The sequence below is a fragment of the Pseudorasbora parva genome, chromosome 7 (assembly GCF_024679245.1).
Source record: "Pseudorasbora parva isolate DD20220531a chromosome 7, ASM2467924v1, whole genome shotgun sequence".
Taxonomy (NCBI): domain Eukaryota; kingdom Metazoa; phylum Chordata; class Actinopteri; order Cypriniformes; family Gobionidae; genus Pseudorasbora; species Pseudorasbora parva.
The window spans coordinates 45,269,670-45,413,848 of record NC_090178.1 but is presented as its reverse complement, the minus strand read 5'-3'; the positions used below and the strand labels follow the sequence as shown (position 1 = coordinate 45,413,848).

The window sequence follows — 144,179 nt, the reverse complement described above, 5'->3', positions numbered from 1 at the left end:
TGAGCCAAAAATCTCCCGCTGATACGTTTTTAACGTTTCACAACAAACATCACACCTGACGCAACATTTGGAATACTAATATTATTTTTGACGTCACTACATGCAAATAACCCGGTTTAGTAATAAAGTCATGTAAACACGGTTTACTTTCATTGTCAGTTTACTGGTTTGCATGTAAGCGGGGAAAACTGGTTATTTCAATAAGCTGATATTTGTGTTATCAGCTTACTAGTGTGCATGTAAACGTTCTCAGTCTTTAAAAATAAATGTAATGGAAAAACTCAGGATATCACGACCATGTTATACACAGACATACACAATACTGCACAAAGGAACAAGGGAAACCGAGGACTTAAAAGGTTAGTTTACCCATAAATGAAAATTATCTCATAATTTATTCCCCCTCGAGCCTAGGTTTATATTACTTAATTCTTCCAGCCAAACACAACTGGCGTTATATTAAAAACATATCCTAGCTCTTCCAAGCTTTATAATGTCAGTAAATAGTAGATTTTGAGATTTTGAAGCACATCCATCGTAAAAAGTAATCCATACAGCTCCAGGGGGTTAATAAATGCCTTCTGAAGTGAAGTGTGTTTTTGTAACAAAAATATCCATATTTATAACTTTATAAACTGTAATCAGTAGCTTCCGGTTGCCATGCGTGCGTTGAGTTGAGCACTGATGCGATGACGATGTACAGTATGATGTAGGATGTAGAAGTAGCGTAAAGGTGAGAGTAGACACCTCTCGCGGTTCAAACTAACTCAAGCTCCTTAGATATTTATCTTTAAAAATTCCTGTTTTAGACTTCTAATTCGTAATTGCCGTTTGGTTTTGCTCTCTCCTCTGCACTTCCACATTCATCAATAGGTCATGCGTCAGGTCAGAGGTCAGTCTTCCACCGGAACTCAACTCACGTATGGCCGTTACCGGAAGCTTGTCACTTTCCTTCTCAAGTGAATGTATCTTAATGTAAGAATGCATAGATGTTTCTACAGGAAAACCACACAATTTTTTTTTTTTTGCAGTGTCTCCCGCTCCATTTTTCTTCCATTTAGAGCCCCACAAGCTTCTTCTTCATCCCAATCTACAGGCTGTTCTCCTCCCACTGACCTCTCTTTTACCTCTCTCTCCATCCTGGTCCCACACTCTCTGGCCGCAGTTCCCCGCTGCATGCCTCTAATACTTGCTCCATGTGCTTTTATATGGCCTTATTAGAATTTATATCTAACAACTGTTTCCCGATGTTATGATTCATCTCCTGCCGCATGCTGGATCCGCTGCCTGAAGCTGCTAGAATGGATTCTGGGAATCTCCACACACAGTAACACGGTCTCCAATGCAGTCTCTAGAAAACTAGATTGCTTCTATTATAATCAACAGAGCTGTTAGTGGTGCTCTATGTAGATGTAATGTGGCAAGATTCCAGTAACAAGCGATTTTTCTGTCCACAACGAATGCAAAAATGTTGCATGACGAAACTAAATACAGATAATCAGAGCAGCGTGTGAACAAAAGTTCACTGAGTAAAACTGAAACACATACAGCCTACTTTGTGTTTCCATGACTTCTGTGATACTACTTTAGACAGGGGGGGTTTTATGTTCATTGTGGAACTTGAGGGATTTGACATAATGTATGATATTGGATGTTTCTCGACTTATTTTATTGTTGTTGTTTATTTATTGTTGCTCAAAGGGCTAATTCACACAAAAAAGTATATGTCATAATTATCTCATCTTCATGGTCCTAACCTTAAATGCATTTCATTATTCTGTGGAACACAAAATACACACGTACATTTATAAAACACGTACATTTTCTATTGTAATATACACCAATCAGGCATACTACTATCACCTTATGGACGTGATCATTATGTAGGTGAAGTGAATAACATTGATTATTTCTTCATCATGGCATCTGTTAGTAGGTGGGATATATTAGACAGCAAGTAAACATTTTGTCCTTAAAGTTGATGTGTTAGAAGCAGGAAAAATGGACAAATGTAAAGGATTTGATCGAGTTTGAAAAGGGGCAAATTTGGATTGACTGGGTCAGAGCATCTCCAAAACTGCAGTTCTTGTGGGCTGTTCCCGGTCTGCAGTGGTCAGTATCGATCAAAAGTGCTCCAAGGAAGGAACAGTGGAGAACCGGCACAGGGTCATGGGAGGCCACAGTCTTTGATGCATGTGGGGAGAGAAGGCTGGCCCGTTTGGTCCAATCAAACAGACGAGCTACTGGAGCTCAAACTGCTCAATAAGTTAATGCTAGTTCTGATAGAAATGTGTCAGAATACACAGAGCATCTCAGTTTGTTGCGTATGGGGCAGCATAGCTGCAGACCAGTCAGGGTACCCATGCTGACCCCTGACCTCTGCCGAAAGCACCAACAGTGGACACGTGAGTATCAGAACTGGACCACGTATCAATTGACTTGTCTTCCAAATTCCTCGGATCTCAATCCAATTGAGCATCTGTTGGGATGTACTTAAATGGGGGGTGAAATGCTGTTACATGCATACTGAGCTTTTTACACTGTTAAAGACTTGGATTCCCATCCTAAACATAGACAAAGTTTCAAAAGCTAATGTTGGACGTTTGATGGAGTATTTCTGTCTTAAAAATAGTCCTTCCGGTTTCTCACAAGTTTCGGCGAGTTTTTTTCGAGTATCGCTCGGCTTGACACACAGCATTCCGGGAAGGCAGCGCTGCATTTGAACTGATTTGAACGCAGAAATGACGGGAAGCTTCACAGCATCGCTTCAGTCGCGTCGCAAAGTGGATTTCCACAGTCACTGCTGTCAGGACTTCACCAAATCATACCAAAGAAGTGTTTTTGACGGAGCGGTCCCAGCGATAAAGGTTCGGTCCTGCTTTGGAAGCAGGCGGTGAGTAAAACTGCTTCAAATGTCTGTGCTGTTGGCTATCGTTGCGTGAGTAAACATCAGTAAACGGCACGATCGCGTGCTTCGTCATTCAAATGCGTTAACGTTACTCCATTGTTGTTCTATGTATAACGTTACACTAGTCAGACGTGCAAAACCGTTTTGCTTGCTACTGCTAAGGTTTAGTCGCATACAATAGTCCATAAACCGAATCATGTCCTCATAAACTGCGAGTAAAAACACACAAATGTTGACAGCCTACTAAATACAGTACATACCACAGAGACGGACGTCCTGCTGCTGCTGTTTCTCCTGTTCAATTTATTTCAGACTCCGAATCTGATTCTGGATCATATCTGTATTAGCTGAGTCATTCTCTAGCTCCGCCCACACGATACGCCTCCAGGCGCTCGGTTTTTTCCGGAAAGATTTGGTACAGCCCATATTTCTTTTATAGATATAATAAAACTAAAGACTTTTCGGAGATATGAAGGATGCAATACTACTCTATAGGTACTCAAGATTGACATGAGATTGACTGAAACTGAGTGTTTCACCCCCCATTTAACAAACAAGTCTGATCCTTGGGGACCCTCGCAACTTAAAGGACCTTAGGAATCTGCTAACATCTTGGCGCCAGATACAACAGCACACCTTTCGGGGTCTAGTGGAGTCCATGCCTTGATAGGTCAGGGCTGTTTTGGTAGCAAAAGGGGGACCAACACAATATTAGGAAGGTGGTCATAATGTTATGCCTGATCTGTGTATTTTAAAATGTAATTTATGTGATGCAAAGCAGAATTTTCAGCATCACTACTCCAGTCTTCAGTGTCACATGATCCTTGAGAAATCATTCTAATATACTGATTTGCTGCTCAAGAAACATTTTGTATTATTATTAAGCATGTTCCATTCAGAGGGAATGAAAAATAAGCAAAAAATAAAAATGAATAGGGAACAACTGTAATGTTACATCGTTATTGTTTGACAGTGGAGAATCCCTGGAGCAAAACGGTCAGATTTTCCACAGTTTGGGAAAGAGGGTTGGAGGTGGGGGTGAGGGGCTATTTGGAGGGGAAACTCCATTGGCTCTGAGGCCACTGAGGCATGTCCTGTGTCCACATATACACACAGAATGGGAGACATTTAAGAGAGACCTGTTCCAAAACCCAGCAAGCTGACTTAGGCAGCTTTTAAGAAATTGTAGGCAAATGTTATTTCAATAGAAAGGCAGCAACATCATACTGGCTTCTAAAATCCCATTTTTACTGACAAAAATATTTTTATATGTCATTTTATTTTTGGCCTTTACAATGAGAACAAGAAAGTCAGTGACGTCGTTAGGCCTATTTTAGGGGGGCTGAAGCTACCCCAAAATGTTCCTAAGCCCCCCTAAATGATAATGAACAACAATTTGATTTATCAATATCAATTTATCAGTATTTTTTTCCGTACCCATGTTAACGGATTACAGCTTTCACACTGCATGCGGACGCGGTCCGGCGAACCGTTCCAGGAGCTGTACAGTGCAGTGTACAGAGCACTGAATTAAAGTGACATTAAAATTAAAATAAACATGTATTGATGCGAAAATCTAGTAATTTCACCACAGACACATATAATATAAATAAGTGTATAAATTTAAATAAATCTAAATAAGGAGACATAATGGATAGCACTCGTCCTTCCTCCTTTCTTTTTGGAGGTGGAAAAACAAAGTTCTTTATGACCTGCTTAATTTCTTGAAAAAAAGAAAGATTTATGAAATGAAAGACAAGATTTTTTTGTCTATTGTAATGTGTGATTTTTAACATTGACAATAACATATATTTAAATGTTTTGCCACTTGCGTTGCGTGAGCAACTTAACATATAAATCTAACCAGTCGCTTCAGTCATGACAAAACATAGTAAGCTGCCCTCTTGTTTACTACTTATGTTTCAGCTAAAAAAATTTTTATTTATTCTGATGGACTGAATGGGAATCTATGAAAAGGGGTTCAGAAATAGATATAGCCTTATATTTCCTAAATTGGAGGTACGCAAGAACAGTTTGGTATGGTTGGATTGGAGATGGGATGATGAAAATATAGATGTAGCACGAATATCAAATAGTGAAGGAAGGAAGAAGACAGGGGCAGCTTGACGGAGACTCTTGGACAACTTTAATTCTTCTCAATATATCCAAAAAAACAGTCCGGCCTGTACCAGACCCTCACTCAATCCATGTGCACAACCTCATAATTGAGATCCCCAAGTCACTGTGTGACCTCAAGCATTCTTGTCACTTTGCTAGTAATTTAGAACTCGATGTAGAAAGCTGGGTCTGTTTGTCCTGGGCCTGTAACAAATTCTCAATTGACAGCCGTCCCAAAGTGTGGTTTCTTCTCAGGTCCAGGACATACTAAATTTTGTTTTGACCATCTGAAGGTCATTCCTCCCAAGTTCCTTTTTTAATTTTTGTCGTCTTCTTGAACAAACTTACGAATCATTACTCGTAACTAACTTAATCTTTCCACTGTCTTTTTCTGGCTGATAGACACTGGTATGAATCAATTTAATGCCCAATAATTTGTAAAGTTCACGTAAAGTACATGACATAAACGTTATACCTTGATCAGCGAGGATCTCTTTCGGGATCGCCACTCAGGCGATTAAGCCTGGTTGTGGTACCGCGTTGCATAGTCCACTATCACTCCATGCCAGGTCCATGCCAATTCTTTCGAAGGGGACCAGCATTATCGGAAGGGGACACAAAGTTGGTTTTTGGGGTGCCCGACAAATTTACCAGCTGATATTTTCGACAAGACGCACACCACCTACGCACATTCTCTTAAATGCCTGGCCAAAAGAAATGGGACAAGAGATGGTCCAAAGTTCGAGCCTGTCTTAAATGTCCAGCCATGGGATTACAATGACTTGCCTTGAAAAGCATTTCCAGTCGGCTTTTTGGCAGTAATAACTGGGTTGTATTTAGCTTTGTCCGAGTGTCTTGGGTCACTCTATATAACCAACCCTTTATAATAGCAAAATATGGAAAAGAGAGTGGATGATTAGGCTGGAGAGATTGGCCATCAATGGAACGTTCTTGTTCAAATGCATGTTTTAATGACTCATTCTGAGACTTCTCCAGGGGAAAATCATCACGTTTGGAGAGGATCAGCCTCGCAACTGCACTCTGTTCCCCTGGTTCTGATCTCAGTTGCTCCGGCTCAGCCTCTCCCACCTGCACAACTGCCCCCTTCTCCTGCTTTTTCTTTTCACAAGAGACATCCACACATAAATACCCCAGTAATTCACTAAAAACTGGCCAATTGGCTCCCAGAATAATCCCATGTCGGAGGTGTGGATCAACTGCCACCTCTACATTTTGTTTTTGTCCCCTAAATTGAATAACAGTAGACACTAGAGAATATTTCACCATGTCTCTGTGCACACGTCGTAACTGAACCATGCGGCTCGCATCCAAAGCTCGGGCTGAATCAGGCTTTGATGGAACAAGGTTTTGTTACATCCTGAATCCACCAAAGCCGGATAGATACCCCCTTAATACTTACAGGTAACTGTCATTAACCTCCATCATTGGACACCTGTCAATTAAAATGCCGGGTTCCCTACAATGCCAACAGGCCAGCCCGGACCTACCCAGCACCCCAGTGGTAGTAAGTGGATCAAGCGAGTGGAGTGAGTGGAAAAAAGAAAAACCAACATTGTTCTAGGTGGTGGTCAGACCTGCCCCTCTGGGAGGAGCTTGTGAGCCATCAGAAAAATTTAGGCTGGATCCACCCCTCTCTCTGGGTGGAATTCTCGGAGAGCCTGGAGGATAGGAGCTGAGGAGAGGGACAAGTTTTTTGGAAAGAGGAGGGTACAGGAAGAAGAATGAGAAGAGAGAGAGAGACAGATGGTAAAGCTCTGCCGACCCCTGGGCACGCCACTTTTTGCTCCTCCACCAGTCGAATGGCTGAGTCTAGCGATATCAGGCAGACGAGTGATAAACTGCTCCAGTGCCACCAGATCGATGATCTCGATGTTGCATCCCTCAGCCAGTAGCCATTTGCGGAGCTCTTGGGCCAACATGAAGGGCGGGCCACTTTCGTCTCCACTGATCAAAATCGCTGGCAATGTTGCACTGGGCTTCAGCCGACCCACTGTAAAATGGCCCTTGAACACCAGGAGGTTCTGGACAGGCAGTTGTTAGGCAGCTTCTTGCACCTCCCCCGACAGCAGAAGGATCAGTCCAGATTGGCCATTGCTCCCTTACCTATCCACCTGCTTTGCCCATCTTTTCAAATAGGTTCAGGAAGACCTCTGGGTTGTCCTGTGGCACCATTTTGTTCAAGAGCAGGTGGGTGGGAGAGCTCGGGGCTGCTGGTGCCTCTGGCTGAACCTCCTAGTTCATCCAGCTCAGAAACCTCTCACAATCCTCCTACCTTGCACAATCACCTAGAAGCAGCGTTCCTGGTCACTTTGCATTTTGAGCAGAACTTGGTGTTCTTCCTTGTGGAAGGCCGCGAGGGAAGAGATGATGTCCACAAATGGCACTGATGACTACGGAGATTGCATGTTGGTGGCTGCTTTTTCCTTCCTAGGTTTTGGCACCTCTATAGTACGGTTCAAATAGTGAAGGAAGGTAGAAGACAGGGTCGCTTGAAGGAAACTCATGGTCAACTTTATTTTCTGGTGCTCACAATAATTCCCCAGAGCTTTCTCAGTCCTTCTCAGATGGGTCAGGAGTCTGATACAGTCTCTCTCATTCGATTCTCCTCTTCCAGGTGGCTTTATACAGTCTCTCCATGCCCATTACTGAAAGAAAACACAGGAATTTGTCATTTGCACATGACCCACTAATGCCATGCTTGTCTAACTCTCTCTCTGCTGTCACAGACCTTGACAATCCCCCGCCCCATCCCCTGTCCCTCCGCCACAATAGATCAAATTGACTTTTCTTTTAAGCTTGGTTTGATTGTATGCCGCTCAGGTAGCCTTTGATGGACCCAATTTGGAAGCCCTTAATGTTGTTGAGATAGGAGATAAATCAAATTTGGGGAACTGCAAGTTATCAAGAAGTGGAAAACTTTTAAACATCTCCACGCTGTCACATAGGATTTGATTGTTCTGGGGGAAACTGCTTGGAGGAGGCTGTTGAGCGATGCGTCTAGGAGGGAATTTAGTGGGGGGTTTATGGGAATATCAGTTCTGAATAATGACTTACTGGAGTTACTGGAGTGGAATTGATCCACCTCTGGAGCCAATGTCCTGAATCTCTGCCAGGATCTATGCCCAGATGTTTTGAGCCACTGAATGCATATGAGACATGTATGTCTGTGCTGTAGGTAGGGGCGGCCTTGCTCTTGCTTGAGCTGCAGGCCACTGGAAAGAGGAGAGAAATGTTGGTAGTTTTGATCTTGGTCCACTATCAAGCTTGCTAGTGTCTACGATGGGAGCTGCAGGCCACTGAAATTAAAGTTGGTTAGGAACAGTGGGATGAAAAAGCTGAGATGCTGAGGGGAGGCTAGCAGGTCTGGTCACAAACAGTGCTGCAGCGGGAGAAGCCATGGTGCAAGGTTGGGCCTCGGCTGAATGCAGGGGAGGTCTTACAGCGGTGGAGTCGGGGGCGCTGCCCAGGCTCGCTGAAGGCCTGTTTAAGGTCATACAGTTCTGCTTTGTTCATCCTCCATGAAAACTGTACTATGGAATTAGCCAGCACTTGCCTCAATCCTACTATTGTCCACTTCCCAATAGGTAGAATCGTCAGGTCGGCCGAGCTACAGGAGAATGCCAGGGAGGAAGTTGGGTGTTTTGCCAGTGGAGAATTTTGTGAATAAAACATGAATTATGTTACAGCTTTCAAACATACCTAAATAACACACTAACAAACACAGAATTCAAATGTAATGCTGATGTACATGCTGATGCATGCTAAATAATACACAAATAAATAACAAAAATGTGCCTCATTCTGTGAAGTTGTAAGCACAAAAAAACATTATAAGGCCCACACTGGTTCTGAGCATGTCAAAGCACAGTTCTGTAATTATAGTATATCTACATATTTCAAGCAAAATAACTGTTTGACAGAAAGCAGTATGGCTACTTATGTAATGGTTTTATGCATTTGTGTAGAAAAGTCTGTCCAGGATTATGTGCAACTAAAGGATCAGATGGCAGCCAAGGTGTAAGGGAGACAGTGTGCGTGTGTTAAGGCTGCTGGGTGGGACGGCAGCAGGTGCCTGCACGTCGGACAGCTCGTTTAGAAGAGGCAATGGCCTCTCAGATTTGGCACATGAATCCACCAGCTTCACACGCTACAGACAGATCCTCTTTCAGCACAGATACCTCTGTTATGCGGGATTCCCTTCCTCACTCTTGATCTCTTCTCTCGGCTCTATAAAGCTCCTGTCTGTCTGAAGATTACTCACAAATACCATGGAGTAATACGGCCCTTTGTCTGTGCACTGCAAAAAACATGTTTCTTAATCATTATTTAATTTATGTTTCGGTTTTCAGTAAAAATATTATTTTTTATAAGACAAAATAGACTGAGACGCAAAATTGTGTAACACAGGGGTCATGAACTGGGTTTTTTATTTTTTTATACTGTTGTCTAAGGTCAACTAATGAGGTTTGTGTAGTTTTTACATTCAAAAACATCATAATGAATAAGTAATAGGCTATTTTCTACACTGATTTTGAGGCTCTCTTCTGAATGCTTAGTTTTGATGAGCATGCCACTCTGTAGACGCCCACTGCTAGGATTGGATCAGATTTGCATATTTAATTAACTTCTGCTCCCCTGTCAGTTCACGTGAGGGAGGTATTGTTTTGAAAACGGCAACCGGAATGATATAATAATAATAATAATAAAAATTCATTATTATTATTTGGGGGGGGGGGGGGGATCTCCTCAACCACCCCCAAAAAAAACACAGCCCTGGAACGTTGAGCTTTGTGAGCGTTGGCCCATAGTGCTCACACTTGGTTCGATTGCCTCGACTGAACCCGAGTTCGATTGCTCCCCCCTCGGTGGACTGTGTTCATATTTTATTTTTTGGGTCCAAACCGGGGTTTGTTTGCGTCATCAAACCAGCAGCTGTTTACCCAGTTCCTTAGTAATGATGGCGAGCGTGAAGGCGGCAAAATTCATAGCGTTGCTCCCGTCACTTGTATATTTTTGTTTTTGAACTGGTTGTTTTGTTACCAGAGCTTCAATACTTAGTGGCACTTGCATCTATCTGCCGCGAATGTACTGCAAATGCTCTAAAGAACGCTGAAGACGAGCCATAATTTTTAGAGAAGGCCTCATCTCAGGCCAGATGTTCCACAGCTCAAATCTTTATAACTAAATGTACATGTAAGGCACAGCACAATATCTTGCTATCTTCGGCATGTTTATTGCTCGGGCGATCCGTTTAGCTCCACGAGTCGGTGGGCGGGTTTCCCCGTTTTATTACATCATTGATCAATATATAGTTGAGAGCTCTCGTTTTCTGGGCCTGGTGTCAAAAAAAGCTTTTCTTTGACTAACAAAGAAAAGTTTTGAAGTTTTCAGCTCTGGAACTTACAGGATATTCATATATCAAAGGCTTAAGGGAAAGTTGATTTCTCAGTTCATCACCCCTTTAAAATATATTTATATATTTTCATGTATTCGACAAAAATATCAATTAAATTAATTAACAGCCTTAAAAATGATTAAACTTTGCAAGTACATGTCAATGAATTATCTAATTATCTCATTAGAATCCTGCTCATTAGTAGACTGTTAGTAGAAAAAAGGTTAAATACAATTGCAAAGGAAGCCTACTTAGAGTCAGTAGAATGTCTGTTGTAGAGTCGTTATAATACAAATTGTTAGCAGATATTAAGCAGGCATTGACACGTAGTTGCAAAGTTAATTATAGTTAGGAGAATAGCTTAAGTGGATGTGGCAACATCTACCGGTCGCGAACCTCCTGGACTACGACGACCTGAAGCGGGCCATACTTCAGCGGGTCGGCCGGACCCCAGAACAACACCGCCAGCGTTTCCGCTCCCTGGAGTGGGGTGAGGCCGGTCGACCCTTCGCATTGGCCCAACAGCTCCGGGACGAGTGCCGCAGATGGCTGCTGGCCGGCGGCAGCGACGGGGACCATGTTGTCGATCTGGTGGTGCTGGAGCAGTTCATCACTCGGCTTCCCCGGAAGACCGCCGAGTGGGTCCAGTGCCACCGGCCCACGTCGCTGGAGACGGCCATCCACCTGGCGGAGGACCACCTGGTGGCGTGCCCGGGGGTCGGCGAACCCCCACTAACTTCTCTCTCTCTCTCTCCCCCCTCTCTCTTTCTCTCTCGACCTGTCCCTCTCCCCAGGTCCCGCCCTCCAGGCCCTCCTCGCGTCCCCCCCAGAGGCCGGGGTGGGATGGGCCTTGGACCGTCTGGGAGTTCGCGGGTCCCGTCCAGGGGGGCGGGGCCACTGGGGGCTGGTGGTGACAATGGCTCTGGTTCCGCCCCCTTTCCGCGCTCATCCTCCAACCCACTCCCCGCTGCAGGGGTGGCGGGTAAGCCTGGGCTGGCCTGCTGGCGGTGCGGTGATCCGGATCATTTTGTGGACCGATGTCCGAGGATGGACATCGGGACAATGATCCGGATCCCGGACGTCCAGCGGACCACCCCCGATCAAGCAGGAGAGTACCAAATTCCTGTAAGTATCAAGGGGGGTACATATCAGGCCTTGGTGGATTCAGGATGTAACCAAACCTCGATCCATCAAAGCCTGATGCAGCCTGGGGCATTGGATACAAGCCGCATGGTTAAGGTGCGGTGTGTGCACGGGGATGTGGTGGAATATCCGGTTGTCCCAGTCACGATACAGTTTAGGGGGAAAAAGCATAGTGTTGAGGTGGCGGTTAGTCCCCACCTCCGGCATCCGCTAATTCTGGGGACGAATTGGCCCGCCTTTTCGGCGTTATTGGGGTCGTTATGCGCGGATGCCGCTTGGGGAAAAAAGGCTAGGAACGGGGCGGTGCGAGTGCAGGTTGGCGAGACTGATACGGGACCCTTGGGAACAGCTTCAGGGGAACCGAGCGGGGTTGAGAGACTGATTCTCTCGGACCGCGATGACTTCCCTCTGGAGCAGTCCCAAGATGAGACTCTAAAACATGCTTTCCAACAGGTCCGCACTATCGACGGTCAGTCCCTCCAACCCGCATTGCCCGTCACGTATCCTTATTTTGCCATAATTAAGGATCGGTTGTATCGAGTGACCCAAGACACTCAGACAAAGCTAGATACAACCCAGTTGTTAGTACCAAAGAGCCGCCGGGAAATGCTTTTCCAGGCGGCTCACTCTAACCCGATGGCGGGCCACCTGGGACAGGCGGCCACGCTGAATCGTTTAATGACCCGATTTTTTTGGCCAGGCATTCATGACAATGTGCGCAGGTGGTGCGCGTCTTGTCCTGAATGTCAGTTGGTGAACCCACTGGCCGCCCCAAAAGCGCCATTGCGCCCCCTACCATTAATGCAGGTCCCCTTCGAGAGAATTGCGATGGACCTCATCGGGCCATTAGAGCGATCCGCACGCGGACATCGTTTTGCGCTAGTTATCGTGGACTACGCAACACGATATCCGGAAGCAGTGGCTCTCCGCAACATCTCGGCGAAGAGTGTTGCGGACGCACTGTTTCGTTTAATCTCCCGGGTGGGGATTCCGAAAGAAATCCTCACTGATCAAGGCACGGCGTTTATGTCACGCACGTTAAGCGAATTGTACGGATTATTGGGCATTAAATCCATTCGAACCAGCGTCTATCACCCACAAACAGACGGCTTGGTCGAACGATTTAATCGCACTCTTAAATCCATGATCCGTAAATTCGTACAGGAAGACGCCAAAAATTGGGATCGGTGGTTAGAACCCCTCTTATTTGCTGTGCGCGAGGTCCCGCAAGCCTCCACGGGGTTTTCCCCCTTCGAGCTTCTCTACGGTCGACAGCCACGGGGGGTGCTGGACGTCCTACGAGAAACTTGGGAGGAGGGGCCTTCGTTGGCCAAAAACGAAATTCAGTACGTCATGGACTTGCGAACAAAACTCCACACATTGGGGCGGCTATCTAGGGAGAATTTGTTGCAAGCCCAGGACCGCCAGAGCCGGTCATATAACAGGGGTACTAAACTACGCAAATTCACACCGGGAGAGAAAGTGCTCGTTCTACTCCCAACGTCGAGCTCAAAATTAATGTCAAAGTGGCAGGGGCCGTTTGAGGTCGCACGGCAGATAGGAGAGCTCGATTATGAAGTGATACGATCCGATAGGAACGGGGCACGTCAAATATACCACCTCAATCTGCTAAAAAAATGGAATGAGGTGGAATCAGTGTTGTTGGCAACGGTGATCGGGGGAGAGGATGATCTCGGGCCAGAGGCGAGCATTAAAGCACAATCAGTCGCATTGGCCCCTGGGGGAGATCACCTCTCACCGTTACAACTCGCTGACTTATCGAAATTGCAGGCGGAATTCGCTGATGTGTTCTCGCCCCTACCGGGACGTACCGACTTGATTCAGCACCATATCGAGACCGAGCCGGGCGTGGTAGTTCGCAGCCGGCCGTATCGCTTGCCTGAGCACAAGAAAAAAGTAGTTCAGGACGAATTAGGCGCAATGCTCGACATGGGAGTAATCGAGGAGTCCAACAGTGACTGGGCGAGCCCGATAGTTTTGGTCCCCAAAACAGACGGCTCGGTCAGGTTCTGTGTGGACTACCGCAAGGTGAACGCTGTGTCGAAGTTCGACGCGTATCCAATGCCGCGGGTTGACGAGTTGCTTGATCGGTTAGGTACGGCTCGATTTTATTCGACACTGGACTTAACAAAGGGCTATTGGCAGATCCCCTTGTCTCCATTGTCCAAAGAAAAAACAGCTTTCACCACGCCGTTTGGATTACACCAATTTGTCACGCTTCCTTTCGGCTTGTTCGGGGCGCCCGCAACCTTCCAGCGACTCATGGATAGGATTTTGCGTCCCCATGCTGCATATGCTGCTGCGTACCTGGATGACATAGTGATTTATAGTCACGATTGGCAGCGGCATATGCAGCATGTGAGGGCGGTCCTGAGGTCGCTGAGGAGAGCGGGGCTCACGGCCAATCCGAAGAAGTGTGCGATTGGGCGGGTGGAAGTAAGGTATCTGGGCTTCCACTTGGGTCATGGGCAGGTGCGTCCCCAAATTGATAAGACTGCCGCAATTGCAACCTGTCCGAGGCCCAAGACCAAAAAGGAGGTAAGACAGTTCTTGGGGCTGGCGGGATATTATAGACGGTTTATACCAAATTATTCGGACCTCACCAGCCCTTTGACTGATCTTACTAGAAAGGGGCTACCAGATACGGTCCAGTGGACGGAGCCGTGTCAACAGGCTTTTACCCAAGTAAAGGCTGCTCTATGTGGCGGGCCGCTCTTACACTCCCCTGACTTTTCTCTCCCTTTCTTGTTGCAGACTGACGCGTCGGACAGGGGGCTGGGCGCAGTCCTGGCCCAGGAGGTGGAGGGGGGAGAGCGGCCGGTGCTGTACATTAGCCGTAAGCTCTCCAAGAGGGAAGCTAGGTACAGCACCATAGAAAAGGAGTGTTTGGCCATCAGATGGGCCGTTCTCACTCTCCGCTATTACCTCCTGGGGCGGGAGTTCACTCTCTGTTCGGACCACGCTCCTCTCCAATGGCTCCACCGCATGAAGGATACCAACGCGCGGATCACCCGTTGGTATCTGGCTCTTCAGCCGTTTAAGTTCAAGGTGGTCCACAGGCCGGGTGCTCAGATGGCTGTGGCCGATTTCCTCTCCAGAAATGGGGGGGGGGGGGGGGGGGCTGCAGGCCGGACGGCTCCCCGGCCTGAGTCGGGCGGTGGGGGTATGTGGCAAGGGGGGCGTGGTTCAGCGAGGTCTGCAGCGGGAGAGAGGGCCGCGGGACGAGCGGTAAGTGAGTGGGTTGGACGCAGATCAATAACACCTGTCTCTTGTTCCAGTAATGAGCGCGGAGACGGGATAAAACACCAGCGGAACCGGAGACCAGGGAGAGAGAGAGTCGGACTGTTGGTGCGAGAACACAGAGACTGAGTTTACCCGGAAGCCGGAAGTGCCGCGAACCGGAAGTTATTGTTGCTTATGAGTTTGACTGAGAACACACGAAGAAGTGTGTTATTGACATTGAGAAAGAGAAAATAAAGATACGCATCAACAGTCCAGCCGACCCCTGTGTCCTCTTCCTTCCTTACTATATCGAACTTGTTACAGTGGACTATCAAAATAAGTTGTTACCTAACAAAAATCCCAAACACTGTATTAATTTAATGCAACAAATTGGCTATATACATTTTAGTTATAAAGATTTGAACTGTGGAACATCTGGCCTGAGATGAGGCCTTCTCTAAAAATTATGGCTAAAGACCGTGCCATGAGAGACTTTGCAGTGACTAGCTATGTCAGCAAACTGTTAAGGTTTAAGTAGATGAGAATTTCAGACTTCCGACAGGAAATGGCCGTTAATAAAACAAGGCTTTATTGTTCTAAGGCAGCGCAGGGTTGATTTGTGTGTTATGTTATGTTGTGACCCCGGATGAATCTTTGAGCTGCAAAGTAAACATGCTAGAGACCCAGGGTTAGACTGAGCCCTGAGATTCGTAGAGAAAGAAACAAACAAGTGTTTTACCACAGTAAAATCATGACTATAGAATCTACACACAACTGAAGGACATCAGACACCCACAATCAAACTTTGTCCAGCGACGGGTTTACGTTGCACAGTCTGGAATTGTTTCACATGTTTTTCCTGTTGAAAATTTATATCAAAAATGACAATGAACCTAGGATGAAGGATGACAACATGTAAAGTTTTCAGTTAATTCAGGCTACATTGCTACATTGACACACACACACACACACACACACACACACACACACACACACACACGCACACACACACACACACACACACACACACACACACACACACACACACACACACACACACACACACACACACACACACACACACACACACACACACACAATCTTGATTGCATAAATCTAGATCGCTCTTATTAGGTGAGAATGAAATACTTTGTTAATCGGAAGGAATTCAATCTGATTTCAGATTCTAAAAGCTTTGTTTATGTGATCCCTAAAAGCTGCAGTCAGCATGTACATTCTGAACAAAACGTAAGTGTATGTGCAGTACCAAGTCACCATATTCAGAACTGGAGAAATAATTATGTCAGCGGAGCTGCTGCTGCATTTTTTTGCCTTGATGACATATCTAAAAAGAAAGCTTCCATTTATGAACATATATTTAATACATTTACAGTCAAATCCACTGACCAGTTTGTATGTGTAACACACCAAATGGGAAAATAGCATTAGTGTTCAAGTGCAGGAGTTTATTAATTGCAGTGGAATCAGACCACCAATCAGAATCAGTTAAATAAACAGGTGAGTATACGGTTGATAACACAGGTGCGAAGTAAGGCTGGAAACAGGTTGACAGCAGAAGAGTAACACGGGTAAGAATCTGGCAGACTGGATGCAGGATAACAACAGATGTGTATCACAGGTAAGTAACTGTTAGACTGGACGTTGGATAACAGTATATCAACAACAGATACAGAGATCTCCAGGGAAATAAACTGAAAAACAGGATTTTCAGAGTCTCAAACTGAAGAAAACTAAGGGAAGTGTCAAACACCAACTTGAATCCAACTGAAAAAATAATCAGATTCAGGTTTAGGATCAGTCTGATTATTATGAATAACAATAAACATTATTTTGAATATATATATATATATATATATATATATATATATATATATATATATATATATATATATATATATATATATATATATATATATATATATATATATATATATATAATTTCAAAAATGTATATACACCGATCAGGCATAACATTATGAAGTGAATAACAGTGATTATCACTTCATCACAACACCTGTTAGTCGGTGGGATATATTAGGCAGCAAGTGAACATTTTGTCATCAAAGTTGATGTGTTAGAAGAAGGAAAAATGGGCAAGCGTAAGGATTTGAGCGAGTTTGACAAGGGCCAAATTTTAATGGCTAGGCGACTGGGTCAGAGCATCTCCAAAACTGCAGCTCTTGTGGGCTGTTCCCGGTCTGCAGTGGTCAGTCTCTATCTAAAGTGCTCCAAGGAACAGTGGAGAACCGGCCACAGGGTCATGGGAGGCCAAGGCTCATTGATGAACGTGGGGAGTGAAGGCTGGCCCGTGTGGTCCGATCAAACAGACGAGCTACTGTAGATCAAACTGCTCAAGAAGTTAATGATGGTTCTGATAGAAAGGTGTCAGAATACACAGTGCAACACAGTTTGTTGCGTATGGGGCTGCATAGACACAGACCAGTCAGGGTGCCCATGCTGACCCTTGACCTCTGCCGAAAGCACCAACAATTGCATGTGAGCATCAGAACTGGACCACAGCTAAATGAAAGATTTACCTGGGGAACACATGGCACCAGGATGCACTATGGGAATAAGGCAAGCTGGCACAGGCAGTGTGATGCTTTGGGCAATGTTCTGCTGGGAAACCTTGGGTCCTCCATCCATGTGGATGTTACTTTGACACGTACCACCTACCTAAGCATTGTTGCAGACCATTTACATTCTTTTATGGAAATGGTATTTCCTGTTGGCTGTGGCTCTTCCAGCAGATAAAGCTCCTGCCACAAAGAAAAAAATGGTTCAGGAATGGTTTGAGGAGCACAACAATGAGTTTAAGGTGTTGGCTTGCCCTCCAAATTCCCCAGATCTCAATTTAATCAACAATCTGTTGGATGAGCTGAACAAACAAGTCCGATCCATGGAGGCCCCACCTCACAACTTACAGGACTTAAAGGATCTGCTGCTAACATATTATTGCCAGATACCACATACCTTCAGGGTTTTGTAAGCAAAAATAGGGGAACCAACACAATATTAGGTGTATTTATATAAAATGTGTAACCCAGTTTTGTACCATTCTCACAAAGTAACCCTATTTATATTTTTTTTGTCAAGTGACCGAAGTGCACCAGATTTAAAGTAAAAAGACACATAATTTTTCTCATTATGTACAGTACATTTCTGCCGAACCACTGCTTGAAACACTCCATTTTAGTTCCTGTCTCTTTAAAGCCCTCATTTCAAAAAGGCCTGCTCTGATTGGTCAGCCAGCTCCAGTCTTTTGTGATTGGTCAACCACTTAGAGCGTGTGTTGGAAATGTAACTTCCCTTACCATAATCATGTTTTAGCTCCAGAGGCTTCATGAGCAACTGTAAACAGCATTATATCAATGGTAATTTTTGCGCTGGTGTTGATGGTCGTTAGGCCTATTTTAGAGGGACTGAAGCTACCCCAACATGTTCCTAAGCCCCCTAAATGATAATAAACAACAATTTGATTTATCAATAACGTATCCTCATTCATATTTAGACGCAACAAATTATATATATCCAGCTACCAAAAATAGCGTAAAAATCGGAAGTTGGACAGAAGTACAAAGAGTCGTTGTGATGATGCACCGCACCATCTCGTTGCAACTGTGGCAGCTTTCAGAGCATTTATTGCAGACCGGAGCGCTGCTGCAAGTGACGCCCGTTTCATACATACTCCGTTTGCCATGCTTATGCGGTGCGTATTTTTTTCCGTACCCATGTTAACGGATTACAGCTTTTACACTGCATGTGGACGCGGCTCGGCGAACCGTTCCAGGAGCGGTGTGTACAGAGCAGTGCGGCGATCATCTCCACATGAGTCTACATTTTTTTGATGTGCTGGATGCACTAAATTAAAGTGACATTGTGCATTGTTCGCATTAAATTAAACATATATTGACGCGAAAATCTAGTAATTTCACCACAGACGCATATATGAATATAGTTTAGACTATATTTTTATAGTTTCAAAGTCACTATGAGGCTTTATGCCTCAGGTAAAACAAGGAAAACATTATCATACCTGGCATTTAGCTAAATAAGGAGGCATAATGGATAGCACTCGTCCTTCCTTCTTTCTTTTTGGAGGTGGAAAAACAAAGTTCTTTATGACCTGCTTAATTTCTTGCAAAAAAAAAGAAAGATTTATGTTTTGTCTTTTGTAATGTGTGATTTTTAACATTGACTGTAACATATGTTTAAATGTTTTGCCACTTGCGTTGCGTGAGCAATTTAAATATAAATCTAAATGCTTTATAAATGTAGAGGTAAATGTAAAATTATACGTTGTTCAGACTCTAATAGAGCTTTTAAACTTGTAATCTATGAAATAGTGTATACAGGAGAATTGCAATGATGACAAGCCATGTTCAATAGCCTAAAAACTTTTAAATTTAAAATAAATGATGATTAAATGCTGTGTCTGTGGTATTCTCAGACACAGACGAGGACACAGATGGTTAGTGCTCAGTGAGACTTATTGAACAGAGGTAACGGACACAGGAATTAACTTAAAGGTGAATCTTGACACGAAGAGTAGTGGACAATGACAACAGACATCCCTTGCTAAAGACGGTGACCACGAGGATGACGATGGGGACGACAAGGACGAAGATGAAGACGATGAAGAAGACGGGCAGGTAACTTCAGGTAAGTAGCGGGTAACAAAGATGTAGATCGGTGCAAGACCAGACGAAGACTTTTGGGATGAGGAGTGCTTTATGTGGGGCACTGGTGATAGTGCACAGGTGACTAGTATTCTGGTGATTGGGAACGAGTGTGTGTGGCTGTGTCCGAAGGCGGTGGCTGTGTGGTTGTGACAGGTATATAGCCACGGATCAGTTGCGCGCTGCAAACGTGGCAAATATGAAAGCATAACAGCTAGCGTGGCTCCTGCATCGGCAACTTTAGTTTGGTTTAAGCTCGCTATGCACCCTCCCGCCCACACACACCGATCTACACACTAATGGTGAAAGGAAAATTGATAAGTGTCGTGAATCGTGGTACAGTCAAATTGTAAGTTGTTTTTAATTAGCTGTTTACCTTTAGCCACGTCTTCTTGAGGTAAAGGAAAGAGGATATTTTGGTTTGCTATAGAAAACTGTAGTCTAGCTAGAGTGAACAAGCAAAATACAAGATTTTGCAAACGCAAGTTACAAATACCCTGGGGCTAAGTCAGTCCTGGAGAGCCAAAGTCCTGCAGAGTTTAGATCAGATTCCTGATAAAACTCACCTGAATTCTGTGTTCCGATTGACAGGTCCCTCCGCAGTGTTCACTACTCCCTGGTATTTGAACTTCACTTTACTTTTGCACCACGGCCTGCAGCGTCATCCCACACAGACTTCAGTAGTGCCTATTAGAGAAGTTTGAGGTATAATATAATATACTTTATGTAAATAAATACATTAAACATGACCATACTTTTATTTCCACTCCATTTCTCCTGAAGTGACGTATCAATGTTCCCTTGTTATCTATGCCGTTAGCAGTGCCCTTTGAACTTAACACATACTCTCCTTTCGGATTGCCATCTCATTTATGATGGCGGAGTACTCTGTGAAGGGCACACGGTGGAACTGAACAAACCTCTGACCAGGTAAAAGATGCATACAAAATGCATAGGGAGCATGAGGAATACGATGACAACCACTGATCTAAAGGGATCTGCTCTCTCCAGCTCATCAGCTCTCGTCGTGTCTCTAGAACACAAAGTTCATCCTCTGATTCTGATCAAAACACCTACCACCACCTCCAGTCTCAGAGATAATACACTTCATGAGTTACGGCACCTTTTACACCCACTTAAGAATGTGCATATTGCAGATTCCTCCACAGCAGTTCACTTCGGCTGTCCTCCACCCCCGTCATACCTGGGAGATTATTCTCTTTGGCCAAAATGCTGTTCATTTTTCACATTCTTTCCCCATTTTCATAATGCTCCGGAAAAGTGAGATGAGAGCTGACTGGGAAGGCCAACTGCCTCTGAAGTTACAGGGTTCATTCCTGGTTCACTTGTGTTTGGTTGCAGATGTGTGTTTTAAATTGTGTGGGAATGTAGGAATGAGCGATTTAGAGCAGCCTTTTGTGGGAGGGTCAAGAGGACATGCTTGTCAGTCGAGTGGGTCAATTGCCATTCGCCGTGCATCTAAAATCATGAGGCATGATAGTCGGCCATTTTCCAAACTGTTGGTGCGCGACGCTTACGTGAGAGATTTTCATAAAGGCTGTGGCATGTCACAGCTGAAGAGTGGGATCCCATTCAGTGGAGTCCAGGTTAATGTTATCAGTTAACAGCTGGCTGGGAGATGACATCAGATAAAGTCAAAAATGTGTTTTGGAGGGAATCTCAGGTCACAGAGAATGGGATGAAACAAGAGGAGAAAACGGGGTAATGAGAAACAACTGTGTGTCAAAGTAGCAGGCTGTCTAACATCTTCTACACTGCCGAGAGATAACCTACAACCCCAGTTTCCTGCTTCCAGAGTAACACGACCCCCTTCGACCTTACTGAAAAGTCCAGCATGAATTTCCCTTCAGGGTGAAGTCTAGTCAAATCTGGTTCGGTGCTGGTGTAACTGGTGGCTCAGCTCAGCTTAGCTTTGCCACATATTAAAACTGACCAATTTGCATTCAGGTTGGAACACAACAATTGTCGTCAATGACGTCATACCTGGCATTGCACTTCAACATGCCATTTTCAACCTGATCTCGCAGGAAAACAACTATTTTACTAGGTAGGGATTTGTGCGATGTGAGTCACATGAAAACCATCACTGGGGTTTAAACAAATTGTACATAAACCTTCAAATGAGATGTTCCAGCTGTTCCCCAGTTCAAACTAATTGGCCACCAATTCACCAAAGGATAAAATAGTTACCATTAAATTTTGTTGGTCATTTTTTAATCTGAATGCAGATGCAAGACATTTCTGTGGAGTTTCAATTCCACCAATAAAAAAAGAAAAGAAAAAAGATTTTCAGTCAAAAACCAGTGATGCATTGTAACAAATAAAAAATAAAATAAAAATAATAATAAAATAAAAATAAATATTTAAAAGGGGTCATGAATTGAGAAAATTTCCCTCAGCTTTCCCTTGAGGTCTTAATATATAAAAGGCCATCATAATATAAGAATATCCTGTAAATTACAGGGCTTAAAACTTCCTTGTTATTCAAAGAAAAACTTTTATTGACAGCTGGCTCATCAAGCGATCAATCTGCCAATGTTCTTTACCTGTGACGTCAGAGTGCAGTGAAACGCCCCTTATACTGTAGTCCTGCCCACCTACTCACGCATGTAATGACATGACATGTTAGATAATTAACATATGGATCGAACTTCTAAGCAATAAATGCTTAGAATAAACGCTTATGGCACGTATAAAACATTGAAACATTTACTGTGGATTTGTTTGTAATAGGGCTGTGAATCTTTGGGTAGGCAGCGAATCGATTCAATTCACGATTCATAGGTTTTCGATTCAAGAATGATTTTTGCCAATTCAGAATGATTCGATTCGATTCACATTAAAATTCGATACGATTCGATTACTTCGATTCGATTATGGATTTTCTTATATGCATTCATAGGATTATTAAAATGCTTCCCCTAATGTGTCTTAGTCAGTGTGTGAATTACTCAGCGGCCTTCAGAGGTCAGAGAGTGGGCAACAAACCCGGTAACACTTTACAGTAAGGTTCATTAGTTAACATGAACTAGAATCATGAATCAATACAGAAACAAACTACCTGTGAAATTAGTAACACTTCCGCAGATTTTCCGTATCATAATAACAAGCAAAGAGTACCAACAGAAGAAAAAAAAAGCCGCCTGCCAAAGTACTCTCAAGCGCTCACAGCGAGGCATTTTCAGCTGAGTGCCTAGCATTTTCAGCTGGCTAAAAACACTTTGGTGGACACACGGCCTTAATGTTAGTTTATATTATTACTTTGTTTTATTATTATCACACACTTTACTTAAATAGCCTATATATAAAATTACATTTGTAGAAATTTACATTTGCCAAAATGTAAAAAGGCTTTAAAGGTATTGTTAATTAATGCTAACGACAACCTAATTACTTAATTAATGCTAACTACACCCTAAGCCAAACAATTCATTGGCTTAGTAAATATCACAGTAATAATTAACTTTATTAACTTAATAAAATCTCTCAATATCATTTAATTGATGGTTTTAGTTAAACATACCAAAATAATTGGCTAAAATCCAACAGTTAATTTAGTCTCAAATGTATAGTTATATTTAATTTTTTTTCAATAAAATAATTTAGTATTCAAATAACCAAATATTTATTTTAAATATACTTAATACATTTGTAAAATTTATTTCAAAATATTTGAGAATGGAGAATTAAACTGATGTTTCTAGAACCACAGATATTACTTAATTAAAATCAAGATTATTAATATTTAACACACACTGAAGAAATTGAGTAAGTTTACTCGATTAAAACAATGCACCCCTCCCCCACCCTCTGACGTGACGACAGCTCGACCTGAGTGAGGACATTTGAATTCTCTTCATTCACCAGAGCAGTTTTTTTCTCCTCAGCATCGCAGAATTTGTGCATTTCCTCTGTGAAAATTAGGTTTGTGTGTTTTGTTTTATCTATAAAATCATTAGTGTGCTAAAAGGTATTTTATTTAATGCAAAACAACATACAGGGACGCAGTGTGAGTCACCTTAAAGCAGCACTAGGTAACTTTTCAACCTTCATAATATATTTTTTAAGACTCTTGTGATGATAAATCGACTTACAATAGGTTGAATGACACGTCTGCCATAGCCTGATGGGGTCTGTGTCGTTTTTAATCGTACTTTTAAACTTCGGGTTTCGGGTAGTAACCCGAGAACAAAAAGAACTACAAAATTCGACTGCTTTACGGCATATACGTCACTTCCACCAACACACACACTTCCTTACATTCAGACGTGCGAGCACAACTTTGTTCGTCGGATAATATAGTCATGTCCGAAGCAGCACAGACACATAAGAAAGAAAATGTTTTGTTGGAGGAAAGCAATAAGAGGAAACGAAAAAGTGATGGGATTAAAGGCAGGACTAGGATCAAAATGTGACCAGGGTTTGCTCGTCGGCGTGAGCTGGAGGAGGCGTGCCCGACCGATGCTGTCCTGCTTGTTACGGTGAGCTACCACTCAAACATTGAACTGAAGTATCATATAGATTCTGTAAAACGGTAACCAATAGACTACTATAATGACGCTGGCTTGTAAACGTGAGCATCGTGATTATTTGGCGTTTGAAAAAAATAAAAGCCATGAAATTATATTCATATGACATGCTGAAGCATATGCCACTGACTGTAACGTTACCTGGGATGAAGACATTTCACACGCGCCGCCAGAAGAACTCGAAATCCTCTTGCAGTGTTCAGGGGAACTGTTAGTGCTGCACCATGTGCTGCACCGATCCGCAGCGCCACTTTTATGAAGTTATTTGGCCGGCACCGCACCACTGTATATATTTTTACAACCCGCCGCGCACCCGCGACCATTAAATAGACATACGGGGTCCGCGGGTTATGAGACGAGCACTAGTTCAGGGCTATCAGGGTTGTCATGTCAACAAATGCACGCGCGATGGCATCCCCTGTTGTAGGATTACAGCGCTTACGACAGTAGTTGAGGACATTATTTTTTACAAACTGTAGGGGGACCCCGAGAGCAAAAGTAGCCAAGTGGGGCTTTAAGTTAACGTGTGGCATCTGTCTTTGAAACGCCTGTGTTGCTCAAAACCAAGCGGCAACCTCCCGCGATCTCTCTTGAAGGCAATACGGAAGTAGCCTAGAAATCTAGTCGCACCCTAGCGGCAGCAAATTTAATTTGCCCGCAAGTGTGGTCTAGCAACTCTCAATTCCTATCTGAGCTGTATTCCTCAGAATCTGGACAGCCCAATCACATCGTGTATAGAGTCGGCGGGCGGGGCCATAATGACGACGGCCGAGTTGCGTTTGCGTGCTTCTAGTAACACAGAACCTGGCGAACGGCGGCGGTCTTTCGAATCAGCTCTGCCCACACCTCCGGAAGACTTGGAGTTAAGCTTTCCTCTGAGAAAAGAACAAAGAGCGGCACTGAAGTCATTTTTAAAAAGGGAAGATGTGTTCGGAGTTTACCCGACCGGATACGCCGAATGTTTAATCAGTCAGCGAGCTCCCCTTCACCGTTGTTGCTCCGGTTGGTGTAGCGCTATCCTATCGCGTGCAGAGGGAGTTTGAAAGACAACCGTTTATCCCGCCCCTCGGATTGAGCCCTGTCTATGGTGAGTTTCCAGACCAAACATCTTGATGTGGGTCTGGCTTGTCATGCTAATACGGAAGTAATGTAAACTGCAATTCCTCAACTGGCCACTAGGGACAGGCTCCAGAGGGGAGCAGAATCTCATTGAGCCCCATGTTAAAATTCTCAACTTTAAAGCAAAAAAAAAACATGTTTACAGCCTGGTACAAATTGTGGTTTTGGCTTATAAGGCTAATTTTGATCATCATGACAACTGTGAGGGGGTGAATTTTTTTATAACTCATTCGTTTACGTTATATAAAGCCTTAAAGTTCTGCATAATTAAGGGCGTGGTTACAAGTGGATAGCCATTTATCTGCCGTCTATAGTCATTGCGTCACCTCAGCTCCCCGCACATCCCGCCTTTTTGCCCATTTTCTGTTATCCGGGAGTGACACGCGATGAATCGCTCACAAGATGGAAACGCCCAGCTCGACTCTACTTTAAGCTTCAGAGCGGTTTATCGGAATCCTATGGGTGACGTCACGGACACTACGTCCATATTTTTTTTACAGTCTATGCTCAAAACACACAACTTCATTCGTAAAGATAATGAATATAATTAATTTGGATGATAAAATCTTATTAAAACTGGGCACTGTTTGTTTATTGTCAGGATATAGAGTCTGGTGCCTGGCAGCATCTTTCAGCTACGAATGAAACGCAGGACGGCGGTCTGTAGTTAAAAGTTCACCCGCAGACCGTGAGTCTCGAGAGCCAGCGCTGATACGGTGGAAATGGGATAACAGACCGGTTGATTGCACTTTAATTATTTTTAAATGTTTAATTTTTACTTCCAAAATGTTTGTTACCTGAGTTTAAGTGTTGTAACATATTCTTTACATGTCAAAACAGTAATATATGCTGTATTACTGTACTCGTCGACAATAAAGGCCATGTCATGTTACTTGTAAGTGTGTTTGTGTGGAGTATTTTACAAAGGCTTAGAGAAAATTAAAGTTATACTATACAAGTAAATAATACTCATAAATAAAACTGTTCATATTAGTCATAAATATTGTTTTTTAAATGTTTTTTACCCAATTTCTTCTACTCAATTGTATTTGATAATGTAACAAATGCACTTACTAAGATCTACTTAATTTTTTTACTTACATTTACTCAGTTCAGTAAATCAGTTGAGTAAATTCAGTAAATCATAGCAGAAGTTTTTGATGGTGTTAATGGCTACACAACCTTATTAAAGTGTTCCAGGCATTAAACATGCAATGCTTCCATGGAGAGGAAATATCAGGCACTTTTCCAGCTAATCCTAAACTAACTTTTCTTCACGGAATAGAAAGAAAAGCCTTAATTCTTTGTTCTCTTTATACGGAACATTTTCCTTGTGAATGATTCTGAAGTAGACTGTTGCTATAGTATCAGAACCTTTAATGTGTCTCTGATTGATAGATGACCGTACACTTTTATTTCAGTGTTATTAATGTTGTAGTTACGTTAGCAATTTCCTTTGTATATTCAGTTTAACGGGCATTTTCTTCTACCTGAAAACGGGAAAAAAAAGGTTTGCAGTTAATAAACCAGTTGAAGTAAAGTTCTTCGGCAACGAGCCACCCTCGGTGCCCTAGAATGAAAAATTTAATTAACCTTGTCATAGTGAAATAATAAGAGTTCAGTACATGGACATTGGTGTCTCAAACACCATTGCCTCCTACTTCTTATGTAAATCTTGTGCATGTAAAACACCACGGAAAAATAAGTGATTCTCAACATAAACCCAACCGTGACGCAAGCGTTGGCCATCATTTATATGCACGCCCCCAACATTTGCATCTGTCCAAACATGTTCATTGTCAGGCGGAACTGACGGAGCCGAATCATCAAGACTGCAGGTAAAAGAGCTTCACGCGAGGATAGCGAAAACGGCAGCTCTCATAGACACGTCATGTTCCAGGCTGTGCAGGGGATGTGAGGACTTTTATACCCTTCCCACATATAAAAAAATGTCAACAGTCATGGTTGATGTTTAATATAATCGGATAACGCAACAATTTAATTCAAGATTGTTCATTTGTTCGGCCCATTTCAAGCAAGCTTCGCTCGGCGTCTTAAACTTAAACTGAAGAAAGTGGCAATTACAACTGTATTCCTGCAAGCAGTAAGTAGCGATTTTATCCACTTATTGACTGTTTAAACAATTTCTGATTAAATTGAAAGTTTCTTAGGGAGACCGCATTGTCTAGATGACGCAAGATGCTGGTACAGTAACAACAGGAAACTCCAAGTACCATACAAAACTAAATAGTGTGTCTAATGACAAAGGGTAAAATTATTTTGTATTACAAAATACAACCGTAGATACGTTGATAACAGATTGTTCACTCGATTTTTCTAGCAAACTTCACCTTTTCCACCATATAAGATATAAAACGACAGTCATTTGACAAGGCTATTCATTTTGTAAAAAATATTTATATTTATATTTTTGAGAACTTAAGGATGATGTTTTTGCATGCTTGTATTTCAGAGTACATCACAGTCACTGTGATTAACTAGCCTACACTAGCCTACATTGTGATTAACGTTATATAAACATGCAATATCGTATCGACGAAAAAAGACGAGTCTAAAATCACTGGTTTTAGTTTTGTCTGAGGGAAGAGCGTTTGTGCTTGCGGCTGCCAGATTTCAGTCATTTAAATCCCCAATTTAAAATAAGCCAATCAGAGCAGAGCTCAACATTAATATTCATGACTCTTCCAAATAAGGCAAAAACAGAGCATTATATCCTAGGGACAATTTATAGGGTTGTAAATGGACCTGTACAACTGTATCTGGACATGTTTTGCCCTTAAATAAGCCACATGCCCTCTATGTAGATATCAGAGAACAATTTAACATATTGTTTCAACTCATTCTAGGGCACCTTTAAATACAGGTTTATATATTTTTCATCAATAAATCCAATTTTGTTTCAATCTCATACATTTTAGATGAATATTGCCAGTTTTACAGCAAGCCAAATTTTAATCATGTTTTGTATTTAACTGAATACATTCAATTGTTTTCACAGATTTATGATTTATGCTGATTCTCAACTATTTGAATGAATGCATTTAAAATAAAATAAATAAACACAAATAATTAATAAATTATGCAATGATTTGCAGAAATCTGACCTGTTTCATTTATGTATGACTAACAAATATGCATCACATTGATCCAATGGATCATGGAAATGGAAATATTAAACAATGGAAATATTATATGCAATTCAAATACATTAATTTAAAATTTAGGGCTGAATATTTTTTGAGTGGTCCAATCCTGCTCCTGGAGGGCCACCTTCCTGCAATGTTTAGTTCCAGCCAGAATAAAACATACCTGAAAAACCTTATCAAGGTCTTTTAGAAAATATACGCTTGGAGACAGGTGTTTTGGGGAAAGTTTGAAGTTAATTCTGCAGAAAATTGGCCCTTTAGGAGCAGGATTGGACACCTGTGGATTAGAAAGAGCACTGGAAAAGAGGACCTTCAGTATGCTTCTGTGTTTGAATTTGCCATACAATCGGTATGAGACAGAGATGTTCCCATGCCACTCTGACTCACTGGCCAATGACAGGAAGTGCTTAGACCTTCACACAGGAAAGCACCAGCACTTGCTGACAGTGCAGCAGACACACACCAGCCCTGCTCAAACACACACGGCCTAGATACAGTCCATCACACACTCGGCTCTTCTCTGTTCTGTCTGCCTCCCACACACAGTCTGTCTATAAAACTGGCCGCAGACACAGAGAATTGCACGGAGCTCGCAGTGTTTGGATAAGATATGGTGGAGAGGGGCTTTCCCTTCTGGAGTGAAGAACATCAGATACCCTCTGTCAGACCAGCGGCCTTCTGTTTTACCCTCCGGTAAAACACACAGAGCTCTTAGAATCCCACAGGAAAGAAAATAACAAGAAGTTCTCTTTAATAGCTCAAATGTTTCTCTTAGACAACAATGAAACTAAATAGACAAAAATCTGAGTAACAAACAAATTAAAAATGTCCATTTACTCCTCAATGAGATACTCCAATAAAAAGTTAGATGTTTAATTCGAACGCTCTGTTTGAAGGGACGTGTCTGTTGTCAGACTTCAGTGTAAACGCCCACTGCTGTGATTGGATGCTGTGAGACTTCAGCGTAAATGCCCACTGCTTTGATTGGGTAACATTTTTGTATGAATTAAGTATTACATGGAAATCTTTCAAAAACTTTTACTACATTTTTACTATTACTGTTGTTGAGATTAACTAATCATGACGAGTGTCGATCATAGCATTATATTTAGATCTACTTCCATCGTATGAAAGGTTGAGGAGATGAGCGTGTAGCTGATGAATACAGTGATCTTGACATTGCAACTTAATTTCAGAATGCCCACGAATGCTTTCATCATAACTAACAGTGCAAACACAATGTAAATTAGAGATTTGTTGATAATAGGCTATCACTATATAAGTTGTTATTTAGTTTTTTTTTTGCATCACTGTATTGAGGTGGGCTTTGTAACGACGTCTTTAGTGCCTTTATGGGTCTTGAGAGAGGAAAGGACATTGGTGTCAATGAAGGCCTTTCTGAGCCATCGGATTTCAACAAAAATATCTTCATTTGTGTTCCGAAGATGAACGGAGGTCTTACGGGTGTAATAAATGACAGATTTTTTTCCCCCCATTGTCGATGTGGTTGTCATGATCTGATCCAAAGTTGTCAATAACGTTTTTAGTTCAACCTTAACATACATTCTTCAATACAAACAAACTAATTATTTAAAATATCATTAATATTTAACAATAAGGTCCCAAAAGTAATGCTGCACTGTAAAAAAAAAAAAAAAAGTCAGGGCACAATGTACTGTATAAATATGAATTACCAGTACATTTTCCCATTTTTTATTTTTACAGCATGAGCATTTATGATGTAGGAAAAAAGAGCCACAGATGGCATCTCTGATTGCAGCAACCTCCATTTTTATTACAGATATATTACACCGATTTCAAAGGAAGTGATGATTTTTTTTTCTTTTGAACAAACATTGCTTTTTTGGAAATGTTTTATGTGATATTCCTAATTTCCAAGTTAAATTTGTTACTTTGCATGGAAACTTGGCTTAGTTCACTTATGTTAACACTTTAAATTTTAAGCTTCTATTTGTTAACAACATTTCTCCTTTGTGTTCCATGAATGAAGGAAAGTCATACTGGATTAGAACAGCGTGAGGATAAATGATGACAGACTTTATATTTTGGGGTAAACTGTCGCTTTAAGGGTGTTTTGTCATTCCTCTTCATCATCATTTGAAAGCTACTGTTACACAAAATAGAATTTAGCTGAAAGAGGAGAATGGATGAGAGAGGCGTCTGTAGTGTCAGTCACGGCTCAGGAGTCAACCTGTGTGAAGTCATGAGCTGTTTAAAAGAGAGCCTGTCTGAGTTCCTCCTCTCTTTCTTTATCTCTGTCCTGTGAAAGCATTACCTTGTTTTCTTCACACCATCTGGGCAGCCTCACATTCAATAGCGCTTCCCCCATCCCTCACACCTGTGCCCAGGAGGCGTTCTCTCCCTTGTCAGTCACTGCAGCCTGAGGGGGTGTTCGGGAGTTCACCGTCTCAAACCACCCAGTGAGACATACAGGTACCGTACATCATTGCGAGGAGAGATAGTGTCAGCTCCAGCAGTCGGTGAAGGCAGCCAGCAGGTACTACACCCTCAGCAAACCACCCAGGATGCACTACTAACGTCTGTCAGCGCTGGAGTCGGCCAGTCTCACAGCGTGAGAGTTATGAGACTAGGGCGGAAACAGAGAATATGTGCTAATGTGGAAGTATTCAATAACATTTACCACCAAACATAACAGTGAAAAATACAGAAAAATTGTGCAGAAAAATACCATTATCATTTTGTGTGTGTGTGTGTGTGTGTGTGTGTGTGTGTGTGTGTGTGTGTATGTGTGTGTGTGTGTGTGTTTAAATGAATGCACCACATTTTGGGATACATTTATTTTAGGGTATGACTAATTCAAGTGAAATGTAAATTCACTAATTGTTTTTAAAATATGTTTTATTTGCAGATAATATTTAATTAAATAAAAGGTCCACTAATGTCAAATTAATAGTTTTACTTAAAGAACATTTTAAATAATTCTGTTTTAATAATCTTTGGAAGTACACTTATAGTATATTCAATATTACATTTATATTTTAAATACACTAAATTGCAACTTCATCATTACAAATATGTAATTACAAACATATTTAAATACATGACATACAAGTATATTTGATAAATATAAGTATATTGTAGTTTACCATGAATGCTCTTAATGATGCTCGCCCTGGAGGAATGGAGACACTGGCTGGAGGGAGCGGAACATCCATTTGAAGTCATAACCGACCATCGTAACCTAGAATACCTTCGTGACACCAAACGGTTGAATCATCGTCAGGCCCGCTGGGCCCTCTTCTTCACCAGATTCCATTTCAAGGTGACGTACCACTCAGGGAACCAAAACAACCGGGCGGATGCCCTTTCCCATCTCCACCAAGCCGACCCTGAGCCCGAGCACCTTGAAACCATCCTCCCTCCAGCCATGGTTGTCAGCCCGATCCAGTGGGCTCTCCAGGAACAGATCCAACAGGACAATGCCCAACAGCCTGCTCTGCCGGCAGGTCCAGAAGGGCGCCTCTATGTCCCGCCTCAGCATCGCCTGCTCCTTCTGGACTTGGCTCACTCTTCACCGGGCTCTGGAAACCCAGGCAGGAGAAGGACCCTCTCGCTCCTCCGTCACCGCTACTGGTGGCCCACCATGCCTCGGGACGTCTCCCGATTCGTCAAGGGATGTTCAGTCTGCGCCATTGCCAACACCCCTAGGAGACTCCCCGAGGGCAAGCTGGTTCCTCTTCCGATCCCCGAGCATCGCTGGAGCCATCTGGGGATCGATTTCATGACCGACCTGCCTTCTTCCCAAGGATTCACCTGCATCCTAGTCGTTGTTGACCGATTCTCAAAATCCTGCAAGCTAATCCCCTTCAAAGGCTTACCTACCGCGTTGGAAACCACTTCAAGTCTTCAGACACTTTGAGCTTCCGGAAGACATCGTACCTGACCGAGGACCCCAATTTATCTTTAGAGTGTCGACAGCATTCTTCCGAGATAGGGTATCCATCAGCCTCTCATCAGGTTACCATCCTCAGACCAATGGCCATACTAAATGGAAGATCCAGGAGATCGAGAGATTCCTGAGGGTCTACTGCCACCAGAACCAGGAGAGCTGGAGCCAGTATCTGCACTGGGCCGAATACGGCCAGAATTCCCTCCGGCAGTCCACCACAGGGCTCACCCCATTCCAATGTGTCCTCGGCTACCGCCACCGCTCTTCCCCTGGACGGGTGAGCCCTCGGAGGTCCCAGCGGTGGATTACTGGTTCCACCAGAGTGAGAGGGTCTGGGACTCAGCGCACGTGCAACTCCAGCAGGCAATCGGGAGACACAAGCACCAGGCTGACGTCAAGCGCGGACGCATGCCGCAGTACCAGCCAGGCCAAAGGGTTTCCACACGGAACATCCGACTCCAGCTGCCGTGCTGTAAGCTGAGTCCCCGGTACATTGGATCGTTTATGATAGACAGGCAGCTGAACAAAGTCACCTACCGTCTTCGCCTTCCTCCCACCTACAGAATTTCACCTTCTTTTCATGTTTCCTTGCTCAAACCCTTCACTGAACCTGTCCCTTCTTCACCCACAGATCCTGGTGATGGTGCCATACCTCCTCCTCCTACCATCGACGAGGATCCATCTGTCTACCGGGTGAGAGCCATCCTGGACTCACGGCGACGGGGGTCCCGGATGGAATACCTTTGGATTGGGAGGACTACAGTCCTGAGGAGTGGAGCTGGATCTCCAGGAACAATGTGCTGGACCCCAATCTTCTAACTCAGTTCCATCAAGACCACCCTGACCGTATTAATAATTATATTCAGCAAGTATGTGCTAAATTGATAAGAATTGATAGCAAAGGAAATTTATATTATTTGAAAATATGTTTTTATTTTGAATAAATGCAGTTCTTTTTGAATTTTTAATTGTAATAATGTATCCCAATATATAAAAAAACTAAATCTGTATTTTTGATCATGTACAATATATATATATATATATATATATATATATATATATATATATATATATATATATATATATATATATATATATATATATATGATCGGGCCGGTTTTGACCTTACCAGATGGAAGTAATGACAGAGGGGAACATTCGTCGGAATATGAGATAAAAAAAAATACCTAAATACTGTTCGGTTTCTCAGCAGCAGCAGGATTTTTGTGTATATTGCAGCATTTTTTATTTTTTTTACTCTCATAGAGTTGTTACCCATTCACATGCATTATGACTGGCAGACTGCAACGGTTAAAGCTAAAAATCTTCATTTGTGTTCTACTGAAGAAACAAACACACCTACATGTTGGATGCACTGGGGGTAAGCAGATGAACATCACATTTTTATTTTTGGGTGAACTATCCCTTTAAGAACATTTGGCACTGCATTTTTGAATACAATAGAAATAATTATGAAATAACATATAAATATGTTCTTTAGTCCTACTTAAAGTTTTTGGGTTAAAAAAACACTCCTAAGCTGAAGTTACATGCAAAGTAACACTTTATTTTAAGGTAAAGTAGTTTTACATTACTGCACGTACTTACAATAATAAAAACAACAGTAAATGATGCATAATTACAAGTAACTAATCCTAACATAACTCTAAGGCAAGTACATGGAGTTAAATAATATTACTAAGTACATATGAGTAAGTATAATGTAAGTATGTCATCTTAAATGGAATGGCACACTTTATTTTAAGGTGGAATTGTTACACTGTAATTATATAGTTAAGTACTGAGTAATATTTATTAACAACATGTGCTTACTTTAGGGCTAGGGTAGGATTATGTTGAGGGTTAGTTGCATGCAATAATGCATGCTACTGTTATTACAATGTAAGTACATGTAACATATGTAACGGACACTGTAAAATAAATGTTACCAAATAAAGTGTAACCAAATGCATTTAAATGTCAGAAAACATTACATTCGGTTTGTAATTAAGTATATTATTTCTGTGATAAGTACCCTTTTTAAAAGTATGCTAAGTGTAAATCATTTCCACAAGCATAGTAATAGTGTTTTTTGCCTTTTTTATAAAAAAAATAAAAAAGAATTAAAAAATTTTATACTGCACAAAAAAAAACACTAAACATTTTAAACTACCCTGGCCCTGTCATGCTCCAAAAGATCTGACCTCAGATGCAAGATTACTGGCTTATTTGATAAACACATTGAAGGAGTGTGTATTTGTCTGTGTGTGTGCTGAGTTACGAGACCACCAGGGCTCTAAGCTTGTGCAGTGGTCTGTTTTGATCTTGCTCTTGTAGGGCATTAGTGTGGTATCAGTGCACACAGCCTGTGGCATTGAGAGACCCACTATAGTGTATCCATGTTGGCAGAGAGAAAGGCAGCACATTGTTTAGTATAAAAGGGAGGGCTGCTTCAGAGAGCATTCGCCCCACACACACACATAGACACACACAATCTCACGGACGGTTTGCAGGTTTAACCTCGATTAAACCCATCGGACTGATGGACAGGGACAGTTGGGTTTCCTGGCTGCAAATCAAGAAATGCTTTATTCAATTAAAAATGATGCGCATTTCACATGGAGGCTCTAGGATTTAGTTCTTTTTTCATGTGCTTGACCTCACCGAATAAATTGTGGACTAGAGTGTGTCAAGCATGTGCATGCATGTAGTGTTGGTGTTTCTGCACGCTGTAATGGCATTAACATCCTCGAATGCATTGGTGTATTTGATGTGCAGGGTTGTGTCTTTCGTCTTTGTTTGAGTTTGCGTGCTGGAGCTCGTAATGCCAGCCAGCAGGGCCGGATTGTCCACAGTCGCTCCTAAAAGTCGCTCAGCTGATTCCCATATATGTAACAGCCAGAGCCGTTGAATGTGAGCCAAACTATAGTTTATGGGATGGAGATAAACCTTTGGTAAACAGCAGACTCATGCCAGATATAATTGGGTCTGTCTATTTGCATGGAGCGGATGCAAGGAGATCAAGGAGAGGAATCTATTACTTGGGAGGTAATTTGCAGCCAGCACCCTTTTTCTGCCTCTGCGTTTTGCACAAAATTGCAAAAAAGCGAGATATCCTCTGTTTGTTTTTGTAGCCTGTAGTTCATGCACACAAAAGATGTTATCTGCTTTTCAGAGGCCTGATTTAACTACATGGATGCTGTTTAAAATGCACTTGGTGTCTAACACTCTTAAAAATAAAGCTTCTTTATTAATAACCTTGATGGTTAACCTTTAAAATCCTTGAAATCATTACATTTCACAAAGGTTCTTTATAGTGTAATAAGGTTCTTTAGATTATTATTAAAATCTTCTTTTCAGAACTGTTCACTGAAACTTTCTATGGGGAGCCAAAAATAATTCTTCTATGGCCCCATTAAACCCTTATTTGGAACCTTTGTTTTTAAAGAGTGAACAGAGACAATATGCCAGAGTGGGTGTCCTAAGACTCCAGTCACAAATATGTGCAAGATTAACAGCACACACTCAAGCACACACCAGGAAAAGCTGTAGGTTGAGGCTCTCGAGACACAGCAGAGGTGCACCAGTTCCCCGGAGGCCTGGCAAACTTGGGAATTATCAAAGCTGTGCAGGACTTTTTAGGGACATATGAAAAATGATGTTGGCTCTGCAATTGCTCAAAGCCACCCCTGACAGCTCGATTACGCCCAGCAATGCAAACCATTATGTGCCATTAATCTTGGAGGCTGGCGCGAGTCATTACGTGCTATTAATCTCAGCAAGCTGGGTGCAACCCATTATACGCCATTAATCTTTGGAAGCGGAGAGCAGCGTCCATGACCACAAGTTGAGCGGGTTCCTCGGGTCACACTCATATCCCTACTGGTACCTGAGTGCAGAGCATTCATCACCACCAAAGATTGAGTGCCGTTTAATTGCTTCCTTACACAGACAAGGTACAACAGGGTTAAAGGAGTGACGGTTATTGTTACCTTGCTCTGACCTCGCTGCCCTCCACCAATACATCTCATCCACAGGAACTGATAGATGTGCTCAAACACTTTCTCTTGTTAGGAGACATGTCTAACTATATACGTATATATGAACACTCATTGGCCACTTTATTATGCACACCTTGCTGGTGCCACATGTGGTTGCAATGAAGGATGAATGCAGGATCTAAGTTCAGCAGAAAACTAGAAGCAAAACACTCTCATTTAAGAAACTTATGTAGAACAACCAGTGAAACATGATGTAAAACTGAAAATGAACAGACTAAAAAACACAGGGCTTAAATACAGACCAAAAAAAAGGAATGTTATGGAAAAATTATTAGGAAAGCTAATGAAATAATTAACTAGACACAGGTAAACGGGATAAACTAACACATGGGAAAACTAACGAGGAGACAGCAAGTGAAAGATATTAAACAATGAAACTCACAGGAAAACTGGGTCTAACTGGCAAACAGAAACTGAACACAATAAAATCTAAATCAAAACCAAAACATAACTCCCCCCTCTTGGAAGGTGTGACCTCATGCCAAAAAGAGAGGGTGAGCATCCTGGAATCATGGCAGATAGCCGGGGAGTTGCCAACAGGCTAGGATGCCTTCAGGGTGACACCGGCAATAGAGGAGCCAGGAGTTGCAGGCAATTTGGGGAGCTAGGGAAGTGCAGGCATTTCAGAGGGCCAGGATAGAACAGCCTCTGTGGCCTTGACTCAGGGGTTGGAGCCATCACTGGACTGGGCTTAGGGGCTGGAGCGGATGAGTGTGTGGCCCAGACACACAATGCCAGAGCCATTATGGACAGTCCTGCACTTTCTGGGCCCAGCTCTGGAATTTCACTCACTAGAACGGAGTTTCCTTCACTGGAACCAACTAGGAAACATACTTTACTAGAAAACTGACTGGGAAGTTTCTCTCACTGGAACGGACTCTGGAATTTCTCCCACTGCAACGGAATCAAGAATCACTCTCACTGGAACAGACTCAGAATTTTTCTTTCTGCTCAAACCAATCTGGCATTTCTCCTCGGACATAAAAAATGCATTTTCACTCATGGAACTTATATTTTTCTGACCATTCTCTGTAAACCATAGAGATGGTTGTGCATGAGAATCTCAGTAGATTAGCTGTCTGAAATACTCAGACCAGCCTGTCTGGCACAAACAATTATGACACATTCAAAGTCACCTTTCTTTCCCATTCTGAGGCTCAGTTTGAACTTCAGCAGATCATCTTGACCATGTCTACTGAACTGTGATTGGCTGATTAGATATAATTTGATATCAATATCAAATGGTTAAAATCAAGCACTGTAAATGTGCTTTAGTATGTTTGTCAACACATAAAAAAGATGTATAAATCTTCAAAGCATTAAACTTTTGTTTTAATTAAAGCATGATGATTTAAAATGCTTTTTAGGGTAAAACCTTTAATTTGACATGTTTACAAAGTGCAATTTTAAAATTGAACTTAAAGGTGCAGTGTGTGATTTTTAGCGGCATCTAGCAGTGAAGTTGTGAATTGCATCCCGTAGCAGTTGAGAAGCTACGGTGGCCGACACAGGACAAAAATGTCATCGTTGGAGTGAGCAGAGAGTGACTAGCACTCTTTAGAGAAGTTTGTGTTTTTAGGGCTACTGCAGAAACATGAGGGCACAAAATGCTGACTGTAGTGTAAGGGGACCCGCGGTGTATGTAGATAGAAATGGCTCATTCTAAGGTAATAAAAACATAACAGTCCAGTCTTTATACTCCACTGAAAACATAGTTATATATATTAAATGGCATTTATGTCAATAGATCCTCATAAATACTACACACTGAACCTTTAAGTGATAAGAAAGTACACTCTTTAAGTACTTTTATTTAATTAATATTATATATGCTAGTTTTTTATATTCTTTAAATATTTAAAAGTAGAATAAAAGTGTATTCAATACAATTAAGAACTTTTTTTTCTCAAACGTAGTCATACTAAAAAGACTAGTTTAACTGCTCACCAGCACTATTGACCTCGGTAAACCGGCATCACCAGAAAGACCATTGATCAGCTTCACCATCTTAACTTTCTTTTGGTGCACATCTGGACCAGGAGCTAACCAATACTGACTAGTAAGTTTGAGGAACAAACTGAACTGAAGGAAACCTTTCTTTCACACAGAGCTTCATTCTCATGAGGTGATGAAACACACTGGTTGCTTATGTGCTGAATAAGCTTATGGTGACCAACACAGCTATGAGGAATGTTTCACCTGGCACGGTCCAAATAAACCTGCTTATCACAGCCAGAGGTGAGACTTAAACTAGCAGCCGACAGTACTTAGCCTTAGTTAGATAAATGTTCATAAAGTAATGATATGATGATTTAATGCATGCGAAGAGTCCACATACACTTGAAGAGAGGAGTAACTGTTAGCATTCCCATTCATCTTAGTGGCAGTTCAGCTACATCTGGAAGATGATCTCTGATCTGGATGCATCATCGTGAACATCATTTACTTAGAAAACCTGAGAACTTTTGCAAGTAGTTCATCATTTTTGAGTTGACAAAGCTTACTACAACAATTAATGGGTCACTTGTTTGAATAGGTAAAATGGAAATGTGAGTGTTACTACCTTAGTTTGACCATTTGAAGTTCAGCCAACTTATAATTAACTTAAAATTAAATCAAAAGAAAAATCAAGTTGCTAGATTTTTTCCCCCTAAATTGTCAGATATAAACTTTGGGTTTATCATAAAATGGTACTCATACAAATCAATGTATCTTAAATAGGGTTTTCCAAATATCCAAGGTGTAATAAATCATTCAGATTGCTAGTTTTATACAAAAAGGTTTAACCTATTGTTGCACATTATGTCAGCTGATAGATGTGGAGTCCTCTACTGTTATAGAGTATTTTGTGATGGTAAGTGGTCTTGCAGATGTCAGCCTCCTTTTAAAAACAAGTCCAGAATACTATTAGTAGAACTAACATGAATGATCAGCATACATCCAAACACATTGAGCTTCTCTGCACCTCCAATGGGAAGCTGGGTTACTTCCAGGGGCTGCTGAGTTTTAATTGTTATTTTATACAGTGGTGGGTCATATTTTATATGTAAAGCTGGAATGCTCCACAGGGATCCTAAACTTCCCCTCACTCAGCGGCAGGCAAGGTTTCTCACAGCAGCAGAGAGAGACATTGAGTTCACACACTGAAATGCCTCTAATGCACCTCCTAATGTGGTATTCAAGAGTAATCAACAAAGTAGAGCTCTCATATGTTAATGTGTAGCAATGTAGGGATAATCTCACATTGACGATTATAGAAGTCATCACAGTTTTGGTGGTTTTCCAATCCAGACTGCATTTTTCATCATTATGTGTGTGATAAATATAATTAGAGTGCAAACTAGGGTTAAATGACAGTTCATTTTTGTAGCCTAGTAGCTTTGTGATTGCTGTGATGATATGAACATTCTCCCCCCAAAATTTGATTTGGAACATATATTGTGGTGTTCCTACTTCTGGCCAGTGTCCCAGCAGACAAAAATATGGTCTAAGAACCAGTGTTGGGCAGTAGTGGAGCTCAAAGTAGCAATGCTACTAGCTTAACTTCATTTTTCAGTAGCTTGTCATCAGCTAACAACTTTATCCAACAAGTAACGGTGTAGCGTGACCAACAGCTACATTCTTTTTTGGATTCTGAAAAGTTACGAACCTGTAATGAGCGAAGCAGAGTGGTGTGACACTCAGCTTAATATTCCACTCTATGCCAGCACGCTCCACTCAATCGTTCACAGCCCAAGCGAACGCTCTACTCATGAACAACTCACCGGTTAAACGCCATTTGCTCAATTCCCACTCCGACATGAAATGTCTCTGTACTGTAGCCTACTTTACTTAAAACATATTTTGTTTAATATTTATTAAATATTCAAATTTATTTTTTCTTTTTTAATTTCATCAGTGTTGATTATGAAAAGTGAATGGTATGGATAAGATAGGACACATAAGATGCGCTACATGTCAGAAGACATGGAGTTGGTCAGAAATTATTTTGACCACTTTATTAAGATTGTTTTGTAGAAAGCCTTTCTTTAAAGTGAATTTTGCTTTGTATAAATTGTATTAATTTTAGTCAATGTTTTATTAGCCAATTGCCTGGATTTAATAAATAAGAAGCAAATAGCAGACGATATAATCATGGCATTGCACGTTTGCAAGGCATTGCATTTTGTTCTTGCACTGATGTTAAATTTGTAGCAATTGTGCACACACACACAGACACTGCCCCTGCCCCTAAACCTACCCATCACAGGAAACATTGTTCTGGGTAGGGAACAATCAAACATTGCATTGTTAGTTAAAAAAAAAAGTATTTTTTTATCAATACATAACCTAAACTTGCTTACCAGTCTCCTCATCCTTATAAAAATTGTGCTCTGACTGGCACCCAGGGGAGTTTCCTCATCTAATTACTAATTAGATCCTGCCCAAGGAATCGGGGAAGGCCAAAATCTCTCTAGGCATATATGTAAATTGCCTGGAGGGAAAGGCTTGTATGTCTTGCTTTGAAGTACTTTCTCCTGGAACCACATGTTGTTGTAGACTGATTTGATGTATTAGATTCTGCTCTTTGGTCAAGCCACACTGTTGTCCGAATACACTTTACATTTCAGGGCACATTCATTTGGGAGCAAACACGCTGTCGAGGCAGGGGCTGAGGCCCAAGGAACGAAGGCTTCAACCAAAAGAAGTGCTGCAAATCTGGCAGAGATTCGGCAAGTGGCTGTAGATCTCTTCCCTTCAAAGAATCAACCCACTTCCCTCTATGGTTCTCCCTCTTACCTCCAGCTCCATTAGGGCTGGATACTACTATGGTACATGCGTGACCGAGGCTACGTCTGGACCGCTTTTTTCCATCAGGAGAGACCTACACTCCCAGGCTCAGGGTACAGTCTTTCATCCCCTGCCCAAGAAATAGAATACATGGGTTTGGCCCCTGACCTCATAGACCAGCTCTACCAGCTCATAAATGCAGGTCTCTCAACTGAGGTTGTTGAGACCATTCTGAATGCTAGACTTGCCACTAGGAAACTGTATCCCCTGAAATGTTTTTGTCATGGTGTGCAAGACACCAATCTAACCCAGCCTACTACCTGGTTCAGTTGTTCAGTGCTGGAGTTTTTAATGGCACCTTTCAGATGGTTTATCTTCAGCTACTCTTAAATTGTGCATGGCTGCTATATCTACTTGCTATGACCACATAGACCCAAAGTCTCTGTGAGGAGGAGTTCCCTGATATCTAGCTTTTGTTGTGGTGCCAGGTGGCTGAGGCCCATCTGCAGGCCATGTTCCCTCTTGGGATCTTTCTATAGTCCTGAAAGGGTTATCAGAGGCCCCATTCAAACTTCTGCAGTCAGCATCAGAGAAGTTTCTGACTTCATTAACTTCATTAAAAAGGGTAGGATAATTAGCCCTTGCCTATGAGGCTCGCAGTATGGCTTCGCTTCTAGTTATCAGGGCTCATTCTACTAGGTGTGGTGCTTCTAAGGTGCCCCCCGCACACATAAGGTTTACAGTCTGAATATGGACTCAAATTTCAGAACAGACTCTTGACTGAACTCTGGAGCGAACTCTTGACTGAGCTTGGGAGAGTGAGCGGGCTCTTGAGACTCTGGAAGGAACTCTTGGTCTGGGAAAAATCCTCAAACTGTTTCTAGGACTGGAGCAATTTTTGGAGTTAACACAGTAGAGAGCAGGCTCTGGAGAGGACTCATGGATCCGTAAAGATTACCGAGATGACACATTCGGATGGGATTAAAATCACAGAGAACCTCTGGTAATAATCACTTTACCCCCACGTCCCCATGTTAAACTAATACTATCCGAATAGGGTTTTGCTCATGGAAACACCTCAACATTTGGTCAAGTGGAACTGTGGATTGAATCACCAACCTTCTGGTTTGTAGACAACCTACATGAACCACTGATCCACTGCCACCACTAATATATATCCACATCTTTTAGTCCTAGTTAAGACCAGACCATGATAATAGCTGTGTCCCAAAGTAAAGGGTGCGTACTTCGAAGGCCATGCACTTTGAAGGCCAGGCCACGCCTTCAAAGTGCACGAAGGGTGAACCGAGGAATAGGGTTGCCAGGTTTGAACAACAAAACCCCTCCATTTGCTAATCAAAAGTATCAGAATCATGGCCAGAATGGGCCAAAATATCCCAAAAGCAGAAATATTGCTTAAGTAAAGACAACTTAACCTGTGGACTATAGGCTACAAACCGCCCAAAGCAAAAGTAGAATAAATGCAACCCCATTCCAGACTTGGTAACAATGAACCAAGCGTTGTTAATGGGATATAGGCCATGCAGGTTTGTGACAACTGACAGCGGACGTTCATGAGGAGATTTTAAAAAGAGAAATGGAGTATTTTTTTGTTATTGAGCTTTTTATTGGATTTTGACATGCATCAAAGCCTACGAAGATGGAAGAGTGGACCATAAGCATGTAAATCTGTAGCCGGTTAAATATCGTCAAATTGCAACTATTAGTTAACAGTTTATTTCTTATGTTAAATGTGACTGTTCCAATATATTTTAAACATGTATATATTACATCCAAGTCTTTATTTAAGTAGGCCTACTTATTTTTATTCAACTCATCATCTTAGATGCATCTACTTTTTATGGCATGCCAGCCGTCGACCGATTCAGCCCCGCAAACCTGCGGACAGTGGAAATATGCACCCATCCCAGAAGATGATGTCCCGCTCGGGCCTTACCAGAGTCTCTATTGTGCATTATTCCCCATCCCGGTCCAGGTACTCCAGCGTGAGCGGGATGGTGCGGTGCGGAATAGCGGGAGTGGGATGAATATATGCAGATTATATTATCAAGACTATTTAAAGAAAGTGTATGAATTTTTTTTTTTTTAAAAGAAGGAAACATCGAAAAGGGAGATAATGGACTGATTCCTCTTCTTGAGAAAATGGTTGAGAAATAAATAGCATTTATGCAAGTAAAAATTGGGAAATTAAAGTTTATCTTGGTTGCTCAGGGCAGGGAACTGGGAAATGTGCGAATGCACATACAAACGTTCTGTTTACTTCAAGAGCTTGCGCTGTGTTCAATAGTATCCAGGCTACACTTGAGTTACCAACCGCTATATGGTCTTCATGGGAAATCTGACCGAGTGCCGCAGGAATGAGGACCAGTCAAATCCTGAAGTCACCAGTGTGCTCTGAATTCTGGGATAGGGAAGGCTGCGAAGTTGTGGGAAGGTTCCATCTTCTGTACCCTTCCTTTGCCTGAGAAACGAAGGGTTGCATTTTGAAGTCGCTCATGAATTGCGGCAGCCTTCGTCACACCACTGTGATGCAATGGCACTTCAAATGTGGCCTTCAGGTGAGCAGCTTTCACTTTGGGACAGCCTCCGTAGTGCCGCTGTGACGTAATCGCACTTCACATACGGCCTTCAGAGGGTGCAGCCTTCACATTGGGAAAGGCTTCGTCGTGCCGCTATGACGTAATCGCATTTCAAATGCGGCCTTCAAAGTGCGCGCACTTCACTTTGGGACACAGCTCATGTGTGTGCTGCAGGCTTTTGTAGTGTAGAGCAGATGAGGGTGAATGCTGGCAGGTGCGGCTGATTGTGGAGTGAGTGCAGGTGGGAGCCAGGGAGGATTATGGGAACTGTAGTGCAGAGGTGACAGCTGAATCATGAAACATGCATTGACTACAACATAAGTTATTAATATTTCATTGTTTCTCTCTTGTTTCTGCATGTCTTCATTTCTTTGTAAGACAGCCTGGACAAAAAATATGTTATCCTCCAGGTAAACTCAACCATTTTAAGTGAGAGAGTACAACTTATCAATCGGGAAAGAAATATACTCATGCTGCAATCATTTAAGACTAGAGACAGGCAGGATTGCAGAAGGAGGTCGGCATCTCAGGTAAGGCATGTCCACATCTTCTAGTCCTAGTTGAGCCCAGACCATGGTAATGTGTGTGGTGCAGGCTTTTGTAGTGTGGAGCAGATGAGGGTGAATGCTGGCAGGTGTGGGTGATTATGAAGTTATGGTTCCTTCACGGGCTATTGGAATTATCGTAAATACGAGTTTCCTAGGTAAAATTGCACATGAAGGCCCTCCCATTTCAACATTTGATTGCGGTGAGCTCGTAATCACGACTTCAGAAGTGGAAAATATCAAATTTCCGATATGTGAAGGCGGCATTGGTGCAGGTGGGAGCCAGGGAGGATGATGGGAACTGTAGTGCAGAGGTGACAGGTAAATTGTGACACATGCATTGACTGCAACATAATCAGTTATTCATATATAATTGTTTCTCTCTTGTTTCTGCATGTCTGCATAATATCTTTGTATGACAGCCTAGAAAAAAAATATATCTGGGCATGTTCATTGCATTATCACAAATAAAAACATGGACTCCTGCGCGATATGCTTATAAAATCTTTAAAACATATTTTAAGATATCTCAATTTTCCTAGGATGGACATCACTTTTGTCCTCTACATTAGTTGTAAATGTACTTATAGTTAGTACAATAACTAAAATAGACTAAGACAATTATAGTTTTACTTTAACAAAAATCATTAAATGCTTTAAAAATATATCACTCATTGTTAGTTTATGCTAACTAATGCATTAACTAATCAGACCTCATTGTAAATTGATAAGTAAATAGATAATAGTAATGGCTTATGTTAGGTTCCTCAAGTGTTAACAGTCCACGTCCTGCATTTACTGTTGTCTTAATGGTGTAGTCCACCCAAACTTGAAAATTACATCATAGTCACCATCATGTTTTTCCAATCCTTTTTCTAAGCTTGTGCAAACTGTTAAAATATTTTGAAGAATGTTGGAGTCCAAACAACATTTGTCCATTGGACAAAAACAAAGACATTCTTCAAGTTAGCTTCAGTTGCATTCCACAATAAAAGAAATGCATACATTTTTTGCAATAAAGATATCTATCATGAGTGATCAGGAGCATCTAAAGCATCTCCTGTTGCAGAGACAGTTTTTAATAGCTCATAACTGCTTTTTCTGATGTGGAAACTGAGCACCGGCTTTGTGAAAAAGGGACTAATGACTGCAGCACATCGCCTTTTTTTCCCAGAGGGATTGTCAAGACCACCCCATCTCCTCACTTAGCCTCGAGTATGTGCTATAAATACATTCTCACCCTTCTTCAACTGTGTTTGTCCTCATTCCTCCCACGATTTAGGCTGTATATGATATGACCATATATGTGTGCGAGGGTTACGGGGGTCCGTAGTTCAGTGGGGGGCCTGGAGTCTGGCCCCATCGCCAGGCAGACCGGCGCTGCAGGGATTGAATGTCCACAGATCTCTTCCTGCTTCTCTCTATCATGACATCTCCAAGACGCCTGTCAAACTCAAGGGAAGGGTGGGTGGTGAAATACTTTGTACTCTGATTCTTTGTGATGCTTCACTCGGACTGCCTTCATGCCCCTTTTCAATGCTAACACAAAGAGTTACTAATCCGCAGCTCAAAGGAGCAGGCTTTCCTGTGTAATTACAGATGCAATACAAGCCTCTGTCTGCAGGGCAATTACAGCTGACACACATAAGACAGGCCAAGAGCACTAGAGACAGATGTCAACACGGCATCAAAGGAATTCTTTGCATTTTCATACGAACATTTGAGACAAGAGGAACGTTGCTTTTCTCTTATTTTTCTCTCTCTGCATGAATGGGCACACAAACAGCCTTTGACAAGTAGTCCCAAAATTCCTCTGTGTGCTAATGGGGTCCCTGCATGGTTTAGTGCTGACATCACCACTGAAAATGCTTCTTGCTAATTTCACATTGTTGTGTGCAGCCAGCTGCGGCTGAGTCACTGAATCCCCAAATCATTCAGATCCCAAGGGACCGGAGACCCTTTCACCTCAAACCTCTCCTGCTGGATTGCAAGAGCTTTGTGTGTGTGTGTGTGTGGACATGTTTTTTTGACATATGAGGACACAAATGTGTATAATGACATGGGTATGACACAGGTATTACAAGGAGAGGGTGAAATATGAGGACATTGGCCATGTCCCCACTTTTTCAAAATGCTTATAAATCATACAGGATGAGTTTTTTTTTAGAAAGTAAAAATGCAGAATGTTTCCTGTGATGGGTACGGTTAGGAGCAGGGGCAATGTAAGGGGATAGAAAATATGGTTTGTACAGTATAAAAACCATTACGCCTATGGAATGTCCCAATATGTCACAAAAACAAACGTGTGTGTGTGCCTTCACATGAAAACTTGACGGAATAAAAGTAGAGAGCAAGGAGTCACTGAGAGAGAGAAACTGAGACAAAGTGATAAAAGGAAAGTGAGTGTGAGAACAAAGTAAAATTATGAACCAGCTTCTTTTCAATTCCATTTAGGTCTTGTTCTTCCAATATGATGAACTCTTGAAACGTACTCTATGTAAAAGCATGGGAATGCAAATTTTTTTAGTTATCCAAGCTTAAATTTGTGCAATTCATAAAGTAATGCAAATATGCCAGTCTCAGGGATGTGTATTAGCAACTATACTCCCATTTAGAAATAAAGTACAATTTAGCATACTTTTAAAAAGAGTACTTATTACAGAAATAATACTCTTAAAAGTAAGACATAAAGGGTTATTTCACCCAAAAATGAAAATTCTGACATTTATTATTTACCCTCATGACGTTGGACATGACCTTCGTTCATCTTCGGAACACAAATGCAGATATTTTTGTTGAAAGCTGATGGCTGAGAGAGGCTTCAGAAAGGCCTCCATTGGCATTCAGTACATTCCCACTCACAAGACCCATAAAGGCACATTTTTGGATGAACAAACCCTTTAAGTGCATTTTCATTTACAGTATTAACTTTAAATGTAATATCATACAACCAAATGCAGTTCAGTCAGGACCACTTTGAGAATGAAATTAATAGACAATCTTTGATTTGGTGAAAGGCTTAGGCTTAGGCTCAAAGATGCTCGAGCTGCCATACTAGGCAGCTCGAGATACATCCTTGAAGCAGAATCCCCCCCAGCCTTCATAATAACCAAAAGTTTCTTAGCATATATTACAGAAAATATAAATGGTAACAATAAGAGTTCTACACAGAATCCAATACTTGATAATGAAGATACTAGGAGGTGAAGGGGTGGAGGTGGGTGTAAATGTCTGTGCGACAGACTGAGGAACATGAGTTTGAATGAGCTTAAATACTATAATTGATTAGAGTAGGTGGAGTAACAAATCAGCTGAGCGTCAGCTGATAACGTTTAGCGATCAGTGTTCTGCCTGAACTACGCTTGAGTTCCATTCGATCACTCAAGCTCCATTTAAAAGAATGGCAAAATATTGTTAAGACATAATGATGTATAATGTAGTGGAAGGTAAACATTTTATTTGACAAGATTACAAAGTGCACTTAAATGAAAGTGTACTCTAAGTACACTTAAGTGGCCTTTTATATGAATTTATTTATTTGTGAGTTTTTTTCTTACCTGCAAGTACAGGTTTTTTATTATTATTATTTTTTTATTACTTTTAAGATTTGAAGTACACAATAAGTGCACATTCAATACAACTGAGCTCACTTTTGGGTTGGCATGGACGAACAGTTTAAAGACAATCCTGCTGAGCAAGTTGTCAACACATCTATATCTAGCTACATCTGAATAAAACATGATCTAGTTTAATGATATACATTTCAAAGAAATTAGATTTGTGAACTTTAAAAAAGTACAACAGCACTGTGTACTTGCATAGTGTCAATGAACCATAGCTGCATTTGCGTACTTGTATAAAGTATGTTTGGCTTTAGGCCTACTTTTTTTAGCTAGGTCAATTTAAGTTTGCTTCAAATGAATGGAAAATCATGGTTTATGCTTCTTTATGCCAGGTTATCTTGAAACATCCAGCTAACTAAGTAAGCCACATTTAAAGAAAGGGACATTGGCTAAAGATTCACGTGAGAGTCCAAAACAAACACAAAGCCACAGCTGAGCTAGTTGCACGTCAGTTCAGTGTTTGCACACCCTGCTGGGATGACTGAAAGTCATCTTATTAGCAAACAAGATTTATAGCACGAGGAATCAATATGTCCTTAATCTTAAAAAAAAAAACTTAATTGCAGTTTAAAACACACTGTGACTTTTAGAACCTCAAATGTCATTGGGCATTTGGCAACAAATGGGATTTATTTTAAAGAATCTCCAAAACAAAAAGGTCATCCCAAAATTTTGCCTTAATTAATCTGTACATTAAACAGTAGAACAGGATTAAGAAAGGACTTTAAACTTGGAATTGAAGGGCTGATTGTTTTATGAATCAAACTCAAAGACTGTTTGTGAAAGTAATTAAGCTCTGTTGCTCATTTCACATGTGAGGATAGCATTTACATAGAAGTCTTAAAGGGGGGATGAATTGAGAAATCAACTTTCCCCTGAGCTTTAGATATAGAAAAGGTCATGGTAATATGGTAAAATGCAGTCCATTTAATATAAGAATATCCTGTAAATTTCAGAGCTGAAAACATCATTGTTAGTCAAAGAAAAGCTTTTATAGACACCAGGCCCAGAAAACAATCCTGTTCGCAGCTTGACGTCATCAACTGGCGAAACACCGGGTCTACAGAATAATAAGCACGTGTAGCCCTGCCCACCGACTCATCAGATCACGCTAGCCAGCAGCAATAAACATGCTGAAGAATATAGCAAGATATTGCGCTATTCCTGGTTGTGGAAGAACACAGTCGCTGCATAAGCTTCCTGCAGATCCTAATATTAGGAATGAGTGGTTGCACTTTATTTTTAATGAAGTTGGGGAAGACAGTGGTGTTCACTTCATTTCACTGCAGGATCGTTTGTAAACAATTTGTAGAAATATTGAGATTAAAACACACTGCTCTTTCTTCTATATTGGATCCGGAGGAATGGTGGAGCACACTTATGTGAGTAAAACGTGTTTTTTTATATGTAATAGTATTGCATTGGTTTGCATTGCAAATCCAAATGTCAAATGGGATTTATCATTTACACTACACAACGTAACATAAAGCACCAAAACTTCAAAGGCATTATATTTGAAACTAGACTTCTGAGTAATACTAAAGATATTATTATAAATTACAGCAACACCTCCCCCTTTACCTTTCAGACATGGCTCGTATTTATAACAATAATCTTGGGGGGGGGGGGCAATCATTTAAAGTAGTGTAGTCGTTAGGTTTTAGCCAGGTTTCTGTCAAACACAGCACATCTAGGTTATGGTCTATAATCATATCATTAACAATAAGCGCTTTTGGCGAAAGGGATTGAATATTTAGCAACCTGAGCATTATCAAATGGTCATCTGTATTATATCTGTTGTTTATTTGTTGGACATAAATTCAATTTTTACTGTTGAATGGTTTTGATGTTTTTTTGTATTTGCTAATTCGTGGAACAGACACAGTCTCTATGTGATAATATCTAGGTGAAAAAATCTCTATGTGCTGGGATTTAGCTGACTCTGATGACATGAGACAGCTAGCAGACGGTTGGTTTAGCCAGTTTGTCTTCTTCCTGACCTGGGCCCCGGTGAGTCAAGGTTTAGCTCTAAGACTATGTGCCAAATTACTATAGAGAAGAGGTCTGCCCCAAAAACTTTTCCAATTGTCTATGAACCCTATGTTATTTTGCAAACATCACTTAAACAACCAGCCATTGAGTGATGATAATCTGCTAACTATTTCATCACTCCTTGTTACAGGGAGGGGACCAGAGAAAAATATTGCCTTTGACATCGTACTTGCGAGTTTACACACCTCTTTAATGTAGATTTTGGTGATCTCCGACTGGGAAAGTCGAACATTAGTGCCGACGTGAATAATAATCTTCGAGAATTTACAATTAGCTTTAGCCAGCACTTTTAAATTTGCTTTGATGTCAGGGGCTTTGCTCCCGGTAAACATGTGACTATGGGGGCTGGTGTCTCTATAACTAGGGCACTTTCAACAGGATCCTCAGTGGGTGCGTCACTGAGTGAGGAATACCTGTCTGATGTTCTAATCGGAACGGAAGAGTGTTTTTTTGATCCGCGAATATGCTTTCTCAACGTCCCCCAGCCCTGCTGCAAGGTCTCTACAGTTGGAACCAAACAATGTGAAGAGTTCACTAAGCTAGTCGCATCCAAAGTAGTATCTAAAACTGTTACATTCTGACTACTCTCACATAAAGTCTGGAAGCGTGTCTCTGAAATCTTAATGGGGAAACATGTCCTGTTTCCTTCTTGATGCTATACAGCTACGGACTGTTATATACCACAAGTCCCTCTTAGAATCTCTCTAGTGTATTGGAAGGGCACTGTATTGACATAACCTCATTAAAAGGGTAGGGGCAGGCCCTGTCAGTCACCTTCTCCTACCTGGATTTTGCCCCTGGACTGGTCAGGGTGATACTGCACCTTTGGCCAGATTACGTCCCTAAAGTGCCTTCTTCACCATTTCATCCTGTCGTACTCCATGCATTCTCTCGTCCAGAGTCCAGAGATGAATCTGTCTCCCATCCAGAGAGGACTCAAACTTGTATTCCAGGTCCAGAGAGGACTCCAGCTCGTGCCTCAAGTCTAGAGACTCCAGCTCGTGTCTCGAGTCCAGAGAGTTCTCCAGCTCATGTCCCGAGTCCAGAGAGTTCTCCAGCTTGTGTCCCGAGTCCAGAGAGGTCTCCATCTTGTGTCCCGAGTCCAGAGAGGTCTCCAGCTCATGTCCCGAGTCCAGAGAGGACTTCAGCCCATGAGGTCCCTTTGTGTTACATACCTTATTATTAATATTCAAAAGTATTCCAAAGTATCTACAAAACTTGTGTAATCTAACAAAATACATTACAAATGACTTTTTAAAGCATGTATTTTGTAATTGAAATGCATTTTTAAAGTAACCTTCCAACCCTGGTGACAATTAACCTCTTTAACTGTTTATACAAGTCAAAAAAAGGTTACCATCAAGGCTTCCTAATAATTCAAATACTTTCCAAACTAGGTAAATACAATAATCTATAAGGTAAGACATGGCGTCATATCTTCTATCCATTGAGAAACTCCAGGACAAGAGCAGGTAATTAGATGTTTAGCAGGATGTTTGCAATATATACATCTTTGGAAATAATCTGGATTATTATCAGTATTTTTTACCCAGAAGCAATCCCACACACAGTGGATTATTTTTTTAATTTTATTTAGTAGGTTTTTGTTTAGTAGGTTTTTATTTAGTAGGTTTTATTTTATTAAGTTGTTTTTACAATTGTGTCCTATGTCAGAGTTTGCACTGCCGTGTTTAATTATGAAAGACTTTTGTGAAGTACCAAGATGGCATCAGAGAGAAAAAAAAAAGAGAAAAAAGTTGACACCAGTCCCAAGATCTTGGTAAAAACCAGCAATTTTCACAGAGCCTATATGTGTGACATCATCCGTTTGCAGAGCATTTATCTGTAGAATGTTGAGTTGAGTCTTAATCAATCCTAACCTAATTCTAGATTGACAGTCTCCAGAGCTTTCTGCTGCTTGAGTCTCACTCCTAAATAAGGAATCACAAACTCTAATGAGCCTGGCAAGTCTCCAGAGTTTAAGGGCCACTGGGAGGATATACAGTATCAGAGCATTGACAGAATGTACTGTAGTTTATGCCGGCTTGCTCACGTTCACAATGTATACAAGTTAAATAAACAAATAGAGTAAATGGAGATTAAATGTTTAGGCTTTCATCATAAGGCAGAGTAAATCAAATTGCACTATTATTTTACATACAGTGTGCAACATTTAACAAAAACATTCATTTACACTGTCCTTTTGAACTTTGTATTCATCAAATAATACTAAATAAGAGTATATTAAGCAGCACAACTGTTTTTTAATTTATAATAATCAAATTCTAATCTTATGTTCAGCAAATTCTGAAGGTTCGTGTGAAGACTGGAGTAATGATGCTGAAAATTCAGCTTTGTTCATAGGAATAAATGACACTTTACAATATATTAAACTAGAAAAAAAAAATATTAAATTGTAATAATATTTGACAATATTACAGTTGTTACTGTATTTTTTGATAATAAATGATCGCCAGCCTTGGATACTTGTTTCAATATTTATAAAATAATTGTAATTTTGTATTTAACATATTTTTAGGACTATATATATATATATATATATATATTCCAAAAATTTCTAAACGAGAGCACGCACACACACACAATCACAACATCCCTTGTCACTTAAATAATTTATTTACCACTAGAGCACCACAACAGTAGTGTTACAATACATCATAGTGGGTCAACAATATCGACATCATCATCATCATCATAGACAACAATAACAATAAACAGCTCTAGTGTGACAATGCTGGTGTCTCCTTCCACTTCCTGTGTGTGCAGGAAGTCCACTGGCATTCTTGCCCTAATACAAATAAAATAAGTGTCACCTAAAAATCCTGGGCATGAGTGGATGTTTCTCTTTTGAACTGATCTGCCACCAATTTCTCTAATTTGGGTTAGGATAAGGACTTAAAAGGTGAACCTCCACTTGGAAGCCACTCACATCATCAGCTCATGTTATGTGGGTAAAGCTATAACTACGAAAATAAAAACCAGCAAACAATAGTTACAAATAATAATAATAATAATAATAAACAAAAAGTAGAAATAAAATAGTCAGTGCAATTCTTCATAACAAAGGATCACTTTCTCTGAGAGAAAACAAAAATCACAAATTCAGGAAGACACTTTGAGATGTGTATAAAACATTTCTCCAAGAAAACGGTATGGACGTCAGCGTCCGTGGCTGCTGCAGTGCATTTGTCAAGCTGGCCTCTGCGCAACATGTTCAAAAGGATGACCCGGGGTTACTGTCTCTCACTTACATGACCTGTCCATTACTACAGTCTCTTCACATTCTTCAAATCCGTTCATCAAAATCTGACTTTACCGACACAACTCGTCCCACATTAATAGCTACATTTACATGCGAGATATCACTTCACACGTTTTCCCAACTGGTCAATATTTACAAGAGCTCTTCTGACATAAATGTCAGCTTTCTTTTTAGACGTCATCAAGGCAAAAATAAATTCAGTTTTACTCACGGTAAGTCTGGTCACGTGAAGATTTGTTTGGAACACAAATGTGTGAACGAATATGTTGATTGGACTGCAATGCTTAGTGAACTTTCAGAGGATGAAATCGGATTTGATTCATTCGAATGATGAAAATTAGTGCATGTAAACATACTTCTTGTGAATTACCTATCATCGCCTCAGTCTCTGTACCATTCGGATTACATCACTTCCTTTCAACACTGTTTGAGATGCTGACGCCATAGCTGCACCCACTCTCTAATAAGGGACCAAGGGGTGAATTCACGTAGTTGCCATTTTTGCGTGACGTATTTTCAGCGCAAAACCAGCGTGTTAATCACTAACCACCCGTATTCCAGTTTAACCAGCCATTATATATGCTCTGGTATAGCTCTGCGTGAAAGGCATGTAATTCTTTTCAGAAACACCTAGCATAAACTTCTAGTCACTTTTCTACTTCTGATCAATTGCTGTCATGCTGGAACAACATTTGAAGAGAATCTTGCTTAGCAAAGTCGACATGTTTATATCTAGCATCATAAAACATTTGGCTTAATGGCACAGACATTTGATTTTTTTGCTGCCACAATAAGACAAGAATGTACAATGGTTTTGCTTGCAATGTGTTGGCCAATGTGTAAAGAATGTTTCTGACGCAAATGACTGTTCGCAATGGAACAAAACTTCTTTGCTGCTTGGAGCAACATGACTTGTTGTTCTTTGCCTTTTTTACACCATGTAAGGTGGTAAAACTATGTCTTTCTGAGGGCGTGCGTTAACTTTAAAAATATTGCATCTTTCAGTCGCTCAAACTCTGCTCCCTTGCATAAACGGTTTACTCACGCCAGACTTGGAGTTCATTTGTGACAGCTACACAGTTTGCGACAAATGCTTGCCAGAAGTTTCCAGCTCTTCACCAGTATTGGTGAACAATATCATGGGTTTTAAATATTATCAAATAGTCAAGCAAACAATATCTGAATTAATGAGGGGAAACAAAATCAACAACAATGAAAAAACAAAAAAACAGAAAGAAGTGTTTGTTTGAAATAAATGGAACAAGGGTTTTTTTTCTTCCGCTTGCTTCACATATAGACACCTATAACATACTTCCAGTGTTTGCCAAACTCACATCCATAGAGCGATGAGTGGGTGATGTGACACATGCCGACAGGGCTGTTTCCAGCACAAGATCGCACATCCACACAGCATTCAGATGTGTGTTTTTACATATCATCTTGGTTTTTGAGAGTTTTTGATGGTCTGTACTTCTTGTAGGAACTTTTCTACTCTGTTGTACCTTGATATTCTGCCCAGCATGTTTGTGATTGGGTTTGCATTATTGTGTGTGTGTTTGTTTGTGTGGATGTGTCTTCTTGGTAATGAAGTTAATCGGTTCCTAGCTGCACTTGCAGGACTTGACAATCATGTTGGAGAGCTGCTCAATTTTGGGGGTTTTTCCGATGTAGTAAAGGATTGTGAGGGGTTCCAGATCCTGAGACACACAGCAAGGAGATGCAGACGCTTCTGGATTAATGGTGTTATAGAGGCCAAGGATCTGAAGTGGGACATAAAATGCAGTTATTCAAACTATTTATAATGCATCTGTCGTCTTAGTACGACAGATGAATTATAGCTTTACATCCACATTATACCAGCTCATTCAAACCAGGCACACGATAATAAACAACGTTTTTTAACCAGTTGCTGGGTTGCAAAAATTAGAGATGCATCAATTGCAAGTTTCACAGCCAATTCAATTTCGGATTATTTGCAAGTGTGACCTGCCAGTACTGATTTTTTCTAAGAACTATATATTTGACAGCGTATACAAACAAAAATCTACTTTTCTTCAATGCAAAATTTGATTTTCATTAAACAAAAAAAGAAAAAAAAGAAGTAAAAAGTAAAACTGCAAAACAACAGCACAAATAATTGCTATAGAATAAAGAGGGATATGAAATAAACAGAGCTTTACGTTTTTAAAAGTTATTATTCAGGAAAGAAATACTATACAAATGAAAGTAATCTGTGGTGTGACAGGCAGCGGGGCAAAGGACCGCGAGAGCGGGGCGAGGGATCGCGAGAGCGGGCCGGTGATTAATGTTGACGAGTGCCAGCTGCGTGGCACACCGGTCTCGTCTCGCGGCCATGTGACGGGAGCATAAAAGGAGGAGCAAGGACAGCGGAAGACGAGAGAGGACCAGGCCTGGATTTTATGTTATGTTTTATTTTGTGTGTTTGCGGGCAGTCGTCCATGAGGGGCTGCCAGCGGTTTTACTTTCGTTTTGTTTATTTATTTTGAATTAATAAATGTTGTTGAACGTTCGCCGGTTCCCGCCTCCTTCCTTCCATCCACGAACTTCATTACATTGGTGCCGAAACCCGGGAGGAAGGAGGGACGCGCTGTCGGAGAGCCCTCGCTGCTGAGGGGGATCGCGGTGCTGAGGAGTTTGGGCAGCGTGGATGATGAAAGACCGCGAGTGACTTCCCGAGGCGGTGGTGCTGGAGCGAGTGAAGACCGGTGGGACGGAGAGCTTGCTGCCGTGCCCCTGGGTCGAGGTGGGGTGGCGGCCGTCCTGGAGGGAGCGGAGGAGTTGCCGGCGTTCGCCGTGGGCCGGAGCCTGCTGCCGTCCGCCGGAACGGGGAGGAGCAGGGAACGCGGAGCTCGCTGCCGACTGCCCTCAATCGGAGGAGCCACCGCCGGCCGCCAGGGGGCGGAGGAGGATCGGGCCGTCCACCGGGCGTCCAGCACTATCGCATAGCACCGCGAGGAAGAGCCTCTCGGCTGGTGAGGACCGAGCGGAAGTGTGTCGGGGAACCGGACCAGAATTTTTTTTTCTCTTTCTTTCTTTTTTTCCTCTCTCCCCTCTCTCGTCCGCGGGCTCCTCGTGCTCCCGTCTACATTTCTCTCGCCTCTCTGTCCTTACCCCCAGGTGCCGCGGGAGAGGGGGGGAGGGGGAGTAGAGCGCAGTCTCGGGAGTGCCCCCCGGCCTGCGAGGGGCGATGGGGGTATGTGGTGTGACAGGTAGCGGGGCGAGGGACCGCGAGAGCGGGCCGGTGATCAATGTTGACGAGTGCCAGCTGCGTGGCACACCGGTCTCGTCTCGCGGCCATGTGACGGGAGCATAAAAGGAGGAGCAGGGACAGCGGAAGACGAGAGAGGACCAGGCCTGGATTTTATGTTATGTTTTATTTTGTGTGTTTGCGGGCAGTCGTCCGTGAGGGGCTGCCCGCGGTTTTACTTTCGTTTTGTTTATTTATTTTGAATTAATAAATGTTGTTGAATGTTCGCCGGTTCCCGCCTCCTTCCTTCCATCCACGAACTTCATTACATAATCAAATTGGATAGTCTTCATTGTTAAAAATGTAATACAGATTAATGTTTACAATTGAAGTTACATAAGTTATTCAGTCAAGAGCAACCAGTGTTTTTTTCTTCTTTTTTGCTCTTTGATTAACATGACAGACAGTAGCAAGTTTATCAGGCTGCTGTCACTTTAAGAGCGTATGCAATATACTATTACACAATGTGCTTTCTCTCAACTATTTACAATCCAAAAGTATACTTGCCAAGACGGGCATTTTGACATGAAGCGCAGTAACCCACTCATTTTGGTATTTGCGACTCACAAGCTGTTTGAGAGGGGGCTTTATGTGTGCACCACTTATGTAGATCAGAGGAGCATGTGCTTTTGGTGTGAGTGCGAAACCTGCGGGAATTAGTAAAATTATGGCCAATACAAGCACTGTTCAACCGGAGCAAATGAGACAAGTGAGCGAGAGGAGGTGGGTATGTGTCACCGTCGGAGAGAAGAGAGCGAGATCGCGCAGCTGGCGTTATTGCCTGTGCCGCTGGCAACAAAACAAACTGTTTCGTAATCGGAAAGAGGCTGACCCCGGGCCGAGCATGCAGAACATCGGCTGATTCCAGCCCCTGGCCGGTCGATTGGTGCATCTCTAGCAAAAGCAGCTGAAACCTGTCTTACATTGCTGTGCTGAGTGTCTGCGCTCCACAGATACGGACAGGCTCCTGCACAGAAGTTGGCGTTATATCCTTTCGGTTCGTGGATCCACCTCCAGCCCAGATCCTTCTTGAAGTCGATGTAGAGAGAGCGTAAACAACAGTTGTCCTGCACATTTCTGTGGGATGATAAACAGAACAGTTTAAACCAATGCCTTGAGGACTAGAGAAGTTTGGCAGCGGAAGACTTTATTGGCACATTGTTGCTACACATTCATCATATTCTTTAAAATATAAATAATCAATTATAAGGTAAAAAAAAAAAAAAAAACTTTTGACAGAAAGAACGGTAATAGCCTTCCCTATAGCTCTATGCATATGTTGACATGACTAGTTTTACATGAACATGCTTTCTACCATTAAAACCAAGAGTAAATGTAGCTTTTTAATTCAGTGAGGAACCTGGATGTGCTCTTTGATACCAATCTTTCATTTGAAAGCCACATTTCTAAAATGTGTAAAACTGCTTTCTACCATCTTCAAATTATATCTAAATTACGGCACATGCTTTCAATGCAAAATGCTGAACAGTTAGTACATGCGTTCATTAACTCAAGGCTAGATTATTGTAATGCTCTACTGGGTGGTTGCCCCACTCGCTTAATAAACAAACTCCAGCTAGTCCAAACGTAGCAGCTCGAGTTCTTACTTAAACTAAGACGTATGACCATATTAGCCCAGTTGTGTCAACACTGTTCTGGCTCCCTGTTAAACATTGCATACATTTTAAGATGTTGCTTATTACTTACAAAGCACTAAGTGGTTTAGTTCCCCAGTACTTAAGCAAGCTCTTAACACATTATTCTCCTTCACGTATATTGCGGTCTCAAAACTCTGGCCAGTTGATTATAACTAGAATATCTAAATCAACTGCAGGGGGTCGATCCTTTTCCTACATAGCACGTCAACTCTGGAACAGTCTTCCTAGCATTGTTCGGGAAGCAGACACACTCAGTCAGTTTAAAATCGAGACTCTTTACTGTGGCATACACATAGAACATTATCAATTTATATTATTCAAATCAGTTAAATGATTGTTAGGCTGCATTAACTAGATTAGCCGGAACCGGGAACACTTCCCATAACACCTGATGTACTCGTTACATCATAAAAAGAGTGGCATCTACGCTAATGTTAGTCTCTCTGTTTATCCAGAGGTTTACTGCAGTCAGCCGGATCCGGGTCGTATCCATATCGGATGGTGGACCTGGGTCTGGACATGACCAACACATCCTGGAGTGTCAGCTGAGACCGTGTTAATTAAACTCCCCCCTGTAAATGCGGCATCAACACGACATCCTCATTAAACCCATCCTTGGTGTGATGACTCCAATTTTTCGAATAATCTTATCGATATCTATTGATCTATTGATTTCTGACCTGTAATGTTGCCAGAATAATAATCATACACTGTCTGTTGGTCGGCCAGAGGAGAACTGGCACCACGACTGGTTTCTCCCAAGGTTTTTTTCTCTATTCTGACCCTGAAAGAGTTTTGGTTCCTTGCCACTGTCACCTTTAGCTTTGGGCTTGCTCAGTTGGGGACACTTAAATTTCAACTCTACTGATCTGACTGCATTAACACTATATGATAATTGAAATGAGCTGATACCATCACTGTTTTCTCCAGAGCGGCTGTACAAGCCAATCCAATTCTGTTGCATTATTTTCCTGTTAACACTGTGAAGCTGCTTTGGAACAATTGGCATTGTAAAAAGCACTATATAAATAAAGGTGACTTGACTTGTTCTACAAATGCAATTGTAGCACATGTATATGCTAAATGTTCAGCATTCAGAATGAAATGAGGCTGGTAAAGCCTTTAAATTTCAGTTCAGTTCTTGAAATTAAAATTTAAAATAAACTTGGATTAAAAGAAAATACTACTCTACTCTAAATATAGATTTTAATAATACATTTGATATTTTTCATACACACAGCATACAGTAGTGGCCGAAAGGGATGTCTTGCCTAGGAAAATTGACATCTTCCCCCTTTATTCAAATATTATTAACAATGTGTTAAAGATTTTGTAAGCATATTGTGTAGTTGATCTTGAAGGCGACTGTTTTGTTAGTCTTAATAAGGCAATGGACAATTTTGGTCAGGCTGCTGAACCAACAAAATATTAATAACTGATAATACTTGTAGTCAGTGTATGCTGTTTACTGTGAGCTTTTAGTTTTTCTATCCGTTGTTTGCATAGTAAAATAAAACCTAAAGCTGTAGTTAGCTCTTTTTTTGTTCAAATAATTTTGTCATAGTTTAGTATTTTGTTCTTCCTTCATATTTAAAACATATTGCAAGAACAAGTATTGGATAAGGTAATTTCACTGAGGCTAATTAAATTCTAATTCACAAACATTTAACACACTTAAACTGTCGATGACTCATCCTGTGCTACACATATTCCTGACCAATCAAATGCTTTGTAGAATGAGAATGTCCCTCCCCCAATATAACCTACAACTGACTAAAAGAAGGAAATAATGGTTCACAGCTGCAATGTTTTTAATGTCTACTGGCTATAAAAGAAAAGAAAGAAAGAAAAAGGAAAAGGATGAGTCCTTGGGGACGTCCCACCCAAACCCTCTATTCCAATAGGAAATTTGTCAACACAGGAAAGAAAATGGTTCTTTCAAGAGATTTCTTAAAATCCTAAATTCTGGCCAACACTGATAATCAGATCAGTCCACTTTTTCAGCGTCAATTTTTCAGATTTGGACAGAAATGTCTGATAGTTTCTCAGCTTGTTAATACTGAATGTTATCACGTATATGTCAGGAAGTACAAATTAACAGCACATTGGTATAATGTGATCGTGACAGCAGTGGGCTGGACAAAAGCGAATACAGATGATTTTTATTACAAGACAATCAAGCCACATTAGCTTTAATCTAACAATGAACAGTTTTCCAGTTCATTGATTAAGTTCAGTCTGCATTGATAGGTGGTCCAGTCTGCTTTGATATGTGGCCCACTGCTTGCATAATCCTGGCCTAACGTCTGGCTGTTTTTAACTAATGACAGATGAGGATCTATAGAGACACCAGAAGCCCAGTGCTGTTTTAGACATTCTGTTGTGGTTCAGATACAGACTGTGGGAAAAAGTCCTACCTGGAGCAGAAGGCTGCGTCCAGAGCTCGTTTCTGTCGGTGGCTCTTGTGTTGGGATTCCAGACGGTATGATGGGAGCAGCATCAGCAGCAGGTGTGGAGACTGGCCGTTGTGACGGCGCTTTTTAAACATCTTCAGATCCCCTCCGTGCACAAAACTGTCATCTATACCTGTGATCCAGGCAGAAATCAGACAGAATTTTTTACAAATTATAAAATGTTATTTTATTAATTTATAAAGGCATGCCTACATCTCAATCAGTAAAACATGGAGCTAGGAAGGTCATGGGTTGGATTCCCAGGGAATACATGAACTAGTTAACTGCATTAACTGACTGATTCATATATTTAAAATGCATTTTTATATTGGTCTAATTTAAAATGATGGTGTCCGGTTTCAACCAGTTTTGGTAATACACACAGTAGAAACAATTAAAAGAAACTATTTTAGTTAATATTACTTTCGCTGTTGATGTGCAAAACACATTTTTCTATTGTTTTTTTATATGATTATATGTATGTATATACACCGATCAGGAAGAACATTATGACCGGTGATGTGAATAACACTGATTATCTCTTCATCACAACACCTGTTAGTGGGTGGGATATATTAGGCAGCAAGTGAACATTTTGTCCTCAAAGTTGATGTGTAGGAAAAATGGGCAAGAATAAGGATTTGAGCGAGTTTGACAAGGGCCAAATTGTGACGACTGGGTCAGAGCATCTCCAAAACTGCAGCTCTTGTGGGCTGTTGTGCAGTGGTCAGTCTCTATCAAAAGTGCTCCAAGGAAGGACCAGTGGAGAACCGGCCACAGGGTCATGGGTGGCCAAGGCTCATTGATGCACATAGGGAGTGAAGGCTGGTCCGATTCAACAGACGAGCTACAGCTCAGATTGCTCAGGAAGTTAATGCTGGTTCTGATAAAAAAAGGTGTCAAAATACACAGAGCATCTCAGTTTGTTGTGTATGTGGCTGCATAGACACAGACCAGTCAGGGTGCCCATGCTGACAACTGACCCCGTTGAAAACACCAACAGTGGTACGTGAGCATCAGAACTGGACCACGAAACAATGGAAGAAGGTGGCCTGGTCTGATGAATCATGTTTTCTTTTACACCACGTGAATGGCCTGGTGCGTGTGTGTTGCTTACCTGCGGAACACATGGCACCAGGATGCACTATGGGAAAAAGGCAAGCCGACGGAGGCAGTGTGATGCTTTGGGCAATGTTCTGCTGGGAAACCTTGGATCCTCCATCCATGTGGATGTTACTTTGACACACACCACCTACCTAAGCATTGTTGCAGACCATGTACATCCTTTCATGGAAACGGTATTCCCTGGTGCCTGTGGCTCTTTCAGCAGGATAATGCTCCTGCCACAAAACAACAAATGGTTCAGGAATGGTTTGAGGAGCACAACAACGAGTTTGAGGTGTTGACTTGGCCTCCAGATTCTCCAGATCTCAATCCAGTCGATCATCTGTGGGATGTGCTGAACAAACAAGTCAGATCCATGGAGGCCCCACCTTGCAATTTACAGGAATTAAAGGATCTGCTGCTAACATCTTGGTGCCAGATACGGCAGCACACCTTCAGGAGTCCATGCTGTTTTGGCAGCAGAAGGGGGACCAACACAATATTAATGTTATGCCTGGTCGGTGTATAATGTAAACACAAACTTTTATTTTGAATGCAATTAATCTGTTTTTTTAAAAAAAATAAAATGTCCTGTTCATTTACTCACCCTCGCGTCCTCCAAGTTTTTTGAAGAAAACATTCCAGATTTTTCTGCATTTAACGTACAACGGATGTTATAAGGTTTGGAAGGGCCAAATTGCAGTTTCAATGAAGCTTCAAAGGCCATAGCCGAGGAATAAGGGTCTTATCTAGCGGAATGGTCTGTCATTACAATTTTTTAATCATAAATGTTTGCCACGTATTACCTAATCACAACAGAAAGGTCCCACGTGACGTAGACGGGAGTATCGATCAAGTTTTTACAAATTAAACATGCCAAGACTAAGTCAAACACTCTTTTTTTGTCAAAACAATATTGGACAATTTTAATGTTGGAGGAGAAAATGAGATGAGCTTTTAATCCTACATCCATGTTTTCCTCAAAAAAACGTAATTTATTTTCGACTGAAGAAAGAAAGACATGAACATCTTGAAATCAGTAAATTGGCAACGGCTATTTGCACTAAGTAAAAATAACATATTTTCTCATCAATTGACAATAATCGAAGTGCAAATAGCTGTAGATGATATTTACTAAGTGAAATAACATGCTAAGTAAAAATAGTGATATATTCTATTTACACCATGTGAAAGTAGCAGTTCATTGCAATATGTGTAAACAGTAATTAGATGCTTTTATTTTAACAGATCCATACATTAACAGGATGCAATAATAACAGAGTTTAAATGATTATATTTATTGAAATTATTAAATGGGTGCTGGCTTAATGGGACAATAAAAGCCTTCCCTACAACTACACCTTCTCCTAACCCTACTCAATAAATACATGTATTATTATTATTATTATTATTTAGTTAGGCACTTTATTTCCACTTTTGTAATTTGTATTGAAAGTAAATGCCTTTCTGATGTTATAAGTGATGGGAAAAGGGAGAAGAGCGAGTTCGGCTAAAGGTGGATTTGAACTCGGGTCGATCGCGTCAAAACCAAGATCCTTAAGCCTTACGCTTTACTGACTACACCACTGAAGACATTCAAATATGTGCATCGTTTTTTCATCTTGTTTTTTTCCAACCAGGCATTGTTCAGCAGAGCTAGCGCAAATAGTTAGCTAGTTTGCACTTGGTGTAAATAGACACTCCGGAATAAATGATCAGGACATTTTTATTCTGAAGTGAACTAACCTTTTAAACCATGATCGAATTTGTAATTTAACCTTTTGGGTGAATTAAATAGAGTTTGAAAGCACTGTAAAAATATACTCTTTTTTTTTTTTTTATAGGACCAGATAATCAAGAAGAATCAACATGTGTTCAGCAAACATAAAAACTTGTTCAATACAGTATAAAAAAGCAGTATCTGACTAGAATCTGGAATCTAGACAAAGGGTGGAAACCTTAAAGAAGTTCAAATACAAGCTAGTTTTCATTTTCGTCACATTTTTTGGTCACTACATAATTCCCATGTCTTCAGTTGTGTTGTTTCATAGTTTTGATGACTATGATTATTATTCTAAACTGTGACAAATAGGCATAATCTAGAATGAGTAGGTGTGTCCAGACTTTGGACTGCTAGTGTAGTTTTTAAGCACCATATTGCTTTGTATTTATTCAGGCCTCAATCAGACCCACTCCTTTCTGACAAACATTTATTTCCATTTTTCTTTTCTTTTTTTCCAAGACACACACACACACACACACACACACACACACACACACACACACACACACACAGACACACACACACACACACACACACACACACACACACACACACACACACACACACACACACACACACACACACACACACACACACACACACACAAACCCCCACCCAAAGCCACCTGCAAAGCGTGTCTCCAGCTCCTCGCTCTTGTTGGGGATGATGTAATTATTTGACGGCACAAATGTGCAGCAGGGACAGTGCAGGCTGATCTTGAATCCATTGTTTCTGTCTGGTGGGAGAGAAAAACACTGAGAAAAAAAACAAAAAACAACATTGCACAGCAAGGTCAGATAATCTACAGCAGATAAATGAGCTCATCTCTGGATCCGGCCCCTGATGTGAGTGAGCCCACTCCCATGATCCCTCAGGAGTCACACACCGTCACTGCCATCTCTCAGCTCCAGCATTCATCATAGTCACTCTAGCAATGCTGAATATCTCTACTGCACGGATGTCTATCGCTCTCCAGCGTAATGTGATGGAGAACCGCTGGGCTCGAGCTGTTATGAGGTCATGTATGCTGACGATGATCCTACACCTTCATGCTCTGGCCTGTTATTACTGCTGTTCTCTTTCACTTTGAAAAGCTACGGTGAAAACTCACTAAACTTTGCATGCATGACGGATTCGATTTCCTTTTAAGCTTACTAAAGTACATTTTACAAGGAAATACTATTTCACACTTTCTACTTTAAAAAGTCATGTTTAACTCGTGTTAAAACTGTTTCAAAGCCCCCCCCCCCACTCAAAATAATGAATTGGTTTGAGTAGAGCCAACTCAAATTAAACTAAAAATGAGTTCAATCAAATTAACTTTTATGAGTATTCAGAACTTTATTTTTATTTTGAGGTCTCAAAACTGACACATTAAGTAAATCTGAATTGTTTCATTCTTTTTATGAACCTGTTTCTTTTAATTTAGAATAACTTAAATGTAACCAAAACTGGGCTGGAATTTCTATTTTCCAGCATGCTTTGACATGACAATCAAAAACAGTAAATGCCAAAATTAAGTGATATATTGTTTTTTTGTGTGCAAGATTAGTGTTAAGTGGGAGATGTAGTGGTGTTTAATGTTTGCTATGTTTAGAAGAGTTTCTGTTTTATTGGTTTTTTTAGGGTTTCCATCATTATGATGAGTGGAGCATGAGCTTAGTTTGAGAACAGATATATGTTAAATGTTTTATATTGCTGTCCTCATTCAGCAAGTGCTATGCTAATGTTATGTAACCAATTAGCAAGGCAGCATTTATTGAATTAGCTAGTCAAAGCTAGCCAAGTTTCAACTATTACACATTTGAGATTACATGATTTTTTTAAGTTAAAATGTATGAATTAGCTAACTCAAATATCTCAAGTTCAGAGCAATTCAAATGTATGATTACAAAATAAAAATCTGAAAGTAACTTAAGAAAAGGGTTTACAGTGTGCAATTAGCTGAACTTATGAGTGCTTTTAGACCCACTTAAGTAGGATTTAAGTATATTTTTTAAAAGTGATTTTTAAACATTAACTTTAAATGTAATATCAAATAAAACACTATCATTAAAATTATAATAAAGTACTTTATAAGTGTATATTAGAGAGCACATCAAAACAAGTGCACCTTTTTAATGTATTTTGTTAAATGTAAAATTTAAAATGTACTTTAAGTAAAAATTTTAATTTGATATTACAATGCACACTTTTTGAAAGTGTACACAAGCTGAGAAAGTGTACTCTTTAAGTGGCCTTTTATTTAAATTCATATTATACGGTTACAAATGACTTTTGCCTCAATAAACTCCTAATAATTGCTTATCAATAGTTAGTGCGGTAGTTGTTAAGTTTAGGTATTGTGTAGGATTAAGGGATGTAGAATAAGGTCATGAAGAATAAGACATTAATATGTGCTTTATAAGTACCAATAACAGCTAATATTCTAATATGCAAGCTAATAAAAAACTAGTTAATAATGAGAATTGAACTCTAAAATAATGTTATCCATATTTCAATAATTTTAGTACACTACAAGTACACATTTAATACAATTAGGCACAAGGGACACACCCTTGAATACAAGATGAGTCATCAATATGTTTGCTTGAGAAAGGTTGACATTTTTGTCAATGTTTTGGAGAAAAATACCATTGATCTTCTATTTTGGTTTCATCAGATCTTGAGTTGGATTTTCCATGCAGAAATTAGCATTTATAGTAAAACGCTGTCACTGTCCTTTACCTCTGTGCAGCAGCCACTCACTGACGGCCTCGGTCACGTCGAACGACAGCCACTCCCCCTCCATACGGGTGCGCACCACCTTGCTGTCGATGTAGCGCTGCGTGGGTGATGTGAGCTCTTTATGACCTAAAATCTAAAGAAAAAGGAAATGTATCAGCATTGGTTCGACCACAGAACCATCATCGATGTGCCAGCCCTCGTTCACCCCGTCTGAAACGGTACCCTGTCCAGTGCCTCAGCAGCAGTTCCCTTCCTCCCATTGGAAGCTCCCTGATTGATTAGCCAGGTCTGGGAAATGCTTGGAGAGGCTGTGGTGGCGGAAACAGATGCTGGACAGGGTGCACTGTTATTCCTCTGTCCTTCGTGGCGGCGTGTTTACATTGGACAGCGCAGCTCTTAATGCGTAAAACACTGCTTCAGCTGTAACGCTGCAACGGCTCAGCTTCCTTCCATCAGGCCGTGGAGGTGAAACGTGGGATGGAGAGGCTCAGACGGAGGCCAAAATGGAGATGCTAATTGTAGGATCCTTAGACCGGAGCTACAGGGGTCTGCTGTTCATAAACCAGTCGAGGGGCTTTTGGGCCGGTTTGGAATCTAGTTACACAACTGTTGATATGGAGATAAATCTCTATGCTGAACTGCAGTAACACTTGATTGGTTTAACAGCAGAGCTGAATAACTAAGATACAAGGGATCTATTCATTTACTCTAAAATACACCACAGTGTATTTAAAAAAGAAAAGAAATTAATACTTTTATTAAGCAAGGATGAATTAAATTGCTCAAAAGTGACAGTAAAGACATTTATAATGTTATAAATGATTTGTATTTGAAATAAATGCTGTTCTTTTTCAGGATCCTTTGAGGAATAGAATCGCATTTTCCACAAAAATATTAAACAGTAACTGTTTAAGACACTTATAATAATAAGAAATGTTTATTGTGTGGCATATCATTTTTTATTTAATCATATTTAACAATATTAAGGGTTTTATTCTTTTATCATTTATTAAATTTTTTATAAATATTTGAAAACGTTTTGTCCAAGTCATGTGGTGACTGTCAATGTCAGTGATATTAATCAAATAATAATTCATGATACCTGACAAAAAATAAGGTTCGCCCTTTTCTTAGTCTTGTGGTTTTGTCACGTCACAGACAAGGGAAAAGGGTGCGAGGACTCAAGTGCAGAAAATGATATATTTATTTATAACAAAAATAAACATAAACAGAAAACAAAACCCACGAGGGGGCAAAATACATAATCAAAAACCATGAACTGGGCCATACCACACAGGGAACCGGGAGACGATGACGAGACATATACAAGGATCCAACACAGACTGACAAACACAAGGAGCTTATAAGGGGAAGAAATCAAGAGGGAACAGGTGGGGCAAATTAACCAATAATCAGATAACAAGAAGGGCGGGGTTGACAGTAGACCGGAGACATGACAAAACCCACATGTGCACACAAGACAGGACAGGCATGTGACAGGTTTGAAAGCGTGAACAAACTAAGCAGTGTTGGGGGTAACGCATTACAAGTAACTTGAGTTACGTAATCAGATTACTTTTTCAAGTAAATAGTAAAGTAACGCATTACTTTTCAAATTTACAACTAAAAATATTTCTCAAAAACGTAACGCAAGATACCTTGTCACATTTATTTGACTGACAGCTCTCTTCTCCCCATGTTGAGAAAAATCAAGAGTAAGTGCAAATATGATGGTTATTGTAGCTCTAGACTAAATGTGAGCATTTACTCATCTCACTTGCACAATAAAGATTAAGCACTCCTCAAAGTGAATAATATCAAATGCAAAATCTGAATACTATGCAAACCTCCAATAATTACATATTAAATAAAAACAAGTATTTTTATGCATTTAGGCCATGTGTCCACCAAAGCGTTTTTTCACGCTGCTGGCTAGCGTTTTCAATGAGAGCGCCGTGTTTTTAGAACGCCTGGAGCGCAACGAGGCGCTGAGCGAGTATTTCACACTCAAGCGCTGAGTGCTCAGCGTTTTAAACTGGTCACCAAGAGTTGAAGAATGTTCAACTTTGAGTAAAACGCAGCACTCATCACTGTCACTCTTCACTCAGCCGTCCAATCACAGTGGAGGAGGGGCGGGACTAATACTACACAGACCAACTGCCACATTCTGCGAGTCGTCATCAGATGAAAACAAGCAAATAATAACGGAATAAAATGATTTAAAACAAAAGCCAGAGCAAATACTTTACATTGTATCTGCAGTTTTATATAGAATCAATACAGAAACAAGCTACCTGTGAAATTAGTAAGACTTCCTCGGATTCCTCGGAACAAGCATAGAGTCTCAACTGAAGAAAAAAAACGCTGCCTGCCAAAACGCTCTCAAGCGCTCAAAGCGAGGCGTTTTTAGCAGAGCGCCTAGCGTTTTCAGCTGGCTAAAAATGCTTTGGTGGACACAAGGCCTTAATCTACCTTTACTGACCTATGTTTTGCTGCTAACTTTGGATGATTCAGTTAAACCAAAAATTACTTTAGTTTTTCTGTTTTTATTGAAGTAAGAAAGCAATTAGTTACTTTTTAAGGGAGTAATGCAATATTGTAATGCATTACTTTTCAAAGTAACTTTCTCCAACTAGGGAAATTGGATAAAATATCTTGTCTGGCTTTCACCAGACCAAGCTCAATCTTTTAAGATTGAACACTGGTCTGGGGAGTCTGCTCTGTATTTTCTACTGCACAAGAGGCGTGATCAACGAGCATAGTTCAAATGACTCTGTATGCACATACATAGTCCTTCAACCAATCAGACCAACAAGCCATAGCTTCTATATCTGTCATTGTGTTAAACCCACCAATAGCGCACCAGGTGGATAAGCCAGTTTGTGATTGGCCCTATTGCAAATTTGTAACACAAGCAGGATAGAAATATGGACAGGTTTTCAGCCTGAGCTACAGGGCAAAATCAAATCGGGCTGGGTTTACCCAGTCTATAAAATATCAGTTACACTTTATTTGAACGTGCCCCTGTTACAGTGTAATTCTAGATTTAATTACTAAGTAATATTAATGAACTACATTAACTTACTGAATGGTTAGGGTTGGGTTTAGGGTTAGTTGCATGTAATTGTGCCTAATTTATAGTTATTACAATGTTAAATACATGTAACGTGTGACAAGGACATGTGTTACCTATATCGCTCTAACTACTTTTTCAGTTTAAGCTGTTTCACCATTTTTTCATGCATCAAACTTCAGACTTCAGTCCATTCTCGAAGTGAACTTTTGCCTGTATGGTGGTTAGACTGACTGTTTTGACTCCCACCCTGAATTAGTCAGTGTAATATGTAGATAAACTACATTAAAGGTCACTTTAATTATAATGGCTGTATTTTCCTGACCAGCAACAACAGGATCATCAACATGAGTAATAAAAATGGAACAGGATCAACCTCTCCCTTCCTCGCAAACTCCTTTTAAAACCTCCCTAACACATTCACCATCTCTGTGTTAGTGGGACAGTGTTTACTGCACCTGTCATGACAGACCTGACACATGAACAGAGAGGAGGGGAGCGAGGTTAAATGGAGAGGCAGGTGGGAGGTGGGGAGCACCGACCTCGACAGCACTGGGATTTTATTTGGCCCTCGAGACCCTCGGAACTCTAAATCACCAAACAGCATTCCAGACTCACTTCTCTCCACACACACATAAAACCCTGCTGATCGATGGGCCGGAGCTCTACAGCACCCTTAAGATAAATAAACGAACATACGAGGAAAGAGAAGGAGGAGAAGAGAGGTTAAAAAGTGCATGTGTGGGCGCTTTCACACTGCGTACACAAGGCTGTTTGACGTCAGAGTTTGCTTCACTTTGTTGGTGTGAAAACGGTTTTCTGACCTTGAGCCTATCTGAAAAGTGGCCTGGGTTAAAATTAACTCTGGGATGGTTCACAGACTCATTCATAGCTCAGAAGACTTGATTATTTATTTCATCTCTACACTTTATACAAATTTTTCAACTTAACTACATATATATATATATATATGTATATATATATATATATATATATATATATATATATATATATATATATATATATATATTTAAAGTTGAAAAATATACTGTATATATATATATAATATTGTTTTACAAGAAAAGTTTTACAAGAAAATACTTTCTCTTCAATATTTCACATTTAATTCAATGCTTTACTTGCAGATTGTTTGTAATTATTTGTGAAATATACATTTTTGCATATACATATTTGTGTATATATACATATACATTAATTTTTTTTTTCAGTGTTTTTTCTAGAATTCCTTCTAGAAACATTTTTTTTTTGCATAGGAAACAAGTGTTTTGATTATAGAAGCTTGTTCCAAAGAAATAGACTTTTTTTTTTCTTGCAACTGTGGGTTTATATTACATTTCTGGGAAAAGGTCAATTTGCAATTGAGGAAAAGTCAGAATTGTGAGTTTATATCAGTGAGTTTATATTGTGAGTTAATAAGAAATAAAGTAAGAAATGCAAGTTATAAACTCACAATTGTGAGATAAAAAGTCGTAATTACCTTTTTATTTTTCATTCTTTGTCGGAAACAAGCTTCCATAGTTAATGTACATAAATAAAGAGTATTAGGATATAATGTGGATGGCATAATTCAGATCATTTTGGAAGTATCTGATGAGAAATGTTTGAGTTATTGAAATCTCTGGTTTAGGGAGAAAAATCTAGAAAGCCATGGACACTCTCCATTCAATCTATTTGTAGTTTATAAAAATCTGTTCAAATATTAATAAGATTAAAGTGATTAAAGTGAAGTGAACTGCTATAGAAGACATTATTAAAGCAATATCACATCAGCAAGAGTGCTGTTGTAGTGAATGGGTCAATGACATGGTGCTCAATTGTTTGCCTCATCTGTCAGTTTATTGGTACACTATGTAACTTTTGGCCTTTTAGCATAAACAACAAAACTGCATGCAGTTTGCATAAGAACATTGTTTTGGTTGTGCTTCAGCTCTGCATGACTGTGAGGATGAATATAGTTCTTTATCATAAAAAAAAAAAAAAAAAAAAAAAAGAGAAATTATCCTACTGCTCATAAAACATTCACTATTAAGCCCACACACTACATTATATTTGGGCAGATTTCTCCCCTTCCAACAATCCTATGTAAAGTCCCGATTTTCTTAATGGTTCTACAGATTATCTTATCAGATTTGCCTGTGGTGTGAGGTGTGTTAGAGCGAGAAAGGTTGGCATTGTCTCCAGCTTCCAGGGAATCACTTTTTTAAACAAATGTCAAACAGAGGAGAGTCTGCTGGCAAAAAGAGCATGCGACAGAGCTCGTAATACAACAAGAATCAACATCAGCTTGGCTCTTCGGAGATGGAAAGAACTGAGGGATTTTACATGTTGTAAAAGCAATGCCGACATGGAGTTTTTATTACTCATCAGGCAAGTAAGGTATTTTATTGAACATATATAGAGTTCATTGTGAAGCATTATTTATTGTGAAGGCTCATTTCATTATGGTTGTTGTAGCGGTGTGCAGGAATTTATGTTTAAGGAAGTTCTGTTAATTAATGGCTAAAGCTACAGAAAAGACTACAGCTAATCAGCTTAAGATAATTTCCATCTAAACTGGTTACATCTCTTAAGCCTAAAGGCTAGGACACACTAAAAAATATTTTTTAAATCTTACAGGGTTTTCAAAATGTGAGAGACCACTAACACGATGATAATAAATCATAGATTTAACAGCTTTGTTCCTCTAAAACACACCACACACTAACCAGATTCCCATCTGTGAACACAGAAAATCTCACGGTCAAACGTAACTTTAGCGTAAACAAACATGGTGGATGACTGGCAAGAAGAAACAAAGGACACATAGTGTATCTTGAAAAATACATTAAAATGCCATTATTAGGTGCAGTGACTGGAATACACCTCTTCTAGGATACAATGATGAAACTGTAATAGTAAAGTTTTCATTTTATTTCTTAGAAAAATATTTTATTTTTTTAATAAATTAAAGGTGCCCTAGAATGTTAAATTGTTCTCTGATATCTACATAGAGGGCATGTGGCTTATTTAAGGGCAAAAATTGTCCAGATACAGTTATACAGGTCCATTTACAACCCTATAAATTGTCCCTAGGATGTAATGCTCTGTTTTTGACCTTATTGGGAAGAGTCATGAATATTAATGTTGAGCTCTGCTCTGATTGGCTTATTTCAGAAGCTCACAGCTCTCAGCAGTTCAGCGAAGCAGCTCATGAGTCCTGACCGTCCTGACAGAACACAGACCGACTGAATGACACTTTAAGCAGAACATCTCAAATGGAGATAGATAAAATGCAGCCTACCTGTTTATTGGGGTTTTCAGATCGTCCGTGCGCGAGAAAGAGCTTGCGTTCGTGCGGTTGCCAGATTTCAGTAATTTAAATCCCCTAAACAGAGGTTTCTGTGAAAAAAACCTGTATACTCTCCAGTGTTTTACCTAAAGATGTCCAATCTGACAACCATATGCATGTGAGCTCTCTCTCTCTCGCGCGTTTATCTGAAAACACCAATAAACAAGTAAGCTATATTTCAGCAATCTCCATTGACTATCGTTTCAACTTATGGTGGAAAAGGTGACGTTTGCAAGCAGGATCGAGTGAACGATCTGTAAGCAACGTATCTACGGTTGTATTTTGTAATACAAAATAATATTAACCTTTGCATTAGACACACTATTTAGTTTTGTATGGTACTTGGAGTTTCCTGTTGTTACTGTAACAACAACGACTAATGAGTTTAATGTCTCGGGGAATAATTAACTCAAAAGGGATTTAATATTCAATATTCATGAATTTATGAATATGATTTGCCAGTTGTTCATTACGTATTAAAATTTTCCGATAGGGAAAATTGTTTAATTAAATACAAGTAACCCTTTACGGAATTGCTTGAAATTATCCTACTAAGTTTGTCCTGCAAATTAGTTATAGACTTTTCAAATCAATTCTCAATAAAGGGATTACTGCTTTACGAGCGCATAAGAAACATTAACTTTACTGATCAGGATAAGTTCAATATTTCAAATGGTCATACAGTTTACTTTACTAACATAGTAGCATAAGCAGTTAGGTAACGTTTAGATCGCAAGTTTCATTGACTTTGTGTATGTGGCAGAATAACAGATTCAACTCATTAAATGTCTTTTGAAGGTTTAATAAACACAGACTAAAAATAACACTACAATTCACACAGAAAGTACATACTAAATATGCATCAAGAGAGTAGAAGTATAGATATTAACGAGAGAATACATAAAAGAGAATAATGAATAGACTGAAGTTAGAGAGAGATAAAAGAGAGAGAGAGAGACAAAGAGAGAGGGAGAGAGAGAGACAAAGAGAGTGGGGGAGGGTAAGAAACAGCTTTCCTTCAGTTCAACCAAATACGACCTTCACGGAGTTAATTTATCCCAACGGGAGAATAACACATCCTCTTTACAGCAGTAAGAATAAGAATACTTGCATTCTTTTTGGTTTCGTTTTGGCTTCTCGCTTGTGTGCGTATGTGTCTCTGCGTGTCTCTGCGTGTCTCTGCGTGTCCGGCGGTCCTTTCCGAGGTTGGGAGGGAAGCGGCTGTTTGCTTTAGCGATGCTTCGTGTTCTTGAAGATCGGATTGTAGAAGAGAAGATTTTTGGAAGAGATGAGGCCTGCTTGGAGGGCCTGCATTGGTGGCATGGCTTGAGTGTCAGCCCCCCCCCCCCCGTGGGTGTTGGCTCCCACAGGAGAGAGAGGAGAAGTGAACAGAGCGGAGTAAGAGAACAAGAAGAGGGAAGAGCCTGTCTTCACTGGTCTTTTTAAGGTCTGGAAATAGTCCCACCCTCCAGGGTTAGACTTAACCAATGAGAGTGTTGGGATTTCCCGGCAGGAAATTCCTCAGCAGGATTTATAGCTCTTTGTTTAAAAGTTGGACTCAGTGGGTCTCTGAGTTCTTCATACTATAATTAATGCAACAAACACACACTGCATTTTCTGAATAAGTGATATACATGGAAGTGTAAGTCGTGAAGTGAGCATTAATTTGATAGGAGACATGACATATATGAGGTTATCTGAACTAGTACTTTGTTAAGACAAAGACAAAAAGATGCAAAATACCATACAGAATAAACATTTTACAAGACAGTTATGTGTTTACATATAATGTCCTGGGGTGCATGTTCATTTATAGATGGTTTGTCTATAATTTGAGGCAAAAGCTCTGTGTCTTAAGCTCTTTGTGTATAAGACTTCATGTGGCCACATTCTTTCCGGCCATAAAAAGATCTTATCAGATGGTTTCCAGGGTGACTGAAGAATCTCCCTCTGTTGTGTTGGGGGAAGGTATGCTAGTGAGCACAACTTTCAAAACATATTTGTTAAATGTAACTGGCGATTGTGTGTTTGATTCGCCTGAGTCGCTACATAATCCCCCCTTTCGCTAGTTGTTGTCCCTCCTATGGACAACAACGAGCGATATCAAAGATTCAGGAAGATCAGACACACCATAGCCATGTTAGGCTCCAGTTGTTTGTGTCTCCTGAAGTGATGGTCGTTCCACGGCAGATAAGGCAGACAGTAGCCCAGTTCAGGTCTCTGTGCTTGTGCAGCAGGTGTCGAGGCAGCAGGTGCCCTGACGGTGCGTCACCTGTCATCCAGAAGTCCGTTTGTGTGGTGCAGGTGTGCTGTGGGCTTTCTGCAGCCCTGGGTGGAACCATGTTCCTCGCAATGGCCAGTCAGTCCTTTAGGTCTCCTGCCTAGGAAGATGGACTGTGCATCTTGACACTTTTATGTCCTATGCTGACTAGGAACTTTTCCAGAGGGTGCCTCGCATTGTGGCCAGGCTGGGTGCCTTCTGGTGATCCACTTTGGTTTCTCTGTTTCAAAGTTCAAAGTCATTGGGGTTTTGAGAATCCCTTCAGAGGCGGCCTTGTGTTCGTTAAAGGCCTTCTTTCTCAAATCACATGCATGACATAGTGTGGGGCTTGGCAGTATTGCCTACAAGGTGACTACCTGGTGTTGGAGGAGAAGGTTCTTGAAGCTGGTATAAGGTTAGGCAGAGGGCTTGGGCTCCTCCCCCCTTTTGCGTTTGTGTGCAGGGCTGGAGGAGCTTGCGCTGCTGATGTGAAGTTCAGGAGAGTACGTCTTTCTTTTAAGGATTCATTTGCAGTTGGTGATCAGCAGTCCAGGTTGCTCTCTCAGTGCGATGCCCGAGATTGGACCCGGTGTGATGATGTCTGGTGATGGCTGGCCTCTGATTGTCTGGAGGCACAGGAGCATGATCACGGCCGCGTTTCTTAGGCATTTCCAGATCTGTTGTATGGCCTCAGTAGTGAAGTGGATGCCTCTGTCTGAGTTGATTCTCAGTGGCAATCTTGACAGGAAAAAGATGTGATTCATCAGGTGGTATGCCGTGGTCTGGGCGGTGTCGTTGGGTGCTGGTTGACACTCCACCCACTTGGTAAACTGGCACACCACTGTGAGAAAGTACTTTTTGCCTTTTGTGGACCTGGGCAGGGGTTCTACCCGGTCGATTTGTAGGTTTGACCATGGGAACGTGGTCCCTCTGTGTTGCAGTGGGGCTCTGTGGCTCGGGTTTGCTGGTTGGAACTGGCAGCGAACTAGCCATTCTCTAACATACTCTGCCGTCTCTTGATGCATCCCAGGCCAATATGCCACCTGTTTCAGTGTGTCATGCGTGGCTCTGGTGCCGTGGTGTCCAGCACATGGTGTGTTGTGGGCGTACATTAGCATCACCCCCCTTTGCGACCGTGGCATTACAAGCTGTGGCGCTGTGTTGCCATCGGGTGCAAACCAGAGAATGTTGTCCATAATACGCATCATGTGTCTGGAGTTATGCAGATGCTTGTGGCTAGAGTCATCAATGAGCTCAGAGTCAGTGATAGGGTGGTTGGAGGGGTCTGAGAGGTGGTCAAGAATTGTCTTTGTTGCAGTGTCAGAGGCTTGCGTATCCGCAATATCGTTGTGTGAAAACTGCGGCGTTAGCGATAGCAGCTGCAAGGGAGGCATTGTAGCCGGTGTCGATCGCTTGCTGTGGGTTAGCACTGCAACAATGGGGCTGGATGTGGGGTGCGGGGGTGCCCACATGTCGCCGTGTGGTGTGTTTTTACTGATTGTATTGCACAGTGGTAGACTTTTGGTTGAGTTGTCTGCCCACAGTGCAGGGATACTGTTCGTTGTGATAATGTCATTCAGCTGTAGGTCATTCATGACCTGGGGGCAGACGGCATCAGAGTCTTTGGATAGCTGAAATGTGCAAAGTAGCGAACTTGAACTTGGCTTTGGGGCTGAGGCTGTGTTGTCACAGTGTGCCGCAGGGGGTCCCGTGGCCTTTGTGACCTGGCAGTTTGGCTCTGTGGGAGTTCCCGTGACCTCTGTGACTTGACAGTCTTGCTCAGACGATGTGTGTGTCTGAAGGGGCAGAGGGTCACGCACTTGAGCCCAGACTTTCAGCTGTTTGAAGTCCAGTACGGGTTCGAAGCGGTCCAGCAGGTCTTTTCCGATGAGAAACGGATAAGTGTTCATAGGGGAGATATAGACTGGGTGTATCAGCCTCATAGGTCCAATTGTCAGGTGGATGGAAGCTACGTGCTTGAGCTGGATGTCGTTTTGGCTATACGACTGCACATTTAGCTTACAAGTGTGAAGGTTAAGGGTGCGATTTTTCCTCTGTGCTTCAAATCTGAGTCTTTCAAACAGTTGGGCGGATATAAGCGTGAGGTCGGAGCCAGTGTCAACTAGGGCTTCGAGCTTAAATTCCCTTTCCATAGTGATAGTCAGATAGAGTTTTCGAGCCATCCCCTTCTCGCTTAGGTTTCCCAGGAGTCTTGGTGTGGGGACCTGTGTGTTGCTTGATAAGCCGTCTGGATATGTGTCAAGTGTCTCATTATGCGTGCAAACAATCAAAACAGCGCTTTTTGGTACACTGGGCTGCGCCATGATACTGTCTTGATTAGAGGCTGTTGCTGTCAGCTGTCGTGTGGGTGTGCTGCTGACATGTGGGGGTGCAACAGTTAGTACACTAGTCCGTGGTTGGGGAACAGTGTTCAGGGTGGATGATTCAGTTGCAGGAAGGGCGGAAGGTTGATTTCAGGTATCATGTCTAGTCGTGCTGTACCTGGTCCGTCCTTCTTGTCTTCCTTGTGAGGTTTCTGTCGGAGGAGCTCTTTTAGGATCTTTATGAGCTCTGTAACTTCAGAAGCAGCTACACTTTCTTTGCCAGACGTGGGTTCAGGTCTGGGCCTACCATTGTCCCGTCGAGAGTGGCCTCTTCGCTGGCTTTTTGGGCGAGGCGGGTCCCAGGATCCTTCAGAGCGATCGCTCTGGTACCGTGGATGGTCGCCATTATGACCACGCTGCCCTCTGCTGGCTTGGAGTGGTTTGGACTCTCTGTTGACGGGTCGGTAACTGTGGTTCTGTTTGGCACCCTCTAGGGTTAGCTCTGGGTGGTGCACAGAGACAGGGCAGATGGTGGGCTGTTTTACAGTCTTTTCAGAAATGGTTTTCTGTTTGACGTAAGCTTTGTGAGCCAAGTCTCTTAACTGTTGCGTGCCCATGCTGCGCGGGCACGCCAGCACCCCCAGGTGGTAACTGATGGTAGGGTGCAGGTTTCGGAGGAAAAGAGTTTTGAAGTTGATGTCCTCCTCCATGCCTGGGTCGTTACGTGCCCCGAAGTAGGCACGTCGCAGTCTGTTATAAAAGTTCTGTGAGGTCTCACGTCGAGCTTGCTTGAGGTCCATGGCAGTGATGAACCCCTGGTCTGACTCGGGGTCGGAGTACTCACGAATTAGAGCTTGTCGTAGATGCCAGTAGTCCGCTTTGATGGCCTCTGGTTGTCGATCCAGAAAGCTGCGTACGTCACGAGTAGACGTGGCCCTGAGCAGGTACAGTCTGTCCCAGTTGTTCGCGTGAGCGACAGTTTGCAAGTAAAAGTCTATGTCTTTTAAGTATGCGTGGACGTCGTGTCCTCCTGCCGGGTCTGGGCTGAAGGTAGGAATATTTCTGGCCAGCTTGTCAAGGTTCTTTGAAGCTTCGTGGCTGTTGACCTTGACTTCCTGGAAGGGCGTCCTTTCCTTTGCTGCTGACGGGGATTCGTGGAGACTGGCGGGTGCTCTTTTAAACAGGGGGCTGTCATTCCCCTTCGTAGCTCTTGCTTCGTGGCTAAAATGTGCGGAGTAACTGGTCAGGGGAAACTGTGTGTTGTGTGTTTCCCCCTTCCGGTAACGTTGCACTATATATGATTGTCTCAGTTCTCTTTGCACCATGTCAAGTTCATTTTTGAGCTCGTGTCTTTGCTGGACGAGCTCGTCGATCTCGGCTTGTGCCGACTGCAAATGTTTTGCATAGACTTTAGCTTTAATGTCTCTGTCTTTAAGTTCATCAGTGGCTCTCTCCAGGAGGGATTCGCCACGCCGAAGCTTTTCGTCGAGGTGTTTCCTGGCGTCTTTCTCTGACTGTACTCGTCGGTCGGTGTCACAACGGAGCTCCTTCAGGGTCTTTTGAAGTCTTTCTATTTCTTTTCTTTGTTCTTTGTCTGTTTCGTCGTCTTTCTCTGTGTCTAGAAGCTGATCTAGACGAAGCTGGGTGAGGGCTTGGTCTCTCTGGGCCTCCTTGGCTTGAAGCTTTAGCGTTGCTGCCTCCTGTTCCAGGTTGTCGTAGCTCCCTTCGCTTAGCCGTGCCTGTGCGATGAGGACGTGGGCGAGGCTTCCGAGGATCTTGGCCACTTCCTTGTTGGAGTAGCTGTGCGTGGGGTCGTGTGTCATCAGCTGGTCTAGCTCGGTGTCCAGTTGCTCCTGGCTTGGCTGGCCCAGACTTCCTTGACTGGTGGCCGTTAGCGCTTCCAGCCATGTCGTTAGGCGATCCCACGGGACGGCGGAACTGGGTGCACGGAACATTACTGCGGACGAAAGAAACACAGCACACACACACACACAGAGAGAGAGCCAATGCAAGCTTGTTCTAAGCTAACGAGCTATCGTACGGATAGCTGGGAATTTTGGCTAACTGATGTAGACAGTTAGATAATTAGACAATTCAGACAATTAGGTGGGCGGTAGCCCTGGGGGGTCACTTGGTGAACTGCTGCTCGGTTGTCCCGGGACTATCTAATTCTCCTTGGGGTCTCTTGGTGAACTGAAAGAAACACAATCGTGATAGTCCAACAGTGAGGATAGGAAAGAGCACAGTGGAAACAAACACAAGATGAATTGGTCTGTAATGAAAGGAATGTCAGCGTGCGCGCCGGGAGTGTTAGGGAAATTAATTGGCTAAATGCTCAAGATATACTAAAATTCGGCTTGTACTATGGGTTATCCCATTTAGCTCATCCGGGGTGGATTGAGGTCGCTTAAGTGGAAGATTAAATATCAAGAGCAATTTAGAAAAAGGCAAAAGTTTCTGTCAAGTAATGATAAACAAAAGCACTTTTGATACTGTTTGTAATTACCAGACTGAGCTTTATTCCCACTGGTAGGGGAAAAGAAAAACTTTTGCAGAGAGGAAAAAAAAAATAATAATAATAATAATTAAAAAAAATAAAAAAAATAATAATAATAATTTTTAATTAAAAAATTAATTAAAATTAAAAATTAAAATTGAAAATTGAAAATTAAAAATAAAAATAAAATTATAAATAAAAATAAAATAAAATAAAAAAATTAGAAGCTCAACTTAATTCAAATTAAATTCAAAGCAAGTTTAAATGAAATTTAAATAAGCCTGTAAGGAAAAATCAAATAAAAGAAAGCCAATCAAAAATCTTATCCTATAACGATTAATCTCTAAGTGGGAGTTATCCAAATAAAAGAATTAATCAGGAAGGGCGTAGGGATTTAGTGTTGCGCTGACTTAACAGGGTATAGCCACACGGTGGCGTCCTTCCTTCCAATTGGACTGTCTGTGACTTAAACCTAATTTCACTTTGGGTTAGAGGAAGTTATGTTTCTTTTTAAACTTCAAATTCGAATAAGGGTGTTTAATCAGCAAGAAAGGAGATTTGGTTGTTGCTAGAAAAATTGTATAAATGAAACTGTGTACAACAGTAAGCAATAAACAATTTATAGGCTCAAACTTATTTTGTTAAGGCAGAATAAAATAACGGAGAGTGAAACTATCCGAATTTATCCACACGATGGCGCTATTGCGCCCGCCCTAGACTACAGTTAGTTAGGCGGAAATGCTCACCAGATGGCTTTGTCTGGTTCTAGAGTCGCCCTCCGGCGTGCTGCAAGCGGCGTTGCAATTCTTGAGTCGCCCTCTGGCGGTTTGCAAGCGGCGTTGCAATTTCTGAGTCGCCTTCGCGTTTTGCAAGCGGCGTTGCAATTCTTGAGTCGCCCTCTGGCGGTTTGCAAGCGGCGTTCCCTACACTCTACTGGCTTTTGCACTCATTTAAAAATGACTGCACTTTATGTGCACGAGCAACGAAACGGGTGACAAACAGGAATTTATCTTCTGCCTATTCACGCATTTTACATGGACTCCAATAGACATTTATCAATATGGCTGACGGTTTTCAGCATTTTTGATTCAAATGTTTTAGGTCTCAGGTCTTTGGTTAGCTAAGCCAGACTTAAACCAGGAGTTATCGTTTATCTTAACGATATAATAATTATTCTGAGGCCCCTTATATTGTACAGGAGAGTCTCGTCCTGTCCCAATCTTCCGCACAGATAGAAACTTTTTGTAGTTCAGATCAAGCGGGATAACGCAACGTACGTGTCTACAGACATCATCAAAATCTCATTATTTTGATGGAACACATAATATATTGCTCGAGTCAAATGTATGGATTTTCTACAATACATTCGTTTGGAAATCACGCGGATAACCCTATTGTGCCTACGGCTGTAGAGTTTTTCGTTTCAAAATTGGATTTTTGTACCGTTCATATTTTCATTAACATAATCCGGCTACTTCAACATTTCTCAGCATCTGTTTATGCCTGGGTTCGCTTTGCGCGTACCGTTCATAATTCACAAAACAAAACGAAACAAAAACGCGCGTGCAGGTTATTAATAGGCCTACTCCAAAAATACACAATGAATAGAATATGAATATCATTCACACATACACAAACGTTTGAAACTTGCTCGCATTTTTCTCCACCATATAATATGTAACAACAACGACTAATGAGTTTAATGTCTCGGGGAATAATTAACTCAAAAGGGATTTAATATTCAATATTCATGAATTTATGAATATGATTTGCCAGTTGTTCATTACGTATTAAAATTTTCCGATAGGGAAAATTGTTTAATTAAATACAAGTAACCCTTTACGGAATTGCTTGAAATTATCCTACTAAGTTTGTCCTGCAAATTAGTTATAGACTTTTCAAATCAATTCTCAATAAAGGGATTACTGCTTTACAAGCGCATAAGAAACATTAACTTTACTGATCAGGATAAGTTCAATATTTCAAATGGTCATACAGTTTACTTTACTAACATAGTAGCATAAGCAGTTAGGTAACGTTTAGATCGCAAGTTTCATTGACTTTGTGTATGTGGCAGAATAACAGATTCAACTCATTAAATGTCTTTTGAAGGTTTAATAAACACAGACTAAAAATAACACTACAATTCACACAGAAAGTACATACTAAATATGCATCAAGAGAGTAGAAGTATAGATATTAACGAAAGAATACATAAAAGAGAATAATGAATAGACTGAAGTTAGAGAGAGATAAAAGAGAGAGAGAGAGACAAAGAGAGAGGGAGAGAGAGAGACAAAGAGAGTGGGGGAGGGTAAGAAACAGCTTTCCTTCAGTTCAACCAAATACGACCTTCACGGAGTTAATTTATCCCAACGGGAGAATAACACATCCTCTTTACAGCAGTAAGAATAAGAATACTTGCATTCTTTTTGGTTTCGTTTTGGCTTCTCGCTTGTGTGCGTATGTGTCTCTGCGTGTCTCTGCGTGTCTCTGCGTGTCCGGCGGTCCTTTCCGAGGTTGGGAGGGAAGCGGCTGTTTGCTTTAGCGATGCTTCGTGTTCTTGAAGATCGGATTGTAGAAGAGAAGATTTTTGGAAGAGATGAGGCCTGCTTGGAGGGCCTGCATTGGTGGCATGGCTTGAGTGCCAGCCCCCCCCCCGTGGGTGTTGGCTCCCACAGGAGAGAGAGGAGAAGTGAACAGAGCGGAGTAAGAGAACAAGAAGAGGGAAGAGCCTGTCTTCACTGGTCTTTTTAAGGTCTGGAAATAGTCCCACCCTCCAGGGTTAGACTTAACCAATGAGAGTGTTGGGATTTCCCGGCAGGAAATTCCTCAGCAGGATTTATAGCTCTTTGTTTAAAAGTTGGACTCAGTGGGTCTCTGAGTTCTTCATACTATAATTAATGCAACAAACACACACTGCATTTTCTGAATAAGTGATATACATGGAAGTGTAAGTCGTGAAGTGAGCATTAATTTGATAGGAGACATGACATATATGAGGTTATCTGAACTAGTACTTTGTTAAGACAAAGACAAAAAGATGCAAAATACCATACAGAATAAACATTTTACAAGACAGTTATGTGTTTACATATAATGTCCTGGGGTGCATGTTCATTTATAGATGGTTTGTCTATAATTTGAGGCAAAAGCTCTGTGTCTTAAGCTCTTTGTGTATAAGACTTCATGTGGCCACATTCTTTCCGGCCATAAAAAGATCTTATCAGATGGTTTCCAGGGTGACTGAAGAATCTCCCTCTGTTGTGTTGGGGGAAGGTATGCTAGTGAGCACAACTTTCAAAACATATTTGTTAAATGTAACTGGCGATTGTGTGTTTGATTCGCCTGAGTCGCTACATTACTGTACTAGCATCTTGCGTTATCTAGACAATGCCGTCTCTAAGAAACTTTCAATTTAATCAGAAATTGTTTAAACAGCTAGTCAATAAGTGGATAAATCACTACTTACTGCTTGGAGGAATGTTGCCCCTTAAGATGCTGAGCAAAGCTTGCTTGAAATGGGCCGAACAAACAAGCGATTTGTTGTGGTATCCGATTATAATAAACCTCAACCATGACTGTTGACATATGACAACAGTCCCCTGCACAGCCTAAACATGACGTGTGTCATGAGAGCCGTTTTTGCTATCCTCAAGAGTCGTTTGATGATTCGGCTCCGACAGTTCCGCCTGATAATGAACATGTTTGGACAGATGCAAATGTTGGGGGCGTGTATATAAATGATTCCCAGCGCTTGCATCACGGTTGGCCTTATGTTGAGAAGCACTTTTTTTCCGTGGAGTTTTTGATTTACGAGATTTACATAAGAAGTAGGAGGCAATGGTGTTTGATACTCACAGTATGTGATGTCCATGTACTGAACTCTTATTATTTCACTATGGCAAGGTTCATTAAATTTTTCATTCTAGGGCACCTTTAATAAATCTCAAATGAAAAAAAACTAAGTTTGCACGCAAGGAATTGTGTAGACACGTTTGTTGTCATGACAGTTGATCGGGGAGTTGAATGAGTGCATGAAAGCAAACAAAATGCTAGAATGCAGAACGCACCTGGTAAAGCTCAATCCGCTGCTCAGACACACGGGCCTTTGGGTTCTGCAGCCTGAAGATCCTGAGCTCTGCCTTCACCAGGTTTGAGGCGTTTTTCTCCATGGAGCTCACATCAAACCTTATCCTCCTGAAGTACGGGTTGTAATGTGTTGGAGAGATGACATCTGGAACAAACAGTGGTACTGTTACTGACCCGCTAACACACTTTCTTTATGTAGCTGCATTTGTTGTAAAGAATCCAGTGCCTTTGCTGACATTTCTTTGTCACATAAGTGTATTTAAAGAGAGCATACGTTTGTGACTATGTTTACTTGAGTACACTTTGTATTAACGTCAAATTATTATCTTATTAAATATTTATGAATATATTATTTTTTAAAGTAAAAGAGCCAATCACACAGTAACAACTACATACAACTACATGTTTATGCTTTCAGACAAACCATGTGCAAACTCCTCAATCAACAACATTGATGAGAATTTTCTCCTTAAACCCCCACAGAACAAAATACAGTCAGGGTTTATTACAGTAACTCGAGTAAAGTTGAGTAAGTGGATAATACAATAAAATTCATATTCATTAAAAGTGCTAAAAAGTATGCTTCTTTTTCACAAATATCTGCATATTACTCACACAGCTCATTAAACTCAAGACATTTAAACTATTTAAAAAAGCAAGGCAGTGTTTTGCAGAGGCCATGCGCAGTGCTGCAATGATGTCAGTGTCTCGTGTGTGTTGGGCAGTGGTGCAGTGTGTACACTTAAAGTGTGATGAAACAATGGCGGGACACACCTCTCGGGTCGAGCTGTCACGCGAGGGTCAGCTGGGGTACAGACCCGCTCCATATGGTTCCCGAGTGAACCCAGTAGCCCAACATTCATGCAGTACTCAAAACCATGTGTGAATGTCATGTGCTTTGACAGGCTACGTACACACACCACGCGTGCCGAGAACCATGTGTGGAACGGCGAGATGAGAGCGACACTCGGCACAGTAGCTCAACAAATTAACAAAGACAACCAAAGCCACATGCACAACTGGGTAAGCTAACGCGTGAGGGATATGGCAGCAGACCGCCGTGACACCGCATGAATTACGGCAGCGTGAAGTCGTGTGACACACAGCGATATACTGAGTTTGTGGGAGTCTGAGTCGAGAGGGTTAACCTACCACAACGCACATATAAGCAGTAATTCAGAGAGAAACCATGTGTGTGACGCTGTCAGGCGGTGTATGATGAGGCCTGAAGCACTAAACGGACCCTGAGCGTTGCACAGAAGCCAGGGATCACAGAGGCTCAACGGTTTGTTTAATAAGCCTACGCAAGCAGGACGTCCATCCACATGAGACGGACAGAAGAAAACATTTGGCAGCTGCAGTGAAAGAACAATCAGGGCTTTAAAGGAAAGCCCTGTTCTGATGGTTTCGGCGTTTTACGGTAACACTTTAGAGTACTGTTCTTTATTAATGAATAACTACACAGGAACAAATGAGTAATGCATTATTAACACTCTAGTATCTAACAAGTAACAAGAAAACTAACTCTGCACTGCAAAAAATGCTTTTCTTACGTAGTATTTTTGTATTGTGTCCAGTACAAACATCTAACAATTCTTAAAACAAGAAGTATTTACTAGACAAACAAAAGTAATTGTCTTGTTTTGGGAAAAAATAACTCGAAACTAAGAGAGTTTTTGCTTAAAATGAGCAAAATAATCTGCCAATGGGGTAAGAAAAATACTCTTAAAACAACATTATTTTACTTACCTTACTGGCAGATTATTTTGCTTATTATTACTCTCTTAATTTTGAGTTATTTTTCCCCAAAACAAGGCAATCATTTTTACTTGTTTAGTAAATGTTTCTTAATGTAATAATTGTTCGATATTTAGACTAGAAACAAGACAAAAATACTAAGTAAGAAATGCATTTTTTTGCAGTGTGATCAATAAACTAGTAATAGTGCTTAGTTAGTTCACTATTAGCTAATCAATAACTACATTTTTGTTAATTATTTTTTATAAAGCATAAAGAAACAGAACAGTGAATGAAATTTTAGGTCCAATTCTAATTCTGAAATAATCATTTTGGGGCTATTTGCAAATAATATTTGCATTAATTTGCGTCAAATATATTGTCAGTCCCGAGATTCTTCACGTTAGTGAATAAATACATAGATCTGCTGCTTACATTTGGCTCAAGAATAGTCTCCACAAAAGGATAGCAAACGATCTGTGTAAAGATGAGCCAAAAGAGAACGTAAACCCCGCCTGCTTTGATTTGATTGGCCATCTCAATCATTTTGACATTGACGAGCGCTTTTAGATCACTGAGGCAGACCAGACTAAAAATGTAACTTTTAAACCTTTTTGTCATCCTAACCTACAGAGCACTGGGTTATGGCCATTTCTAATTATTGGAGGGGACTCAATGTCTATGGTGGTTATGGCCCTGAGTCATAGTAACCCATTAGTAATGACTCAAGTATTATCAAATCCTTCAGAAGGAATGATTAATTATTTGGATCAGTATTCTTAAGTGAAAAACATGATAACTCTCTAATAATGATTATTGTAAGCTTTTAAGGTTTTTGGAAAGTTTATATAGTAATGACTGAAGTGTTGCTACATCTTTCTAAAGTAATGACCAAAACGTAACCTATCCAAAAACGTACAAAAACCTTAAAAGCTTGCAGTGGCTTCAGTAATTACTAGAGAGTTATGTTTTTCACTTTAGAATACTGATCCAAATAATTCGTAATTACTTTAGAAGGATGTAGTAATACTTGAGTCATTGTTACTATGACCTTCACTTTAGAATAATATATTATGCATTATTCATGTTAATTATGAATCTGTATAGTAGTTCATAGTCCTCTGGGAGGAGTGAAAAAATAGTAGTTACTGATTAAAGGGGTTGTTCTGTGTTTTTTTTCTAGGTTTGGTTGTGTTTTTGGGGCGCAGTATAACATGCCTTGATGCTTCTTCTTCTCTTTTTTTTTTACTGTGTATATTTCCTATATTTGACCTTTATTCCACAACGCTGTCTCCACTGTCCTTTGAACAGTTTTGCTTCCTGCTTCTATGAAGCCCAACCCATCCGAAAAACGCAATGTCTTAGATTGGTTAGATGGCCAAATGTAGTTTCCTGTATTTTTATTGGCTGAAGTGCCAAGCACAGGTTGCCGGAAACGCCACGCCCCTTACCATTACGGGCAGAAATCACATCTGTGGTGCAAATAATGGCGTCAATATTGCCATACCAATTTAAGCCCGAAACAGACCCAGATAGTGGGGAAGAAGGTCAAGCAGAACCTCTGAACGCAGGGCTTTTAATGGGTGTTAGTGAAGGTAAGTATTTTCGTTTTTCAAGTATTTTTCATATTCTGGTTAAAGTTTTACTGTATCCAAATACACAATGGAGTAGTAGCTTGCTTTTAAAGGAATTGTTTTATTTGTAGCATGAACAACTTGTTTATATTGGTTACACTTTACAATACGGGTGCACTAATATGCATTAATTAATGCTTAACTAACGCACAGATAATTATGAGTTAATGTATTACTAATGGTGAACTAACCCATTTATTAATGATTACTGCAGCAGCAACTAATGGAGATTCTACATCATTAATAGATTAAGTAATCAATAAATATTTATTAGTTAAATGTGTCAAATCTATTAATTCCTTAATAACATATTATATAACTAATAATGTAAATTAATGTGTTAATTACCACAAGGGGTCAAAGCCATGCATCTCAACTTCCAGTTGTCTGCTGTAATTAATCACTAGCTAATGATTTATAAAGGTATCATTATGTTATGACTTTACTTGTTGGGGAACATGACTATTAACTAATTCAAAATTAATTAGAAACTCATAACCACAATTACATATTGCTTTATCAATGAGTTAATAGTCATGTGCAACAAGTAAAGTCATAAAATAATGATGAATGACAGATTCTTGAAGCTGTCTTCCATGAAATGTGCCGCACAGATGGCTATTGCATTGTAATCAGCAAAAACTAAATTAAACACAAATTGTAACCATTGTTCCCGAAGTCCAGTGTCCCGAGGAAGGCCGAACACAGAAATCGGGCACTTGGAGTGAAAATAACATTGTTTCGATGGCATGTCTGCAACACACTAGTCTGCTGCAACAGCTCTCTCTCTTCCGTAATGACTGTGACGCGGCCTCATCCACTTTGCTGCGTGTTCGCGGGAGCAGTGTTTATGTTAATAGCAAGGGTTTATGATGTCACCAAACCGGAAAAGAAGCTCGTTGTAGTCCATACCGACCGTTTTTGTAGGCAATAAACTGAATTAACTGAAAAGAAAAAGAGTTTCTTGTTAGTTAATAGTAGCTACTAGAGTGTTAATAATGCAATAGTTATCATTAATGACGGAACGGTGCTCTAAAGTGTTACCCATTTATCTTATTGCAAAAATGAGTCAGTTCTCAAATGCTCAAGCATCAGAAGTCCTTGTAAGCATGATCACAACTCAAACTCTTCTCTTGACCAGCAGGACCAACCTTTCCTCCAAAAAAATACGACTCTATAGGTCGTTTTTCAAGCACCTTATTACGACCTTTATTTACGTTTTAACGTCATGGGCCCTCTAGTTGGCGTAAAAATAATGACAGTGTCACGTTACGTCTGACGTCATGAAATGACGTATGACTGTTGTTACCAACCAAAATGCGTGTTCATTTTAATGCAATGTCTGGACTTTTTACCACCATTTGTCATATTTCCATTTATTTCCATTTTTTTAAATTTACAACAACACCCACCCATCCCTAAACCTGCCCAGTGATTTATAGTGCATACACACTTTATGAGCACATGTGTTCCCTGGGATCGAAACCCACGATCGCATGATCACATGTTGTTGATGTATAGTGCAATGCTTTACCAACTCAGCTATGCAAAACCTGAAATATTAAGCAGATAAAAGGGAAAAATGCTTTTAAATGAAAGTGCTCTACTGTCAATAGGAGCACAACTTTAGAATACGATCCTGTGCGTCGTATTTAATTAATTAAAATATTGTCGATAGGGGCGCAACCTTAGTAAACGCTCCTATGGGTCGTATTTCAAGGAAGTGGCAAACGACCTATATAGGCGTATCGGTTGGAGGACATGTTGGCAGGACAGAAGGGCCAAGACCAGTGCACTTCACTGAAGCTTTCTCCCTCCATCAACATACAAAGTCACACTTACAATGAGCCCGCAAGGCGTAGTATTTACATCTTGACTCCATGAAAGGCTCTGCTGTGCTGGTTTTACACTGGACGCTTTGAGCAGCGTTCACTGGAAACCACACCGCACACTCTTCTGAGTTCACACACACGAGTGAGTGCGCACATACTTATAATGATACTTCTAATCTCTATACACCACAAGCTTCCTGTCACTCTCCAATGCACTGGGGAATATGGGCTGACGCAGGAAGCAAACCGCTGATTTACAGATTCAGTAGCAGAGACTCCGTAACCGCTGATTTACACGGACGTGACATCAAAATGATTAGTTGCATGTGGTGCCGCTGTGGTCTGAACAAACTCATCAGAGCCACATTAACATACACAGAGAGACTGTATCATAAGTACAGCGATAACACAGAAAATATTAGAATGCGTATAGACATCCAAAAGTGATAAGTACTGATTATTGTGCATAAACAAAGAATATGTAGTGCTGCTCGTGGAGTCTCCAACATCAAACTCTTTCAACGATTAGATGCTACTGACCTAAACGTGAGTACATTCAGTGATTAGTTCTTCCTGAAAAGTCAGCCAACCAATCAGATCAGAGTATGCCAGAGTATGCCTGGCCCATTGAAAAAATGGACGACGCACCTTCACATTCTCACCATTGTAGAAAATACGGCACTGACATCTTGATAGCCGCAATATCAAGGTCCCGCCCACGCTTCCACAGAATCTTTAGTAAAGTTTAGTCAAGTTAACAGCTCATTAAGGTGGTGTGAAATAAACAGTTATGGAAATGTAGAAATTAAAGTTAAAGCTCCAATCTCCTCCTGAAAAAGTCTGCTGGTGCCTTAGTGACAACTTTGCTCAGAGAAGCTGTCAATCATGAAGACACACCCCCATTTATATAGCATCAAATAACTTAACTTATTTAAAAAACAACAACCAAAAGACAAAAAACGAACAATTGAACTTACATCAGTGTAATAAAACTACTTAAAATGACAGAAATAATCTTTTGGAAATGTATTTGAAGTGTAATTGGATTGTTTAGTCTGTCTATAGCACATTAGATTTAATTGAAAATTGATTAATTTTACATCTAAAATTAAAGGTTATGTGACACACACTCAAAACATATTTTGTTTTGTTTTGAGTGTGACAAAACATTTAGGCATTTAAAACATATTCAAATGCTTAAATCTAAGATTTCTATCCATTTGGATTACACACTTTTAACAGAAACTAATGATACTAATGACTAATGGTACAGTACAGTACGCTTCAGGAAGGTAAACCTTGATCCATCTTGAGTTTCCCTTTATTGATAGGTGGTTTATGCTGGAAAGTAGCGATCAACATCATTCTAGGCACCCCAACGGAAGGGTACTACGGTTCTGTATCTTGGTACAATTCACAAATTCTTACAATCAAAATGGACTGTACTGTACGTTTGGTGGAAACAAACCATTTATGTGATGCATATTTGTCAGAGATGCATAATTGAAAAAGTAAGCTTTCTGCACTAAAAAAAACAGTTTATTACTAACTATTTGCATCTATTTGATTTTATATGAATAATCATACTTTCAAAAGGCATTTATTCAAACTGCTGGGAATCTGTTCACTGTGAAAACAGCTAAAAAAGTATGAACATAGCTCAAATATGGATAGCTGTGGAACAAGCAATATTCAGTTATGAGACTGAAACAAACTGGATTTATTGATGATATAGAGCCAGATTTACTAAACAGGGCAAATTGGGAGAGCAATTCCAAAAAAAAGTGTTGATGGGAGTGTAAAGTTCAGCGTGTGATCTACTGACGACACACAAATGAAAGAACACAGACGCAGCCGGATCATTTCCATAATGACCAACACAATCTACAAAGAGCAGCACAAAATAGTGTCTGGTTTAAGACATGCTTTTTTTTGGAGCGGTAAATAATGGCACAAACACCAGTAAATTTACAAGCACAACCCTTAGTAAATCACATTGCATGATTCATTTAAATGCTCTCTTCACATAAATTTTGCACCTGAAAGAGAAACTCCTACAAATGCATATGCAATAAAAATAACCCTGTCCGTGCCTTTCAGCGCTAATTTATCACTGCGTGTCTTTAGTAAATCCTGACAGTATAGTTTCCTAAAGCCAAAAGTGGGTTTGCGTTGGAGCAAGCTATTAGTAAATCTGGCCCATAATATAGTATTTGAAATACATTTAGTTTATTACTATTACAGAAATCTTACCTGTTTCCGGACCCACTTTATATTAGGTGGCCTTAACTACTATGTACTAACATTGTAATTAATCATTTGATACGTTGCACTTATTGTGTACATACATGTTTTAACATTGTACTTACATTTTAAAAAATACCTGCATGTTATTAGGTCTGTAATTAATTATTTGTAATTACACAGTTGGCACTTCCCTTACACCTAACCCTACCCTTAAACTGACCCACACCACCACAACTGTCCCTAACCCTACCCTTAAACCGACCCACACCACCACACCTGTCCCTAAGTCTACCCTTAAACCAACCCACACCACCACAACTGTCCCTAACCCTACCCTTAAACTGACCCACACCACCACACCTGTCCCTAACTTTACCCTTAAACCGACCCACACCACCACACCTGTCCCTAACTTTACCCTTAAACTGACCCACACCACCACACCTGACCCTAACTTTACCCTTAAACTGACCCACACCACCACACCTGTCCCTAACTTTACCCTTAAACTGACCCACACCACCACACCTGACCCTAACTTTACCCTTAAACTGACCCACACCACCACACCTGACCCTAACTTTACCCTTAAACTGACCCACACCACCACACCTGACCCTAACTTTACCCTTAAACTGACCCACACCACCACACCTGTCCCTAACTCTACCCTTAAACTGACCCACACCACCACACCTGACCAGAACTCTACCCTTAAACTGACCCACACCACCACACCTGACCCTAACTTTACCCTTAAACTGACCCACACCACCACACCTGACCCTAACTCTACCCTTAAACTGACCCACACCACCACACCTGACCCTAACTCTACCCTTAAACTGACCCACACCACCACACCTGACCCTAACTCTACTCTTAAACTGACCCACACCACCACACCTGTCCCTAACTCTACCCTTAAACTGACCCACACCTCCACACCTGACCCTAACTCTACCCTTAAACTGACCCACACCACCACACCTGACCCTAACTTTACCCTTAAACTGACCCACACCACCACACCTGTCCCTAACTCTACCCTTAAACCAACCCACACCACCACACCTGTCCCTAACTTTACCCTTAAACTGACCCACACCACCACACCTGACCCTAACTCTACCCTTAAACTGACCCACACCACCACACCTGTCCCTAACTTTACCCTTAAACTGACCCACACCACCACACCTGACCCTAACTTTACCCTTAAACTGACCCACACCACCACACCTGTCCCTAACTCTACCCTTAAACTGACCCACACCACCACACCTGTCCCTAACTCTACCCTTAAACCAACCCACACCACCACACCTGTCCCTAACTTTACCCTTAAACTGACCCACACCACCACACCTGACCCTAACTTTACCCTTAAACCAACCCACACCACCACACCTGTCCCTAACTCTACCCTTAAACTGACCCACACCACCACACCTGTCCCTAACTCTACCCTTAAACCAACCCACACCACCACACCTGTCCCTAACTTTACCCTTAAACTGACCCACACCACCACACCTGACCCTAACTTTACCCTTAAACTGACCCACACCACCACACCTGACCCTAACTTTACCCTTAAACTGACCCACACCACCACACCTGACCCTAACTTTACCCTTAAACTGACCCACACCACCACACCTGACCCTAACTTTACCCTTAAACTGACCCACACCACCACACCTGACCCTAACTTTACCCTTAAACTGACCCACACCACCACACCTGACCCTAACTCTACCCTTAAACTGACCCACACCACCACACCTGTCCCTAACTCTACCCTTAAACTGACCCACACCTGCACACCTGACCCTAACTCTACCCTTAAACTGACCCACACCACCACACCTGTCCCTAACTCTACCCTTATCCCACCTCAATATCAGCAAAGGTGTTTTGCAATACAATTTGAACACAGTAAGTACATAGTACTTATTTTTTTGATGTAAGTACATAGTACTTAAGGCCACCTAATATAAAGTGGGGCCCTGTTTCCTTTATGTATGACTGAAAAATATGCATCACATAAATTTTATTTTTTTCTTTATGTTAAAACTGTAAACCAAATAGTTGGAAATTTGATATGCAATTCAAATAAACAAATCTTAAATTTAGACCTAAATATTATTTTGAGTGCAGCATGTAAAGTGGCCAAAAGGGATGTTTGTTTGTAATGATCCTACAAGTTATATGAGGAAAATATTGTATATTTTTTATATTTTAAAAATGAGGGAAGAACAAACACTAAACTTGCCAAAAATGGCAAACTACAGCAACAGGTTTTATTTTACTATGCAAAAAAAAAGCATATAAAAACACAAATCCAACAAAAGCATGCATCATAATCAGTTATTAATATTCCGTTGGTTCTCTCTTGTTTTTCTTTGTATGACAGCCTGGCCAAAAATTATGTCGGCACAATTTGGAATGTTCCATTGCGTTATCACAAATAAAGCAATTGACTCCAAGCACAACTATGCAATGCGCTTACAAATATTAAACACATTTAAAAAAAAATATTTGAATAAGAGGTAAAGATGTCAATTTTCCTAGGCCAAACATGATTTTGCCCTTATGACCTGAATTTATAGGCACTGTAAAAAGTGAAACTGACACTCTAAGCTGGGCGTATTTTCTTTTTGATCGTGCAAGGTCTTAATATTCCCATCTAAGGAATTTTACTGGCTTACATAAACTCGTTGATAGCACCTCCTTAACAAACACACAAAAATGATCAAATAATATAGCATTCTTTCAATAAAAAGAGATAACGTTAGAAAAGATTAGTCAGATCTGCTGCCGAAATTGAACTGGGTGAGCCAGATATAAAGCGTGCACAAAGAGCAATAGCCCTGATGAATTATTCACATCTCACACACACACACACACGCACACACACACGCACTAGCAAACGCACACGCACACACACACACACACTAATAATAACAAATAGCTTTTTTATTTTTCTTTTTTTAGATCCCCATAAATCACTCATCAGTTTTGCCATTGCAAACACTTGGATCTTAAACTCAGGAAGTCTTCATGAGTGAGGACCACTTGTGATGTGCGCCAAAAAATATGCAGAGTGGCTTGATCTCACAAGAGCTTCCCTCCTGAGAGGAAAGACTTTACAGAGCTTCACTGTGGCGGCACCAGTTGTCCAGTTATCTAAAAGCACTTATCTGACGCTTCCAATATATAAACCTTAACTGAACCCTCGTACGCACATCTGTGAAGCCATGACATCATGTTCGTTTTAAACACCAAAACCGTAAGTCCTGCCGGTGAATAAGCTGTTTACTCTGTGTGGAATAGGCCTATACATCTTGAAGGCATTAAGTAGTTAAATAGACATGGAGACTGGATCCTGGTTACTGATCCGCACCCTGAACGCTCACTGATCAAACACCTGTGCGAGGAAATAACTCCCAGTGTCCTTTGCTCCCCCACTGACCCCAGGCCTACTTCCTGTGTGCTGGATTTCCTCCAGGCTTTAATGAAGCGGATAGATTAGCGAGCTTGTCTGCTCGATGACACGGCTGTCCGTCCTTCGGTCTCTAAATAACTCCTGTTGCTGAGCGGACAATCTCCCTCTGTGGCTGGAAAACGCTGTCAGATGTGTGGTTGACAGGGAAAGAGCAAGCGTTTGAATCGAATTACACATACACCGCTACGCCTCCACGACACACACTAACACTCGAGCGTACACTTTCACCTTCCGTCTGCATTACAGTAAAACGCAATAGTCATTTACTACAGATGTTTCAGGTCATCTGTCACGGGGCTCATTAGTGGCCAGAACTCTTCCTCAGTGACCCGTGAAGAGCTTTAACTGCAGTCAGCAGAGAAATAAAACAGTTGGAGGGAAAGCCATTTGGCTAGGATAACAACAAATATTGGTCACACTTTATATTAGGTGTCTTTAAAGGGGGGGGGGGGGGGGGGGGTGAAATGCTGTTTCATGCATACTGAGCTTTTTACACTGTTAAAGACTTGGATTCCCATCCTTAACATAGACAAAGTTTCAAAAACTAATGTTGGACGTTTGATGGAGTATTTCTGTGTCAAAAATACTCCTTCCGGTTTCTCACAAGTTTCGGAGAGTTTTTTTCGAGTATGGCTCGGATTGACGTTAATAGAGCGGAAGGTCCTTGTATGGGCCGTACGGGCTCTTCTCCCGGTAGGGTGCGCGCGCGTGTGACTAGAGCGAGAGAGGAAATGCACGGCCATAAACACTCAGGTGCAGATCCAATCGTCTGTGAACACTTATGTGGCGCGCCGCACTCCACTTTATTCCTATGGGTGACTTCAACGCTTCAGCACAGCATTCCGGGAAGGCAGCGCTGCATTTGAACCGATTTGAACACAGAAATGACGGGAAGCTTCACAACATCGCTTCAGTCGCGTCTCAAAGTGGATTTCCACGGTCACTGCTGTCAGGACTTCACCAAATCATACCAAAGAAGTGTTTTTGACGGAGCGGTCCCAGCGATAAAGGTTCGGTCCTGCTTTGGAAGCAGCCGTTGAGTAAAACTGCTTCAAATGTCTGTGCTGTCGGCTACCGTCGCATGAGTTAACATCAGTAAACGTCACGATCGTGTGCTTCGTCATTCAAAAGCGCTAACGTTACTCCATTGTTGTTCTATGTATAACGTTACACTAGTCTGACGTGCAAAACCGTTTTGCTTGCTACTGCTAAGGTTTAGTCGCATACAATAGTCCATAAACCGAATCATGTCCTCATAAACTGCGAGTAAATACACACAAATGTTGACAGGCCACTAAATACAGTACATACCACAGAGACGGACGTCCTGCTGCTGTTTCTCCTGTTCAATTTATTTCTGCCTCAGATTTGATTCTGGATCATATATCTATTATCTGAGATGGCCATGGGTTTCTCCACGCTTGAGGACGTCACCGCTTTGTTCGCGATCGTCATTCTTTCGCTCCGCCCACTCGATACGCCTCCAGGCGACCAAGCGCTGGGGAAGCGCAAGGGAAAACTCTGTCCCATTTACTCACCATCATGTCGAGATCTAAAAGAGCTACATCAGAAAGATTTTTTCTGAATAACAAAAAAAATGCTGTGTTAAAAACAACTTAAGTTGGGTTGAAAATGGACAAACCCAGAAATTGGGTTGTTTGAATGGGTCCATTTACCCCGTTCAAACAACTCAATTTCTGGGTTTGTCCATTTTCAACCCAACTTGGGTTGTTTTTAACACAATATTTTTTAGAATGTGCATAACAATGTTTCCCCATACAAACTTCCATATGAATAGAGGTTTTGGTTACACTTTGGTTAGACATTCTACTAACAACACTCTAAATAATGCTGGGTTATTTTTTAACCCAAAATGCTGGGTTAAGACTGTTGGGTAATTTTTGTTGGTTTATTTGATCACATTTTAAACACCATTTGGTAGTTTCAAATTTCCAGTCGTTGGGTTAAACCTGCTGGGTCGCAATGCTTGGTTGATTCTACCCAGCGCTTGGTTGTTTCACGTGCTTCCCGCCTTGATTCGTTTAAATTCGCTCCCAAACTGTCATTTTGAAAGGACAATGCAAAAGGCAAAGCCACTGGTTGCAGATGTTTTAAGATAAGTTCATAATTTTCATTAATAATAATAATTTTAATTAGCATAATTATAGTTTTTCTTCTTCGCGGCAACAATTCTTAAGCTTACATGACGTTAAGACAACAAAAGCTTTACCTCAGAATCTGATGCAATGTACGTTACTGACTCGAGTTAGTTTAGGTAGGCATGTGAGACGATAGATTAATACAGTTTGTGATTACAAAGAACCATGATCCCCTTACAAAAATTAAACATGGTTGTATGTAGGGATGTCACAAGTACCGATACTTCGGTAACTTACCAAGTACATACTGAAATGGTAAAAATGTGACGATAATATCTGTATAGTGTCGACTCACAAGTAGACTATATTCAGTCCCGCAGCTGCGTTCAGTCGCGTCATGCAGGGCTCCAGACTGTAGCCGAATACGAGTTAGGGCTGGAAATCGATTCCAAAAATTTGGGAATCGACCAGCCCTAATACGAGTGTCTGTGTATATTAAATACTATTTAAATATTACTCTTCCATGTTTTGCGTCTCTCTGTGTGAATGACGGGGGTGCGCGTCATATCATGAACACAGAGACTCAAAAGTCAAGGCAGCCCGTCAAAATAAAAGTTTGATTTAAACGTGAATAAATTGACAGTTAGGTTTGTAGTTGTCATTGTTGCCAATTTTAACACATTTGTGTGTTGTACCATTTGTCAAGCAATAAAAAGGATTGTTTTAACAGTCTAAACATGCATTCTTCATTTGTTCTTTCATGATTGTCTAGTTTTACAGTAGGCTAATGCACAGGAGATTTTTTTAAGAACAACCCAGCAAGAATAACCCAGAGTAGCAAATCCATTAATGGTAACAAATTGACTACATTTTGGGTTTTCTTTACAGCCCAGCCTGCTGGGTTAAAATGCCACTAGGTTAATTTAACCCAGCATGTGTTCTGTCCAATATTTACCCAGCGCTGGGTTTCCATTTGGGTTGTTTTAACCCAGCCATTTTTAGAGTGAAGTAACTTTGCAACTACACGTCAGCTAACTCTCATTAGTATTGGTAAAATAAGTTGACATAAACATGCAAAGTTACTCATATAGAATGCCTAAAGTGGACTATACCATTTTTTAAAGAGTGAACTATTCCTTTAAAGAACTGAGCGAGCAGAAGAAGAGCTTTCCAACACAAAATGCCTTTTTGAGCATTACAAAACAAACACAGATGCTTACTGATGTTTAACACACAAAATAGTGTTTATATTATTTTCTAAGGTATAAGTTTTAGTTACCGTGGAGACCTATGGCAAGACATGTGGCTTTAATAAAACTATGACATTAAGGGCCTTATTTATGGGGATATATTCGTTTTCTCAGTTTTTACAAGCAGTGAATTATGAAGAAAATATTCAAACGTTTGTTCACATTCAAAAGACTTGATCCTGATTTATGAGTTCGCGAAATTGCCGGATGCAACCGTTTGCAACCTCCGAGTCACTTTTACCATTTGAAAATGGAAACTGAGATCAAATACTGGTAGCACTTTGCTAAAACTCTGGGAAGGAGAGCGGAGGGAAAGCATTTGACCTACTTTTGAGCATTTCTCACTTCTGTAAGACATGCTCTCGGATTCCCCCGTTCCCTCGGCAGGACGCGCTGCTCTCGTCCTGTCCTGTCCTGTGAGGGTAAGAGAGAGAGCGCAGCGAGGTGAACCTCACACCGGAGCTGCTGCTCGGGAGTAACCAAGATATTGGTGACTCTAATACTAGCTAGAAAAACAAGTTCGATAACATGACAATAGCTAAACTGTTTTTAAGACATTGTTGCCTTTCCAGTTATGAGCTAGTTTTTTTTCCATTCAGTGAAGCAAAGCATGTTAAAATGCTACATCCCCAGTTAACAAAAATATGCCCTAAGAACATTCCCATTCATTATGAAAACCTTATTTCAGAAGGTTCTCTGGGTGTTCAAAACTTCCACTTTTTTGCTTGGTCATTTTTTTAATCTGCTGGATTCAGCCTGTTGGGTCATTTTATTCGGTTATTTGCATAGTGTTGGGTAGGTTTGTGTAACCCACTGCTGGATAACGTTCACTAATAGAGGAAATGATGCAGCTCCTCATGACCCAGCCTGCTGGGTTATAGTAACTCACTGCTGATTTGACAAACTTGATAAAACCATCAGTCGTCTTGAGGTTATTTTACTTGTGTAATTTGCCTACTGTACAGACAAAAACTGTTTGAGTCAAATATGGACAAAACCAAACATTGGGTTCAACAACCAAATAAAAAAAATGTAAACCAACAGTTGGATTTGTCCATATTTGACTCAAATATGGGCTGAAACAACCCAGCATTTTTTAAGAAATATACTAATTTCCATTTATAAAATTAATAATAATAACCATATGAGGTAAAATGAACCCAGCTTTTGGTCAGTGCTGACACTTTAACCCAGCATGTGTTCTGTCCAATATTTACCTAGCACTGGGTTGCCAAACTGAGTGTTTGTTATATGTGATGTATAAATAATGTTTTTTTTTTTTTTTTTTTTTTTTTGGTGCTATTATTTTGTTACTGGATGAACATTTGTTCATAACTTTGAGACAACCTTATACCATATAACATATATACACACATTACTGTTCAAATATTTGCAGTATTATTCAGCACAGATGAAAAAAGACAATAAGAACCTTTCTGTTCGAAAAAAATTCTGTTTCAAATAAATACTGTTCTTTTGAACTTTCATCAAATAATCCTGACATTTTACAATACATTCACATACAAAACAGTTATTTTAAACTTTACAATTTTCTTTATTATATGACGCAGCATTGGTGAGCAGAAGAGACTTTTCTGAAAAAAAGATTTTTCTGACCCCAAACCTTCGAACAATGTGTGTATGAAATGTTTTCTTCTAGTTTTCTAAAACTGGCATTTATTTAGAGTAACTTGATCTGTCCAAATGGTCAGATTGGAGAAAAAACAACAAAATTATGTCATTTGTTCATTATAAAAAAATACATTACCCCTTCATATAGCTTTGATATTGCCCACCTCCACACATAACCTAAATAATGTTAGCTGCTTTGTATTAGTAGCTTATAGTAAAACTAACTACTTAACCGTAGTTTAGCTACTTAAGTGAAGTTCACAACATAATTTCAGGAGGAGTGAACCCATCTTTCAATTAGCAACGTACACAAACGTAAGTTCGAGAGGCGTGAACCCATCTAATCTTTCAATCAACCGATAAGCATATAAGCAGCCTCCTACCTCTTTCAGGCATCAGTCGTTTTGCTCCCGCCACCTCCCCAACTCCACCTACCTACCTCCCCAACTCCTCCTGCTCCCTCCACCTCCCCAACTCCACCTACCTACATTCTTGTTTACCTTTCTCTTCTTCCTAGCACTAGTAGTCCCTTGGGGGGGTAAATCCAAGCTCGAGTTGAAGCAGCTCCCTCGAGCCCCTTCACCGCGGACAGCAAGCCAAATATGTTTAAATTTTATCAGCTAAGGAGTATATGGGTAAACAAACTCGTGAAATAGTGAGTAACGTCTCGGTTACGTATGTAACCCTCGTTCCCTGAAGGAAGGGAACGGAGACGTTACGTCAGTACTGATGAAATGGGGGTTTCGCTCATTTCGTCAGTACTGACGTAACTCGGAGTGTACTGACTGAAAGGGAACTTAAATTGTCGATGCTTTTTAGTTTACAATTCTGTTCACTATACTATAACCAAAGCATCTACTATGCATTTGCAGGGTTTGGTTGATATGTGCTAGTTTTCTGTTACGTCTTTGACATAAATGTGTCAATAAGCAATTCTCTGGCATAATATAGTGAAAACTGGAACAATATAGTGGTACTTTGCAGTCATAAAGCTAGACAAAACTCCTGTTAAGTGCTTGTGCAGAAGAGAAAGAGAGAAAAAAAACAAGCCAGATATTTGGCTGCAGGGGATGAAAGCATTGGGAGCTGCTTTTTAGAGATAAACATTAAATGCAATAAAAAGCCAAGACTTTTAGTGTGGTTACCTGCATTCCACAAATCAAAAACGACTCAACTTGGAAATTGACTTTGGTGACCTGATCAAGCAGACATTTTTCTCTTCCTGTCTGCTGTTGTTTGTACAGGACATTTGGAGAGTCGCACGACTTGCACCTGTTAGTAAACACTGTTTTTCCGATCTCGAACACTGTGTGGAAGCAGCCAAAGTAGCTTCCAAGAAACTGCTGCTGAGAGCCGAAGCCTTGAGAGGCCGAACGGAAGCCAGATTAAGCAGCGAGGGCAGAGGAGTGGGAGTGGGAAGAGAAGAGAATGCTGGGAAAGAAATGAAAGACTGAGAAAGAGTGGGAGGGAGAAAAGTGACTGAGAGGGAAAACAGAGAGAGAAATAAAGAGAGGGAATGTGAGATGGAAGAGTTCTTCCCTCCGCCCTGAAGCTCACCTGCCAATAGTAAATTGAAAACAACTCTGTTCATAATCCCTGGGAACTAAAAATACCCCATACTTTTGAAGGCCCTTCCATGAAGGCTGCTTAGTCCTCGCAGGACTCCTTCTGAACAACCGTCCAAAACACACACAGAGAGAAAAATGATAGACAGAGAGCTGGAAGAATATATATTGCCACTTTAACTTGAATCCGCAATAAAAAAAATAAAAAAAAATGAAATTAAAGCATTTTTTTTCTCAAGAAAATGTGATTAGTTCTTGCCATGCAAAAGCTGCGGCAGCAAAACTAAGGTGTGATTGCCAATATTCAAGCTGAACTCTCAGAAATGTACACAAATTGTACCTTTAAGGGTAAAACAGCTTGTCTCTGAGGCAATACATTTAGAGTAGTAATATGCACCCTCAAGGTACTATTATGAACATTTAAGGTAGGGTAGTCCTAAGGGTAGTAGTACTACTACTGCCCCATTGACAACTGTTGTAACCCTAAAGATACAAACTTTGAGAGAAATAGACAACGTTTTTATTATATATGCACGCAATAGCCACAACACGCATTTCCCCCTTAGGTGTGCATTATGTTTTATTAATTCATTGGCCTGAAGTCAATTATTTCACTTATACTAGTTATCACACTTAAACCAATATTGTTCAAATTATGTATTTCAAGACATTTTTTAGGTTTTTGTCCCCAAAATGTTCTTGTGTACAGGACTTATTACTTACGCATTAAATCCCAAGCCTCTGTCGCCACTTCCAAAAAGCTATTTTAGAGCTGATAGCACTGATAGCAGACTAAGGCCCGATCAGACAGAATGCGTTTTTCAGGTTTGAGGCAGTTTTTTTTATGTTGCTACAAAAAAACCCGAATCAGATGTCCTGCCAGTCTAATCAACATAATAGTCACCACAACGGAAGATTCATTCGGTTGGACAATTAAAAAAAAAAAACGATGACGTCGGGCGCTTTTCCGTTACAGGCAGAGTGCAAGTAGCCCGGGGCTCATAAGCAGCGCGCATAACGCTGACTGCCAACATAATTCTACTCAAAAACTGCAAAAACGTGTTCTGTGTGACCGGGGCCTAATGCAGTTATTAGAGACAGAGAGAGAGTGAGAGAGAGGTTAATCACGGGTGAGTCTGCGTCTCTCAACAGTGTTCAGCAGCAGTGTCTCTACTAATAGCAAAACTGTAAGTATATCTGTTTCAAGAACAGCACCGTTATTACCTCGCTAGTGAGAAATGTTATGTAGCTTTTAAGTAACTATTTTTCAAATGGTCAGAGCGTCTGTGCGAGGGTGTGTCTGTACTTTATTTGTGAGCATTTGAGTGGGAGAAAGAAAGTATGCGCCTTCTGTATATGACAAAACATAGAAATATTTAGTAATTTTCACCCTATTGTTTACTATATTTATTTGCTTGGTCAGTGTCATGGAACTGACCTGGCTTGCCTGGAACTACTTTAGCCGTGTGTTTCCCTGAAAATAACTTCACACCTTAGAACATTTGCCAATAAATCGATTAGTTGATTGAACCTTAAGGCGAAGAAAAAAAAAATCTGCTATTTGTTGAGGATCATATTTGATATATCAGGCATTTATGACTGATATAGTATGATATAGTAAGAATATGGAGTTCCTACTTCAGCTCATTATAAAAAAGCTCATTATTTTAAAAAGGTTCAAACTGAGCAAAAATATGCACCTTGTGCAGATGTTGCACAAAAAGTGATCTAAAGATCTAAATCAATGAGATCATAATTGCAACAAACTACTGACATAAAATGCTTATAATTATGACTTCCAATAATATGTCTTAGTAAGGTTGTTAGTTTCACGATTAAAACTCTGTAGTTTTCATTGTGGAGGCAAAACATATAAATCAACGCAATACAATGATGACTGAAAGATGAACAAATAAACCTTTCTGGATCATTTTTGATACTCACATTTTAACATCATTAAAAAAAAAATGATGTATGGATAATCAAGTAAACTTAAGGTGCTTCAGTCCAGTCCAGTTCATCTTGAAATATTACTGATAATATACAAGTTGCAAACTTTTCCACGTAAATCAGAATTTTTGTTACCACCACTAAATCTCAGTGTACCAAAAAAAAAAAAAAAACAGACAAAAAAAGATTCGTAACTCAGTATGCATGGAAAGTAACTCTGTTCCTGCAGCCATCAGTCCATCCTCTCCTTCCTAACCTCCCAGAGCATCTCAATCTTGCTTTCTCGCTTCTTTAGAGGCCCCGGATACGTAGAAGGGCCCCAGATTTCATTCCCACACTGTGCTGAGCTCGTGTTAAAGTATTGTATTACATGAGACCTGCACTCTGCCTGTAAACAGTATAAAAGCGTTGGAAGAGATTTTGTTATTCTTTCACAATCTCTCTCTCTCTCTCTCTCTCTCTCTCTCTCTCTCTCTCTCTCTCTCTCTCTCTCTCTCTCTCTCTCTCCTCCTTTACTCAAACTCTTTCTCACTCCCTTTCACTCTTTCCCTGTTACGCAATGCAGCTTGGCTGTCGCTAACTCCCTAGTAGAAGCAGAAGAGGGTCCAGGTCTTGCGTAAGTACCGAGTCCCCCTTTTTCGACAATAACCCCACTCGAGAATCTCACCGAGAGATGTTTGGTGGACCAAAACCAAATCTCTGAAGGCAGCGATGAGGAAACGGAGGGTTTTGTGATCAGGATGTTCTGTATAAACACACAGGCAGTAAATCTGCACTCAGTCTACTCCTAATGCTCGGGTCCAACTCGTTTTCTCCCCAAGCTTTCATAATATCAACAGCTCATACTCACATTTGAGGGGAACCCAAAAAAATGTGCAAAAGTAGACGTTCATAAATAAATAGCGGGTGCATAATCCCACTCAGCCAGACCAACTTTGACTGAATTGCAAATGTCTGGTCCACATCGCAGCTCATTCTACTAAAGAACCGCCCACACAGACAAGAAAAGAACCAGCCGAAGTTTCAATTTAGGGGTGCATTTACATGCAGACTATAGAAATAGATTGCCTTGCCGAGAAAAAATACACTGACATTCAAGAGTCTGGGGTCAGTACGGAGGCATTAAATTGATCAAATGTAACAGTAAAGACATTTATAATGATGCAAAATATTTCTATTTCAAATAGATTCCTTCTGTCCATCAAAGAATCCTAAAAAATGTATCACACCTACAACAAAAATATGAAGCAGCAAATTTTTTCAACATTGATAATAATCAGAAATGTTTCTTTAGCAGCAAATCAGCATTAGAATGATTTCTGAAGGATAAGTTGACACATTAAAACAGAAAACAATATTACATTTGACTGTATTTTGTTCTAACAAATGCAGCCTTGTTGAGCATGCAATACTTTTTTCAGAAATATTGAAATAATGGGTCAGAAAACTCAGAAACGTCTGCCTGTCTAAAAGATAATAAAGTATTATTTCGTTGACATAACTCAGAACGCATAGCGGAATATGCACATCTTTTGATTATCTAGTTTACTTGCTACTAAGACAAAACTCATTGTATGAACTTGTTACCTTGTAAGCAACTGTTTCCAGGCAGAGCGATTAAAAACATTTTTCTCTTGGAAATTACCTAAACTCCTAAATTAGACAGATTAGAGCTTGCCAGTATGATAAAGTGCTTTCCATTTGTGTGTGCAATATACATTTGAGGGATTGGAATCAAAGCTGGTGGACTTGGTCAACTTCCCCTGGTGACACTTTCTCTTGACTGTCCCCTTTAGACATTCTACTAACTATAAGAAACTTTGTAAATACATGTCAACTTAATAAATATAGCTGCAAGCAGTGATATGGGGCCAAGCCCCTGAAGCAGCAGCAACAGCAGCGCAGAGCCAGAAGAGCAAAAACAGCAGAAATAGAACAAACATAAAAAAACTGAGGTTCAGAAGCACAAAATGAACATAACTTCATATGAGAACCAACACAGAAACAAAAACAGACTTATTTCTAATCCAAGAGTAAGGAAGATTAGTACAACGCGTCTCCGTTTAATAAGGGAATTGAAATGACTTAACATTACAGACAATTTTATAAAGTTGTCCCACATGGAACTCGAACCCACCATCTCTGGGTCAGGTGCCTGTTTCTCATTTTGTCACTGGGCAGACATGCGTTCACACAGCTGCCAAAGTTCCATAGTTCAAGTGAATCAACTCAAAATGAAGGTTTTGTATATAAATACAAGGTGGCACAAAAAGGAGAATATGGATGTGGTCACGACTAAGGATAAGAGGCCAGCTTGGCATGCCAATTCCTCAAATGAAGCTTGAGGTGAGTCGTTTTAAGGTTTAGCGCCATGTCGCATTGATCAATATACCATTTCATGTTGCATATTTATTTGCTAGTCAGTAGACGACGTAGGTAGCAGAAAACACATGGTGAAATGATCATGCAAAATTTCTGGCACTGTCAGAAAATTATCGCATGCTATCTTTGGTCGCAAGACCGCAATAACAACCACCTTTAAACCTCTCTCACTGTACAACATAGGACCATGACCACAGAAATGGTCACGATTGGTCATCTTTCCTCTGGGACAGCCCAAAATCGTACAATGTGTACTGGGAATTAAGTGGAGCGTCAAAATAAAGTGTAGCCCATGCCCTGATTGGCTGGCTGTACGATGTCAAGCACGCTTTCTCCCAACGGGTTTCTTGAGCTCAAAATCCTTTTGCATCCATCAGTATCACTCAAATCAGCTGGGAAAACAGCCACGCAGGCCCCAGAAGTGCTGACATGAGTGGCTGTGACAGGCAGCGCAGTGGAGGTTCAAGCGCCCGCCCTTGGCCCACACGCTCTGGTGTGTTGGGTTGTTTTTGGGATGGCCTGTCCGCACGCCTGTGTTTATTTACAGAGGGAGAGGCGCTGGGAGATCTCTCAGAGTCACTAAACATAATCCGTCATGCACACGCACCGGCCTCTTCTGGAACATACACAAATGCTGACACACTTCTTACACCCATGCACTCCAAACACACTAAAGGAGAACTTCAACTTTCTAAACAAGCATTACTGCATACGCACAGAGGACCCTGTATTTTGGACTGAATCTCACTGCGATTGATCAAAAAGCAAGTGTTTTTTATTTTAAAGAACAATGATGTTACAAACATTTCAAAAGATAAGATCTTTTAGCTACTATTTACTTTCTCATCTGTCTATGATTAATTTATTATTAACATGTTTATACAGCAGGACAGATATGGAATATTTTCATTATTTGGGTAAAATTAGCTCAGCTCTGTTTGCCATATGCAACAAATTAGTTTGTACACCCTGTAATTTTCTCAGAGATAAAAGAGCAACTCCTGTCTACAACTGTGTTAAAAGGCACAAATTATTTTGCTCTTAAACTAACAAAACGGCTGACCTCAGACGAGCAAAAATAGCAACAAAAGCAATACTGTTTCAATGCGGGTTTAAATTTAGGGTGTTTGCAAACCTTTTCATGGCTGCATGTTTGCTTAGAGACAAAACCTCACTGTCGCAGAGGATTGGGTAACACTTCATAATAACTTCATCAAAGTACATTAGTACATTATATAACTCTCAACAAATCATTACTTAATGTACATTCTCATAAAGCGATTTCACAAACATTCCTTCATTGGTTATACAAAAACGACTGATATGTTGAGCATAATACTTGTTAATGATATATTAGTGGAAATGAGCGTATGATCTGGATCCTTTGGCTTTCTCAGTGATTTTACCCACAGCCGTCTGGCACTGACTGCAGCAATTCTTCATTTTGAGGAACATTTAGGTTTATGTTAGTATGTGTAATGTACAGGAGACAACGTATATTTACTCAGTGAACTACACCGTTACAGGTATCCTGCTATAGTTCAGTACATTCACTCATGTAAGGCTGCATTTTTGTCCGGAAGGTGATTAAATAAACACAAATCAAGCATTTGTACAAACTCCTGTAATGATTAATGTTCTATAATAAATCATATTAATCTGTCTATATGAAAAGTGGAAAGGTTTTCTCTACAATTACTGTGCTGAACAAGCATTAAAATAGTGTAAGAGTTCAAAATATTTCATTTCTGCAATGCCAAATGCTGAGTTCAAACTAAAGCAATGATCCAGTCAATGTAAAACTGCAAAGCTCAATTTATCTAATTTGTTTTAGGAAAATGTAGATTTAAGCTATTACAAATAATGGGGAGCATGAATGATATCCCCAGCTAACAAAACTATTCTCTAAAAATGTTTTGCCAAAGTTCCCATTAAGATTCCAAAATGTTATTTTTGAGCATTTAAAAGTTCCAGCATTTTAATTTTTTTTTTTTTTTGTTTTTTTGGCTGTGCGAATGTTAAAGGTGGGGTAAGTGCTTTCTGGTAACCGTTGTTGATATTTCAAATCATCAAAACAAACACGCCCCTACCCCCAAAAAGGGTCTCGGTCGTATTTTGATAGCTCCGCCCCACACTTATGTAACCCAGACAACGACTATGGCAGAATCTGTGTGTAACTAATCCAGGTTGAAAATTCAATGAAAAAGTCACCGCTTCATCCCAAAAACACAAACCGTTCTCATGAACAAATCGATAGAACACAAGCCGGCAGTCCAGCTAACAAACATATTACAGTTATAGCGATCACAAAACACAAACCGTTCTCATTAACAACTTGATAACGTTAGTATACAAGCTCGATAGCCCAGCTAACGGCATATTACAATTATGACCGGATGGGTTATATAGATAAAAAGAGGAAACAAACATATATAGGAATATAGTATCTTACCTGTCGGACACATTTTGTGAGCTGACGCTTGAAACCTTGAAACACTGAGGGGGTTTTAGATGCTCCATACGGTGTGGAAATGAACGGGTCTTAATCATCGCTGAAGTGAGCGATAATACGATCGCAAACAAGCGAACGTGACACACGAGCATATTCAAGCAAAAGCAGCATATATTAGTTCTTTCTTGGCTAATGTCCGTCCTGTGTGACTCGTGTTTTGAATAATGACGCGCACTGAGCCTCTCGTCTCACCATAGACACGCCCCTTACCTGCTGATTGGCTTCAAGTTTGTTATTCCACTCGGCCCGAGTCCGTTTTCTAAAACAATTTTGAAATAACACATACCCTACCTTTAAAGGAATATTGCATTTTAACATTGAAAACATTATGGAAATGTTGCTGAATGTTCAGAGAACATTCAAAAGTAACGTGTACTGTAAAACACTTCAAAACCCATTGGTAACACGATATTGGTAATTTCGATAGTCCACTTTACTCCATTCTACTAACTATAGGCCTATAGTACTTTGCCTTTAGCACTTAACTATAGTAACTTTGCATCTGCATGTCAACTAGCAGTCATTAGAGTATTAGTAGACTGTCTGCTTATTATCTGCTAATATCTGCTTTATTTTGATGCTCCCCACTAGACATTAACTTTGCAAAGTTATCTAAATGCCCATTCACGCCAATGATAACTGCAACAATAACAATATTCTAATAAATATAAACTAATAGCATAGTCCACACCTCAACTATAACAATTACAGCACAAAGGAACAATATCACTGAAATCACTTTCAGAATAAGTTTTTTTTTTTCAAATGATGAATGATAAAAACTTTGACAGCCAATCAGATTCAATCCTGTTTTAAAACCTGCAGAACTGCAGTGTGCGCTAACGATAAACAGAACAATATCCTCTGTTGGTGTGGGCACTAATATAGTTATCATTCTACTACAGTCTACTAATATTCTAATGAGTAATTTGACATGTAGTTGCGTTTTGCGTCTCTTTCCCAACCAAAAACAAAGTTTTCTGTTATTTGTGAGAAAACGCTTCCCTGTCACTGACGGAATTTTCCAGGTTTTCATGTTAATCGGTAGGGGGCGCTATTATATATCTTCTGAAAGTGTACAAAATCTTCAGATAAAAACACAAGCAAAGAAGAAGCAGAAACAAGCAATAGCATATGTAAGCAGATTCATATGTAAAATAATGGAATCATCAAACAGCATGTAAATCAAAACTGCATAATGTTACTGAGTAAAATGTCGACCCAGGACGAGCTATAGGACTGTGAAGCTTTGGGGTGTTGATGAACTCGATCTGCTCCATCCGTGTTTTGACAAAGACTTTATATATAGGAAGATGGTGCACTCCGAATAAGCCCCGCCTTTTAAATGAAAGAGCCAATCATTGATTAGTAAAGTCATCACATCACTGCTGCTGCCGTTAGAAGCTCCGGTTCCTATGAAAACACGCAGTGTTCTGAGACGCGCACTTAGGACGAGTCGTGCATTAGCTTTGACCGGGCTGAGAAAATTTGTTGTCATGATTTGAATGTTTAGAAACATGAGACTTCGAATGAGAGAGAAAAAAACTTGTTTTCAGAGTCAATTTATGAGATAACTGCTGTCAGATTTCACTGGTGACTTGAGCTTGGCGAACAGTTTTTGAGAATTTGATGTTTCCCCATTCAAAGAGACAGGAGCTGCACTTACATGGTCAAAAGATGTTTCAAAGATGGCCACATAGAAATGACTTGTGTTAAAGGCACTTTGGTTTTGATCATCTTTCTGAATCCGATCCAGATGTAGTCTTTGACAAAATGTGATTTTCAAAATGTGATTCATTCAATTTTTGTAAAAATGATCAAAATCTTTGGCGCTGACTGGCTTCTTTTTTTAACACTGGCAGGGAACGAGTTAATGAGAATCAGCTGATGTAGTTACTTATAGTTAGTAGATTGTCTAAAGTGGACTATCAAAATATAGTGTAATGTGTTAAATGTTAGATGAACATCTAATTTAAACGTTGTTTGAATAAAAAAAAGTTCCATGAATAACAATTTTGTGCTGATGTTTTGACAATAGCAGATAACTTTGAACAAATGTTCTGTTGACATTACTGGAAGAACCTTCGTTCATAACTGTGAGAGAATATTGCTATAACTTTCTGGGAATGTTCCCCGTTAGCTGGGTTCATGCTAAGATATTGCTTTTGTTTGGCTAGTTATTAATTGCATGAACGTTGGTTTAACAGTGTAATCACAAGTGTTATTTTAGTTGCTCGGAAGAGATAATGCTAAGAAGTTTAACAGACACGTCCAGCTGTTTTTGCTCAATGACTCACTGTCATTTTTTTTAACAGGTTAGGTGTGTTAGTGGCAAAAAATATGGTGCTGATATCCAGCGCAAACAGAGAGCATACTTTAGCAAGCACTCAAAGCACATATATACTAAGTCATATACTCTTGAACAGCATAAACCACACAAAGTCATAAAACGGCTGCAACATAAACCATTTCCTAGAGCCTGGTCCCGCTGCACAGAGGCGGCCTTGTGTTCCTGTACGTACAGTCACAAGGGAGCTCTGTACTGGGCTCCAAGAGACCTGCGTTTAAAAACAGACCGGTGGGGCCACGGTATGTTAGCATTTATGCATGCATGGACATTTAATACCACAGTGAAAACATACGGACCTGTTGAGCTGTATGGGACATTAGATTTAATGCACGTTCCTGCAGGACGGACGGTATTTGAACGAGTTGGTTTGTTTCTTAAATAACGAGGCAGAATAATCCATGTATCACGAGAGTGGCTGTAAATAACTGGTGTTGTGTGTGTGTGTTTACTGTTGGAAACGTCACTGTGTGAATGATGTATGAGCAACGTTCTTGCTAATAATAAAGCAGTAAACTAGAAATGTTTGCTTTTTTGGTGGATAATACTGTTAAAAATAAAGATTCCAAATAGAAAAAAAAGGGTTTTAGAGTCGGGTTTCATTTGAGAACCGTTTTACACTCCAAGAACTCCATCAATGCAAGAACTTACATTACTGTTCAAAAGGTCAGACTGATTTAGAAAAAAATCCAATAAGTAATAATAATAATTACACTGTCATTCAGCAAGAATGCAATAAATTGATCAAAAGTGCTAAAACATTTTTTTTTACATTGTTTACTTTTGAACTTTCTATTTATAAAATAATCCTGAAATTATTATAAGTAGCACAACTGTTTTCAACTTTGATAATCAGAAATGTTTCTTGAGCAGTAACTCATTATATTAGAATGATTTGTGAAGGATCATGTGACACTGAAGACTGGAGTAACGATGCTGAAAATACAGCTTTGATCACAGGAATAAATTACATTTTACAATATATTCACATAGAAAACAGTATTATTATTATTTTTTTTACTATATCTTTGATCAGATAAATGCAGCCTTAATGAGCAGAAGAGACTTCTTTCAAAAACATTAAAAATGTTTAACCGACTGAACTTTTAAACAGTAGTGTAACTTGCGCTTCTTTTTAAAATAACCCTAGTATGCATTACATTCTATAGAATAACCATTTTTGGTTCCCTAAAGAACCATTTTTATCTTAGTGTGAAAAACATTTGAATGATCTAAAGAACAATTTTCCACATAGAAGAACCTTTTGTCGAATGGAAATGTCCTTCTCCTTCATCAATGCAAATAAATAACCTTTTAGCATTTTTTGTTGTTGTTGCTTTTTAGGTGCAGTGTGAAGCATTTATGAGGATCTATTGACAGAAATGCAATACAATATACATAACTATGTTTTCAGTGGTGTATAAAGACCTTACATAATGAACCGTTTTTATTACCTTAGAATGAGCCATTTCACCATTATAACACTACCACAATTCACACACTGCACCTTTAAAGAACCCCATAGCAGTAGGCTTATGTTGTTCTGAAGAAAACATAATGCACCACAATATCTTTTTAAAGAGGCCACATCATGGCTTTTTACAAAGTCTTGAGAACTGATTTTCATGCTTGAATGTTCAAAAACATTATTCTCCCATATTCTCCATTGTTGCAGCTCCTCTCTTCCCAGTCTGTCAGTAACGGTCTGTTTAGTTCCTGTCTCTATTAAGCCCCTCCTTCTGAAAAGCACAATGTGCTCTGATTGGTCAGCTGGAACAGTGTGTTGTGATTGGTCAAGCGCTTCCAGCGTGTTTGGGAAATGTCCCGCCCCTTACCATAACTACCAGTTTTAACACACTACCAATGCCACATTCCAGGCAACCCGTAAGCCATGTTTTTTCTGATCTTCTACCCGTGAAAGTGCACTGGAACATCTGTCAAACCCTTGACGTCACATAGCCCACGAAACAACAATGGCCGCCCCTATGGATGCGGTGTTCATGAAAGTCTTCATTAAAATTTTATTTCATCATTTTTTAAAATAAGGTATTGCTCTAACATTATTTATAAGCAAATGTTATCCATTATCAGCAGCATTAGCTAGTTTTCAGTCCATTGAGTGCAAGAATACAAAATACCAAATACATTTCAAAATATACAAATAACGTAAAATAAAAGATATAACAGCTTCCCTTGCCTTATGCGCCATTTTTTCCCTCTGTTTCCCTCACATAAGCAAGGAGTAAGCACCTTTGGCAATAGAAATGATTGTAAATGAGCATAAGCATCGTAAGGTCTGGCATGCTTTGTTTAGATCTAGCTACCGCCATTCCTCGCGCTCAGACAGTCTGGCGTGACTTTGCCTGAAACGCTACAAAGTCGTGAGTCGTGGTTTGAAGCCGTAACTTACCGGCTCAAAAACCTGCCTGGAACGCAGCATGACTAACTCAACCAGGCCCCACCCCTTTATTCTGCATATTAATTATTTAAGAGGAATATTGTGATTCAGAAACAGTGACACTGATATAAAGATTAAGTCCTGTTGAAGGAACTTTGTGCTTTGGAGCTTTGTAGGCATTATTCATGCTCAAAAAGCAGCAACGTTGAAAACGTAGGTCCCCCTTTAAACTCCACAGAAACATCCAGCCAACTCTTGATCAGAAGAGCGTTCTTTGCTGGACCCAAGAGCCACTGAAGAACCTTTATTTTAAAGAGCACATGAGATTGGCTGGAGGTGGGGGAGAGGGGAGAACCTCTCCAGTGACTCCAGCTCCACACCCCAGCAACAGTGGGTCTCAGGGTGGAATTTTCCATGGAGCATGTGGCACGGTGCGGAGTATATGCACACTGCTCTCTAGTTTAAATAGTGCTGTGTGGGCTCTGCCAGCGCTCTGTCTCCGCATGAGCCCCACTCTATCTCTCTCTCTCTTTCTCTCTCACATATTTGTGTGGCTTCCAGTGCCGTTGTGCCCTGCGGCGCTGCCTGCGAGCGCTTCCTGGCGCCCAACCAAATAAGGCTGATAGCCCGTATGTGTTTATTAGCCAACACATTATTCTGACACAAGACACTTCATTCCGAGTCCAGGAAAAAGTTAACCATGTCCTATATATTCTTCTTTCTGTTCTATTTGCTCTTTTTTTCTTTGCCACACATTGGCTCAGTTCCAGAATCTGCACAGTCTTCATAGGCCTTCTAAGGATTCTGGGCTGAAATGGAATCTCACAACTGACCGATTTGGAACGCTCTACATAATCAGTGACTACAAATAGCACTCCTCACAGGAAGTGCACAGGATGCTTGACTCACAATTGATTTCTGTAAAGTTAGCGTGATGATGTTAGCATGTCGCTAATCTAACGTTGTTAAACTGTAGATAAAACTAATAGCACACAGATATGTGGTACATTTGTTCCTTTTTTTAATCAGACTGAAATATTTTGTCAATTACTTGTACTTTTTACATACTTTGAATTGTATTTTTAGGGTACAACAGGGCTAAATTCACACTGTGGTAAAAGGCGCATTTGATTGGATTGCACAAAAACTGTTGTTTTTACGATGCACATGGACATTTGGCTGATTCTTGATGCAATCATACCACGCTACTTTTAGCTAATATTTAACGTGTAGCAAACATGAATCTATGCAATTAGTCTACTGGACATATTTTTTGAGACCAAGGTATTGTTAATGATTGTGCTAAGAAGGTAATTCAATAATAATAAAAAAAAACTGATGAATATGTAAAACGTTGGTATTTGGGGTAAAAATCGCCCCTGCTGTCAGGGCAAACGGCACAATAATTAATATGATAATACAAAGCTGGCTGACTTTTCCATTTGTTATCATGATAAATGGTTCGATTTAAAAGTTAAATATAATTTATTAAGTTGGGTCTCTCCCTTAGAGATAATCACCATACAGTATTTGTAATGAAGCATAACACGAATGGATTTCTAACGGTCGCAATAGTGTAAAAAGACTCCTGATATTAGAGTAGCTTGCAATTACAGTCGAATAAACCGTAGTTTGTTACATTTTGGAGCTTGGAAGAGTTTGGTTTGAGCAGATGTTTTATACCATCATCACTGTCCTCGTCAGAGCTCATTTCCCAGTACATTCAGCATCTGCCTAAGATTCGCCATCTCAGATATAACCTCCAAACTATCATTTCCAACGTGTTCAAAATCAATATTTTGGTCAATGACAGCTTTTTCTCCAGATCGGTCCACCATCAAGAGACAGTAGCCATTTTTACTTGCACACTTTTTTGTCATTCCGATTAAAATCATTCGGATTGAAAGATTTAGTGGACTGTTTACATGAGACGTTATCTAAACCGATCTGGAGTTCAGATGTGCTGACTTTCAATCACAATAATTTTGTGACATGAAGTTTGTCTGCTGCATCAAGGCAGTTGCACACCGACCGCGAAGCGCAGCACGTGCCACGTCTCTAAAATTCAAACATATTGTTTTCAATGAGTGTAAGCACACCGGTGGCGGCATTCGGTGCCTGTCCGCAGCGACTCAGGAAGTTGTTCAAAATTTTGCCACGCCACGAGCGTCATTTCAAGATTTTATATTAAATTTATATTCTATTTCCCTCAAATCTGATTTGATCTGATGAATATACTGATTTGACCCTGTGCTACAAGATACACCCACTGTGCAGCTCTTCTGTCAGAAGTCATTCAGAACTGAGCTTGCGCGTATATAATGTGCGGGTCCGGCGTGGGATCCTGAGACGCGACGCGCTTCCATCAGAAATGTGGACGCTGTCCTCTCCAGCAGCTGGAATGCGTTGACGGATGCAATAGCAACTCTCAATGACCACCAGGATTATACAGTTTTATAAAAGCTATTTCTTTGTTGTAAAGTGTAATAATCATCTCAGAAAAATAAATTCTTCTGTCAGGCGCAGTTGAAGTAAAAAGTGACAAACGCTGTCAAGATGAGGGTGTAGCCAGGCTATGTCTGTGTCATTATGCCAACATTATATTCATAACTTATATGTAACTTAATAAAAAGTTTAACATTCCCCCTCAGAAAAATGAACTTTCCTCTCTTGTCAGCATTATAGCCTGGTGTGTATGAGCGCGGTGTGTGCTCTTCAGTGGTGTATCACGTCTTAAAAGTAATCCGGTCAGGGCGTTTACATGGTGAAATTTTTCGTTTGATCGGTTCATGAAAAGGTTTATCCCACCTCTCTCAAAACGATTACAATTTCATTCAGTTTGGGCATTTTTATTCCGATTGAGATGTTTATATGGAGCATTTTCATTCGGATTTGACTTTTAAACCGATTATAGTGCTCCATGTAAAAAAAAAATAATGACACTAATATTTGATTGCGCTTCAAGTTTTGCTAACGATTCTTCCTTTTCCTTTCTTTTCTTTTCTGCCTGCGGTAACTATGAGTGAAACATCACTTCATCGGTGTGCATCAGACACTGCCACCTTTTGGAATTATATATACAAGAATTAATATATATATATATATATATATATATATATATATATATATATATATATATATATATATATATATATATATATATTAATTACTTAATAGAAGGTTGATTTCTAACTTTAAAAAATAAGAATGAGGCGAGGGCCTGAATAACGTCCCGGGTCACTAAAGACCTGAGGGTTAATCATAACACATAATAAAATATATGCATTGCTACTGCAAATCTTTCATAATACTGACTTTTTTAAGAATTTTTTTTTGTGCATTCTTAATTTTCATTCTCAATTGAGAACTGGGGAGCACATTAAAGGTCAGCCCCGTTATACTAATCAACATTTCTGTTTAGCTTTCTTTGAGCTTGTCGCAAAGCACTCTGGGATTTCAATATCCATTAGGGACACATGTGATACTGTTTTAAACCTGTCACAGACAACTCACATCACAAACCAGACAAGCCATTCAGTACTCGCATGCTCAAGTTCAAGGCAGACGTCCAAAACAGTGAATCTAATCACCATACAGGCAAAAGTTCACTTCCAGAATGAATAAAGTGGATTCGATGCATTTGGTGTATTAAAAAACCCCAGCTCAAACTGTTGAATTCGATTAGAGAAGGTTATGCATATTATACTTTATCCAAGGGAGCGTGCCTATGATGCCTTCAGATGCTAACTACGTAGGCAGCTCAGGTTTTGGAGCAGAGCCACAGTGATCTAACCCACAATCCCAAAGTGCAGATTGCCAAAGTTCAATTCTAAAATAATCAGCGTTTCTCTGATCGTTGACACAGGATTATTTATATCCCGTAAACTGACTGGGGCTGGCACTGTGCCATCTCTATTCATATATGGAGTATTTATATAGACGGCAGAGCCAAGAATAACATTTAATGCGAAATATACCTCTGGGCATAAAATATTCCCTCATTTATTTGGCTTTTTATGCTGTATACTCATATTTGATCTGGGAACTCAAAGCGATTACATAATTAATGGTGCAATAAGGGCATTTAAAAGCATTGATTTGCTTATATAGGACTGACTTTCAAGACACAGTGGGGTCGTATTTCGGTACACTGAGAAGCATTATTCAAACGTGCTGTGCATGTGTGTGTGTGTGTGTGTGAGAGAGAGTGTAATGGGGGGAAGAAATGAAGATAACATTCTGGTTGCTAAATGAGAACATGAAATATCCTTTCAAATGATTTCTCAGCCCAGCTAATTTGAGATGTAAGGATGGTGCAGGAGGGCTGACGTCCTCACTGCAGACAGCTGCACAAATATTGATCAGGGGAGACCACGCTGCAGCCTGTGATGTGGTGACTGTGGCTTAGCGGTGAAATCTTTGCTGAAACTGAAAGGCTGTGGATTTAAACCCCTCCAATGGGTGACACACTGCCACGGTGTGCTTGAAAGAGGAGCCTGGTTACTCCAGAGGGGCCGAACCTTTAATATGTTAACTAAATGACAAACTATTAATGAGAATGTAGTCAAGAATCAGTTCTTGGATGGCAAATTAAAATAATCCCACCTTACATTTGACACGAGGTTCACATTAGACAACAATAACAGAGTACTCCAGGTAGGGGTGAGCGATATATCGGCAGAAACTGTTCATTTGTCAACCCCTAGAGATTCTGGACTATCGTCTCTATTGCAGTTATGCTCACGTGACATTGCATGCGTTTAGGAAATGCGGGTTAAAAGGTGATTTTAAACCGTTAAAGCGCAGTAACAACACATGTTGTTATATGTGCTTGCATACACAAAGCCTCATAAAAACTGAACTGAGTGCTTTTTGCCATCTAATTGGGCTTGAAACGGTTAGTTCACCCAAAAATGAAAATTCTGTCATTAATTACTTACCCTAATGTCGTTCGACACCCGTAAGACCTCCGTTCATCTTCAGACACAGATGAAGATATTAGTATTGAAATCCGATGGCTCAGAAAGGCCTTCATTGACACAAATGTCATTTCCTCTCTCAAGACCCATAAAGGCACTAAAGACGTCGTTACAAAGGCCATCTCACTACAGCGGCTCTACAATCATTTTATGAAGCGACGAGAATAGTTTTGTGCGAAAAATAAATAAATAAATGAAATAACTGCTTAAATAGTGATGAGCTGATTTCAAAAAATCATGTGACTTTGGCAATCCAAATCATGAATCAATACACAGATTCATAACATTCAAAACCTTGTTTTGAAAACCGCCCCACACTATATAAGTTATTTAGTGTATTTATTTTTATTTATTTTTTTCAACACAAAAACTATTCTCATCGCTTCATTAAATGATTGTAGAGCCGCTGTAGTGAGATGGGCTTTGTAACGACGTCTTTAGTGCCTTTATGGGTCTTGAGAGAGGAAATGACATTGGTGTCAGTGAAGGCCTTTCTGAGCCATCGGATTTCAACTAAAATATCTTCATCTGTGTGTGAAGATGAACGGAGGTCTTACGGGTGTCGAACGGCATCAGGGTAAGTAATTAATGACAGAATTTTCATTTTTGGGTGAACTAATAACCCTTTAAATGAACATACTTATGTGTCAAAGTGACTATGTCTTTGACGGTAAACACAGTAATTTATGTATTAAGTGGATTTAAACAGTTGAGAGAGAAAACACACACGTATATTGGATCCATGCAGCCGCTCTTAAAGTGACAGTGCCCAAATTTACCTGATTTTATTAATAATGCTAATAAAAAAAAAAGAAATACGCTGCTCTCGACTGAATCACTTTTGCAACCTTAATAAGAATAAATGCAGTGTTTTTTATACATTTGATTACTTTATATATTTAATGTAGTATTTCTAGAGCTTGAGGTGTTTCAGGTTTATTTTATTTGTCTTTGTTCTATTGTAGTTTGTTTTTCTATATACTTGTAATTTGTTTCTTTGCTCTTTATTTATCAGTTTATTTGCTTTCAGTAAGCTTGAGGATTTGTTAAATTGATATTGAAAATGGTGGCAACAATTATGAAATTTCATAAAAACCTTATTTAAAACAAAAATAACCATGAAGTGATATACATTGTTCTTGTGATTTTATTGTTTTATTTTTTACTCATATTATGATATAAAATTTGAGTTATATCGCCCACCCCTAACTCCAGGCTATACTCATCACTAAGCAGGACTTTTTACCATTATTGCTTTCAAATCGATTCATTGTGATTAATCACATCCAAAAAAAAAAGTTTGTGTTTACATAATATGTGTGTGTACTGTGTATAATTAGGTTGTATAAATACACACTCATGCATGTATATATTTTTAAAAAATGTATTTGTTTATATATATATATATATATATATATATATATATATATATATATATATATATATATATATATATATATATATACACAGTATATATATATTTATATACTATATAAATATATAAATATATACAGCATATACATGCAGTGTATTTATATATACAAATTAATTATACACAGTACACACACATATTATGTGAACACAAACTTTTATTTTGAATTATTCACTATTTATTTGATTTGACAGCACTATTTACAATACAAATATTATAATGAAGATGATAAACCATAAACCAGAGCTACACAAAACAGGAGTTATCTATAGATTAGGAGGACGGCCTGCAGAGCATAACCAGCACAATGATCATTTTTAGCACGGGAGCTGAAATCATTTTTGCTGGTTCTTCTATCGAAAGTGATTTAAAGAGTGGAGCCACTATCCGCTATGGGGCCTGTAGATCTGGGGTGCCGTGACAGCCGAAATCACAAGTCACAATGTTTAATGATAACTGAGTAAATGCCCATTTTCAATTTTGAAAGCTCTCTACATACACATATCATATTTCCTTACATTTCAACTCCATATAAGATCAAAAAGACACTAAATCATCCTGTGCGTTGTTGGTAGCCTACTTGTTGTTAAAAAAAAGATGCTTTGAGGGTATCGCAAACAATGATTGTTATGAATAACACTGTTTACATGTATTCCTATTTGCATTCTTTCATTTGGGCTGAGGGAGGGTGGGGGCGGCAGGGATCTTATTCTTATTTACACTATACTCGACTAACACCCCCAATGCACAGTGACGTCGAGGTTTGAACTCACACACTTTCGGTTACAAGTTCCCCAGCCCACCCCAGAAACAGGTTTGAAACACTCACTCTCGGCAGGGTAGAAGGGCTGCATGTCTATCTTGTGCACTTCTTTGGCGTAGTACTCCTCCTCGCTGCGCTGTCTCTCGCAGGTGGCCGCGCGCTCGTTGGCTTTCTCCTGAAGCAGGTCCCGTGTGCTGTTATAGATGGCGATGATGTCCCGGGACACCTCCTCGGGCTCGGGGTAGAGATCAGGAGGACTGCTCAGCTTGAGTTTACTGAGGATCTGACCGCGGATGGCCTCGATCCGTTTCTTTTTGAACTGGTCCATGTCCAGAGTGCTGCATGTGGATAAACTGACGGCCACTGTGGCTAAATCCAAGGTCAGAAGGAGACTCAGGACGTACAAGTTCATTTTGTGCTTTTGTTTTTGTACCAGCTAATGCTAATTAATAAATTAAGTCACGCAGAAGTTCAATCATTGCAATAAAATATCTTTATCCAACTTCAAAATTTGCGCGTTTGCGCACTATTCTCTCTCTCTCTTTTTTTATTGTACCTGCAAATCCATCCGAGGTGCCAACATGAAATGGTCTGTCAGATCCGTTATTTGCGGGACAGAAACTGAGCTCTTCATTCCAAATCACTTCATGGTAAGTGCACAAAAGCACGGGCCACTAAAACAGCCATTGATTTGGCCATCAAAAGTTTCTGCTTCTCAAAGCTCTGTTGGTGCAGTTGTTGATGACAGACGCGTCGCCTGCGGGCTTTTTGCGCGCACCTCCACCGCATCAGAACGCCGCGAACTCTCTCTAAACCACCGCGCAATCACGCCTCCCACTCGCCCTCACTCTATGAGAAGATGTGGAGGTCCAGGAAAAGCCTCTCACTCCTCAAGTCGCATCGCCTCTCCACTGTCGCACAGGTTTGCGCGTTTGGCACCAGCAGATGCTGAAGAAAATAAAGCTGTACCTGTCTCACGCGTCCTAAAGTCGCAGAACAGAAAAGAGCACCGAGTGATGGGGTAAATGACCGTAAAAGCAGGTTAAAGCGAGTTCCTTTTCAGTTTACGCACTCCTCAGTTCCTTCTGGTGGAAAACAACGGTCCCTGTGCCAGCACACACATGCACATCTGAAGGCAGCCGGCTGGAGAGAGAGATTTATATAGGACTGACTTCACCACGTGGTTTTGGTCATCACGGTGAGTCCGGGAGATTCGTCAGCGCGCGGGTTTACCGAGCACTTGAGTGTAAATATCTCAGCGTGTCGTTAGCTTCGGCACTGCGGCCAGGTCCTAACGCCCACTGGGTACTTTCGCTCTGGCACAACCAGACTGGGTGGGGGGGCTGGCCTCTCTAATTTGAACCTCCCTAACAGAAAGTCAAAGTAAACCACAACATAGCAAGAAAAAGATTTCAAGAAGCCAAAGTACTCAGCTGCGCAAAAACGCGCGCGTAACCATTAGTCCCAGATGGCACATCAACAAAACATTCTGTAAATATTTATCACTTAATTAAAGAGTTACATATAACGAGCTAATTAAAAGCTTTACTGTTTTGTTTACGTCTTTCAGTTGACACTGAGGATAAAGTGGAAATACTATACATAAATAAACTGGGTCATTTGAAAGCTTGCAGTTAAATGTTGTAATTGTTGTAAGATTTTAAGGCAACGCAGTTTCCTTGTTACATATGTTCCATGTACTTACGATAGTAATAACAGTAAATTATGCATAATTACATGCAACAAACCACCAAAACCTAACCCTATAGTAAGTATACATGTTGTTAACTAATATTACTCATTACTTAAATATATAATTACACCATAACAATGACACCTTAAAATAAAGTGTAGACAGATTTAAATAATGTATAATTATTTAAATTGTTGATTATTGTCTTAATTAAAATTTTTAAAACAGTAGTTTGGTCACGATTATGCCTTCAGATAGTTTACTTTGACATTATAAGTCTTATGTGTTCAAGATTCTGCTTCTCACAGAAAAAAAGAGTTCAAACATACACTTATCAGTTGTTTACAGTACAGAATCGTGGTAACGGTTGATATTTTAAGATTACAGATAACACATTATCAATCATATATCACTGTCTTCAAATAGGATATCCATCACCAGGCAAAGAGCATAAAATATTGACTTCATTATTCTGCAGTGTGGTGCAGTTTATATTTACAGCCTTTATAAATTCAATGAAATGAGACAGTGAAGTCTTAATATAAAACCATCCATTTAATCTGTACTGTTATCTTGCGTCATTTGGTATAGTGCAAAAAAAGCTACAAATAGTAGCTTATGTTATTACTACTGTTATGACACGGGCAGCTGATAAGAAAGGAAAAAGCAGACCCAGCTGTTGCATCAGTGCATAAAAGTCTAGCTGATAACCCATTCTGGGAGTTGGGGGATCACAGGGCCGAGGCAGATTCTCTGTGTGGAACGTGTAACGGGCAGGCTCCCTCAACGCACCTGCTTGATTTACTCTTCCATCCCTTGAGCTTATGTTTAAAAAAATCATCATTTGCCAAAGCCTTTTGTACCCGGCCCACACTCCAGTAATCTATCAGGAATGACAGGCCCTCAGAACCCCACCAACTGCTGTAAACCAGATGTTATCACTAAATCAGTACCAACAAAGACAGATGGAAGACTGTATGAGAGTGAGGGAGAAAAAGGGCAAGGATGTAAAGGAATAAGCCAAATCATATTAAGTGCAGAGCAATTGCACAACATTCTTTTATTTTTCCGCATGGTCAACTTGATTGTTCTCACAATCTCTTGCTGTGACTCAAGCAAGCTAAAGAAATGAGGAAGAGATTTTGTGATACAGGCCAAAGATGAGCAACAGAGGAGCTTGACCCATTCTAGGACGCTCTGTCAACATGCCCTGGAGCGGGCGGGCATTCCTGAGTGGCAGATCACAGCGTTTTCGTGACAAATGGGTGTTTTACGTTGGCCAAAATGAAGTGCTGTGCCCTCAGAGGGTGATAGCGTACCCTCTCAGACACTGGGTAAATATATCTCAACTGGGTGTGTACACATAGCTGGACTGAGAGCGATAAAGAGAGTCTAGAATCAGCACAACTGTCATTCCGGCGGGGCTGCACCATTGAAGGTCAAAGGTCAACCCCTGGCAACCCTCCAATCAGAGAGGCTGACGGTGCACTTCTGCTAAAAGGGCCTGTTATATTACAACAATCCTAATGAGCTCAAGAGAATAAAATGCACCATATGGCCCACATCACGATGAAAAGCATGAATTCAGTAGGAGTTCAGGTTGCATGTACAGAACCGGCTTCTCGTAGAGGTCAGAGTGTCAAACCAGTGGAGGATCGCTGCACTACTTTGACAGCAGCGCCTCCCTGTGGTTGACTAAAACATCACTGAAGCCAATGGTTACCAAACTTGCTTCTGGAGAGCCACTATCCAGCTCCAAACCTAATCACACACTTGAACCAGCTAATCGAGATCTTCAGGATCACTAGAAGCTTCTAGGCTGGTGCGATGGGGAAAATTGGAGCTAAACTAATTAGACCCCCTGACTAAGGTCACAGCGATCTAATAAGTATTGTGTTTGTGAAAATGTGTGATGAACTATATATTTCACACCTACCCCAGGTTTCACAGGTCCAGGAAAAGCCTCTCCACTGACGCACAGGTTTGCGCGTTTGGCACCAGCAGATACTGAAGCAAATAAAGCTGTCCTAAAGTCACAGAACAGAAAAGAGCACAGAGTGGCTTAAACCTAGTCCAAAACTAAAATGCACGTTTGAGCTCTTTTAACTGAATCTAACTTGCACTCGCATGTCTTAAAATGCGAGTGCACAGTGCCATTGTTTTGTCTCAAGATGTACACCAATAGTTTTTTTTTCTTTTTGTTTCTAAGGCACGTTTATAAAAGCTACTTAAATGCTCTAACTGAACTAAGGTAGCCTGACGTGGTCATACTCAATTCTAGTCAGAATATGAGTCTGAAACGGCTCCATTGGGCTGTGATTATGGGGCGTGTTTCAACCGAACCAGGAAAGACATCAATTGGATAGACCTACAACCAATCAGAGCAACGAAGCAACGCATTGTCAAATGTCAACAGAGCTCAACTGCACAGTGTTGCCAAGTCAAGTTACCAGGTTGTTTTCTATGTCCGCGAGTTGAAGCAACTATTATGTGATATATAGATCCATGAGTGCGAATTTTAGCAGGCAACCATGCCAAAATAACACACATTTTACCCCCCAAACACCATTTTTTCCCCGGAGAACCCCCCGAGAAGCTATTGTTTAGGGCTAGTAGTTGGCGGATTTTGTTGTAAAAACTTGGCAACCCTGTCTGCACGCGCGCTGGAATAAACGATCTTTGCCGGTGTTGTAAAAAAAATAAAATAATTGAATGATACACAGAGCACTTACCCAACATGATCACCATTTCTGAGAGAAATTGTGAAGGTGATGCAGATACAAACAAGCCATTTAGGATTCGAAAAAATATAATCCAAGCCCCTTTGATGACATGATGATTACGTTACTGTTGATCATCTGTCCATCATCGTCTAAAGCTCGCCCTGATGATTTCATTGGTCCGAACAGTTTCTGTTCGGAGATAATTACTCCTCTATGGATCGGGGCCAGAACGAACCGCCCGACTTGAAAAAATTGTGGGCGGGGCTATAATTCGTCTAGCATTCAGACTAAAACTAAGGCCTAATCCTGTCTTAATCTAAACCCTGTCTGAGAAACCAGGGGTCCATGTAACAATCTGATTAAAAGCAGCTAAATCAGGATTCTTGTGCTCCTGGAGGTCCACTGTCTTCAGTTTAGTTCCAACCCTAATCAAACCTGCCTGTAACTTTCAAGCAATCCTGAAGACCTTTATTGGCTTATTTAGGTGCGTATGATCAGAGTTAGAGCAAAACTCTGCCGGACAGCAGACCTCCGAGAGAATAACTGGGAAAAAAACCCCTAAGTATCCTACTTGGGAGCCAGCCTTGCTCCTGTAGTTCCCCCCTTAAACTGTTCACATGTTGGATGACTCCCTTTTCTGAAACACCTATTTTTAGATGAGCTGATGCGTTGATTCATGTATGTTTGATTAGGAATACACTGGTCTACTGCAGGCTTGTTTTAAGAAAGGGGTTCCCAGTCTTGCTCCTGGAGTGACTGTTCTGCAGAGGTTTGTTCTAATCCGTATTAAACACATCTGAACCAAAGTAATCAAGGTGTTCAGAAACTTAACTAGAAACTTAGGCTGTGTTCGAAATTGACCCCTATACCCTCATTCATTATTCCCTACATTACTCCACTAATATAGTCCACTTGAAGGAGTGAATAAAAACGAGTTTTAACATTTCGAACTGTGTGCACTGGCAGGGCTGCCGCTTTAGCAGTGTCTCTAATTACGTTTTAAATTAAATTATTTAATAAAACAGGAACTCTTATGCTTAAATGATAATACACTGAGGCCACATTGGATCAGCGGTTTGGAAAATGTATGGAGGCATGATTCAGCTTAGGGCACCACCTTCTGGACAGATGTGGGAATTAATTTGGCACAACCCTAACAGTGCATTAGGGGTATTCTCTGGCCGTTGAGTGGTTGATTGTACATCAGTTGAACACTCGTTATCACGGTGCATTATGGGATTGAAAGGATGCACTCGATACGTCCACTTTGGTTTCAGACTTCACTACAAATGGCTGTACCCTCAAATAGTGCTGTGTATAGTGAGGTATAGAGGGCGATTTGGGACACAGCCTCACACACAGTCAGGTGTGGTGGTTAAAGTTGGCCTACAAAGCCTATGCCCTATATTGCACAAAACTAGGATAAAGGATTAAGCTGGATATCTTGGTGATCTTGACATCTGTATGTAAAATTTAGTACACCACTGTCGTGTAAACGTACCCTGAAGGCACACTCACAACAAGAACGATAAAGATAACAAAAGAATAACTCTATATTAGTGGATAAATTGAGCCAGGATCACAAAGATATCCCGGCTTAATCCCTTATCAATAGTGCAATAGGCCCCAGGATTAGACATCAATTTGCTGGTCAATAAATTTAAAACAATAGTGTGCTTTTTAATACTACAATTAATGCTTCCTCGATTCCTTGTTCCTCCATTCCATGATGTAGAAACTGATCAAAATTAGACGCGAGGAATTAGAGTGCACAAATAAGGGAAAAAAACTGATTCTGTTGTTAATGTCAAAGGTCTCAGCATCAAATCACACCACACAGTGCTTGTGCACAAATTCATCAAATGATAGAGGCTAGGCCAAGTTGCATGGCATCAAATCATGAACAAAACCACACAAGGTTAAAGAAAATCCCAAGTTTACTGGCAGGGATAAACATGGCTGTGCTGAACAACGTTTTATGCAAGTGAACACTTGCCTGTGGAAAGAATGACAATGAGCACATAAGGCACAGTATCTTACACATTTGACCAAAACAAGGCAAAAATAACATGACATAATAAACACTTAATAAAGAGTGACATTAAATTTGTTCTCTTATCGTTAATTTACTGCATTTGGATTGGTCAAATGATTTTTTGAAATGAACAGCCATGATTCTCCATACCGCTCACTTTATCTGCAACATGATGTACTGTATCAATATAAAAAAAACAGAAATCATGACACAGGACTGATTTAATAGCAAAAACACGGATATAAATGACTATATACAGAAATGGAGCTCTGAGGTTTGGCTAAACCTGCAGCACTCATCAATGCACTCAATAAAGACCCAGCTTCACTCGGAGATCAGGGCAACATCACAGACGAGTGTCTCTCCCTACTCCAGGATCATTCATCCACCCTCTGAGAACTCTGGGTAACGTCGAGTCCTCCCTCTTCGTGCGCAGGGCTGGAAATACACCTGTACGCATGCACTACTCGATGCGCATGGATCAGTCCGAGTCACTGCTGTAGTCTTCAGAAGGCTCGTGGCTGTCCTCTTCTCCGTCTTCTCCTCCATCCTCTTCATCACTCTCTTTATCCCAGTCCTTCATAGAGGCGCCCATCATGAAATCATCTTTCAACACGCTCCAGGATGGATTCTCCACTTTCACCTTCATCAAGAGAACAAGTTGGAAGAATCCGTCAGATAAAAATCACACAATGCTATGTTAGACTTGTGATGTAAACGATGCCACCAAGTGGACACAATGAGTGAAATTAGAAATAGAACTAGGGAAGTCCTGATCAAGTTGTGCCCCTGATTGGAGTCGAAACCTAGCCTAGAAATCTAGACGCACCCTAGCGGCAGCAAATCTAATCTGCCCTTGAGTGTCGTCTAGCAACTCTCAATACCCTTCTGAGCTGTATTCGCCTAACTCTTGCCGGCCCAATCACATCGTGTATAGAGTTGGTGTGCGGGGTAGGGCTGTAACGATATGCGATATGAAATCGAAATCGCAATATGCAGGTCCACGAACCTGTATCGCGATGTGTGAAGGCAGAATCGCGACACACCCCTTCCAACTCCCAGAATTATCCTTCCTGTCCAGGTCCAACTTTTAAGTCAGCAGTATGGCAACATTTCGCCGGTGGAGAACAAGGATGGCAACCGTGTAGTTGACAAGACCCACACAATTTGCCGTAAGTGTTTCGAGAAGCTTCCCCAACCAGATTTTATTAATATGCATTCGTGTCAAAATGACATATAAACATCTTTTCCTATTCTATTTTGCCTGGAAACGCTTCCAACACGCTCGCGTGTCGAGTTAAAAATAGGCGTTCTCTTCTATTTGAAGCATGCATGCGTTTTCCGTGCGTGTCACGCAGGCATTATGCAAACTCTAACCGGTTAACATGAGAGCCGAAATAAAAACGGACACGCCACGCAGCCGAGACGCTCACGACACGCTTGCAGTGTGTCCCCACAACCCAACAGCAGCAGCCTACACTGCCTAGTTTATTCCAAGCAAAGTTTCCAGCCAATTCAGATCGAGCACAAAAAATTACGGATGCAATTGGAATCATGTCACTGGATATGCGCCCTTTTTCGGTTGTTGAAAACGAGGGATTCACGTAGCCTATTTACTTAGTGTGCTCGAGCCCCGTTATGCATTACTGAGCCGGGCGCATTTCTCTCAAAATGCGCTGCCAAAACTTCTGGAGAAAACGAAGGCTAAGGTGGAGGAAGGGTTGAGTACTGCTGAATCCATCACAATCACCACCGATGGATGGACGTCCCGTGCCACAGACAGCTATATGACCATAACCGCACACTATATCACGGCCAATTGGCAAATAGCAAACCCAGTCCAAACACGCGCTAGAGAGCCACAGAGAGTAAGCCTCAGTTACCTCAGTGCGAAAAAACATTAACCATTTTTCTTTGTAAATGTAAGATTGATTGAAGAAGAATTTTCAAAATGCTCGAATAATCTTCACTATGGACTTTAGTTCTGTTTGTTTTTCAACAGTATTTTATTACAAAGAAAACAGAAGTGTTATAGCTTTGGTTATATAGTTTGATTTACTTAGGTATTTTGTTAATAATTTGCATAGTTAATATTGTTATTTGGTGTTCAGTTTATACAGGTTCTTCAAATGTTATTTAATAAATTATTTTTTTTTTCCTCAAAATATCTTTTGAACTGTTTTGTTTCCCCCCATATCGAGGTTTGTATCGTACCGTGGGTCAAAAATCGAAATACGAACCGAATCGTGGGTTTGGTGTATCGTTACAGCCCTAGTGCGGGGCCATAATGACGACGGCCGAGTTGCGTTTGCGTGCTTCTAGTTCAGCTTTAAACCGCGACTCTGGAAGACTTGGAGTTAAGCTTTTCTCTGTGAAAAGAACAAAGAACGGCACTGAAGTCCTTCACAGAAGATGTGTTCGGAGTTTTGCCGACCGGATACGGTGAATGTTTAATCTGTCAACAAGCTCTGCTTCACCTTCGTTGCTCTGGTTGGTTGTAGCGCTATCCTATCGCGTGCAGAGGGAGTTTGAAAGACAACCGTTTATCCTACCCCTCGGATTGAGCCCTCGGATGTTCAGGGTTCATACACATTTTTACCAATAAATTTCCATGACTTTTCCATGACTTCTAGACAAATATTCATGACCTAAGCTTCCATGAAACATCTGTGTATACATGTAAAATAAGAAAATCCATGTTTAAATGTCAAATCACAGCATATCTTTAACTAATTAATTAACAGCAAGCTATGTGGTTTAATACAAAAGATGGTTAGAAAAAAAATCTGTCTGACACAAGATATCAGTCTGTCGTCATAAGCAGCAGGGCTCTGTGTGCATGTTGTCTAAGCATGTTTTTTGTTTTTTTTTGCTCTCATAGAATTGTTACCCATTCACATGATTATACGACCGACACACAGCAACGGTTGAGTTAAAAACCTTAATTTGTGTTCACCTGAAGAAACAAACACACCTACATGTTGGATGCACTGGGGGTAAGCAGATAAACATCACATTTTTGGGTGAACTTTCCCTTTAACATGCATCAATGGGAGGCAACGATGTTAAATAAGCGTTCAGTAACCCTGACAGTAACTTTACAAGGTGTCAGGAAAGCCAGAGACAAACTTTTGGAATACAAAATTGAATGAGATTTTAAAACAGCTTTGCCTCCTATTTACCATTCATCTCATTGGAAACCCATCAATCATTGCAAATCATCGTCCCTAGCTGAATTTTTATTTACAATTTCTGTAATTTACACCTAGGTCTATAACGTTACAAAAATGCCAGACCTTCAACCATGCAAGAGTCAGAAATTACATTTTCCATTAAAGGACAACTCCGGTGAGAAATGAACCTAGGTGTAATTAAAAGATGGTTGCAAGGTAGATCGTTCTCTAGGATGCGTTTTCATGAATATAGAATGTAAAGAGTTTTATCTCTAAAAACAGATTAGCTTATAACACTAGTCTATGGGGCACAGGGTAGTGAAAGTAAATCGCTAGTTAATACCACTAACAAGGCTAAAAATAGCCTCACACTAACACAGTAGCATAATGAGGGTCCCTACATGCAAACCGAAGCATTGAGAACTTAGTAAGAGTACAAACAGTTTAATAAGAAGACACTTTATAAAGTCCGTTCACGGACAGGCGCCATCTTGGAAAACAGTCTCGACTCAACGAGAGCTCTGCTAAGTGATGAACTGTGACTTGGAATCTCATATGGTCCGTTGTTTCCGGAAGAAAACACTGAACGCAACAGAGAAAATAAATAAATAAAAATAAAAATGTCCATGTTATTACATTACACAAACTTAATTCCTATCGACCAGCTTCCTATCGACAGCGCTCGTGGATCGATTCGTTGAGACTCTTTTCCAAGATGGCGTCTGTCCGTGAACGCGAAATGCACTATGTCTATAAAGTATCTTCTTATTAAACTGTTTGTACACTTAGAAAGTTCTCAATGCTTCGGTTTGCATGTTGGGACCCTCATTATGCTGCCCTGTTAGTGTGAGGCTATTTTTAGCCTTGTTAGTGGTATTAACTAGCGATTTACTTTCACTACCCTGTGTCTACCCTGTGCCCCATAGACTATTGTTATAAGCTAATCTGTTTTTAGAGATAAAACTCTTTACATTCGATTTTCATGAAAACGCATCCCAGAGAACGATCTACTCGGTAACCATCTGTTAATTACCCCTAGGGTCATTTCTCACCGGAGTTGTCCTTTAAGAGGCTACTTGCAATTGATTTCCAGGAGCATTTATAAGTACAATTTTTAATGATTACCTGTGTTGTCATTTGTAAAATACTTAAATTAAACAATTACTTAAATCAATAAGAATACTATATAGACTGTTATCAATATAATGTTATCATTAACAAAAGCCTGAAATCTGAAATAGCATAAATGTTTATTTCCACAGACTGTTTAATATTACTCAAATTATAAAAATGAATTAACTCTTTACACAGTCATTATTGTCAGGTAATGCTCTTGATATTGTAAAAATGAGTATTTTAATTTGAGTGGTGTTTTTTTTCATATTTAAATTTAGCTTACTTTATTTGTATTTCTGTTTTAGAATTTAGTGCTTTAACTTCATCCTATTTCAGTTAAATATCAAGGAATCATTTTTCATTTAAGTTCTCATCTTATATATTTATTTAATGAAATTAATTGTTTTAGTTTGCAATAATAACACTGGTAGACGGAGCACATTTTGACTTCACGCTGACCTGAAGTGAGGAAAGCGTGCCATGTAAAAAGGAAGAGGAAAGAGAAAATAATCTCACCACTTTTTCTTTCTTGATGGTGGATGTGTGAGCTGCATCTGCTCCTCTAAGGACATCAATGAAGTCCTTCTTGGACACGGAGGACAGAATTTTGGATTTCTTTCTCTCGGATCCCCCAACTTCCTTCAACTTTTCATCCACGTTCTTCTGATGTTTCTTCAGCGCATTGAACAACTGCACTACACCTCTAATGGCATCACACAAAGACTACATTAAACTGGAAATAGCACAAGAGGTCATATATTGCGTGGCTAATCACCAGTGTTGGTAAAGCGGTCTGAATGATGTTTCACCTGGTGGCAGTTCTTTGTAGGTTCCTCTCATGCTCTCGGTCTCGAACCACATCAGGCTTCTCTCTGCACATATTCTCCCATGCTCGTTTCTTATCCAGCTGTCCATTATACAGGTATACGTAAGAGGAGAAAAATGCTCAGATGTGATGTGCAATGCATTGCAATGAAGAAAATCTTGCTTTGATCTTACTTCAAATGTTTAGAAGTTCATTCTGTGCATTAAACCATGTTGCCATTATTATTATTATTTATACATTTTCCCCAAAACAAATTAAAATTATTTTCATTTATGTGCTGATTCTTAGAAGTGACAGTAGAAAGCTTTTTGTACCTTAGTGAGTAACAGTTCTGTACAATTAGTTGCACTTCTTAATTCACTTGACTGTTATTTGGCGAAATTACTCAGTAATTCAAGATTTCTTTAAGGAAAAATAGCAGATAAAAATGCTTTGCAATATTCATGCCAGCCATTGAAAGCTTAATATTAAATTCTCCTGAAAGACTTGCTGAGGAAGATTAAGATATTGCGCTATTCCTGATTGTGGAAGAACACAGTCGCTGCATAAGCTTCCTTCTGATCCTAATATTAGGAATGAGTGGTTGAACTTTATTTTTAATGAAGTTCCAGCTCACGGGGGGAAGACATGTTCACTTCAGTTCACTGCGGGATCGTTTGTGATCAAATCTCCGGTCAATGCTGGATTTGGATCCAGCCATGTCTGGAAGTACGTCGGATTTTGGTCAGGAGGAGGTAAAATTGTTGAGCCGTGAGATAAAGTTATATGTAAGATACAGTTAGCATTACATGCCTCATTTTATTTAACGTTAAACAGAAACATTACTAAAGTGTAGGCTACTGTACTGACTGAAGAGATATTGCCTGAATAAAGGATAAATGCACTGCTTTCACTGGTGTGTTTATTTACCATGTCAAGGAAAAGCTCCATGTTTAGCACAACACAGCTCGCTCGGAGCGCTCAATATGCTGTAAAACATCAATTAATATTAATGATATTTGTTTCAATCACTGAATGAAGCCTGCTATATTTGGGACATGAGTCGCGTGACTAGGGGTGTCCATGGTTTACCGATTAACCCATACATGGGCAATATACGGCCCGGGGGCCGGATCCGGCCCGCATAGTGCTTCAATCCGGCCCCCGCGATGTGCTCTGTGCTGGCAATTTGGATGGAAGTTGAATTTTTGTACTCAGGATTACAAATGAAATGTTTAAGATGTTGATCGCTATGGTCGCATATATGGGATTTTTACTTCTGTGCCCCTGAGAGTACGGTCCCGCATGGTATTTAGAATGTTCAGTGATGTCGCATGCCGGATTCAAACTGTGCTTTTGCTCGTTGGTTGGCACTGAGCCAGAGACGGACAAGCTCAGCCTCAGCGCTGTCATATATCACAACTATGCAGTTTTTTTTCACACTCATAATGTTTATTTTAGGTTTCAGACATTTCAATACACATAAGCACGAGTAAAACAATACATTTGGAGTAAAATACACACTGATGGCTGTGGAAGCAGCAATAAGAATCTATTCAAATATATTTTTTCCGAAAGTAATATTATATCAAACAAACATAGTGGAATTTTACTCTATTCTTGTCACAGTTTATTGGCCACTTTCTTGCATGTATTTCAGGAGAAACTGATTACCCGAATTCTCTGGGAATAAAAGCGATGCATCTGTAATACAGTGTTATTGTCGGTGCGGTGTCACGTGACAAATATGACACATTGCCATGGAAACATTAAGGGGGAACAATCTAAACTAGGAATTGCCTTGAAAAAACTCACTCGGGAGTCAGTTAAATAATAAAATTAAGCGTGAAAGGGTCAATATATGCATAATAAAGGACACTGGCTTATCTTTTTATTAAGATAGTTATCAGTGTGTATTGATCATTGATGGTATAAAGTTAAGCCTCCTTAACAATTTCACGTGGGGATGATGATCCAGCTAAATCAAATTTAAATTTTGTGAGACGCATAGAACCATTCCATGTTGTTCTTTAAACCTTAAGCAAGCATACGTGTGATGAAGTTGACCTGCAGTTAAATTGTGTTCCATTTCATAAAAGTTTTAAACAACATTTGTTAAAAAAAAAAGAAATTACAATAAAGGAATAATAACAAGTGAAATAAGCTGAATATGTTTTTTTCATTTAGTGATGAAGGTATCCCCAATTAAATTAGATAATTCCAAGCCAGATTGCCTGTATGTCTGTATGTTAATGTGATCTGCATACATACATTTGCAGTTTTGTTAATAGTTTTCGATCTTGAATAGCAACAGCTGGTTTGAATGAGAGTTGAAAAATATGCAGGGGGTAGTGTAGTAAATCCAGTTATTGTAACCTTAAAGTAGTCTATGTCAGACAGACCTAGCAAAAAATATTTATCAGGCCTTGAATTAGGCTGGCAAAAGTCAAAGTAACTGTAGCCTTATACACATCTGCATTTAATAATTTTGTACGATTTAATCATGTAGCTATGTTTAACTGCAATTGTCCTGTGTGGCCCTCCGTTTACTTTGCCAAAGTAACTGTGGCCCTCAGACTAAAACTGTTGCCCACCCCTGGATTAACCGGTAAAAATTGCGTAACCAAGTGAAACATTTTGTTCGGTTAAAGGGGGGGGTGAAATGTTTCATGCATACTGAGCTTTTTACACTGTTAAAGACTTGGATTCCCATCCTAAAAATAGACAAAGTTTCAAAAACTAATGTTGGACGTTTGATGGAGTATTTCTGTGTTAAAAATACTCCTTCTGGTTTCTCACAAGTTTCGGAGTTTTTTTTCCAAGTATGGGTCGGCTTGACGATTATAAGAGTGGAAGGTCCTTGTATGGGCCGTACGGGCTCTTCTACAGTCACCTGATGTAGTTGCCATCACTACGGATTGCTGGACTGCTCTAAACATGGAAGGTTACATAACTATTACGAGCCATTACATTGACAAAGATTGGGTTTTAAAATCATTCGTCCTTTTAACTGAAGCCCTGCCGTTCGCAATACAGCTGATAACCTAGCAGAGAAGTTAAAGGAGTCCGTGGAAAAGAGGGCTCTTACGGGACGAGTGATTGCCTGTGTGCACTACAACGCAAAAAACATTGTGGCTGCTAACAGAGGCGTTGATTGGCATTCTGTCATGCTTTGCGCATAGGCTTCAGCTAGCTATAAATTATGGATTTTCTCTTTTTTTGAACCGCGTCATCTCCGCTGCTGTAAAGCTTGTGAGCCATTTCAAGCACAGCTCAGTGGCAATGAAAGCGCTTGAAAGAAAACAACCACCAATGAAACTGCCACACCACAAACTAATACAGTCCTGTAAAACCAGGTGGAACAGCGTCTGTGACATGTTTGAGCGCCTATTAGCACAGCGGTGGGCAGTTACTGTGGTTCTGTCAGATCGCACTGTAACGAAAGTTCAAGATGCACGGATTGGAGTTAAAGGACACACACTGGCAGCTTATTGAAGATGTTGTGCCAACTCTAAAAGCGCTCGTGTGTGCAACTACAGTTATGTCTGCAGAAAGGGAAGTGTCCATTTCAAACACCTATCCCATCACCTTTGGACTAATAAATGCACACCTACAAAGCGAAGGCGACGCGAACAGTGTTCTGGTGGAGTTTAAAACTTAAGTCCAAAACTCTCTGTCTGAAAGAATGAAGGTAGGTACCAGACGATTATTAATAATTTCACTAAGTTAAAGTTTGCATGTAGTAAATTCTAAATATGTGTGCGCAGGTTGATGAGCCAGAGATGTTGTCATCCCCAGCGATTATGCAAAGTGTAGAACACGGGCAAGAGGAGGCGGCCCCAGCACAAAGTGCCAAAGACAGCACAGCCACGGCGATGGCACTCATACTTGGCGAAAACTACTTTTCATCAGCCCTCACCAGTTGTAAAACAGAAGTCAAAAACTTTCTTAGCGACAGTCCCATTGGCCTAGAAATGAGCCCCGTGGACTGGTGGAAGCTAAACGCCAGTCCATTTCCCAGATTGGCCAACCTTGCTAAAAAGAATTTGTGCATACCTGGCACATCTGTACCTTCAGAGAGGGTGTTTTCAGCAGCTGGACTTACAGTAAATAAACTGCGCAGCAGTCTCACTCCCGATCACGTTGACGTTGGTCATGTTAATATTTCTTAATAAAAACTAAGCAATTTGAATACAATGATTTCTGTAGAGCTGCCTGGTTTCATTTGGTGCCTAAATTGGGTAATTTATTCCCTGAAAATGCAGACAAACATATTTGGTCATTTTATTTTTTGGGGATTTTTATTTAAAAAAAAGAAACATGTGGGTCTATGCTCTTGTGTTTTAATTATTTCAGTCAATTTTGTATTTATTTGCCCTTTGTTGCAGTGTAAGCTATAGGCACAAAACTTACCTTGTTACTGACAAAAATGGGTGTAGATAAATGTTGTTGTTGTACGCATTTATTTGACTGTTTCTTTGCACAAAGTTTAAAAAAAAAAGTGTGCTATAATATGACTGCATTAAATTCTAGGGCCTTGTTCACAGGCCGCGGACGCAAAAGTCAGTGACCTACTTTTACTGCTCTGTCCTTACCACTGCATGCGTTTTATTTCTATAAATGCATTTCAAATGTGGTCCAACCAGTTATTAAAGGTGTTAAAAATAAACTACCCCTTTTTTGTGTGTGTCTGTATCCCGGGGTGTCGGCGTGCACACCAGAGTTTCAGTTCGAAAAAAATGGATGGAAGTCAATTTCGAATGGAAGAGATTTCGTTTTCCACACATTTTGATGATAGGCTATGCCGGTCAACTAAACTAACTCTTAATAAGTCAAGTTGAAGAAAACTGGAGGCAGGCTATGTAACTTAAAAAATGATAATCAGGCCACCGAATGCAACATGTTTATTAGTCTAACTTTTAAATAGACGGAAAAAACATTTTCTACTAGGCTATGGTTCGTTTCTTCATTCGGATCCATTCCATTCTAAACTAGGCATGTGCCGATATCAATTTTTCATGTTGCGATTAATTGATGAAGTTTTATCACGATATACGATATCACGGTATTGAAATAAGTTGCAAAAAAAAGTGTTGCCATAGCATAACAGCTTTAAGAACTATTTTGTAAGAACAAAAACAACTGAATGTTTAAATACAATAATGCACCAAAAATATATACAGCTCTGGAAAAAAAATTAAGAGACCCCTCATTGAGAAATCAATGTTAAGTGGTCTCTTGATATTTTTCAGAACTGTAAAAGTAAAATTTTCAAACAGATTAAATTGCAAAAGAATTAGGCTATAAAGAACAACAGGTAGGCTTACAAATTACAATAAGGTTATTTAATGCGTTAACTAAGATTGAGCAACAGCTACATTTGGTACAGAAAGTATAATGTTTTTGTTAATGTTAGTTAAGAAATACTGATCATTGTTAGTTTTATCTTAGGTCCATTAAAAAAGTTATTTTGATTTTGATTTTAATGTTATTAAAAAGTAACTAAGAAATTAACATAGAATGATTAATTCTTTATAAGTATTTTTCATTGTCAGTTTGGTAATAATGAATTAACATGTTAACTAATGAAGTCGTATGTCTCAAAGTTTTACTGTACAATAACAAATAACCAGAACAGTTCTAATTATTAGGGCATGTTGTAGTCCAGATTAAAACTTAAAAATGTTTAAGTTTGAAAATAAATAGCCTATTAAGTCTTTAAGTATTAAGTATTTGGTGCTGTGATGAACAACATTGAGATTACAAAAACGAATGGCTGTTTTAAAAACTACACGCGTTTTTTTGTTTGTTTGCTGGTTTCCGGGGTAACCGGTCCATTCTGCAGTTCATCAGCGCCCTCTGCTGTCACTGAGCGGCACTTCAGCAGCGCGTCTCCTTCACCGGTTCAGTCATGTGCAAACGCACGTTGGGCTTGTTTATATCTGAGCGCGTGTCCCTTTGACGCAGAATACAGCAGTGTTGAGCATTTATACGGTTAATGGGCAAAGTATTCTTGAGTGCATTATAAAAAAAGGATAAATTGTTAATAAATTATTATTTACGATATTTTAAAGTGCCCACGATAACAATATCGTGCATATTCATTATCGTGATAAATCGCATTATCGAAAATCGGCACATGTCTATTCTAAACAAACAAAAGCAGTTTATGCTTCGTCCTTGTTCCATTATTCATTAAGATAATAATTTATAAATGCACGCATAATTATCAGTGAACTTGATAAATGTCGCAGATGTTTTACATGCATGCACAAACAAATGCCTTTCAACTTATGTGTGCAAAATTCAGAATAAAATGAATGTGCAGCAATTTGTACAAATAGAGTCTAGGTCTAGCCTACTATAGGTGTTGTAGCCATTTAGTTTAATATTTGTTAAAATATTATAATGTTATTTTTTAATTTATGTTGGTTATGAAAAGTGAACCGCACGAGTAAGACAGGATGCGCAATATCGAGAGACATACTACGGAGATGGCGGTCGTCAACTTAATAAACTAAAAATAATAACTCTGACGCACACTATGGTTAACCGAGTATTAACCGCTAAGGGCCTCGGAACTTGAAAACGTGCAGCCCTACTCGCGACCTTAAATCGCTTGCACAAAACTCTTGATCAGCAATCAAAGTTTGTTCATTTAAACCGTTAGAGAGAGAGAGAGAGAGAGAGAGAGAGAGAGAGAGAGAGAGAGAGAGAGAGAGAGAGAGAGAGAGAGAGAGAGAGAGAGAGAGAGGGGGGTCTGCGCTCTGCCGTCTTAGGCATTACTAAATTTATATATTATAATTATATATAATAATTATATAATTTATATAATAATTAAATAATTTATAATAACAATCTACTTGTTTTTATGTAATTAACACGTTGTCAAATATGTATAAACTTAATTAGTTAGGTCTCTTTGTATTAATTTGTCCTGTTATTGACGTAATGTGAGCCCAGATGTTCGAATATTCGTGTTTGTTTTAAAGGGAATATTCGAACGTCATTTTTGAGCAATTTTGACCGCCCTACTAACGACATATTACAATTATGACCGGATGGGTTATATAGATGAATAGAGGAAACAAACATATATTAGGACTCAGGAGTATAGTATCTTACCTGTCGGACACATTTTGTGAGCTGACACTTGAAACACTGAGACGTTTTAGATGCTCCATACGGTGTGGACATGAACGGGTCTTAATCATCGCTGAAGTGAGCGATAATACGGTCGCAAATGGACAAACAAGCGAACATGACACACAGGCATATTCAAGCTAAAGCAGCATATATTAGTTCTTTCTTGGCTAATGTCCGTCCTGTGTGACTCGTGTGTTTTGAATAATGACGCGCACTGAGCCTCTCGTCTCACCATAGACACGCCCCTTACCTGCTGATTGGCTACAAGTTTGTTATTCCACTCGGCCGGAGTCCTTTTTCTAAAACACTATTTTCTTGAAAAAACACTTACCCCACCTTTAATGTTAAAAACATCAGCATTGTGTGACTGTATTTAGCATTTTAGCATTACCTGTAGACTTCAGTTGCTCATATTTATGCAGAAATCCACCAGTACCGCTCCAATTATTAAACATTATTACAGGCTTACTGTTGTGAATAGAGCTGAGGTAAGGAGATCGTTTTGAACACTGGCTGGGTCGTACTTGCTCAAAAATATATTTTGATCATTTTTAACCCAAAGAAGTTAGACTGCTGCTTTAAATTCATGTGATATTTGGTGAAGCCCAGCTTTGCAAAAAGTCATTTTATACTTAATCTTAAATTCACCTTTTTCTTTCTTTCAAGACGCTCTTGCTTCTCCTTCTCTTTGATCTTGTCCAGCTCTTTGTTTTTCAGGAGGATGCTGGGTTTGCTCTCGGGCGTTTTTTTCCCCAGGATTTTGGCCATGGCCTCAGCCCATCCAGCGTTGGGATTTTCCTCAGCCTCTCCATTCTGTTCATCTTCACTCTTTCCATCCTGATCACAGCTGTCTTCTCCATCACTTCCCACAGCAGACCCCTCCTGATCACTTCTCGTTCCGCTCTCTTCATCATTACTGATGCCGTCGTCAGAAACCCCACACTCTTCCTCTGAACATCCAGATCACAGAAATAAAATAAATGTAATTTAAATGCAGTATCAATTTCACACATAGTTGTGTCATTACAACTTGAGTTCAAACAGTTGCTGCTTCGTTTTACAAGTGACCAAATGTCAGACACAACAGTTAAACACAAATGACAGTTTCTTAAGAATCTCTTAAAAAGGCTTAGATGCTTGAAATGTATAAATATATATGACTGTGTATTCTATGGGTAGATAGATTTTACATATCTACTGTAAAACGACAACTGTGGCAGGCAGTTAAACACAGTTTGAGTTAAGAACAGTCGTTTGATTGCCGATTAATAATAAGTATCCTGGAAAAAAAGGACATATTATATGTGCTACATTATAAATTGACTATAAAAGTACAAATTCTCACCATTTCCATCTTCAACAACGACATGTGGCTTCTTCATGAGCGTCGCCATCTTTACTGATATTTGTGAGTACTCTCAAAACAGTCCGTGTGAAACAACATTCGTTCAGGAAAGGTTCCGCATCTATTTAGTTTCGACCTTTTCTTCGTGTAGCACTGTCGCGAACGTTGCAAAACATTAAAGAACATTAACCCATTTATAACCTGTTAGAATGAAGTAGGCTACATTATGACATAACATTACATCTCAGTTTGACATTATGTTCCTTCATACTTTTAAAAAGAAGACATTGTCCCCCAGGTCGCATATTGAGAAAATGTCTCACATTGCCATCAATCTGTTAGTTTTTAATTATCATATTAATAAATGCATACAGAGAACTACTGGATAATTCGGTAAATTGGTTATATTGTTACTATATTATATAAATGAATATATAAAACTGTCAATGAACTAATTTCATGTTGATTTATATTTTATTTGTTCATTATTTATTTTGTTGATTTTTAGTTTGACTTGGTCAGAACTCTTTCAAAAATAGTTTATCTACATGATGTCTGCCTTTGGGCTCAGTGAAGTTGAATTTAAATTACATGTAAAATAAAGACATGTTATGTTACATTGTGATGTAGGCCTAATGGTGTTTTCTGGGACTAAAGAACAAAATATGTTTATCAGCAGAATACAAATGTTTTTTATTAACTTAGACATTATATAACAGTTTCAGGTTATGTTTTAGTGTTAGTAACATTTCTCACATTGTCCCACATTTGGTTTGTTTGATGGTGGTAAACCTAATCTTGACTCCTGAATATTTAATTTAAGTTGCATAGATTTTGTTCTTGCACTTATGTTAAATTTTTAGCCATGTTGCTCTTTGACAGTCAGTTTGAGATATAGGCTATATTAGATTATTGTGTTTATTGTATACATTATTCAAATGATTCTGACAGTTTTTGCCTTTGAAACGACTCTATTATGACATTATTCATTAATTATTCAAAGTTAATTTGTCCTTGTTAAATTTTTTTTTTTTTTAAATTTGTTTCAATGTAGCTAGCTACTTTTTGATCGTAACTTGTAGTGTAACTACTTTTTCACAATGGTAGCTTGAATGTAACTTAACTACTTTAACTTACAAGTAGCTTGTAGCTTGTAAAGATACAGTTTCAGAGTAGCTTCCCCAACACTGTGTATTATCCACTCTACCTCTACTGCAACAGCATTATTTCTGCTGAGGAAGCGTAGTAATTGATTGCAGTACATATCGTATTCAAGGGCGCAACAGGTGATGGAGCGGGCTCTCAAAGTGATACATTTCTCTTCCCCATCCATATATTGCCCTTTCCCCCCCTCATAGAAGAGGAAACACACTTAAACTATTCCCACAATACAACTGAGAAGGCGGCAGAAAGTAAGTGGGGCACAGATGTAAATGCTGCCACTTTCCCTTTATTCCCATCACAGAGTGCGATTACAAGGGAAGCGTACAATATATATTGCTGTAAACCTTAGGGAGTTAACCAATGAAAAAGTGGCGCCTATTTCATCTGTAGGAGAACATTATGAGCTAAACATAAACACAATCTTAAGACCTCCGCACTCAGGATTGGCGAAAAAATTAATTAACTTCCACCTTTCACAGTTAGACACTTGTTTATTCTGGAGGGGTGAGTGGAAGCATTTGTGAGACACCTTTAACTTGACTTTGATTGATGGCACGGAGGGCAAGATCTGTGGTGTGATGTATCTCCAGTGACATACCCTTGTCTAAATCAAGGGGCGTCGATGGCAAACTGGAGCATTTCTAGGAGGATGCCATGCCAGAAGAGAGATAGCTCACAAGCATTCTGGGGACTCCTCACATATGATTGTTCACCTAAGCCCTTCACAGATCAAATATGACTTCTCCCATGATCTTGACCATTCTTCATGGAGATTGGGGAGAAACAGAAGTTTCAACACGCATGACCCGCAAGGAATCACTCAAACAATCTGTCTAGAGCCAATTCCTCTATTACCACCGGCTAATCTATCTATCTAAGTTTGGCCGTACTCCTCATACTTGGATGTGAGGGGGGAGATGTTCTTCCTCAAAACATCCATCACAACTCCCATTATGTCTAGCTCTTTAGAACTGGTATGGGCCAAAAACATGCTCTCTGCTAAATCAGAAGCAAATCAAAAACCCATCTCAAGCACCTCAGCCAGCTCCATATGCAAGCCCCATTTTTGAATTTGCCACACTGCCTCAGTAGCAATGGGACCTGATCCGCTGGGTGCAGAATCTCCTTTAAGGGGGGATGGGAGCCAGGAGCCAAACCTCTTGCGTGTGTCTTCAGGTGTGATGTATCTCACACACAAGCCCCTTTCACACTGCGATTACGGCAAATACACGGATAATGCGACCCGGCATTTGTTTCCGGGGCCGCTAGATTTGGTCCATTCTCAGCGAAGAATGAAGCGATACTGTAATATGCGCGCTTTCACACACAACGCTTAACGGTCCCGGGTCGAGTTGACACGTGACATCCTGATGTGACGTATAATGGCGAGCGATCTCAGCTTCAGCGCGGATAGTAAGGAGCTCCGTGGTCCAGTTTGCGCACATTTCTGCTTGTTTAATTTTAGTTTCTTTTGTGTACGAACACTCTCTGCGTTTAAAACACCGACAAGCTCTTCTGGCACTGCAGGGTTGTATTATTGAAAAAACAAGCTCTAGGAGTCGCACGATAACTACGTACACGCTGCGGCATTAGTTTCGGCTTTTGTTCACACAGCGCTCGTCCCGGGTCGAATACAGCAATATTACTAGGTCCCCGACCCGGGTCGAATTCGGTAATCAATCCCGGGACGTGGTTGCTTTCACACAGAAGGCGACCCCGGCAATGTTCCGGGAATATTGCGGGTCCGACGTGCAGTGTGAAAGGGGCTACAGTTTGATACATTGCCTAAATATACTAGTCACTGGCTATACACTGGTTTCTTTTCTTTTTTTAAACACAGACATGCAGGGAATTCACATAAACAGACAGACAAATGGCTTCCTGAAGACAAAGAAGCCGATGACATTTTCTGTAGACACTCTTTTATAGTCTGTTGGTGCATATATGACGTCATCTGACTGCGGTAGCCAATCAAAAACACATGTTTTAGACACCAGTTAACACAAAGCATTCCCAAAGCATCAATGCAATGATGCAGTGTCAAAGTTTCACTTCAAAAGGGGACTTTGTATAATGCTGCCTTTTGTTAGGGTTTATGTATTTTTTTTATTGTGCCTGATGGGCTTGTATTATGAAAGAATAACTTGCTTTGAGACATGTATGAAGTGTGTTTTGTAGCTTTAGTGCATTCTGATTGTGAAATTTACTTCTGTGCCAAGACTGAAGTTGGTTAGGAGAACCATGCGAAGAATTTTCAACAAATAAAGTGACCAAGGTATTGAGAAATGTGTCCTAGCGATTGTAAAAAGCTGTATAATATAAAATCCTGATATGTGACCCATTAACATAAAATGTCTCAGGTGATGAAGGACAAAAAGATTCCAGAGAGAAGAGGAATGTGTCGTGATTGTGTGAGTAGATTGAATAGAAATTGCTAGTGGCGCTTTGAGGATGTAGGTGGAGAAACAGAAGAAAGATATGTGCAGGTGCACAGAGAAATGTGAAGACACACACGCACGCACACACACACACACACACACACATTCTTGAATATGTGGTGCACGGAGACTCTCCATAGACATAATGTTTTTTTATACTGTACAAACCATATATACTATCCCCATACAGTACACTAACCCTACTCACCACAGAAACATTTTGGCATTTAAAAAAAAAAGTAAAAAAATTGTACTGCGTTTTTAAAGGGTTACTTCAGCGATTAGCATATGGCTTTGTATCAGTAGAAACCCTAGCCTGACAAGCCAGACCCACATCAAGAAGTTTGGTCTGGAAACTCACCATTGACAGCTCAATCTGAGGGGCGGGATAAACGGTTGTCTTTCAAACTCCCTCTGCACGCGATAGGATAGCGCTACACCAACCAGAGCAACG

The 144,179-nt window shown here is 40.3% G+C and overlaps 2 protein-coding genes across 2 annotated transcripts; both read right to left on the bottom strand.

Annotated features, from left to right (window-relative positions):
* Positions 1-54,648: 54,648 nt before the first annotated feature.
* tgfb2 (transforming growth factor, beta 2) lies at positions 54,649-121,285 on the bottom strand. Its single transcript, XM_067449335.1, has 7 exons — positions 120,154-121,285; positions 83,799-83,962; positions 66,223-66,355; positions 64,121-64,231; positions 60,573-60,741; positions 57,421-57,574; positions 54,649-54,989 (listed from the first exon to the last, which is right to left on the bottom strand). Exons 1-7 carry the CDS (start codon positions 120,497-120,499, stop codon positions 54,831-54,833), a joined length of 1,236 nt encoding a protein of 411 aa, XP_067305436.1. The 5' UTR covers positions 120,500-121,285; the 3' UTR covers positions 54,649-54,830.
* Positions 121,286-126,422: 5,137 nt separating this feature from the next.
* On the bottom strand, positions 126,423-140,259 carry rrp15 (ribosomal RNA processing 15 homolog). The gene is made up of 5 exons (XM_067449334.1): positions 140,124-140,259; positions 139,427-139,728; positions 131,637-131,734; positions 131,344-131,530; positions 126,423-127,181 (listed from the first exon to the last, which is right to left on the bottom strand). The coding sequence occupies exons 1-5, from the start codon at positions 140,170-140,172 to the stop codon at positions 127,020-127,022; spliced, it is 798 nt and encodes a 265-aa protein (XP_067305435.1). The 5' UTR covers positions 140,173-140,259; the 3' UTR covers positions 126,423-127,019.
* Positions 140,260-144,179: the final 3,920 nt, after the last annotated feature.

Bases quoted from the DNA above. Each gene is read 5' to 3' on its own strand.
- rrp15 (XM_067449334.1), bottom strand. From the start codon at position 140,172: ATGGCGACGCTCATGAAGAAGCCACATGTCGTTGTTGAAGATGGAAAT. The intron at 139,729-140,123 runs GTGAGAATTTGT...CTGGATGTTCAG, and splicing joins CGTTGTTGAAGATGGAAATG to AGGAAGAGTGTGGGGTTTCT. The intron at 127,182-131,343 runs GTGAGATTATTT...CTCTTGATGAAG, and splicing joins CCATCAAGAAAGAAAAAGTG to GTGAAAGTGGAGAATCCATC.
- tgfb2 (XM_067449335.1), bottom strand. From the start codon at position 120,499: ATGAACTTGTACGTCCTGAGTCTCCTTCTGACCTTGGATTTAGCCACA. The intron at 83,963-120,153 runs GTGAGTGTTTCA...TGTTTGTTCCAG, and splicing joins GCCCTTCTACCCTGCCGAGA to ATGTCATCTCTCCAACACAT. The intron at 64,232-66,222 runs GTAAAGGACAGT...CTCTCCCACCAG, and splicing joins TGAGTGGCTGCTGCACAGAG to ACAGAAACAATGGATTCAAG.